Here is a 144,179-nt window from a genome sequence, read left to right as displayed (position 1 = left end):
CTCCCAATACTGTACCTGTACACTGTGCTGTGTGTGTACTCCCTATCCTTCCCATTACTGTACCTGTACACTGTGCTGTGTGTGTACTCCCCATCCTCCCAGTACTGTACCTGTACACTGTGCTGTGTGTGTACTCCCCATCCTCCCAGTACTGTACCTGTACACTGTGCTGTGTGTGTACTCCCTATCCTTCCCATTACTGTACCTGTACACTGTGCTGTGTGTGTACTCCCTATCCTTCCCATTACTGTACCTGTACACTGTGCTGTGTGTGTACTCCCCATCCTTCCCATTACTGTACCTGTACACTGTGCTGTGTGTGTACTCCCCATCCTCCCAATACTGTACCTGTACACTGTGCTGTGTGTGTACTCCCCATCCTCCCAGTACTGTACCTGTACACTGTGCTGTGTGTGTACTCCCCATCCTCCCAGTACTGTACCTGTACACTGTGCTGTGTGTGTACTCCCCATCCTTCCCATTACTGTACCTGTACACTGTGCTGTGTGTGTACTCCCTATCCTTCCCATTACTGTACCTGTACACTGTGCTGTGTGTGTACTCCCCATCCTCCCAATACTGTACCTGTACACTGTGCTGTGTGTGTACTCCCTATCCTTCCCATTACTGTACCTGTACACTGTGCTGTGTGTGTACTCCCCATCCTTCCCATTACTGTACCTGTACACTGTGCTGTGTGTGTACTCCCTATCCTTCCCATTACTGTACCTGTACACTGTGCTGTGTGTGTACTCTCCATCCTTCCAGTACTGTACCTGTACACTGTGCTGTGTGTGTACTCCCCATCCTTCCCGTACTGTACCTGTACACTGTGCTGTGTGTGTACTCCCCATCCTCCCAATACTGTACCTGTACACTGTGCTGTGTGTGTACTCCCCATCCTCCCAGTACTGTACCTGTACACTGTGCTGTGTGTGTACTCCTCATCCTCCCAATACTGTACCTGTACACTGTGCTGTGTGTGTACTCCCCATCCTTCCAGTACTGTACCTGTACACTGTGCTGTGTGTGTACTCCCCATCCTCCCAGTACTGTACCTGTACACTGTGCTGTGTGTGTACTCCTCATCCTCCCAGTACTGTACCTGTACACTGTGCTGTGTGTGTACTCCTCATCCTCCCAGTACTGTACCTGTACACTGTGCTGTGTGTGTACTCCCCATCCTCCCAGTACTGTGCCTGTACACTGTGCTGTGTGTGTACTCCTCATCCTCCCAGTACTGTGCCTGTACACTGTGCTGTGTGTGTACTCCCCATCCTTCCCATACTGTACCTGTACACTGTGCTGTGTGTGTACTCCCCATCCTTCCTGTACTGTACCTGTACACTGTGCTGTGTGTGTACTCCCCATCCTCCCAGTACTGTACCTGTACACTGTGCTGTGTGTGTACTCCCCATCCTCCCAGTACTGTACCTGTACACTGTGCTGTGTGTGTACTCCCCATCCTTCCCGTACTGTACCTGTACACTGTGCTGTGTGTGTACTCCCCATCCTTCCCGTACTGTACCTGTACACTGTGCTGTGTGTGTACTCCCCATCCTTCCCATTACTGTACCTGTACACTGTGCTGTGTGTGTACTCCCCATCCTCCCAGTACTGTACCTGTACACTGTGCTGTGTGTGTACTCCCCATCCTCCCAATACTGTACCTGTACACTGTGCTGTGTGTGTACTCCCCATCCTTCCTGTACTGTACCTGTACACTGTGCTGTGTGTGTACTCCCCATCCTCCCAGTACTGTGCCTGTACACTGTGCTGTGTGTGTACTCCCCATCCTTCCCGTACTGTACCTGTACACTGTGCTGTGTGTGTACTCCCCATCCTTCCCGTACTGTACCTGTACACTGTGCTGTGTGTGTACTCCCCATCCTCCCAGTACTGTACCTGTACACTGTGCTGTGTGTGTACTCCCCATCCTTCCCATACTGTACCTGTACACTGTGCTGTGTGTGTACTCCCCATCCTTCCAGTACTGTACCTGTACACTGTGCTGTGTGTGTACTCCCCATCCTCCCAGTACTGTACCTGTACACTGTGCTGTGTGTGTACTCCCCATCCTCCCAGTACTGTACCTGTACACTGTGCTGTGTGTGTACTCCCCATCCTTCCCATTACTGTACCTGTACACTGTGCTGTGTGTGTACTCCCCATCCTTCCCGTACTGTACCTGTACACTGTGCTGTGTGTGTACTCCCCATCCTCCCAGTACTGTACCTGTACACTGTGCTGTGTGTGTACTCCCCATCCTTCCCATTACTGTACCTGTACACTGTGCTGTGTGTGTACTCCCTATCCTTCCCGTACTGTACCTGTACACTGTGCTGTGTGTGTACTCCCCATCCTTCCTGTACTGTACCTGTACACTGTGCTGTGTGTGTACTCCCCATCCTCCCAGTACTGTACCTGTACACTGTGCTGTGTGTGTACTCCTCATCCTTCCCGTACTGTACCTGTACACTGTGCTGTGTGTGTACTCCCCATCCTTCCTGTACTGTACCTGTACACTGTGCTGTGTGTGTACTCCCCATCCTCCCAGTACTGTACCTGTACACTGTGCTGTGTGTGTACTCCCCATCCTTCCCGTACTGTACCTGTACACTGTGCTGTGTGTGTACTCCCCATCCTTCCTGTACTGTACCTGTACACTGTGCTGTGTGTGTACTCCCCATCCTCCCAGTACTGTACCTGTACACTGTGCTGTGTGTGTACTCCCCATCCTTCCTGTACTGTACCTGTACACTGTGCTGTGTGTGTACTCCCCATCCTTCCTGTACTGTACCTGTACACTGTGCTGTGTGTGTACTCCCCATCCTTCCCGTACTGTACCTGTACACTGTGCTGTGTGTGTACTCCTCATCCTCCCAATACTGTACCTGTACACTGTGCTGTGTGTGTACTCCCTATCCTTCCCATTACTGTACCTGTACACTGTGCTGTGTGTGTACTCCCCATCCTTCCCGTACTGTACCTGTACACTGTGCTGTGTGTGTACTCCCCATCCTCCCAATACTGTGCCTGTACACTGTGCTGTGTGTGTACTCCCCATCCTCCCAGTCCTGTACCTGTACACTGTGCTGTGTGTGTACTCCCCATCCTCCCAGTCCTGTACCTGTACACTGTGCTGTGTGTGTACTCCCCATCCTCCCAGTCCTGTACCTGTACACTGTGCTGTGTGTGTACTCCTCATACTGTGCATTGTTCTGGTGTGTAGGTGATCAGCGGCCTCCTGCGTTTCTGGCCTCGCACGCATAGCCCCAAGGAAGTCATGTTCCTGAATGAGTTGGAGGAGATCCTGGATGTCATTGAACCTGCAGAATTCAGTAAAGTCATGGAGCCGCTTTTTCGGCAGATTGCCCAGTGTGTGTCCAGCCCCCACTTCCAGGTGACCAACCACTGTGACTACCCTGTGTCCCCTCCTTCACCCCACCTCTATGCCCCTCCCCATTCTTCTTACCAGTTGTGGGATACAGAGAGGCCATCCTAACCCCATTGACCCCTCCCCCTTCCCTCTTATTACTGCAGACTGATTACAGAGCGGCTGCCCTCACCCCACTGGGCACCTCCCCTTCCCTCCTCTATTATTATAGGCTGATTACAGAGAAGCTGCCCTTACCCCAGTGACCCCACCCCTCTTTCCTCTATTATTATAGGCTGATTACAGAGAAGCTGCCCTTACCCCAGTGACCCCACCCCTCTTTCCTTTATTATTATAGGCTGATTACAGAGAAGCTGCCCTTACCCCAGTGACCCCACCCATTCCCTCCTCTATTATTATAGGCTGATTACAGAGAAACTGCCCTTACCCAATGACCCCTCCCCTTCCCCTCCTCTATTATTATAGGTTGATTACAGAGAAGCTGCCCTTACCCCAGTGACCCCACCCCTCTTTCCTCTATTATTATAGACTGATTACAGAGAGGCTTTCCTTACCCCAGTGACCCCTCCTCTATTATTATAGACTGATTACTTTTGAGGTTGTCCTTACCCCCAGTGACTCCTCCCCTTCCCCTCCTCTATTATTATAGACTGATTACAGAGAGGCCGCACCCCAGTGACTCCTCACCTTCCCTCCTCTATTACGGCAGACTGATTAGAAAGGTGTGATGGAACCGTCCAGCACCCAGCATGAGTGCTTCAGTCATTAAACCGCTTCCTCCAGTCTGGACATAGGAAACCGATATTATAGCCGAGCATACAAGACTAGCCGGCAATAGCTTAGATGAGAACTGGAACTGTTTATTGAGAATTTATATACCACACAAAATCAGATAAAAGCTTGATCACATCGTATGCAAAGGAAAATGTATACAGGAATCTAATGAACACAACTAAGGAACAACGAACATAAACTATGCTAATCCCCTTCTAGCAACCAATCGCTGACAGCGATTTCATTAACCCGTCAGCCAATCAACATAAACATAAAACATCTCACAATAGTACTAAACAATGTCCCAGCAGTCTGATAGTGATTTATCTTCATAGATAGGATGAGGATTATGGCTGAGAAATATTTCCATCCCAGATGAAGGAGCTTCTCCAACCCAGTCTACAGGAGGGCCACCATATTCCCTCTGACCATTACCTGTACAGGAGGGCCACCATATTCCCTCTGACCATTACCTGTACAGGAGGGTCACCATATTCCCTCTGACCATTACCTGTACAGGAGGGTCACCATATTCCCTCTGACCATTACCTGTACAGGAGGGCCACCATATTCCCTCTGACCATTACCTGTACAGGAGGGTCACCATATTCCCTCTGACCATTACCTGTACAGGAGGGCCACCATATTCCCTCTGACCATTACCTGTACAGGAGGGTCACCATATTCCCTCTGACCATTACCTGTACAGGAGGGCCACCATATTCCCTCTGACCATTACCTGTACAGGAGGGTCACCATATTCCCTCTGACCATTACCTGTACAGGAGGGTCACCATATTCCCTCTGACCATTACCTGTACAGGAGGGTCACCATATTCCCTCTGACCATTACCTGTACAGGAGGGCCACCATATTCCCTCTGACCATTACCTGTACAGGATTAATATTACACCTTTCCATGCACTCCAGAAGGGAAGCTTTATTGTCCTTATTCACGGAAGTCCTCCAAACCTCGCTCTCAGTGTCCATTAGGTAGTGGTCTATCATTAGAGAATCCTCTGCTCTCCCCATGGGCCATAATCCGTAAGTAGGAGACTTGCCCCTAATCCTCTCCTAAAGCCTCTGTCCTGGTGGGGTCTGTCACACCTTCTCCCTTCTCTGCCCTATTATTATAGACTCATCCTCACCCCAGTGACCCCTCCCCTTTTCCTACTTTATTAATATAGACTGATTACAGAGAGGCTGTCCTCACTCCAGTGGCCTCTCCCCCTAAAACCTTGTGACCAATGATTGGCCCCGCATGATGTGGCCTGTGGTATTATGTCTCCTCCCACATATGACATAGTTTGTGATAAGCAGGTGGCGGAGCGGGCGCTGTACTACTGGAACAATGAATACATCCTCAGCCTGATGAGTGACAACGCCGCCCAGATCCTCCCCATCATGTTCCCATCACTTTACCGCAACTCCAAGAACCACTGGAACAAGTAAGTCTAACTGGGGGGGTGCACCATGTATAAGTGGGGGGTTGGGAGCCACTGGGGTAGATCGCAGCTCACCTCTGACCAGAGTAGGGGGGGGGGCATTGTATCTGAAGGGCGGAGTTTTTTCATTTCACTGTACTTTAACGCTGCCATTCCTAAAGGTAAAATAAATCGTAATGCCTAAGCACAATTTTGCAACTTTGATGATTTGTGTTAGAAAAACTGTACATATTGTAACTACTACTTTGCAGTTTTTTTTAATGTACCTGTAGAATTCCTGTTACTACCATAAACCATGTCGTGGAAATTAACAAGGCTTGGAGCATAGAAACCCTCTTAGTGCACTGAAGATTAATACGCACTAAACACTATTTATAGCTTGTACTGAAAAGTACAAATGTACTGCCCTTTTGCATAAGGTTTACCAAGCGCTCAGCGACAAAAAAGGAACAGACACGCTAGGTCATATCGATGCCATCTGCCAGGTCTCTCTCCGGATATGTATGTGTGTGCATGTGTGTGTGTGGGTAAGAGCAAGTGTTTGTGTGTGAGAGTTTCTGTGTGTGTGTGTGGGAGCTTCTATGTCTGCGTCCATGAATGGCTGTGTGAGCTTGTGTCCATGTGGTCTGTGCTGTTTCCTGTATCTTCTGTGTGTCTCAGGGCAGGGCTTGGTTTATTTACAGCAAGTGAACAAAAGGGGGTTACAGGGAGTGGCTTCACGACCACCAGTCACAGAACATGTATACATTCAAAAAGTACAATGGGCAGTGCTTATGTAGAAACACAGCCATGTGCAGAGATGAGCAGAAATGGCTGCCATCTTATGGACCTGTCTGTGCTCATCCATAAACATTACCTGTTAGTGGGTCTAATCAAACGTGATTCATATATAAACCAAATGTGATAGTGACCATTCTATTTGTTCCAGTTGATGAGGTTTTATCGGCATAAGATAATAGCAGCAGTGTTTCAGTCATACCGATCGAATGTGACTAAAAGGTGCCATCTATTAATCTTGTTAAAATGATAAGAATTTCCATATCACAAACATATCTCTGCAGTACGGGCCCCGAATTGCGGACATAGATCTGTGCGATGGACTCTCTTTGCTACTAGTATTGTGCCATCTCATCCAATGGAAGGTTTTCACTAACAAGTCTTTCCTGCAATGACAGTTAAACCGATAATCACTGTGAATAGCGATTATCGGTAAAACCGACACTGGGAGACATTATGACTATTTAACTAAAGAAAATGTCCACAATTAAATTTTCCACAACAGCCCCTCCTCTTTGTCATATGCTTCCATGTGTCCCTTGATGAATCTTCTTCTTCTTCTTCCAAATAAACAGAACAGTTCTTCTCACGATAAAAACAATCCATTTCAAAAAGTTTATAAGAAAGAAAAAAGCTAACAGGTAAAAACAATCCATCGAAAGGAAACGACACTTGGGTTCTGTTCTTCGGGAGATGACTTCAGAGGGAGGGCATGAGATGATGGGATGCGTTGACCAGCGGTCGGGCTGGAGTCCTTGGCGTCGGATGCAGGGGCGGAATCTTGGGGCGTCTTGTCTCAGCAATCAGGACGAGGTCATCTGCTCGGGCTTTGGTGACTCGGTCGACCAGACAACAGGATCATATAGGAGGAATAGAAACAAGAACAACATAAGTATATATACTTCTATTTCCTTCAACCAAGATCCAATGGAGAACAAAAAATTCCCAAAACCTCCCAAAGCATTAAAAGGATTCCAACCCTCGTTAGCTATAGGTCTGGCTCTGCCTTGCAATGAAGTTACCTTATCCATATGGGCTTGGACCTTATCACTGGTGTTTGCTATACGGGAACAGCAGTCTTCCCCTACAGAAACCCCCCTTGGAAGCTAACAGAAAATCTAGTACCATTTTCTCCTACAGTAAAAACACCCGGAGTTTCATTGGTGAGATGACTGCTATACCTGTCCCACAGGTTGTAGATCCTACAAATCTAGTTCTGGTGCCAAAACTAAAGTTAAAGCCCATCTGTGGACTACCTGATTGTCCCAATACCCAAATTGTATTGACCAGAAAAGAACAGGAGCCAGAGCTAACATTAAAACTATAACTGATGTTACCCTCTAGGAATGTGTCATTAAATTCTGTGGACAAGTGTCTCTTGGTTGTCTTCATGATGATACGAACGTCTGCCATTGCTGGGTTGTAATAGCTAGGTGGGAGTTTGGAGCACACCCAGCCATTAGACCTGTTGGCCAGCTGAAAATGCATTACCCTTGCTAAAATACACCAAGCTAAATATGTAAATATAAAACCGATACTCCTCATTATCATTCTTGGATGGAGTTGAGCAGCTTTTTGAAGTGGCTGGCATGGATCCAGAACCTCAAGGAAGTCGGCGTTGTCAGCTGAACCTGGTAATACCTCAGAATACCTCCGCTCCAATCCCATCCCTTGACGTTTCCTCACAACGACTCAGTCACCTGTTTGGACAGAATGTACACCGGTTATCGTGTCAGGGTCCGGGAGAGACTCCCGAACCCTATGATGGACCTTTTGGAGCTCCCTTTGCCAGGACTGCACCCACCCCGTCAGCTGAGAATGTAAAAATGACAGCTGCTGAGGAAAGCACAATCCAGGCTCTGGTTGACTCCCAAACAAAGGGTGATAACCCATGGGGCATTCCTCATGGGGTAAAGAGCAATGAAAAAAAACATTTGAGCCGTGGCTCTTTCTATTCAGCCGTTCAACCTTTACCACTAATCCCCGAAGCGCCATACATACCTCTGCAAAGATCTGACCAGTGAAGTGTGATCCGCGATCTGACTCGATCGTTCCAGGCAGCCCCCCTCTTGTGACAAACTATCTCAGACAGGATATTTTTCGTGGTGGCAGTGGCAATGGCATTGTGAACAGGCCAAGCCTCTGGCCACCCAGAAAACCTATCCGGACAGACCAAGACACGCTCGTTCCCCGGCAAAGTGATATAGTCTATCTGAATGCTCTAAAAGGGATATTCCGGTTTGGGTGGGTGCCTTCTTGGTACCGTTACCATTTTCAGCTGCGGTAGTAAAGCTGGGGCCAATCCAATGCTCCTCCACCTATGCACACATAACCATCTTCAAGCACACATAACCATCTTCAACTGGTGCCTGGGGTAATGAGCCGAGTGGGCCATCATTGGAAAAAAGAGATCTGGGTAAACACCATTTACCATCAAGACCCCAGATGTCATCTGGACCCTATGTAGCCCCAAAACCATCCATCTCCTCTTTTCCTGCACTTCCGCTTGGGACTGCAGTTTCTTAAATTACTCTAGCGACACATCCGAGGGGATGGCTAGCATCAGGGTCTCTGTCACAGGGCTTAGAGCACCTTTCTTAGAATCTCTATCTCTTCACAGCATGGCAGTATCTAGCAAGATGCCCCATCCTATGACAGCAGAAACACTTAATGTAGCTGAACCTACCGTTTCCAACCACTTGTAACCACTTCCTATACAAAGCGGGTGTAGGAATCCCATCTATTACCGTTCTAGGGACCCCCGCCTTAAGTAGATCAGTCCACATGTTTATTCTGGAAACTATAGGCCTTGCCTTCCTTGCATCTGACTCGATTTGGCCATAGCTAATCAGATCCTCAACTTCCTGTTTAAAGGGAGTAACATTGCAAGATGTCCTATTTTTGATTATAGGCTTAGGGCATTTGTCTTTTGGTAGGGCATCATCAGACATGCTTATGAGGGCTGCACACCGCTCATTCAAATCTTCAGCTCCGCCCACAGAGGTCTGAACACACTTCAAAGCCACTGCAGGTTCCACTTTTAATGTCCTATTTCCTAAACCATTCAGTTCATCACAAGCACTATCCCCCAAACCATTCTCTCCACCATGCTGACAATTTATTTTTCTCTGATGTGTGATTATCGGACGTGCATGACAGTCATCCAGGTCATCACTACCATCAGAATAGGACACACATTCATCATCTGAAGACTGGTACACATCTTCAGCATTCAATATAGGCTCTGCAATCATGGCTCTTACTTTACAGTTTTCCTCTAAAGCAATTACTCGACATGTATTACTTTAAACCATCAAATCTTTCATTTCCTGCAACTCTTTCTCAAGCGCTTCTTTCTTCTGAACCTCGCTGCATAATGCCTGCAAAACTAACCACCCAGTAGTGGCAGCGGCTTTCCACTCCTTCTTAGAATATGCGCTCAAATCAAAACCTGCGTACCCAGTTCAGTACCAAGATCTGGATAGATTGGAGCTGCATATTTAATGAATTCCTCTGCCATGGTTTTTCAGTACCTAGAACAAACCCATGTAGGAATTGCCCCATACTTAGATTCCTTCCCTCCTGTTTTCTTTTTTATCAAAGAAGGCATCTCTACTCACGGAGGGGGGACACAAATGCAAAAACAAAATAGTTACCACTAAAAACAGACATAAAAACACAAAAAACAAAAGCTGATGGGTTGGATGTGTGTGTGTGTGTATATGTGTGTGTGTGTGTGTGTGTATATGTGTGTGTGTGTATGTATATATATATATATATGTATGTGCTAAATATGAACAAAAAGACGAACAAAGCTAGCTAGAAAAACAACTGCAATGATCCTGTAACCTAGATGTTGAATTTCAATTAAAATGAAGAAACTGAAATACAGTGCAAAAATAACATCACAAAGTTGCCCTTTAAAACTACCAAAAAAAAGAAAAATGTTTGTTAAAGCTCAAAATAGCATTTCAGCCACATGGGTCTTAACACCATTTAACAAAATGGTAATGTGGAGTCCAAAAAAGAATGGCTGCCACACAAAGGAAATGGCACCACAACTACATGTTACAAAATGGCTGCCATCCAAGCACACGATCCGCACGAAATGGTGGCACAAAACAAAGAGTTTGAGCAGACATGTGGTACTTCGTATACGACAAAGATATACAGAAAAACAGGATTTACAATCAGCTGTATTCAGAGACAATAGCTATCCTGGTGGAATACTGATTTTTGGCTGCACAACACAATCTGCTACTTAAAACAGAAAGTCAGTCCAAAACTGTCTGCTCTATGCTCAATTCAAACATCAGAGTCTAAAATGACCACTGGTTTCACTAATAAACGAGTTCCCGCCAAAAACCAATCCAGCACACACACCAACCAATCTGCCGCCCAAACCAACATCGATCGATGATATATTGTTAGATCATCGAACAAAACTGATATTACAACAGAGATGTTACAAGGCATTATTTAACACACATATATCACAACCCCAGGATGTATTAACTGGGAACCTTGTATACAGGTTTCTCCCCCAATTAATAGACCTGATCCCCAGCCACAAATATTAATAGAAATAACCCCATCGTTCTACAAAAGAGCGAACGTTGCAAATTAAAAGGTCCTTTTGCTAAGCTATGCATCTAAGCTTCCACAGCGGACAAAGAAAGTAAGCCTTGGTTTAAAGCAACACATTTTCAAAAACTGAAATAAAGTGTCTTACCACACGGCCGGCCTTTGTTGCAGCAAACTGGACTCACTTCCCTCTTTTTTTTCAGCTGTGAAGCTAGCAACGATGTGTTAGGACTTCCTGGCTCGCCATACTGTCGTGGAAATTAATAGGGCTTGGAGCATAGAAACCCGCTCAGTGCGCTGAAGATTAATACGCACCAAACACTATTAATAGCTTGTACTGAAAAGTACAAATGTACCGCTCTTTTGTATAAGGTTTCCAAGCGCTCAGTGACCAAAAAGGAACAGACACACTAGGTCATATCGATGCCATCTGCCAGGTCTCTCCTCGGATATGTATATGTGTGCATGTGTGTGTGTGTGTGGGTAAGAGCAAGTGTTTGTGTGTGAGAGTTTCTGTGTGTGTGTGGGAGCTTCTATGTCTGCGTCCATGAATGGCTGTGTGAGCTTGTGTCCATGTGGTCTGTGCTGCTTCCTGTGTCTTCTGTGTGTCTCAGGGCAGGGCTTGGTTTATTTACAGCAAGTGAACAAAAGGGGGGTTACAGGGAGTGGCTTCAAGACCCCCAATCACAGAACATGTATACATTCAAAAAGTACAATGGGCAGTGCTTATGTAGAAACACAGACATGTGCAGAGATAGAAATGGCTGCCATCTTATGGACCTGTCTGTGTTCATCCATAAACATTACCTGTTAGTGGGTCCAATCATACATAATTCATATATAAACCAAATTTGATAGTGACCATTCTATTTGTTCGTTGATGAGGCTTTATCTGCATAAGATAATAGCAGCAGTGTTTCAGTCATACCGATCGAATGGTGCCATCTATTAATCTTGGTAAAATGATAAGAATTTCCATATCACAAACATATCTCAGCAGTACGGGGCCCTGAATTGCGGATATAGATCCGTGCGATGGACTCTCTTTGCTACTAGTATTGTGCCATCTCATCCAATGGAAGGTTTTCACTAACAAGTCTTTCCTGCAATGACAGTTAAAGCGATAATCGCTGTGAATAGCGATTATCGGTACAACCGACACTGGGAGACATTATGACTATTTAACTAAAGAAATGTCCACAATTACACAGGACTAACTAGGATGATCTCTCCTACAGGACTAATCCGACTGATCTCTCCTACAGGACTAATCAGACTGATCTCTCTTACAGGACTAATCCGACTGATCTCTCCTACAGGACTAATCCGACTGATCTCTCCTACAGGACTAATCCGACTGATCTCTCTTACAGGACTAATCCGACTGATCTCTCCTACAGGACTAATCCGACTGATCTCTCTTACAGGACTAATCCGACTGATCTCTCCTACAGGACTAATCCGACTGATCTCTCCTACAGGACTAATCCGACTGATCTCTCCTACAGGACTAATCCGACTGATCTCTCCTACAGGACTAATCCGACTGATCTCTCCTACAGGACTAATCCGACTGATCTCTCTTACAGGACTAATCCGACTGATCTCTCTTACAGGACTAATCCGACTGATCTCTCCTACAGGACTAATCCGACTGATCTCTCTTACAGGACTAATCCGACTGATCTCTCTTACAGGACTATACATGGACTGATTTATAACGCTTTGAAGTTGTTCATGGAGATGAATCAGAAGTTGTTTGATGACTGCACACAGCAATATAAAGCCGAGAAGCAAAGGTCACTGTATATGGGGGGGAGTGGTGTCTGTTCATATGGAGGGCGGGTCTGTGTATATGGGAGGGGGGAGGGTCTGTGTATATGGAGGGGGGAGGTCTGTGTATATGGGGGGGGGGAGGTCTGTGTATATGGGGGGGGAGGTCTGTGTATATGGAGGGGGGAGGTCTGTGTATATGGAGGGGGGAGGTCTGTGTATATGGAGGGGGGAGGGTCTGTGTATATGGGGAGGGGGGAGGTCTGTGTATATGGAGGGGGGAGGGTCTGTGTATATGGAGGGGGGAGGGTCTGTGTATATGGGGGGGGGGAGGGTCTGTGTATATGGGGGGGGAGGTCTGTGTATATGGAGGGGGGAGGTCTGTGTATATGGAGGGGGGAGGTCTGTGTATATGGGGGGGGGGTCTGTGTATATGGGAGGGGGGAGGTCTGTGCATATGGGAGGGGGGAGGTCTGTGCATATGGGAGGGGGGGTCTGTGTATATGGGGGAAGGGCAGTGTGGTCTACTTTACCCTGTATATGGGGAATCATGTTAGGCAGGACCCAGGTATACTATGTATATGGGGGGGATATTGGGGGACATGGGACCGTCAATATTGTGTATCATGTGACTGGGAATAATAGGAGAGGCGGGTTCCCATGCAAACTATGTATATTGGGGGGGGGGGGGGAGAGGATATTGGGGAACATGGGACCATCTGACATTACATATGATATGAGGGGGGATATTTGGGAGTTCCCCCTCATATCAGGGGTTCTGTGGTGGGGGAGGGGATAGTGTAAAGGGGGATGGAAGGTGTCCAGGGAGGATTATTCTCGGTCTTTTCTCTCTTTCAGGGTGAAGATGCGAGGTAGGGAGCGGGCAGAGATGTGGAATCGCATTGAGGAAATGGCGCGATTAAACCCACAGGTAGCTGGTTATGGGTATAGCGGGGGTGGGGTACAGTTCAGTTTTGGATCACCAGCTGCCTGGATCTCCCAAGTTCCATTCTCCTTCCACCTCCTGGGTTCTGCATTGGTTTTACATAATAGAGAATGCGGCGGGACAAGTGAGACTCCCTTGCTTTGTGGTGTAAAGGCTCCAGCATGGGAAAGGACTTGGAACTGGTGAAGGGATCTCTACCCCTCCCCCTCCAGAATCCCCCCCAAAATGAAAATCTGAGGGTATCCATGGTGATGTGATGTTCTGTATGTATAAAGTGACTCTTCTGTAATCTGTCTCTCTGTCTCTCTCCATCATGGCCGCTCCATGCAGTACTCCATGTATAATTCTCCTCCCGCACTCAGTCTGATCGTCTCCATGGAGACAGACACTCCGACTACTGAGGACATTCAGATCCTGAAGAAGACAATGGAGACTGAGGCTGTGCAGGTGACCGCTGGTCCTCCCCCTCCCCCCCTTTTCATTATTCATAGCACCCCCTTTTCCTCCTCACACACCCCTATCCTTCCTCTGCTGCATCAATGATGGGGTTCAGGGGTCCCGGTAATCCTCCATTATACAACAAAGACATTGTAGACCATTGTACTCTTCCAGCCTTGTACTGCCCCTTTTCTGCGTGAGTCTGCCCCTCCCCCGTGTACAAAGCATGACTGTGCCCCCCCCCCCCATGTACAAAGCATGACTGTGCCCCCCCTCCCCCGTGTACAAAGCATGACTGTGCCCCCCCCTCCCCCGTGTACAAAGCATGACTGTGCCCCCCCCTCCCCCATGTACAAAGCATGACTGTGCCCCCCCCTCCCCCATGTACAAAGCATGACTGTGCCCCCCTCCCCCATGTACAAAGCATGACTGTACCTCCCCCCCCCCTGTACAAAGCATGACTGTGCCCCCCCCTCCCCCGTGTACAAAGCATAACTGTGCCCCCCCCTCCCCCGTGTACAAAGCATGACTGTGCCCCCCCCTCCCCCATGTACAAAGCATGACTGTGCCCCCCCCTCCCCCGTGTACAAAGCATGACTGTGCCCCCCCCTCCCCCATGTACAAAGCATAACTGTGCCCCCCCCTCCCCCGTGTACAAAGCATGGCTGTCCCCCCCCCCCCTCCCCCATGTACAAAGCATGACTGTGCCTCCCCCCCCCCCCCATGTACAAAGCATGACTGTGCCCCCCTCCCCCATGTACAAAGCATGACTGTGCCTCCCCCCCCCCCATGTACAAAGCATGACTGTGCCCCCCTCCCCCATGTACAAAGCATGACTGTACCTCCCCCCCCCCCTGTACAGAGCATGGCTGTGCCCCCCCCCCCCCCCCGTGTGCACAAAGCTAACTCTATAAAGACAGTGTGACCAGTTTGGTGTGAAGGAACCCGAGTGTCCTGTACAGAGCCCTGACCTCACCCCTACCGATCACCTGACCTCATCCCTACCGATCACCTGACCTTACCCCTACCGATCGCCTGACCTCACCCCTACCGATCACCTGACCTCACCCCTACCGATCACCTGACCTCATCCCTACCGATCACCTGACCTCACCCCTACCGATCACCTGACCTCATCCCTACCGATCACCTGACCTCATCCCTACTGATCACCTGACCTCATCCCTACCGATCACCTGACCTCACATCTACCGATCACCTGACCTCATCCCTACCAATCACCTGACCTCACATCTACCGATCACCTGACCTCACATCTACCGATCACCTGACCTCACCCCTACCGATCACCTGACCTCATCCCTACCGATCACCTGACCTCATCCCTACCGATCACCTGACCTCATCCCTACCGATCGCCTGACCTCACCCCTACCGATCGCCTGACCTCACCCCTACCGATCACCTGACCTCACCCCTACCGATCACCTGACCTCACCCCTACCGATCGCCTGACCTCACCCCTACCGATCGCCTGACCTCACCCCTACCGATCGCCTGACCTCATCCCTACCGATCGCCTGACCTCACCCCTACCGATCGCCTGACCTCACCCCTACCGATCGCCTGACCTCACCCCTACCGATCGCCTGACCTCACCCCTACCGATCGCCTGACCTCACCCCTACCGATCGCCTGACCTCACCCCTACCGATCGCCTGACCTCACCCCTACCGATCGCCTGACCTCACCCCTACCGATCGCCTGACCTCATCCCTACCGATCACCTGACCCCATCCCTACCGATCACCTGACCCCATCCCTACCGATCACCTGACCCCATCCCTACTGATCACCTGACCTCACCCCTACCGATCGCCTGACCCCATCCCTACCGATCACCTGACCCCATCCCTACTGATCACCTGACCTCACTGTAACGTTAAAAAACCATACCCCGTGGAGAAACCATACCCTCGTCACTTCCGGGCTGAAACAGCTGAGCAGCGCAGCAGTGCGCATGCTCAGAGCCCCGGATACGTGATTGAACATTAAAGAATTAGACAAGTGCGCATGCTCGGTGGGCATGAAATTCTCACGGCACTGTGTCTAATGTAAAACTTGCGGCGCTTACATTAAAACAGCTCCTCTGCAACATAAATCATCTCCGCTCTTCGCCCTGTAACTGCCCTCATCTCCGGTAATAAATATAAAAGCGGCGGCGGGTGTATGTGATGTAAATGTGACGGCGATCGTGGCTCCGTGATCCGCTTTTATATTTATTACCGGAGATGAGGGCAGTGACAGGGCGAAGAGCGGAGATGATTTATGTTGCAGAGGAGCTGTTTTAATGTAAGCGCCGCAAGTGTAACTACCGTGAGAAATCCATACCCTCCGTAGCGGAACCGGAAGTGACGAGGGTATGGTTTTCTCACGGGTATGGATTTTTCACGGAACACTCACCCCTACTGATCACCTGACCTCACCCCTACTGATCACCTGACCTCACCCCTACTGATCACCTGACCTCACCCCTACTGATCACCTGACCTCATCCCTACTGATCACCTTTGTAATGAATTGGGTCCACAAACCTATTTCTTCACACTAAACTGGTAACACCATGGTTTATGGAGCTGGCTTTGTACATGGGGACGGGGGGCTGTGCAGTCATGCTTTGTAAATGGGGAGAGGGTACAGTCATGCTTTGTACAGGGGGGGGGGGGGATACAGTCATGCTTTTTACACGGGAGAGGGGGCACAGCCATGCTTTGTACACGGGGGGGGGGGGTACAATCATGCTTTGTACACAGGGGGGAGGGGGGTACAGTCAGGCTTTTTACACAGGGGGGAGGGGGGTACAGTCATGCTTTGTACACAGGGGAGGGGGTACAGTCATGCTTTGTACACGGGGGGGGTATTCACTAATGCTATTTACACGGGGGAGGGGGCACAGTCATGCTTTTTACACGGGGGGGGGTGGGGGGCGGCATAGTCATGCTCTGTACACAGGGAGATGGCCACAGTCATGCTTTGTACACAGGGGGGGGGGGGGGGTACAGTCATGTTTTGTACACGGGGAGTGGGCACAGTCGTGCTTTGTACACAGGGGCGGGGGTACAGTCATGCTTTGTACACGGGGGGGGGGGGTACAATCTTGCTTTGTACACAGGGGAGGGGGTTACAGTCATGCTTTGTACACAGGGGGGGGTACAATCTTGCTTTGTACACAGGGGAGGGGGTTACAGTCATGCTTTGTACACAGGGGGGGGGGTACAGTCATGCTTTGTACACGGGGGGGGTACAGTCATGCTTTGTACACGGGGGGGGGGGGGTACAGTCATGTTTTGTACACGGGGGGGGGGGGTACAGTCATGCTTTGTACACGGGGGGGGGGTACAGTCATGCTTTGTACACGGGGGGGGGGGGTACAGTCATGCTTTGTACACGGGGGGGGGGGGGTACAGTCATGCTTTGTACACAGGGGGGGGGGTACAGTCATGCTTTGTACACGGGGGGGGGTACAGTCATGTTTTGTACACAGGGGGGGGGGGGGTACAGTCATGCTTTGTACACAGGGGGGGTACAGTCATGCTTTGTACACAGGGGGGGGGGGTACAGTCATGTTTTGTACACAGGGGGGGGGGTACAGTCATGTTTTGTACACGGGGGGGGATACCGTCTACAAAGCCAGCTCCATAAAGACATTGATGACCAGTTTGGAGTGGAGGAACTCCAGTGTCTTGCACAGAGCCCTGACCTCATCCCTACTGATCACCTTTAGGATGCCCAATATGGGACTGACTATGTGAGCCATGTCTTCTCATCCAACATCAGTACCTGACCTCATAAATGGGCACATTTTGGACACTCTCCAAAATCTTGTAGAAAAGTCTTTCCAGAAGAGTGGGGGATGGTACAGCCACAAAGGAGGTAAACTCACAGCACACAGAACATATTGGGTTATGCTGCCACCTTCATGTAAACAGACATTGGCAAATAAGGCTGGAAGTCCCTCCCCATTAAGGCTGGAAGTCCCTCCCCATTAAGGCTGGAAGTCCCTCCCCATTAAGGCTGGAAGTCCCTCCCTATTAAGGCCGGAAGTCCCTCCCCATTGGGCAAGGCTCAGTTTTTGTTTTGTTTTTTGCTATGGTCTTAGGTGATGGTCCTCTCTGTGCAGACTTTTGCTTCTCAATGATTCCATCTGGGTTTGGTATCTTCAGGATCGAATACTTACAGCTGGTCAGCACTCGGAGGAATGGTACCGGACCTCGCACTGGACATGCAGGGACAGTCTGGAAGGTTGCTGGTCAGCACTCAGAGGAATGGTACCGGACTCGGCACTGGACATGCAGGGACAGTCTGGAAGGTTGCCGGTCAGCACTCGGAGGAATGGTACCGGACCTGGCACTGGACATGCAGGGACAGTCTGGAAGGTTGCTGGTCAGCACTCAGAGGAATGGTACCGGACCTGGCACTGGACATGCAGGGACAGTCTGGAAGGTTGCTGGTCAGCACTCAGAGGAATGGTACCGGACCTGGCACTGGACATGCAGGGACAGTCTGGAAGGTTGCTGGTCAGCACTCAGAGGAATGGTACCGGACTCGGCACTGGACATGCAGGGACAGTCTGGAAGGTTGCTGGTCAGCACTCGGAGGAATGGTACCGGACTCGGCACTGGACATGCAGGGACAGTCTGGAAGGTTGCTGGTCAGCACTCGGAGGAATGGTACTGGACTCGGCACTGGACATGCAGGGACAGTCTGGAAGGTTGCTGGTCAGCACTCGGAGGAATGGTACCGGACTCGGCACTGGACATGCAGGGACAGTCTGGAAGGTTGCCGGTCAGCACTGGACACTGCAGAACGGTAGCCGGCACAATCATTGATTGCCTTGCGGACCGGTAGGGTGCTATACAAGTTCAGGGTTGCCATCTCCACCTGTGGAATCAAGTCCCTGAAGGCCTTTAGTGGCAGAGCCTGCCTTAATGGGTGAAGATTGGACCCTCTAGAGGGACCTGTGGCATGAACCGGTTGAGTGTCCTGGCATAGTCCCTGCTGGTAATTCTTGCCGGGAAGTAGAAGCATTTCTCCTCTTCTCCCCCCTCACTCTTAATTGAGGGAAACCAATGGAGGATGAGGTAGAGGAAGATGGGAATGTTCCAATGGAGGATGAGGTAGAGGAAGATGGGAATGTTCCAATGGAGGATGAGGTAGAGGAAGATGGGAATGTTCCAGTGGAGGATGAGGTAGAGGAAGATGGGAATGTTCCAATGGAGGATGAGGTAGAGGAAGATGGGAATGTTCCAATGGAGGATGAGGTAGAGGAAGATGGGAATGTTCCAGTGGAGGATGAGGTAGAGGAAGATGGGAATGTTCCAATGGAGGATGAGGTAGAGGAAGATGGGAATGTTCCAATGGAGGATGAGGTAGAGGAAGATGGGAATGTTCCAGTGGAGGATGAGGTAGAGGAAGATGGGAATGTTCCAGTGGAGGATGAGGTAGAGGAAGATGGGAATGTTCCAATGGAGGATGAGGTAGAGGAAGATGGGAATGTTCCAGTGGAGGATGAAGTAGAGGAAGATGGGAATGTTCCAGTGGAGGATGAGGTAGAGGAAGATGGGAATGTTCCAGTGGAGGATGAGGTAGAGGAAGATGGGAATGTTCCAGTGGAGGATGAGGTAGAGGAAGATGGGAATGTTCCAGTGGAAGAGGATGCTGAAGACAATTCATCTGAGGAATCTACTCCTGAAGAGCCCCGGGGTCAGAGTTCATCTCAGACCTAAAAGCCTTTAGTGAGTTTTGTCACAAAAGTTATCCAGACTAATTTAAAGCTACGGCTTCCGGAGTCCTCCACTCCAAATGTTCTAGTATATGGATCATGGCACCCGGATGTGGAATTTCTAGCATCCACGTTCAATGCGAAGCTGGACCGGTTCCTCTCCGGGACCAGGGATCCATTTGCGCTGGATGCTTTGGTGAGATACCGGGATCTGTTTTTTCTAATTTATGCCTTCCCACCGTTTTGATCCCTACCTCATCTGCATCACAGGATTTGAATGGAAGGAATTTTGGTGGTTCTGATTGGCCTGGCCTGGCCCAGGAGAACTTTGTACTCGTACATTGTGTGTCCTTCTGGATAAACCTGGCCTTCTTCCTCAAGGATTGATCATCTATTCTTATTTGCAGTCACTGGCTTTAGCAGCAAGGCTGTTGAGGCAAGGGTATTCAGAGACATGGGAGTCTCTGCAGTCATTTCTACCCCGATGAAGGCTCAGAAGGAAACTTCAAGGAAGATTTACCACCATATTTTGCTTAGTGAGGCTACAGGATTTCATTCCTGCAAAAATGTAATGGGTGCATCCTGGCTTTTCAACAATCTGGAGTTGATCTGGGACTGGCCTTGAGTATAATCAAGGGACAGATTTTAGCCATTAAGGTCCTTTTTTTCAGAGACTGATTGCTTCACATTCCTTGGTGTTTGCCTTTGTGCTGCTAGGCATCACACATTGTTCCACCAGTCAGGACTGTGTAGACTCCATGGGACCTCAACTTGGTACTTTCTGTATTTCATAAATCTCCACTTGAACCCATCCAGGCTGTTCCTTTAGTCCTTCTGACTCAGTATTTTGTGGTTGCCATCACTTTGTCACACAGTTTTAGATTTGGCTTCTCGTTCCCAATGCTCCACCATGACGAGGTGGTTCTGTGGTCTCAGCCATGAATTTTTCTTAAAGAGGAAGTAAACTCGGCAATAAAAATCAAACTTTTAACATGTATGAAACATATATGCAATATAATTACATTACACATACATTGTAAGCATCATACATGTTTAAAAGTACCTTTTTTTCAAATTTAATGTATCTTCTACTTCCTGTAATAGGCAGCGCCATGTCTTCTCCTGTTTAATCGTACCCCCGCTGACGTCATTTCTGCCCTTACTGCATTATTTGCCGAAATCTCGCGCAGACTCTCTATGAACGACTGGCTCTCACTGTCTAGGAATGCTTCACTTACTCCCCCTCCCCCTGTCAGAGAGATAAGATAGCTCGGGAGAGGAGAGGAGCATCGCGAGACTTCAGCTGTGCCGTTCTCATTTACTCCCCCTCCCCTTGTGTAACTTCTCATGGTCACTCCCCTGTGAGAGAGAGACACGGAAGCTGACAGGGAGAATCGCGAGACTTTAGCCATGCCGTTTTCAGATAGACCGGAAGAACTCAGAGATCCTTTACTTACTGAAACGGCATGCAGACTGTGCCGTTTATTGGATAGCAGACTGGGCATGCGCCCATGACGTCATGAAATATTACAGGAAGGATTACTGGAAGAATATAAAAGTAAGAAATCTTTTACATCCACCAATCGATTGCTGTGTTTATGCTGATTACAATGAGCCTAAGTGAAAATTGTGAGTTTACAACCTCTTTAAGGCGATGTCTTTGTTCCTTCTCAGCCAGGACATTGTGTTGATGTCTCTCCATCCAAAGCTCTAGAGTCGGGGGAGGGGGGGGGGGGTTTGACAGACATGGGGGGACAAGGCTCTTCACGCTTTGGATTGAGGTTGGTGCTACTGCTGCTGTTCATCGGTTGGATTCCCTCTTTTTTGCTTCCTGAAGGCCCAAGGAAGGGTCACAGGGTTACAGTCTGAAGGACAAAGTTTTCGGTGACAACTGATTCTACCTGGAGTGTCGGTGCTTCATGGGCATTCCATATCAGACTTCTGTAGTTCGCTTGTTTGGGACCTGTTGGCTGCCTTGTTGCTGCCCTCCCTTAATATTTAGTGCGTAGAGAAATCTCTATGGTCATGGGTATGAAGAAGTTCTGTGTCCCATTATGTTTGATAAAGAAACTGATATTTTTGGTTTACCAGTAAAATCCTTTTCTTAGAGTACATCGCGGGACACAGAGATCCCTCCCCTCTTCCTTTGTGGTTCACGGCTTGCTACAAACCTCTAGTCCTGCCTACCGGGGAGGGGTTTTGCCTAGGAGGAAACTCCCTGTCTTTTTTTTTTGCCAGTGTCCAATCACCTGAAGGTGGCAGCATAACCTTTTTTATGGACTTGGAGTTGCTTTGTCTCATGATGTACTCTAAGAAAACAAAAAAATCCCATTATCAGCTCCATATTTACTGACATGGACATCCCATTCCAAAACCAACAAGCTGTGATTCTGTGGCGTTCACAAATTGTTGCCCATGTAGTGTATCTAGTATTACTGAGACATACCCTACCTCTTCCTGGACACCCACCATAAGCTCAGACCCAACTATTGTCCTGTTACTGTATGCAGCAAATACTGTATTTCTTTCTTGTCCATGGAAGGAAGGAAGTCTTTAACCTTTTGGGTTATAGTCACCTACAGGAGGATTGGACATCAGCAAACCTAAAACTGAAGGCCAACCTAGGATAACCCCTCCTACTCCCAGCATGCCTCAGTTGCATGCCAGTGTTCTAGGAGGATGGACATATTTCGACTGCATTGATTTACAGCATCTAGGAAACATCACCACATGCTTTTGCTTTGTTTCATTCTTGCTGCCGCTTACCGTAACTTTAGTTTCTTCTGGTCATCCAACTCAATCAGTTACCTGCTGGCTTGGCATTGTGAGGGCTTGCCTCAAAGCTCGAGTGTTATGTTGCCTAACTGCCACTTGGTCACATGTCTGTTTCTGGATGCAGAGAGAGGATAGTCTGGCTGTACTGGGTGCTCCCAGCTCCCTCTTCTAATGCTGCTGTAGCCAGGAATCGTGTTGCCCTCTGCTCCCAGAGTCTTTATTACCTCCGTCAGGTGTGGCCATCCTCCCAGCTGAGGTTGTTACTTCAGCCCCGGTCCACACCGCCATGGCTTCCGCTCCCGCATCCCAGCACGACTTCCTCGCGGCTTACATATGACTTCTTTAAGAATCGGCTAATCATGCCGAAGTCTCACCAAACGTAGTGCAGGAACCTTTTTCTAAGTTAGAGTGACTTGAGTCGCACCAATTACAACGGTTCCATTGCAGTTAATGGGGCGCTACTTGTCATGCAACTTTGAACTCTCAGGTCACATGACAAGACGCACCTGTATGAACCAGGGCTCAATCATGCAAGTCTTTTTGGCTCAAATTACTCAATTTGTCTCCGGTGTAATTCTGTGCCTTCTGCTTCAGTATTTGTATCTGATGTGTCAGCGGTCTTTGAGCCAACAGCCGCTGAGACTGATTTTGAGTCTCTCCAGTCATTATCTGAAGATCTTACCTCGGAGGAGTAACAGTATTTTGCTTTTACTCCCAAATTAAGAGACAAGTCAGGCTCTTACTGATGTGATGCGCACCGCTCTGAAACTAGAGGACCAGCTTGTTGCTTCTACCGGCACTTTTTCCAGTCTTTGGCCCTTTAGAGCCTCTACAGAGATTGGAAGCACCATGACAAGATGTTTGCCCCCCCCCCAACGCTTTATAGCTTTGCACCCATTTGAAGAGCACTGTGTAAAAGAGAGGTTTGCCCCCTCTGGATCCTGCAGTATCCAACCTTGGGGGGACCACCATACTAGGGAAGGATGCACCCTCCTTTAAAGGATCCAACCAATATACGATTAGAAGCCCTTTCTGAGGCTCTGTTCCTTTTACACCAGACTGGCTGAGATTTTACTTTGTCTGGTCAAAATGTTTCAGAAGAGATTGCACCATTGCTGCAGTTGATCTCTTGGTTGTTGAATACTTAGAACAAATGGCTGTACCCTTAACTTTCATTTGTGATAGTTTTCTGGAAGCTTCCCATCTCCTATCAATATCTGCTTAGAATACTTTAGTTGAAGTGCTGACTGTGGATTGCAAAAAGTGTTTGATCCGCGTGGCCTTTGAGGGACATCTCTTTGGTCCAACTCTTGATCCTATCATAAAGGACACTACTAGTGCAAAGAAGACCTATCTTTCTCAAGGAATAATCCTGATGAGCGGTCTGCAAAGTCTTTCTTCTCTCTGACTGTCAAGAAATATTAATTTCTTTTTTCCATCTCCCCCGACTTTCTCATCTAGATTACCCCAAGCCTGGGTCCTAGTTTTCCCACAAGTCTGGTACTCAAAGTCTGCCAAATCTCTAGGAAGGCTTTCCCCTGTGTAAAGGCGCACCCCCATTTTCCAAAGGGGGGCATTTGTTAACCTTTGCAGATGCTTGGACAACTTGTATCTCATGATTGTGTTCAGGAAGTTGGTATCCCAGCGCAGCAAGCTGGGGTTTTGCGCCATGACCCCTCTGTGACGAACCCCTTTACTCAAGAAGAGTATGTCCGATGTATAAGCTTCCTTTGCCTGATATCAGAACGATCCAAGATCCCTTAGCCCACCCAGTCACTTGTCGGGACATCAGTGTAGGGTGGCAAGAAGCATAAGCATAGAACTGTTTATTCAAACACACGCACAAAGAGATATACACTCTGGGACAATCCCCCCTCCCCTTTAGCAGCTAATCCACATACACAAATACATCCCATAATAGCTTGATCCCAAGGCAGACAGAAACAATAGAACAATGGGATACAGGCACTTAATAACAAACCCCACCTCAAACTATCTAACAATCTGAAAAGTGAAATTGTTTATCTTCATATATTTCTTGAGGGATATTGTTCGGAAATATTATTGTCCCAAGTGAAAGAGCCCCTCACTCTTTCAACACAAACCACACATATAGAACCCAGGATAACCAGGGTAACATAAAAGACTGAGTCTAGTGTGGTTGTACAGCGAGTCTGGTTAGTGCAGACCAAACTGGGGTTCTTTGTCACCCTGTGCCCCTAATAGACACAGGGTGACTTACACATAAGAGGGGGCCGGGGAAGCTGGACAAGGAGTTTCCTGACCTCTCTAAAGTAATCTGGTTTCCACAAGCCCCCCACCCAAAGTGACTCCGTCACACCCTCCTTTTGGTTTCGCACCTTTAACCATTTTGTATCACCATTTGGTTGTAGCTTCTGGAGGTTTCCTATTCATACACACACTGAGGACACTTGGTTTACGGACTGCGTGGATAAAAAGTATCTGATCCGCATAGCCTTTCGAAGGACCTCTCTCCGAATCTACATTGGACATAATTAAAGTGGTCAATTTAAAAAAAAAAAAAAATAGCAAACATGATATGCTTACATGCTCTGTGTAATGGGATTGCACAGGACGACCCTGACCCTCTTCTCTGGGCCCCTGCTGGCTCCTCTTCGGCGAGTTCCCCCTAGGAATATGCTTCCTATGGTGCACTCATGCAGGCTCGATCCCGAGCCGCATTGCCTGTGTCCATAGACAGACAGAGCAGCTCGGCCCCGCCCCCAGCTCCCTCATCACAGGAATGGACTGGCTTCCAAAGGCTACAAGCTGTAGTTTTGATTCTTGTCCTTGGTTTTTCCCTCCAACCTTCTTGTGTCACCAGATTCTAAAATCTCCAGCAATCCCTCTCAGGTATTCTGGATCAAGGTGTCATTGCCCTTGTTCCTGCGGTAGAACATTTTAGGGGTTCTTCTATCTAATCAGTTACTAAACCTTAAAGGGGTATTTGCCCCATCTTGGATCTAAATATACTGAATGTCCATAAATTCTGTATGTAATCTAGCAGGTTTCTCCTCTCCCCCTTGGCCATAGAGACTTCTGTGGCCATCAAAGATGTCTGCCTGCATTTCCCCATCTTTCCATCCCATCAGCATTTCCTATGATTTGCTATTGGACCTACAAGGGACATATACTGGTTCTGCATAGAGAAAGGTTGGTGCTGAGGCCTAGGACTTCCTTCTAGCCTAAGATACCTTCTGCCTTTCACCTCAACCAGGACCTTCGTCTTCTGCCGCTCTACCAGGTTTCAGTTCTCCAAAGGGAAATTTCCCTCCATTGTCTGGATGTGGTCTGCGCTGTGAACTTCTATCTCTCAGCTTCTACTTCCTTCTAGAAGACTGATTCCCTTTTTGTAATCCCAGATAGACCCGGTATGAGGGGCTCCGGCCTCTCGTTCTGCCATTTCTAGGTGGCTCAGGCAGACCATCCCAGCTTATGGCTTCAAGGATTGCGTTCCATTTTTCCTGTCAAGGTGTCCTCTATTCAACCTGGGACTGATTACCAGATTTGTTCCGGCTGGCCTTGTCTTCTCAAAGTTCTGCCAGGCAGATGTGTCAGCCCCCCTCTGGTGTCAGCCCCCCTCTGATGTCAGCCCCCCTCTGATGTCAGCCCCCCTCTGATGTCAGCCCCCCTCTGATGTCAGCCCCCTCTGATGTCAGCCTCTTGTAGGTGGCAGCATAACCCAAAGGTGTCCCTCAATAGACTCCAATAAAAGGATTGTACAGTAAACATGGAGCTTGTATAAAACAAAGTGTGAGTATTAAAAGCTAAACTTCAGCCTGAAATAAAAAATGCACATCGATATACGGAACTTTTGTATCATTACATGTATGTTTAAACACAAGTAGGAGTACCTGAATCTGAATGGCTATCCTCTTGCAGTCCCTTTACAGCGGAGAAAAAGTTGTGGGTGGGGAGAAAACAACAAAAGGAGGCAATTGGTCAATGTACTGATGAGCATGCGGATAGGAGGAGAGAGCAGAGAAACAGATGGGATCATGACTTTGCGACTGCTCCTGCCCTGTCCAGTGACAGACGGAAGGCGGGTCCAGGATGATCCGGGTTCTGATGAAATTGGTTAAGTGATGCTGGCCACCAAATTGAGGCAGAAAAGTTCTCCCGGGGGGTACTTAGATCCGGAGTCAAGTATTGTCTCTAAAGCTGTTTTGTTATTTTATGTTTAATAATTTATTTTTTGGCTAGAGTTCTGCTTTAAAAAAAACCATCTCCCTTCATACAGAAAGCTCCAATTCTTCACTGATACTCCCCGTGCATCCCCGATACTCCCAGCACCTCACCAATACTCCCAGTGCCTTACCAGTACTCCCAGTGCCCTATCATTTCTCCCAGTGTCTCCTGCATGCAAACTGGAGGGACTCTTTCTCCAGGATCTGTTGTGAGGATTAAGGTTTTCCGAGGATAGAGGGGCGCTTCTAGATTCATTTCCATGGTTCAGTCTTGCCTGGGAGGCTCGGCAAAGACCAAACAATAGAGAAGAATGGATGTATTGTGCAGGTGACTGGGAAGATCCAGGTTTATATTTGTGTCATTTCAATGTCAGGAGAGGGGTGGAGCTTCCAAGGGGTCATATGACCTACCAGGCACCAATCTCACCTCTGGCAGGGACTGTTGGCGGTGTTATACCGTATTTCTAATTCCCTTCATGTCACAAGTAATATGTAACGGACAATCAGAACGCAGACGGTACTGTCCGAGGTCCGGAGACGGCCTTAAAGTAAGCCGCCTCATTGGTGGAATGGTGTGAACGTGGCGGATGGAAATTAATGTTGGTGGTTTATGAAGAAAGGCGATAGAAGAGCAGCTGATTGGTGGATGTTGGGTCATCCCATTACTGGCGGTTCTTGTAGGTTCCCATGTCCCGGCCCAATGATGTCTGTCTTCACAGTTCTGAAAAATGGTTTTATGGTTCTTTCAGTTTAACAATGTAACTTTTTACTTTTTGCTCTTTACTGAAACAAGAATACCGTTGGTAGCTGGGAGCTCCATTCATTCATTCATTCATTTATTTATGAACAGAAAATGTCGGACAAATTTCACAAGAATTTCCGCATTCCATCATTTACTTCCCATAGTAAATCAGACAAGTTTGTAGAAAGTAGGAGAAACAGAAATCAAACCTCTGTTAGATGAAGCCACTAGGAGGCCTATTGGTGACCTTATGCTGATGGGGGGGGGGGGGGGGAGCTAGTGGGGATCCCTGAGCTAGAGGGGGAGCTAGTGGGGATCCCTGAGCTAGAGGGGGAGCTAGTGGGGATCCCTGGGTGTACAGGGGCTGCACTGACATACCCCTAACTACACTACCCTCGTCCTTCTTTCTCAGCAGTGATCTCCTCCCTCTGACTCTCTTCTCATTCCTCTTCCAGGTTTTGCACAACTCCCCGCAGGAGCAGAAGATTCTGTTGAAGAGATCAGATCTTCCTCAGGATATCTACACCATCCGAGCACTGGAGTCACATCGGAGGGCAGAAGAATACCTGAGCAGCAGCCAGGAGGCGCTCTGACCTCACAACGATGGCCATCCTCCCGCCTTGGTGGTGGAGGCCTGTGTGTCCTCCTTTCATCCTGGAGGCTGCACGTGTAGTAGATGAGGACCTCTTTATTGTAGATATGAACTACCATCCATCATATGCAACCTTTACCAGCTGACAAAGACTGCCGCATTTCCAAGCATACACGATGGACTGATCTCTTGTGGTCAGCCTGTATTCCAAAGGAACATTTCCCTGTATCACACAGCCCCTGAGATTGGTTTTCCCCTTGTTCCAAAGCCATTTTAAATTTGTCTTCCCCTCATCACAGAGCCCCAGAAGTGTTTCCCCACCCCCATTCAAGGAATGCCTGATATCTCTTTCCTTATCATGGAGGCCATGAGAAGACATCCCCCTCCTCCTCCTCCTCCTCCTTCTCACCACAGAACCCATGAAAAGACGTCTCCCCTCCTCATCATGGAGTCCAGTGTCCTCCTGGAACCCCTTAGCTGTCATCTTCCCCTCATTACAGAAATGTCCTCTCTTTTACCTGTTCATTCGAAGCCCTTGAGTTGTCTTCACCTGCTCACGGCACTCCTGAGATCCCTCATCATCATCATCATGCACCCCTTTAGCTTTTACTTTGTTATCCATAGCTATTCAGATTCACGTGTTCCCCTTCATTTCCATCTGAAGCCCTTCCACTGCCAGCCTCCTCATTGGGCCTCTGATGTTTCCTGCAGTCCTATGGAGCACAGAATGTCTTCGGTAGACCAGATGTGACTTTGTAGACCAGGGAAATAATTCCAGCATTTGATATCACTGTATGGGAAGAGAAGATGGCAGGGAACTCCATTGGTATGGGAGTTGCACAAATCACTTTGCACTTGCCCCTCCCAACCAGCAATCTTCTCTTTCATCCTCTGCAGTGACGTCTGACCTTCCTCGTGTGGTGCTTTTCCTTCAATGTGAGAACATCCCAGACCTTCACCTTAGAAAGCTGAGTGTAGCCCTAGATAAAGGAGCTCACTGGAGGGCGAATCGCATGGAGCTGTTATCTGTGACGTTGGATACATGACTGGTCTGCTGGGGGAAAAGTCACTGGGCGCAGGAACCTCCAATCAGTAGAAAGTAATTAAGGGCTACAGGTGGCTGTTGTAAGGAGGATGGAGGTCTTGGATCTTTTCACCTGAATCCGGGACATGCTAACATCACTTAATCAGGACCTGAGGGATGTGGAGGTCATATTGCCTGGCTTGCAGTCTTAGTAATAAGCACTGACAGGACTGAGAATTGAATGAAGAATGGAAGAAGAATTTGTCTTATTCCTGAATGTAGAATAAATAATATATGATGTTGTGGAGTCGTGTTTCTGGAGAGGGATACAAAGACATGTAAGAATTATGTCCTGTAGGGTTTACCATACATAATAATGGGATTTTTGGTTTATTATCATATGTATGTATTATATATGTACTATGTATCGTATTGGATAACAGCAGAATACACGGGGTGCTTCATATTCATGACTCCCTGGGTTATGCTGCCACCTAAAGGTGAAAAGGGCAGAACCCCCACCCAGGCATAACCCCTCTCAGCTCAACCAAGCCTCTTTATTTTTTTGGAAATCAATGAGAAATAGATGAGGGGGAGGGGTCTCTATGTCCTGACGTACTCCAAGAGAAGCGTTTTACAGGAAAACCAAAACCCTCATTTCTTCTACATCACAGGACACAGAGGAGTTCATATAACTACTTGGGATATCCAAAGGCATTGGACATGAGCGGTGGGCAACAAGGCCAACACACCTGAAAACAAATTGTTTCTAATTTTTAGGGACTCGTTAAGGACTGGAATAGTACCACTGGATTGGCGTAGAGCCAATGTGGTGCCTATATTTAAAAAAGGGATCAAAGTATTTGCCAAGTAACTATAGACCTGTTTGTGTAACTTCTATAGTCGGGAAGATATTGGAGAGTTTAATAAAAGACCACATAGATGAGTTCTTGCTGGAAAAAAATATTTTAAGCAACAGACAGCATGAATTCATGAGAAACAGAAGTTGTCAAACAAACCTGATTTCTTTTTATGAGGAGGTAAGTAAAGCCTTGGACAGAGGGGTGGCTGTGGATGTAGTATACTTGGACAGAGGGGTGGATGTGATATAGTTGGACAGAGGGGTGGCTGTGGATGTAGTATACTTGGACAGAGGGGTGGATGTGATATAGTTGGACAGAGGGGTGGCTGTGGACGTGGTATACTTGGACAGAGGGGTGGATGTGGTATACTTGGACAGAAGGGTGGATTTGGTATAATTGGACAGAGGGGTGGATGTGGTATAATTGGACAGAGGGTTTGCTGTGGATGTGTTCTACTTGGACAGAGGGGTGGCTGTGGACGTGGTATACTTGGACAGTGGGGTGGATGTGGTATGGTATTTTTCACGGCAGTGTGTGTAACGTTACACCGCCTCAGCTGTTGCAGCGGTTACATTAAAACAGGTCGGCTGCAACATGAGTCATCTCCGCTCCTATCCCTGTCACTTCCCTGATCTCGGCTACTAAATATAAAAGCGGCGGCGGGTGTATGAAAATATAAATCACGGAGCCGAGATCTCCGTCATTTAGATTTCATACACCTGCCGCCGCCGCCGCTTTTACATTTGCTAGCCGAGATCAGGGAAGTGACAGGGATAGGAGCGGAGATGACTCATGTTGCAGCCGAGCTGTTCTAATGTAACCTTTAATGTAAACGCCGTAACAGCTGATGCGGTGTAACGTTATACACACTGCCGTGAAAAATCCATACCCTCCGTACATGCGCACTTGTCAGCTCCTCAGCTGACGTCTCTGGGGCAGTGAGCATGTGCACTGCTACGCTGCTCAGCTGTTCCTGACAGGAAGTGACGTAGGTATGGATTTCTCACGGGGTATGCTTTCCTAACGTTACACCGGGACTCTCCCATCTTCAGCACCTCATCATTTGGTCTTTCCTCTGTGACTCCTACTCAGGAAAGATCTCTTGCTTGGGATGTAGAATTGAAAGTAAAATCCTCACATCAAAAGGGAAGTACGGGGAAAGCTTGGCTGTACTTCTGTGGATCACAGGAGTGTAGTTTGTTCTGCACTCCTGTGACCCATCTGAAGCCCGCTGTCAGCTGATGTCATAGAGCTGGTCCATATGGTCGTGATCTGCCCACATGCCTGGACCGGACTTGGCTCAGCCTCTCAGCGAGCCACTGAGATCCTGAGCTGGCTGCTCCTGCCCCCTCCACAGCTCTCTGCTTAAGGAGCCCTGAGAATCGAGCGATCGGTGGTGTTTGATCGCTCGGTACTCAGCTATATAGGCGGTGATGGGACAGATGCAGCATCCACCGAGGTAAATATGATTCAAGAAAAAAATCCCACACTTCTCTTTTAATTTTCGATAATTGCACAGACTGCCTATCGAACAAATGAATCCAGAGGACCGGGAAAGTGAAAAGAATATTCGGATACCCCATGCAAATAAAGTGTAACAACCCAATCCTGTTTAAAACAAATGAAAGGCAAAACATTTGTGTATAGATATAAAAAAAACATTATAAATTCCTTTTTTAATAAATTATCCCATCCCCTTTGTTCTCAGCTGCATAAGAGCTGGGGGAGGAGAAACAGCAGTACACTATTCTTCCCAGTGAATGGCTGTGCAGGGGGTGTCAAGAGAAGTCTGATCATTGGAGGAGAGCAGGCCGAGTTCCCAGCACACAGCTAGAGAACTGACCACCTTGTGCTCTCATGCTTAGTGTGGTCAATTTATAATAAGAAAATCAGAGGGACTGGCAGTATAACCGGAGATTTCACAGGGGGTGGGTGTACATATTCTTTAATATTTGTAATCATAAATAAACTTTTTTTGTTTCTCAAACATTTTTCCTCCTCCCCCTTCTCTCCAATATTTGGGATGGTTTGTTTTGGTTTGTACTGTGTATGGTGAATATGATCGGCGCTAATTCAAAGTGATCAAATTATATCTGTGTATAAACCATTCTCATAATGAAAAAACAAACAAAGTTTCTGTGGATCGCTGTGAAATACTGAAAACAAGATGTATATCTCCAAAATACGTGAAAAATATATAAAGATAATGTGACGGAACCTCAGACCCACACTGTACTTGTGGTCTTCCGTCAGTATACGGCTTCCTCGCAGTCATGAACAGAGATATCAAATCCCAGCCGCTGTCATACAAAACTAGCCTTACAGTTTGTATACTGGAAACAACTAACTCCTTTATTAAAAAAGAAACAGACTTTCTCTTACGTCCTCCGACAGTCGCCGCCTCCTCTAAGTCATCACTGTTGGGTATTGTCTTCCTATCCGTAGGAATAGCTAGGCATATAGACTTAGTCCAAAGACAAAAGGCATTAGCATATACACACCCATGGGGGCTGTCCCATCTGGTCAATACCCCCCCCTGCATCACCACTCCCAACTCAGTTTTAATCTGCCTAGCGTCAGGAATAGTCAGGCTTCCCTGTGCTGGGGCTTCTGTCTCAGCCTTCCTAATCTTTTATTTGATTTTCTTTGAAAATGTCAGTTTTTTCTTTACTTTACTAGCTGTTTATTTTGTCAGCTTCTAGTGTTTAGTCTTCTCTTCGGATGAAGATGGATCATGCGGTGCTGGGATTCGGACTGACCGCCCTGGTTCCCCAGAGCAAAAGGGTCAGATGGACCCCCAGCCCGCCATCGAGCGTTCAGCTATGGTTCGCCCTGGCATTACGAACGACCCATCCCTGTTCGCTACAGGGATGCAGCCGTGAGGTGGCTACCTCACAGGACTAGTCTGCGGTGCTGCAGCGTCATGTCCCTGGCTCACGGCACTCCCTGTGAGATGAGGACAGAGGTTTTCCGTGCATGGAGGCTCCCCACGCCATCTGGTACAGGTAAGTACTTTTCTGTGTGGGGCCTCTGTTTGGGGTGACAGTCTGTTGCTGTGTGTTCCCCGTGTCTGTGCCGGTGTGACTCCCTGTGCGATCCCTGCGGGGTTCGCTTGTGCAGATTTGTATGTTGCCTTGGGGGTCCCTGTCCCTGTGTCACCTTAGGTGCATGTTGGGGGTGCAGACGTTGGTGCTTGGGCGGCGACCGCAGCGGTGCATTTTCGCGCGGTCCGCCATCTTTACTGTGGGCATACATGTATAGCTCCTCCGGGGTGATCATGCATGTCATTTTGGCGCCATCCGCTGCCATTTTGTGGGCGGTGGAACGATCGGTCCGGCCGCATGTCGGCGGCCATTTTGGCGTAGCCTCCAATGCATCCCTATGGGGCAGCCATTTTCCCGGGGTCTGGCTTATAGTCCAGCCCTCTCCAGCAGCACTTCCTTTTCCATCAGCAGCAAGGACACTGGTAGCAACTGTAGTTTGTTCTGATAACTTGAGCCATGGATTCTCAGGAAAGCAAGTTTCCTCCAGCTCTAGTGGGGGGCCCCAGTTCTCCTGTGGCCCCGCTGCGACCTGATCTGGCTGCTGTAGTAGCGACTTTGGTGGCAAATATGGAAATGCTGATGTCAGAACGTGCTGCGAAAAAGAGACCCAGGTTGTCTCTCTCTTCTGATTCACATGGGGATATGGCTGCTGCTGCTGCTGCGAGCGTGCCCTTTTCAGGGTCCCGCTCATCCTTAGACCCCCCGGGGTCTGAGGGGGAGGCTGAAATGGAGGGTGTTGATACATCCTCCCCAGGGTCACCTGAAGAACGGGCGACCATGGATGAGTTAATTGTTTCTGTTAAAGAATCCTTACATTTAGAGGATGAGCCCTGTCCTCCGGGCGTTGTGTCCTCGTTTGGGACGCACAGGACCCGCAAGTCTGCGCAGGTTTTTCCCTGCCCAGCGGAATTCCATTACACTGTTAATTAAATGTGGCGCACATTAAAACGTCCATTCCTGGTACCTAGTCGGTTCAAATTGCTTTATCCTTTTGCGCCGGCTACGGAATCACGAGGGTGTGTGCCTCCACAGGTGGACCACACTGTGGCCGTGTTAAACAAGGCTACCTTGGTTCCTACTGAGGATACCCCGGTTTTCCGGGATCCCACGGACCGGCGGTTGGAGTCTCTAGCCCGCCATTCCTATACGGTGGCGGGTTCGTTGCTCAAACCCGTTTTCGCATCCGTTCTGGTGGCACAGGCGGTGGCTGATTGGACTAAGATGCTTAGAAGCAATCTCGTGTCTGATGACGTGCCGCCTGCCCGACTGGAAATGGTGGATCAGATCCACCAAGGAGTCATGTATTTGTGTGATGCAGCCTTAAATGAGGCCCCCTTGGTGGCTCGCCTCTCTAGTGTCGCGGTACTGAACCGGCGACTGATATGGCTGAAGAGCTGGTCGGCCGACCAGTCCTCACGGAAAACAGTTGCTGATTTTCCCTATGCTGGCTCTCGCCTTTTTGGCGAGGCGTTGGATTCCCTGGTGAAGGGCGTCACGGGGGGCAAGAGCACTATGCTGCCCCAGAACCTGAAGAACAAGTCTTTCCGAGGCAAGCGGGGTTCTGCGCCTAGATCCAATCAGGGGTCCTTTCGTGCCTTTCGGAACCAATCCAAGGGCAAGCCCTTCAAGGCCCAGGGCAACCAGAAGAAACCCTGGGCGGGTAAGCAGAAGGCCGGCAATGCCGGCTCGGCGGGACAAGCCGCCTCTGCCTGAAGGGGCGCCCTCACCCATTTCAGGGGTGGGGGGACGTTTGCGCAGTTTCCTCCAGCCTTGGCTGCTCCGGATATCAGACAGGTGGGTCCAGGAAATCGTTCAATCAGGTTACAAGATCGAATTCCTTTCCCGGCCGGCGGACAGATTCTTTCCCTCCAATCTCCATCTGCTTCCGGGCGTCTGCTGGACTTGCATCAAGCGGTGCAGGACCTGCTTGCTCAGGGAGTGATTGTCCCGGTGCCTCATCGGGACAGGTTTCGGGGGTTTTATTCAAATCTGTTCACTGTGCCCAGGAAGGAGGGCAAAGTGCGTCCTATTCTGGACCTGAAAGCGCTGAACCACTTCGTGCTTGTTCGGAAGTTTCGAATGGAGTCTCTCCGTTCGGTTGTGGCCTCCTTGAGTCCAGGAGAATTCCTGGCTTCGATAGATTTGAAGGATGCGTATTTGCACATCCCCATTTTCGAGGGTCATCAGCGGTACCTTCGGTTTGCTATCGCAGAGGACCACTACCAGTTTGTGGCGTTACCTTTCGGTCTCGCTTCGGCACCCAGGGTGTTTATCAAGGTGTTGGCACCGGTCCTGGGCCTGCTGCGGGCCCAGGGCATTGCGGTCCTGGGGTACCTGGACGATCTGCTTCTGAGATCGCGTGCCAGTCAGGACCTTGTGCGCGATCTGTCCATCACGGTACAGACGCTCCAGGAGTTCGGATGGACCATCAACGTTCAAAAATCAGCGTTGTCTCTGTTGCTTCGCCTTCCCTATCTGGGAATGGTTCTGGACTCTGCTCAGGCAAAGGTATTCTTGCCGGAGGACAAGCTCCGGACTTTGCGGGACGAATTCAGGTCCCTCAGGGACAATCCGTGCTCGTCACTCAGGACCTGCATGCGGGGCCTGGGGTTGATGGTGTCGGCCTTCGAGGCGATTCCCTTTGCCCAGTTCCACACGCGGGCTCTCCAGATGGAGATCCTGGCCAGGTGGGACAGACTTCCTCAGTCCTTGGATCTGGATGTCTCCTTGAGTCGCCAGACCAGATTGGATCTTCTGTGGTGGATCCAGTCCCCGTCGGTGGCGGAAGGCAAGTCCTTCCGTCCGTTGGTGTGGACAGTGGTTACCACGGACGCCAGCCTGTCGGGCTGGGGTGGAGTCCTGGGCAACCTGTCTGCCCAGGGCACTTGGTCGGAGGAGGAGTCCTCCCTCCCGATAAATGTGCTGGAACTACGAGCGATAAAACTCTGTCTCTTCTAGTGGTCGGACCGTCTCTGGGGCCTGCCTGTTCGCGTACAGACGGACAATGCTACCGCGGTGGCTTACATCAACCACCAGGGGGGCACCAGGAGTGCTCGAGCGGCCCGAGAGGTGACCAACATTCTGTCTTGGGCCGAGACTCATGTTCCGGCGATTTCGGCAGTTCACATTCCGGGTGTGGAAAATTGGCAGGCCGACTATCTGAGCCGCCAGACCCTGGACCAGGGGGAATGGTCCCTACACCCGGAGGTCTTTCAGATGCTGTGTGCGAGGTGGGGATCCCCAGACGTGGATCTGTTCGCATCCCGGCTAAATCGAAAGGTGGGAAGGTTCGTGGCAAGAACGCGCGATCCGTTGGCGGACGCCTCGGATGCGTTGGTGGCCCCTTGGCATCAGTATCGTCTGATGTACGCCTTTCCTCCGATTCAGTTACTATCCCGGTTCCTTCGCAGATTGGTCTCGGAACCGCACCTGGGGATTCTGGTGGCGCCAGACTGGCCTCGCCGGTCCTGGTACGCCGTCGTTGTTCACCTGGCAGTGGCGCCTCCGTGGCGTCTGCCTCTGCGGGAAGATCTCCTGTCTCAAGGTCCGATCTTCCATCCTGCTTTACAGTCGCTGGCTTTAACGGCCTGGCTGTTGAGACCCAGGTCTTGAAGGACAAGGGTCTATCCCCTGAGGTTATCCCTACCCTGATCAAGGCTAGGAAATCCTCCTCTGGTAAGATCTATTACCGTACCTGGAAAGCCTATTTCACCTGGTGTGAGTCCAGGGGGTTCTCCCCTCGTTCTTACTCGGTGTCGAGAATCTTGGCTTTCCTCCAGTCTGGAGTGGATCAGCGCCTGACGCTGGCCACGATAAAGGGCCAGGTGTCTGCACTGGCTGTCCTTTTCCAACGCCCTGTGGCGTCTCATTCCTTGGTGCGCACTTTCATTCAAGGTGGGCGACATCTGGCTCCTCCCAGGAAGGAGCCTTTACCTCCATGGGACTTGAAATTGGTTCTGTCCGTGTTACAGCATGCTCCCTTTGAAAACATCAGGGAGATATCGCTGCCTCTGCTGTCGAAAAAGGGTGCTTTTCTAGTGGCGATCACTTCGGCTCGCAGAGTGTCGGAGCTGGCGGCGTTGTCTTGCCGCTCCCCTTACTTGATAATTCACAAGGATAAGGTGGTTTTGCGACCACCCCCATCCTTCCTTCCTAAGGTGATCTCTGAATTTCACCTTAATGAGGACATTGTCCTGCCTTCGCTTTGTACGAAGCCTATGCATCCAAAGGAGATTGCCTTGCATTCCTTGGATGTTGTCAGGGCGATCAGGGTTTACCTGTCGTCCACGGAATCCTTTCGGACGACGGATTCCCTCTTTGTCCTTCCTGAGGGATCTCGGAAGGGCATGGCTGCGTCCGCAGCAACTATTGCCAAATGGATCAGACAGACCATTGAGCAGGCTTACGCCTTGAAGGAACGGGTTCCGCCCTTCCCTGTTAAGGCGCACTCTACCAGGTCTTTGAGTGCATCCTGGGCCTATTGGCATCGGGCCTCGGTGACCCAGGTGTGCAAGGCGGGGACTTGGTCGTCGGTGCAAACTTTTTCCAAGTTCTACAAAGTAGACGTTCTGGCATCAGCTGATGCTTCTTTTGGCCGCAAAGTTCTCAGTGCGGCAGTGCCATGATGGACCCTTGAATTTTTCTCTGGGTCCCTGGCTGTTGGCATTTGCTTTCCTGGGCTGTTGTTTCTGTTGAGCATTGTTTTTTTCTGTTGCCCAGTTGGTTATCTTAAGGTGCATGTAAGATTCCTTTCTCTGATGTGGGTACTGCGTTGCCTTTTCTGCGGTTGCGTCTCCCACCCCTCATGTCCATACTGCTTTGGGACATCCCATCAGTGATGACTTAGAGGAGGCGGCGACTGTCGGAGGACGTTAGAGAAAATTAAATTTTTGTAAAATCTTACCTGTAAAATTCCTTTCTCTGAGTCTTCCGACAGTCGCCGCCCCCGCCCCTCTTTTGGGGTTCTTATTACCTACTGCTATGCTACCAAACTGAGTTGGGAGTGGTGATGCAGGGGGGGTATTGACCAGATGGGACAGCCCCCATGGGTGTGTATATGCTAATGCCTTTTGTCTTTGGACTAAGTCTATATGCCTAGCTATTCCTACGGATAGGAAGACAATACCCAACAGTGATGACTTAGAGGAGGCGGCGACTGTCGGAGGACTCGGAGAAAGGAATTTTACAGGTAAGATTTTACAAAAATTCCATTTTTATACACTTTAGAAGTAGGTCGGTCATTACATGAATATTTACCCTAAACATCACACAATGAATAGCTAACGAGGTACAGCTGACCCATGGCCAATCCCAATTAACATGCTAATTAACTCATTACACTTAAGCCAGCCTGGAAGAACAGACTGCCGGCACCAAAGCTAAAACAAAATACAAATACACATATTATAGTGTAAATACTGAGAACCCGCCGTAAACAATAGGTGAGCAAATCAGCATAATTTACAATGCGTGGAAGACAGGAGTCTGACCAACTGAAGCATCCAAACCATCAATTTATCTGTCACATAGTTTTTTCACTGTCAGTGACGGTGCGAACCGTCACAGATAACCAAAATGAGGGGAAAAAGTCCCAAATCAATCAATGATTCAATCAATGGTGTAAATCATAATGCTGAAGTGTAACTGTGTGATCAAACAAAGGAAAAGTCCCAAAGTACACAGTCCTAAACCATAAATCATATAACTGTGAGAAAATCTTCAAGGAATATTCAAATCAACCAATCGTGGAGTGTAACAGCAGTCTGGATATCGATCCAATCTCAGACCTAAAAGGTGTGCAGTGGCCGCTTACCTCAAACACACACTATATGCACATGTGTATAATCCAAAAGTACAGGTTCTTTACTTCTCAGCAGGCTTCAGACCACGATCCTCTCCAGCGGGAATAAAATCACTGATCTCCGCAATACGCTGATCTCCTGGTGCGATATGGATCTTCCGCTGTGCAATACGATCACTCAGAGGAGTCAATCCAGCCTTTCGTTTCTCATGGAGTCATGACTGAGAGATAGGCATAGGTCTGAGATTGGATCGATATCCAGACTGAAATGTTACACTCCACGATTGGTTGATTTGAATATTCCTTGAAGATTTTCTCACAGTTATATGATTTATGGTTTAGGACTGTGTACTTTGGGACTTTTCCTTTGTTTGATCACACAGTTACACTTCAGCATTATGATTTACACCATTGATTGATTTGGGACTTTTTCCACTCATTTTGGTTATCTTTATATATTTTTCACGTATTTTGGAGATATACATCTTGTTTTCAGTATTTCACAGCGATCCACAGAAACTTTGTTTGTTTTTTCATTATGAGAATGGTTTATACACAGATATAATTTGATCACTTTGAATTAGCGCCGATCATATTCACCATACACAGTACAATTCACGGTGGGGACACCGATTTAGATTGGCAGCTTTTTCTTTATTACATTTTTTATTAGTTTGTCTGTTTGAAATTGAACACTTCAGGAAGCGCATTGGTCCTCGCTTTTTATCAGTCTTTGTTTTGGTTTGATATTGACAGGTACCTCCCACTGCCGGTCAGATTGCAGCTGCAATTTGAGCAGAAGTTTGGCCCCTCCTCCTACCTCCCGCAGCCTCTTGGGAAATGTCCCAGGAGACAGCGGGACCATTCACATAGCACGGCTCACGCATGCTCAGTGGGCAGTCGGCTGTGAAGCAACATAGAGTCACAGTCTGCTGCCCACAGTTAAGATGCCGGCGCCTGGACCTGAAGACCGGCAAAGAGCTGAGTCAGGTGAGTACTCGCTGGATCTGGGGACAGGTAAGGGTGTGTTTTACAGCGGGGAAAATAATGATTTGAGCCCTGCAGATTGTGTAAATTTGCCCACTTACAAAGAAATGGCGGGTGTATAATTTTTATCATAGGTGTATTTTATATGATAGAGACAGAATATCAACCAAAAATCCAGAAAATCACATGATACAAATGTTATAAATGGAGTTGCAGTTCAGTGAGTAAAATAAGTATTTGATCCCCAACCAACCAACAATAATTCTGCCTCCCACAGACTGGCTGCAGTAGGGGCTCATGTGGTACACAGATTGGTCCTGTCAATGAAAGAAGGAGCTCCTAACGACAACTCGTTATGTGTATAGAAGACACCCGCCCACAGAATCTCTTTCCTCCAATCACAGCTCACCATCTTTTTTTTTTTTTTTTTTAAGCCCGTGGTGTGTGAAACACACTCAAAAGACTTACACCCGGTGCATAAAAAAGTGCACACACGCAAACGTGGACACACAAAAAGTGCACAAGGCGTACACATGGCCCTCCTCCGGAGAGGAAGGGCCCTGACCCTGATCCCCCGGGGCGCGAAGCTCCTGACAGGGACTGAGGTACTCACTTAGGTCCACCCAGCCGAAACCGGGCAGACCCCATTCTTCAGGGGGACTGCCGAAACAGCCCACCCCAAGTACTAGGTAGGGCTCCCCCGAAGGGAGACCCCATGGGAGTCTCCCATCACAGCTCACCATCATGGGAAGACCAAAGAGCTGTCAGAGGACATCAGGGACCGGATTATAGACCTGCACAAGGCTGGAATGGCTACAAGACCATCAGTAAGAAGATTGGTGAGAAGGAGACAAATGTTGCAGCGATTATTCACAAATGGAAGAAATACAAAATAACCATCAATGGCCCTCTGTCTGGAGCTCCATGGAAGATTTCTCCTCATGGGGTGAGGATGGTCATGAGAAAAGTGAGGGATCAGCCCAGAACTACACAGGAGGAGCTTGTGAATGGTCACAAGGCAGTTGGGACCTCAGTCACCAAAACAAACCATTGGTAACACAATACGCCGCCATGGATTGAAATCCTGCAGTACCCATAAGGTCCCCCTCCTCAGGAAGACAAATGTACAGGCCTGTCTGAAGTCTGCCAATGAAGTTTGCCAATGAAGTCTGCCAAATGATTCAGAGAAGGATTTGGAGAAAGTTCTGTGGTCAGATGAGACCAAAATTCACCTCTTTAGCATTAACTCGACTCTCCGTGTTTGGAGGAAGAAAAATGCTGACTATGACCCAAAGAACACCATGCCTACAGTCACCGTCCCTACAGACACCATCCCTACAGTCACCGTCCCTACAGACACCGTCCCTACAGACACCGTCCCTACAGACACCGTCCCTACAGTCACCATCCCTACAGTCACCTTCCCTACAGACACCGTCCCTACAGTCACCTTCCCTACAGACACCGTCCCTACAGTCACCATCCCTACAGTCACCATCCCTACAGTCACCTTCCCTACAGTCACCTTCCCTACAGACACCGTCCCTACAGTCACCGTCCCTACAGACACCGTCCCTACAGTCACCGTCCCTACAGACACCATCCCTACAGTCACCTTCCCTACAGACACCGTCCCTACAGTCACCGTCCCTACAGACACCATCCCTACAGTCGCCTTCCCTACAGTCGCCTTCCCTACAGTCACCGTCCCTACAGTCACCGTCCCTACAGTCACCGTCCCTACAGACACCGTCCCTACAGTCACCTTCCGTACAGTCACCTTCCGTACAGTCACCGTCCCTACAGTCACCTTCCCTACAGTCACCGTCCCTACAGTCACCTTCCCTACAGACACCGTCCCTACAGTCACCTTCCCTACAGTCACCGTTCCTACAGTCAGGCACGGAGGTGGAAACATGATTCTTTGGGGCTGTTTCTCTGATCCCCAACCGGAGTCCCTCAAAACTTCTGTTTCTCTTTCTCATCCATTGAGGGACAAAGAAGTCTTTAACCTCCGAGAAGTCTACAAGAAGATCAGCGAGAGGACAACGCAGCAAATTGCTGAATGGTGACTTCCAAGCAATCCCTGCAATGAGTCCAGCAGGGTCCAGAGAGACTGAGAGGAACTCCGAGCAGAGAAAGAACACAGCAAAGGAAAGACATCCACCATCCCCCTCCCCCCGCGGACATTAGCAGAAACAAAACGAAAAATGAAATTAAAAAAACCAGCATGGCGGTTGTAGGGGTTCTACTGGGCAGGCCTTTCATTTTTTTGTTAGCCAGCCTCCAATCCTCCTGTAGGCAGCAGTATAAGCTGAAGATTATAGACTTCCTGTGGGCCTCAATGGATGAGTAAAGCCCTCTGGAAGCTTTTTTAGGATAAATTCACACTGGCATTAAAAGCAGGCGTTAAAAATGCCCCACAAGCGCCTATACACAAGGAGCAAGCGACAGCAGACAGCGCTGTTCACATTACAAAACCATGGAGTGTAAGCGTCAGGACGCTTCAAAATGGAAGCCTCGTGTCGAGTCAGGAGGCGTTTCAATCGCTTCAACGTCTCCCATTCAAGTCTATGGTAATGCTCAGCAAAGGCTCTAGCATGCGTTTGCGGTGCGATTTGTGGGGGGTAAAATGAGTTTATTTCTGTCACTTTCCATTGTAGAGCAGTTTTACCGCGTTTAGGGAGCATACTAAAGCTCATTGATGCCAGTCTGACACTATAGGAGTGTCCTCACCAAAGGTGTCCTCACCAGACGTGGCCTCACCAGACGTGGCCTCACCAAAGGTGTCCCCACCAGACGTGGCCTCACCAAAGGTGTCCCCACCAGACGTGTCCTCACCAAAGGTGTCCCCACCAGACGTGTCCTCACCAAAGGTGTCCCCACCAGAAGTGGCCTCACCAAAGGTGTCCCCACCAGAAGTGGCCTCACCAAAGGTGTCCCCACCAGAAGTGGCCTCACCAAAGGTGTCCCCACCACACGTGTCCTAACCAAATGTGTCCCCACCAGACGTGTTCTCACTAAATGTGTCCTCACCACACGTCCCCACCAGACGTGTTCTCACCAAATGCGTCCCCACCAGACGTGTCCCCAAAAGACAAGACAGACAAGGAATTGGCGACATGAATTATTTTATATACACAGACGACACATACAAGGTATATACAGAACAGGGAGGTCCTCATTTCTTGCTGGAAGTTGGCGCTGCACAGCGGGACTGGATGGTCTGATGTACCAGGTGCTCCCAATCTGCATCCGAGATCTGCTGAGCCCACACCGGGACCGACAGCGAGGGCAACTTCACCGCCGCCATCGTCTTCTTCACCAACTCCACGTGATCTACACAAAGAAAAGGATCTGCTGTGACACCCCCACTTCCAGGAGAAACCCCTAATAATGAGGGGACAATTGAACTGAACCTGCTGTGACACCCCCACTTCCAGGAGAAACCCCCAATAATGAGGGGATGATTGTACTGAACCCACTGTGACACCCCCACTTCTAGGAGAAACCCCCAATAATGAGGGGACAATTGTACTGAACCCACTGACACCCCCACTTCCAGGAGAAACCCCCAATAATGAGGGGATGATTGTACTGAACCCACTGTGACAACCCCACTTCCAGGAGAAACCCCCAATAATGAGGGGACGATTGTACTGAACCCACTGACACCCCCACTTCCAGGAGAAACCCCCGATGAGGGGACGATTGTACTGAACCCGCTGTGACAACCCCACTTCCAGGAGAAACCCCCAATAATGAGGGGACGATTGTACTGAACCCACTGACACCCCCACTTCCAGGAGAAACCCCCCAATGAGGGGACGATTGTACTGAACCCACTGACACCCCCACTTCCAGGAGAAACCCCCAATAATGAGGGGATGATTGTACTGAACTCGCTGTGACAACCCCACTTCCAGGAGAAACCCCCGATAATGAGGGGACGATTGTACTGAACCCACTGTGACACCCCCACTTCCAGGAAAAACCCCCCAATAGTATTTATGACAATAAACTTACAGCCAATAAGTGATATAAACTTCCAAATCCAGAAATTGGATCATTTATAAGGATGCAACTAAGTTGGCTACACAAACATTTCTTACACCCCCACCCGGAAGATTTACCCCCCTTCATGACCAGGCCATTTTTTGTGATACGGCACTGCATTGATTTAACTGACAATTTTGAGGAAGAAGAAAAAAAAAACGTTTTTTTTGTTTTATCGTAAAATCCTTTTCTCTGAGGTTCACTGATGGACACAGCTCCATGTTCTCAGGCCATTGGGCTTATACTCTCCATCTCTAGGAATAGGACTGGGCGGAAACCTTTTTGGTTACGCCCCTAAGGCAGTCCCAGAGGGAATACCATCACTTCCTGCTGTAGGACTTCAGTTTGTAACAAGCAGAAGAACAAATAACTCAACCCCAAAAGAGGGGGGCGGGTGCTGTGTCCTTCAGTGAACCTCAGAGAGGGATTTTACGGTAAGAAAAAAATCCAGTTTTCCTCTTCGTTCATTGATGGAGGCAGCTCCATGCCTTCAGACCATTGGGACGTCCCAAAGCATTGAAATTAGTCATAAATGAGTCCTTATCAGACTGGAACGGATTACATGGAGTCCAGGAGAAATGGGACTACTTAAAAGGTGCATTATTGAAGGCAACAGAAAATTGCATTAAACTTGTCAGTAAAAGCAAAAAAAGGAAGAGACCACTGTGGTACTCAGCAGAAGTGGCCCAAATCATTAAAAATAAAAAGCTAGCATTTTGTAATTATAAAAAAAAAACCAGAGCAATGAAGATAAGGAAATCTACAAGATTAGGCAGAAAGAGGCCAAGCAAGTTATAAGAACTTCTAAAGTGCAGGCAGAAGAAAAACTAGCTCAGTCTATGAAAAAGGGGGATAAGACATTCTTCAGATATATAAATGAAAAAAGGAAATTAAAACAAGGAATAACTAAATTAAAAACAAAGGATGGAAGGTATGTAGAAGAGAATAAAGGGCTAGCCGACTGCCTTAATGAATACTTCTGTTCAGTTTTTACAGAAGAAAAAGAAGGAGAAGGACCTCCACTTGAAAGGATGACTAATGAATTGTTTGATGCATGTGTCTTTACAGAGGAAAACGTTCTAAGATTGCTGTCTAAAGTGAAGACAAATAAGTCACAGGGTCCTGATGAGATACACCCAAAATTATTAAAAGAGCTTAGTGGTGAGCTGGCAAAACCATTAACAGATTTATTTAACCAATCATTAGTAACAGGAGTCATCCCGGAAGATTGGAAATTGGCAAATGTCGTGCCCATTCACAAGAAAGGTAGTAGGGAGGAATCGAGCAACTATAGAACAGTGAGTCTGACATCAATAGTAGGCAAATTAATGGAAACCCTATTAAAGGATAGGATTGTGGAACATCTTAAATCCCATGGATTGCAAGAAAAAAACAACATGGGTTTACTTCAGGGAGATCATGTCAAACAAATCTTATAGATTTTTTTGACTGGGTGACTAAAATAATATACGGTGGAGGTGCAGTAGACATTGCATATCTAGATTTTAGTAAGGCTTTTGACACTGTCCCACATAGAAGACTTATCAATAAACTGCAGTCATTGAGCATGGACTCCCATATTGTTGAGTGGATTAGGCAGTGGCTGAGTGACAGACAACAGAGGGTTGTAGTCAATGGAGAACATTCAGAACAAGGTCATGTTACCAGTGGGGTACCTCAGGGATCTGTACTGGGACCAATTTTGTTTAATATCTTCATAAGTGATATTGCAAAAGGTCTCGATGGTAAGGTTTGTCTTTTTGCTGATGACACAAAGATATGTAACAGGGTTGATGTTCCTGGAGGGAAACGCCAAATGGAAAAGGATTTAGGAAAACTAGAAGAATGGTCAGAACTCTGGCAACTGAAATTTAATGTGGATAAGTGCAAGATAATGCACCTGGGACATAAAAACCCAAGGGCAGAATATAGAATATTTGACACAGTCCTGACCTCAGTATCTGAGGAAAGGGATTTAGGAGTAATTATTTCAGAAGACTTAAAGGTGGGAAGACAATGTAATAGAGCAGCACGAAATGCCAGCAGAATGCTTGGATGTATAGGGAGAGGTATAAGCAGTAGAAAGAGAGAAGTGCTTATGCCGCTGTACAGAACACTGGTGAGACCTCACTTGGAGTATTGTGCGCAGTACTGGAGGCCATATCTCCAGAAGGATATAGATACTCTAGAGAGAGTTCAGAGAAGAGCTACTAAACTAGTACATGGATTGCAGGAAAAAACTTACCAGGAAAGGTTAAAGGACCTTAACATGTATAGCTTGGAAGAAAGAAGAGACAGAGGGGATATGATAGAAACTTTTAAATACATAAAGGGAATCAACTCGGTAAAGGAGGAGAGCATATTTAAAAGAAGAAAAACTACCACAAGAGGACACAGTTTTAAATTAGAGGGGCAAAGGTTTAAAAGTAATATGAGGAAGTATTACTTTACTGAGAGAGTAGTGGATGCATGGAATAACCTTCCTGCAGAAGTGGTAGCTGCAAATACAGTGAAGGAGTTTAAGCATGCATGGGATAGGCATAAGGCTATCCTTCATATAAGATAGGGCCAGGGACTATTCATAGGATTCAGATATATTGGGCAGACTAGATGGGCCAAATGGTTCTTATCTGCCGACACATTCTATGTTTCTATGTTTTAAAGCAGTGCAACATGAGGGGTGGGAAAAAACACAGCAAACAAAGAATCAGATTTCCTGATTGGTTAAGTCACTGCCAGGTAAACCTGAATCACTCTTAGCACATCGAAGGAATGCAAGGCAATTTCCTTAGGATGTTTAGGCTTAGGACATTGGGATGGTAACACAATCTCTTCATTCAAATGAAACCCTGAGACAACCTCAGGAAGGAGCACCCAACAGAGTCGCAACACCACTTTGTCCCTACGAATCACCAAGTAAGTGACCGACAGGACAACACAGCCAACTCCGACACGCGACGTATGGAAGTCATAGCTCCTAAGAAAGCCACCTTCTGCTACAGAGTAAGCAGAAGAATTTCTTGAATGCTTTCAAAGGGAGGCTTTTGAAGCACCGACCGAACCAAATTGAGACCCCACGGATCGCACTGGAGGAGCCAGATGGCAAACACCCTGCACAAAAGTGTGAACCAAGGTCTTCACAGCCAACGGCCCTTGGAAAAAAATAACCAAGGGGGAAATCTGGTCCTTGATGGTGCCCACAGTCAAACGTTGATCTACACCCAACTGTAGGAACTCCAACAAGCGAGACACAGAAAAGGAGCAGGGAGAAACCCCCCGCGACTCATACCAAGTAATGTACGCCTTCCAAACTCTATCATAAACCTTCCTGGAAGTAGATTTCCTAGCCTTCAACAGCATAGGAATCACCGACTCTGACAGCCCTCTGTCTCTCAATAGCCACACAGTTAATGCCAGCGACCGTAAAGCAGGATGGAAGATTGGTACCTGAGACAGAAGATCTTCCCTGAGAGGAAGTTTCCAAGGGACATCTGCTACCAGCCTTACCAGGCCTGCGTACCAAAACCGGCGAGGCCAGTCTGATGCCACCAGAATGACTGGAATTCATTCTACCTCGATTCTGCGTAGCGGTCTCGATAGAAGTTGTATTGGAGGAAAGGTGTAAATCAGACGATACTGACCCCAAGGGGCCACCAGAGCATCTGCAGCGTGGGCCAGAGGAGACCTTGACACCAACCTCTGCTAATTTCTGTTGAGGCGGGAAGCCAGCAGGTCCACATTGGGGGTCCACCACTGAAGACACAGTTGATGGAAAAACTCCGGGTGAAGAGACCATTCTGCCGACTGAAATAGTCCGCTTGCCAATTCCCTGCAGATGATCTGTCCATTGAGACAAACAGTCTGATCGCCCGAATTTCCAGGATGTTGAACAGCAACCTGGACTCTTCCCGAGTCCAGACACCATGGGCCGAACACACTCCCACGACACCTTCCCATCCGGACAGACTGGCATCCGTGGTGATTACAGTATTACCAATAAAGCGGAAGAAAAGATTTTCCCAGACGTAGAGCTGGGGAGCGAAGCCACCATAGGAGAGACTCCCTCAATTGCCGACTCAACCGAATCAGATTGTCCAATGACAGCAGATCCTTGTTCCATTTAATCAGAATCTCCCTTTACAAAGATGTGGTGTGGAACTGCCTCGAAGATGGATACCATCAGACCCAGCACTTGCATGCAAGCCCTGAGTGAAGATCAATGGTTGGACAACAGGAGACGAACAGCATCCTGTAGCTTCAGAAGTTTTGTCTGAGCAGGAAACTCCCGGGCTGAGTCCAGCGTCATACCTAAGTAGTCCAGCTTTGTGGAAAGAGACCGTGCCGAGTTCTGAAAATTCAGTGTCCACCCGAACTCCTGCAGAGTTCGTACCATAACATCCATGTCGGCTTCTAGAGCCGAGGAAGACTCTGCATGCAGAAGCAGATCGTCCAGGTAACCCAGGACCGCGATCCCCTTCTGCCGTAACAAAGCCAACACCGGGGCCAAAACCTTTGTGAACACCCGAGGAGCTGAAGCAAGACCAAAGGGTAACGCCACAAATTGAAAGTGCTCCTCGCCCAGGGCAAAACGAATAACACTCTGATGCCTGACATATATTCGAATATGAAGGTAAGCGTCCTTGAGATCGATAGAGGCCAGCAGATCTCCTTAATGTAGGAAAGCTACTACTGTGCGGATGGACGCCATCCCTATTTAGCCTGGAAACCTGAGAGTCCATCAATGGTGGAACTGCCAGTTTCTTCAGAAGAGACTCCTCAAAGGGATATCTTCTAGCACAATGCTTAGGAATGCCAACCATGCGTTTCGTTAACCCCACTGTCTAGTGACAATCTTGTCAGAATAGGCAGAAAAAGGGAAACACCTTATTCACCTTGGAAGATTTCCGGGTGTCAAATTGCACAGGCGTAGCCAACTCAGCAATATCCGAGTCCTCCAACTTTAAGATTTCCCACGCTGATACAATCAGGGCCTCCACCAGCGATTTTTCATGCACGGCTGCAGAGGAGGAGGAGGAGGACTCAGCTTCACTATTAGGGCACTCAGCGTGCATGGATGCAGACCCTTACTCCTGACTAGTGCCAGGGGGGCAGATCCCAGCAGGGAGCCAGGTCCTTACTCCTGTAGGGGGCAGTATAACCCTACTGATATGCATCAGAGGACTGCGTCCCTCAATGAGCGATAGAGAAAATGTCAGGGGCGCCGATCCCAGCAGGGAGCCAGGTCCTTACTCCTGTAGGGGGCAGTATAACCCTACTGATATGCATCAGAGGACTGCGTCCCTCAATGAGCGATAGAGAAAATGTCAGGGGCGCCGATCCCAGCAGGGAGCCAGGTCCTTACTACTGACTAGTGCCAGGGGGGCAGATCCCAGCAGGGAGCCAGGTCCTTACTACGGACTAGTGCCAGGGGGGCAGATCCCAGCAGGGAGCCAGGTCCTTACTACGGACTAGTGCCAGGGGGGCAGATCCCAGCAGGGAGCCAGGTCCTTATCTCCAAGGGTAAGAAAGGCTGGATTCACCCCTTTTTTATGGATAGTGTAGGACCCACTGATAATGGGGTACTTTGACGTAGTGGTGGGCTTGAGCACTATATGGCCATATGGTGGGACTAAACCCCCATTTTTATTTATGGATTGTCTTCATATTTCTTTTGCATGGGTGCGCTATTCTTTTTTAATATAATGTGACACCAATACAGTGATGAGCGATCATAATATGCACTGTCACTGTACTAATGACACTGGCTGTGAAGGGGATAACATCAGGGGCGATGAAGGGTTAACTGTGTGCCTAGCCAGTGTTTGTGTACTGTGGGGGAGGTGCTTTGCAGGAACATGGGATCCGTCCCTTCCCTCCTGTCAGAACCACGATCTGGCTGTGTACTGGATTATGGGCGGGTGGGGGTGGAGCCTGTGGTACCCGCCGCTGGGTATGATCACAGTGGGAGCGAGTCGCAGGCGGCAAACATGCGCACCCTGTACCCGGAAGTGTCGGGTCTCATACATGTATACGTGACCTGGCACACATGCGCACCCTGTACCGGAAGTGTCGGATCTCATACATGCATACATGACCTGGCACACATGCACACCTTGTACCCGGAAGTGTCGGGTCTCATACATGTATACGTGACCTGGCACACATGTGCACCCTGTACCCGGAAGTGTCGGGTCTCATACATGTATACGTGACCTGGCACACATGTGCACCCTGTACCCGGAAGTGTCGGGTCTCATACATGATCCGGCACACATGTGCACCCTGTACCCGGAAGTGTCAGGTCTCATACATGTATACGTGACCTGGCACACATGCGCACCCTGTACCCGGAAGTGTCGGATTTCATACATGTATACGTGATCCGGCACACATGCGCACCCTGTACCCGGAAGTGTCGGACTTCATACATGTATACGTGATCCGGCACACATGCGCACCCTGTACCCGGAAGTGTCGGATCTCATACATGTATACGTGATCCGGCACACATGCGCACCCTGTACCCGGAAGTGTCGGATCTCATACATGTATACGTGACCTGGCACACATGCGCACCCTGTACCCGGATGTGTCGGATTTCATACATGTATACGTGACCTGGCACACATGCGCACCCTGTACCCGGAAGTGTCGGATCTCATACATGTATACGTGACCTGGCACACATGCGCACCCTGTACCCGGAAGTGTCGGGTCTCATACATGTATACGTGATCCGGCACACATGCGCACCCTGTACCCGGAAGTGTCGGATTTCATACATGTATACGTGACCTGGCACACTTGCGCACCCTGTACCCGGAAGTGTCGGGTCTCATACATGTATACGTGACCTGGCACACATGCGCACCCTGTACCCGGAAGTGTCGGATCTCATACATGTATACGTGACCTGGCACACATGCACACCTTGTACCCGGAAGTGTCGGGTCTCATACATGGATACGTGACCTGGCACACATGCGCACCCTGTACCCGGAAGTGTCGGATCTCATACATGTATACGTGACCTGGCACACATGCGCACCCTGTACCCGGAAGTGTTGGGTCTCATACATGTATACGTGACCTGGCACACATGCGCACCCTGTACCCAGAAGTGTCGGATTTCATACATGTATACGTGATCCGGCACACATGCGCACCCTGTACCCGGAAGTGTCGGATCTCATACATGTATACGTGACCTGGCACACATGCGCACCCTGTACCCGGAAATGTGTCGGGTCTCATACATGTATACATGATCCGGCACACATGCGCACCCTGTACCCGGAAGTGCCGGGTCTCATACATGTATACATGATCCGGCACACATGCACACCCTGTACCCGGAAGTGCCGGGTCTCATACATGTATACATGATCCGGCACACATGTGCACCCTGTACCCGGAAGTGTCAGGTCTCATACATGTATACGTGATCCGGCACACATGCGCACCCTGTACCCGGAAGTGTCGGGTCTCATACATGGATACGTGATCCGGCACACATGCGCACCCTGTACCCGGAAGTGTCGGATCTCATACATGTATACGTGACCTGGCACACATGTGCACCCTGTACCCGGAAGTGTCAGGTCTCATACATGATCCGGCACACATGCGCACCCTGTACCCGGAAGTGTCGGGTCTCATACATGTATACGTGATCCGGCACACATGCGCACCCTGTACCCGGAAGTGTCAGGTCTCATACATGGATACGTGACCTGGCACACATGCGCACCCTGTACCCGGAAGTGTCGGATTTCATACATGTATACGTGATCCGGCACACATGCGCACCCTGTACCCGGAAGTGTCGGATTTCATACATGTATACGTGATCCGGCACACATGCGCACCCTGTACCTGGAAGTGTCGGATCTCATACATGTATACGTGATCCGGCACACATGCGCACCCTGTACCCGGAAGTGTCGGATCTCATACATGTATACGTGACCTGGCACACATGCGCACCCTGTACCCGGATGTGTCGGATTTCATACATGTATACGTGACCTGGCACACATGCGCACCCTGTACCCGGAAGTGTTGGATCTCATACATGTATACGTGACCTGGCACACATGCGCACCCTGTACCCGGAAGTGTCGGGTCTCATACATGTATACGTGATCCGGCACACATGCACACCCTGTACCCGGAAGTGTCGGATTTCATACAAGTATACGTGACCTGGCACACGTGCGCACCCTGTACCCGGAAGTGTCGGGTCTCATACATGTATACGTGACCTGGCACACATGCGCACCCTGTACCCGGAAGTGTCGGATCTCATACATGTATACGTGACCTGGCACACATGCACACCTTGTACCCGGAAGTGTCGGGTCTCATACATGGATACGTGACCTGGCACACATGCGCACCCTGTACCCGGAAGTGTCGGATCTCATACATGTATACGTGACCTGGCACACATGCGCACCCTGTACCCGGAAGTGTTGGGTCTCATACATGTATACGTGACCTGGCACACATGCGCACCCTGTACCCGGAAGTGTCGGATTTCATACATGTATACGTGATCCGGCACACATGCGCACCCTGTACCCGGAAGTGTCGGATCTCATACATGTATACGTGACCTGGCACACATGCGCACCCTGTACCCGGAAATGTGTCGGGTCTCATACATGTATACATGATCCGGCACACATGCGCACCCTGTACCCGGAAGTGCCGGGTCTCATACATGTATACATGATCCGGCACACATGCACACCCTGTACCCGGAAGTGTCAGGTCTCATACATGTATACGTGATCCGGCACACATGCGCACCCTGTACCCGGAAGTGTCGGGTCTCATACATGGATACGTGATCCGGCACACATGCGCACCCTGTACCCGGAAGTGTCGGATCTCATACATGTATACGTGACCTGGCACACATGTGCACCCTGTACCCGGAAGTGTCAGGTCTCATACATGATCCGGCACACATGCGAACCCTGTACCCGGAAGTGTCAGGTCTCATACATGTATACGTGATCCGGCACACATGCGCAACCTGTACCCGGAAGTGTCGGATCTCATACATGTATACGTGACCTGGCACACATGCGCACCCTGTACCCAGATGTGTCGGATTTCATACATGTATACGTGACCTGGCACACATGCGCACCCTGTACCCGGAAGTGTCGGATCTCATACATGTATACGTGACCTGGCACACATGCGCACCCTGTACCCGGAAGTGTCAGGTCTCATACATGTATACATGATCCGGCACACATGCGCACCCTGTACCCGGAAGTGTCGGATCTCATACATGTATACGTGACCTGGCACACATGCGCACCCTGTACCCGGAAGTGTCGGGTCTCATACATGTATACGTGATCCGGCACACATGCGCACCCTGTACCCGGAAGTGTCGGATTTCATACATGTATACGTGACCTGGCACACGTGCGCACCCTGTACCCGGAAGTGTCAGGTCTCATACATGTATACGTGACCTGGCACACATGCGCACCCTGTACCCGGAAGTGTCGGATTTCATACATGTATACGTGATCCGGCACACATGCGCACCCTGTACCCGGAAGTGCCGGGTCTCATACATGTATACATGATCCGGCACACATGCACACCCTGTACCCGGAAGTCCCGGGTCTCATACATGTATACATGATCCGGCACGCATGTGCACCCTGTACCCGGAAGTGTCAGGTCTCATACATGTACACGTGACCTGGCACACGTGCGCACCCTGTACCCGGAAGTGTCGGGTCTCATACATGTATACGTGACCTGGCACACATGCGCACCCTGTACCCGGAAGTGTCGGGTCTCATACATGTATACGTGACCTGGCACACGTGCGCACCCTGTACCCGGAAGTGTCGGGTCTCATACATGTATATGTGATCCGGCACACAGGTGCCGCCTTGTAGCAGTAAAACTTTTATGGAGCGACCTGAAGCGGGTAAAAAAAAGTAATTTCTAGGTGTTTTGAAAAAAGGAGGGAGGTGGGGTCGGTACATATGGGAGGCAAGGTCAGTACATGTGGGAGGCGGGGTTGGTACATGTGGGAGGTGGGGTCAGTACACGTGGGAGGCGGGGTTGGTACATGTGGGAGGTAGGGTCAGTGCACGTGGGAGGTGGGGTTGGTATGTGGAAGGCGGGTTTCATCATACCGCTCCGAGCTCTGTGATTGGAGGATGATTGATGATTGCGCTGTTCCTTTTCTAGGATTTCATGCCCTATAAAAATCCTGAATTCCAATAATAAGATCTTCCCACACAGCCCAGTGGGGGGGGGGGGGGCACATGACTCCTTCCCATACCTGACTCCTCCCCCTCCCAGTGTAAGGAAATGGGCACTACTCTGCCTGCTCGGCTCTGCCCGAGGGGCGCTGTCCCACCTCCAGGCTGAATGATCAGCGCCCTCTGATGCCCCTCTATTGTACTGCCTGCCCTCATATTGTACAGCGCTGCACAGACTGTTGGCACTACATAAATCCTGTATAATAATAACAAGTTCCTGTGAGCCCAGCTATGACCCATCCCCCCCCCCCGGACTCACCCTGTCAGGGACAATTAATGACACACCCCCTGGGCTCAGCCCACGAGGGACCCACCCCCCTGAAATGCTTTTCAAATAACATGCGGGGGAGGGAGAACGTTCAGCGGAGAACGGAAATCCCAACTCCGAGCCGATTGGTTCTCATTCTGGGAAGATTAAAGCGGCACTCCGGGGATAATTGAGGATTTCCTTTATGTGGGGACAATAAGTTCGCTGGTGATGGAGAACCCTTATTAATGGTCCCCATACAGCCGGCACATGGTTTGCTCAGGTTGTGTACGCCCCCTGATAATGGTTTCCTTGGATACCTGGGTCCATCGGAATGGAGTTGTGTGCGGCGTCACCCTCCTCCTCATCCTCGCTGTCCACAGGGGGGTCCGGCAGGTGCAGCCTCATCGCCTACAATGAGAGCAGATAAAGAATCTTCATTCATCAGCACTGGGGCCCTTCACTCCATCTAGGGGCCCTCTACTCCCTCTATGAGGCCCTCCGCTCCCTCTATGGGGCCTGGGCCCTTCACTCCCTCTAGGGGGCCCTCTACTCCCTCTATGGGGCCTGGGTGCTTCATTCCATCTATGGGGCCCTCTACTCTCTCTATGGGGCCCTCCGCTCCCTCTAGGGGCTCTTCACTCTCTCTATGCTGCCCTCCACTCTATGACCAGAGCCCACTTCTTCTACGGCCAATCATCCTCCAGCACACACATCGCAGCGTCAGGGAAGGCGGTAACACCCACTGAAAAGAGCCCCTCCCCCGGTGCTCCCATAGACACTGGAATCCACACTGTGCCAATAACCCCCCTCCCCCAACTTCTCAGTCTCTGGTAAGGCGGGTGTATAAATCCCTGCACCTGCCACTGGGGGTGCTGCATGGGATGGTGCTCATCCCGGATACCGCCAAGGGGAATCCCTGCAGCCATGTAGTCCCTAGGATCGATGTGAGAGTGCCAGCCAGGCCACACCCCCAACATGTTTCGCTCCGCCCCTCAGCGTGCCCCAGCCGTGTGACATTCAGGGTAAAAAACAAACTTTGTGATTGAAGAGAAAGAAATTAAAGGTGAAATAATGGGTTGGAGCAACCGCCTGAAACCAACCAATAAAAAACAGAGAAAAAGTGAATATTTTCTCCCGAAAATCAACAAAAACTTTATTGTTCCATCATTAAAAAATGCAAATTTCTTCTCATTAATGGGTAAAAATTATACAGAATCTCCGAAACAATGGAAAACACTGAAGTACAGCCGGGGCCGGAATGTTCTGGCTAATCGGTATTCAGTGCGGGGGGGGGGGGAATGGGGGCACCACCAGTGCAGGGGGGGGGGTTGGGGGCACCACCAGTGCAGAGGGGGGGGGGGTTGGGGGCACCACCAGTGCAGAGGGGGTGGTTGGGGGCACCACCAGTGCATAGGGGGGTCGGGTTGGGGGCACCACCAGTGCAGAGGGGGGGGGGGTTGGGGGCACCACCAGTGCAGAGGGGGGGGGGGTGGGGGCACCACCAGTGCAGGGGGGGGGTTGGGGGCACCACCAGTGCAGAGGGGGGGGGGGGTTGGGGGCACCACCAGTGCAGAGGGGGGGGGGGGTGGGGGCACCACCAGTGCAGGGGGGGGGATGGGGGCACCACCAGTGCAGAGGGGGGGGGATGGGGGCACCACCAGTGCAGAGCTTGCTCGGGAATAGCAGCAGGCGGGTGTGAGTGTGTCGGCACGCACAGTGAGAAGAATTTTGTAGGGTGGCCCGGTGTCCGAAGGGGCAGCAAAGAAACCGCTTCTCTCCAGGAAACATCCGGGACTGACTGATATTCTGCAGAAGGTCCAGGGATTGGACTGCTGAGGACAGGGGGGGGGGGGGTCATTTTATCTGAGGAATCCCCTTTCCCATTGTTTGGGAATTCCAGGGAGGGAAAGGTGAGCGCTATCAGTCCTGTGCCATGCCTCCTGAGACCATTCATGTGGGGGGTTCTCAGCCAATGGAGGGGCGCACTCACAATTTGCCAAGAATAAAGAATGGTACAAAAACCTCTGAGAGCAACTTCTCCCGACCATCCAAGAAGAGTTCGGTGAGGAACGATGGTGGAGCGCCATGCCAGAAGGGAAAAGTCAGAAGTGGTTTGGGGAACATAGCGTGGAAAATTTGGGTCCATGGCCAGGAAACTCCCCACACCTAAATCCCATTGAGAATTTGTGGTCAATCCTCAGGAGTTGGGTGAACCCCACAAACTCCAAGCATTGATGATGGAAGAATGGGGGGGGGGGGGCATCAGTCAGGATGTGGCCCAGAAGAGGAGTGACCCCATGCCGGGGAATTGCAGAGGTCAGGAAAAAGAAGGATCAGCACTGCAAATATTGACTCTTTGTATAAACGTCATGTCATTGTCAGGAAAAGCCTTTGCCACTTCTAGAATGGCAGTCCAGGTATAGGAGGGAGGAAGGCGGTCCCGGTATAGGAGGGAGGGAGGCGGTCCCGGTATAGGAGGGTCAAAGGCGGTCCCGGTATAGGAGGGTCAAAGGCGGTCCCGGTATAGGAGGGTCAAAGGCGGTCCCGGTATAGGAGGGAGGAAGGCGGTCCCGGTATAGGAGGGTCAAAGGCGGTCCCGGTATAGGAGGGAGGAAGGCGGTCCTGGTATAGGAGGGAGGAAGGCGGTCCCGGTATAGGAGGGAGGGAGGCGGTCCCGGTATAGGAGGGTCAAAGGCGGTCCCGGTATAGGAGGGTCAAAGGCGGTCCCGGTATAGGAGGGTCAAAGGCGGTCCCGGTATAGGAGGGTCAAAGGCGGTCCCGGTATAGGAGGGTCAAAGGCGGTCCCGGTATAGGAGGGAGGAAGGCGGTCCCGGTATAGGAGGGAGGCAGGCGGTCCCGGTATAGGAGGGAGGAAGGCGGTCCCGGTATAGGAGGGAGGAAGGCGGTCCCGGTATAGGAGGGAGGAAGGCGGTCCCGGTATAGGAGGGAGGAAGGCGGTCCCGGTATAGGAGGGAGGGAGGTGGTTCTGGTATAGGAGGGAGGGAGGCGGTCCCGGTATAGGAGGGAGGGAGGTGGTTCTGGTATAGGAGGGAGGAAGGCGGTCCCGGTATAGGAGGGTCGAAGGCGGTCCCGGTATAGGAGGGTCGAAGGCGGTCCCGGTATAGGAGGGTCGAAGGCGGTCCCGGTATAGGAGGGTCAAAGGCGGTCCCGGTATAGGAGGGTCAAAGGCGGTCCCGGTATAGGAGGGTCAAAGGCGGTCCCGGTATAGGAGGGTCAAAGGCGGTCCCGGTATAGGAGGGTCAAAGGCGGTCCCGGTATAGGAGGGTCAAAGGCGGTCCCGGTATAGGAGGGTCGAAGGCGGTCCCGGTATAGGAGGGTCGAAGGCGGTCCCGGTATAGGAGGGTCGAAGGCGGTCCCGGTATAGGAGGGTCAAAGGCGGTCCCGGTATAGGAGGGAGGCAGGCGGTTCTGGTATAGTAGGGAGGGAGGCGGTTCTGGTATAGGAGGGAGGGAGGCGGTCCCGGTATAGGAGGGAGGCGGTCCTGGTATAGGAGGGAGGCAGGCGGTCCCGGTATAGGAGGGAGGAAGGCGGTTCTGGTATAGTAGGGAGGCGGTCCCGGTATCATGTAACCATAGTAACATCTGACACAGATCTACAAACACTGAGACAGCAGACTTTGTGTCATTCTCAGTTACACAAATATGGAAGCACAGAATAAAAAACTTCAATCCAATTATAAAAAGAAGATCGATGAAAATGAGAGAATGCTTTCAGATCCCTCCCAGTTATTAGCAGATCCCTCCCAGCTGTTGGCAGATCCCTCCCAGCTGTTGACAGACCTCTCCCAGCTGTTGGCAGACCCCTCCCAGCTGTTGGCAGACCCCTCCCAGCTGTTGGCAGACCCCTCCCAGCTGTTGGCAGACCCCTCCCAGCTGTTGGCAGACCCCTCCCAGTTGTTGGCAGACCCCTCCCAGTTGTTGGCAGACCCCTCCCAGTTGTTGGCAGACCCCTCCCAGTTATTGGCGGTAATCTGGCACCTCATTTCTTCATTACTAATTGTTGATTCCTGTAACCTTCAGAAATGTGAGGTGTGATCTCTCAGTGGAAGTCATCGCTGTTCTCTCATTGTGTTTTCTACCAAATAAAGTTTTCTTTCTTGAAGAGCCTCCGGGGTTATCTGGAAGAACGCGGTTCTATGGTGTCACCACCACGAAGATTCCATCAAATGTTCCGCAACGAAGAAAAATGGAGTCTTCATAAATCGTTCTCTCATTTCCATCTCCGATGAAGAAGGTCCAAACGTATCAAATGATAATTTACTGTTGGAATGAATGGAGAACGATAGAAAGGAGATGAAAATGGGCGGAGACCTCGAGAGAGGACATCCAATGTCTCCTCAGATAATTAATATCCCGCTGGAAGAGTTCAGGAGATTGGAGGAGATGTCAAACAACGGCGTTTCTTACCCCTTATTTTCTTCGGGTTGTTGTCCCCCCCCCCTTTTCTTTTTAGGGCAACCATTGGGAAATGTGTATTCTATTCTGTATATTCTATTCTATTATATTATATTCTGTATATTCTATTCTATTCTATATATTCTATTCTATCCTATTCTATTCTGTATATTCTATTCTGTATATTCTATTCTATTCTATTTACAACCCTTGGTTGCTAGGATACCTCTCACCTGCGAGATACGAAACTCGCCATACAAGTCCTTGAGGGTCTTCCATGGAGTGTGGAGATCTCCTGATTGAGGCCTTCAGTCCCTCACCACTTGGATCGCCGGTATACAGAATATTCCCGCTTTCCTATCGATTACATCATAACTTCTTCCTCTCCAATGAAAGATGGTTCATACAGAAAGAAGGGGCCTCCATTGGAGGAAAATCCCCCCCCCCCCCACCACCTCTGTGGATTTCTCCATGGTTGGGTGGGAAGAACATCTACAATGCACCCATCCCCCACAGAGGCCACTTTTATGGTTTGGTTTCAGACGGCGTCACCGCCCCATTCTTTCACACGTTATTTATTATCATTTTTATTTATTTATCTTTATTCACAACATTCGTTTTCCACAGAGAATTCAGAATGTCACACTGAGGCCGGGGTCCCAGCAGGGGGTCCTCCCCGTTCACGGATTGAGGTGTGAATGGAGTCAGATCTGAGACGGAGCCAAAGACGCTCAGCACTCTTCTGTAGTGCGGACCGCAGCCCCCGGAGATGTGAGGACCGCTTCCATTGAGGGACAATCACACTCTCCTGTCATGTGGATTGGATTCAGGGAAACCCTCATCAGTGTGAACCCGGCCTTACCCAACTGCCAGCCGATGATGCCGAAATCCTCCCCCACACCCCTAACACCTTCACCCCATGGCTAAACCCTGAGGGGCGGAGCCAAACTCATTGGGGGCTCTCACATCGATCCTAGGGACTACATGGATGTGCGGCTACAGGAATCCCCCCAACTCTATACAACGACACTCTAAATGTAATAACTGATTCCACCTCATTAACATCACCAGGGCTGCAGCCAATGAGACGACTGGACTCAAATGAGGCCCAATAAATATCACTGCCCACCATCCGTCTACACAGAAGTCCCTGGCTGGGGATCGGAGGTCAGCCATAATGGAGGTACCTGTAGCCTCTCCTGCAGGTCGGTCTCGGTCTGGTTGGAGTCCTCCGCATCCTGGTTGAGTGGTTGGTACTGATATCCACTCTGTCCTTCCTCTTCCTCCTCCTCTTCTCCCGCACTCCACTCTCCAGGCCCGGCCTCCTGGGGGTCCCCCAGCTCCTCACTCTGGTTTGGGAAGATCCTCTCAGGTCCCATCCTGTGTTATCAAATCAAATGGCGGCCAACATGAAGACGGATACAACTCCAGACCCCGACCGCTTCCTCCAATCACCGACCTCCTCCAACCCCCGACCGCTTCCTCCAATCAACTTCAACCTCTGACCTCCTCCATCCTCCAACCAACTCCTCCAATCACCTTCGACCTCTGACCTCCTCCAAACCCCAACCGCTTCCTCCATCCTCCTACCAACTCCTCCAACCACCTTCAACCTCTGACCTCCTCCAACCCTCGACCGCTTCCTCCAACCCCCGACCGCTTCCTCCAACCAACTCCTCCAATCACCTTCAACCTTCGACCTCCTCCAAACCCCGACCGCTTCCTCCATCCACCTACCAACTCCTCCAACCACCTTCAACCTCTGACCTCCTCCAACCCCCGACCGCTTCCTCCAACCAACTCCTCCAATCACCTTCAACCTCTGACCTCCTCCAAACCCCGACCGCCTCCTCCAACCAACTCCTCCAATCACCTTCAACCTCTGACCTCCTCCAAACCCCAACCGCTTCCTCCATCCTCCAACCAACTCCTCCAATCACCTTCAACCTCTGACCTCCTCCAAACCCCGACCGCTTCCTCCATCCTCCAACCAACTCCTCCAATCACCTTCAACCTCTGACCTCCTCCAAACCCCGACCGCCTCCTCCTACCAACTCCTCCAACCACCTTCAACCTCTGACCTCCTCCAAACCCCGACCGCCTCCTCCATCCTCCTACCAACCACCTTCATCCTCTGACCTCCTCCAAACCCCAACCGCTTCCTCCATCCTCCTACCAACTCCTCCAATCCCCTTCAACCTCTGACCTCCACCAAACCCCGACCGCTTCCTCCAACCAACTCCTCCAACCACCTTCATCCTCTGACCTCCTCCAAACCCCGACCACTTCCTCCATCCTCCAACCAACTCCTCCAATCACCTTCAACCTCTGACCTCCACCAAACCCCGACCGCTTCCTCCAACCAACTCCTCCAACCACCTTCATCCTCTGACCTCCTCCAAACCCCAACCGCTTCCTCCATCCTCCAACCAACTCCTCCAATCACCTTCATCCTCTGACCTCCTCCAAACCCCGACCGCTTCCTCCATCCACCTACCAACTCCTCCAATAACCTTCAACCTCTGACCTCCTCCAAACCCCAACCGCTTCCTCCAACCAACTCCTCCAACCACCTTCATCCTCTGACCTCCTCCAAACCCCAACCGCTTCCTCCATCCTCCTACCAACTCCTCCAATCCCCTTCAACCTCTGACCTCCACCAAACCCCGACCGCTTCCTCCAACCAACTCCTCCAACCACCTTCATCCTCTGACCTCCTCCAAACCCCGACCACTTCCTCCATCCTCCAACCAACTCCTCCAATCACCTTCAACCTCTGACCTCCACCAAACCCCGACCGCTTCCTCCAACCAACTCCTCCAACCACCTTCATCCTCTGACCTCCTCCAAACCCCAACCGCTTCCTCCATCCTCCAACCAACTCCTCCAATCACCTTCATCCTCTGACCTCCTCCAAACCCCGACCGCTTCCTCCATCCACCTACCAACTCCTCCAATAACCTTCAACCTCTGACCTCCTCCAAACCCCAACCGCTTCCTCCAACCAACTCCTCCAACCACCTTCATCCTCTGACCTCCTCCAAACCCCGACCGCTTCCTCCATCCTCCTACCAACTCCTCAAACCACCTTCAACCTCTGACCTCCTCCAAACCCCGACCGCTTCCTCCTACCAACTCCTCCAATCCCCTTCAACCTCTGACCTCCACCAAACCCCGACCACTTCCTCCATCCTCCAACCAACTCCTCCAATCACCTTCAACCTCTGACCTCCTCCAAACCCGACCGCTTCCTCCAACCAACTCCTCCAACCACCTTCATCCTCTGACCTCCTCCAAACCCCGACCGCTTCCTCCAACCAACTCCTCCAATCACCTTCATCCTCTGTCCTCCTCCAAACCCTGACCGCTTCCTCCATCCTCCTACCAACTCCTCCAACCACCTTCATCCTCTGACCTCCTCCAAACCCCGACCGCTTCCTCCAACCAACTCCTCCAATCACCTTCATCCTCTGACCTCCTCCAAACCCCGACCACTTCCTCCAACCAACTCCTCCAATCACCTTCATCCTCTGACCTCCTCCAAACCCCGACCGCCTCCTCCAACCAACTCCTCCAATCACCTTCAACCTCTGACCTCCTCCAAACCCCGACCGCTTCCTCCATCCTCCTACCAACTCCTCCGACCACCTTCAACCTCTGACCTCCTCCAAACCCCGACCGCCTCCTCCAACCAACTCCTCCGACCGCCTTCAACCTCTGACCTCCTCCAAACCCCAACCGCTTCCTCCAATCAACTCCTCCAACCACCTTCAACCTCTGACCTCCTCCAAACCCCGACCGCCTCCTCCATCCTCCTACCAACTCCTCCAATCACCTTCAACCTCTGACCTCCACCAACCCCCGACCGCTTCCTCCAATCAACTCCTCCAACCGCCTTCAACCTCTGACCTCCTCCAAACCCCGACCGCTTCCTCCAACCTCCAACCAACTCCTCCAACCACCTTCAACCTCTGACCTCCTCCAAACCCCGACCGCCTCCTCCAACCAACTCCTCCAATCACCTTCAACCTCTGACCTCCTCCACCATCCTCCTACCAACTCCTCCGACCACCTCCAACCTCTGACCTGCTCCAAAGCCCAACCGCCTCCTCCATCCTCCTACCAACTCCTCCAACCACCTTCAAGCTCTGACCTCCTCCTCCATCCTCCTACCAACTCTGCCAACCACCTTCATCCTCCTCCTAACCCCGACCGCCTCCTCCATCCTCCTACCAACTCCTCCAACCACCTTCAACCTCTGACCTCCTCCAACCCTCGACCGCTTCCTCCAACCCCCGACCGCTTCCTCCAACCAACTCCTCCAATCACCTTCAACCTTCGACCTCCTCCAAACCCCGACCGCTTCCTCCATCCACCTACCAACTCCTCCAACCACCTTCAACCTCTGACCTCCTCCAACCCCCGACCGCTTCCTCCAACCAACTCCTCCAATCACCTTCAACCTTTGACCTCTTCCAAACCCGACCGCTTCCTCCATCCTCCTACCAACTCCTCCAACCACCTTCAACCTCTGACCTCCTCCAAACCCTGACCGCTTCCTCCATCCTCCTACCAACTCCTCCAACCACCTTCAACCCCCGACCGCTTCCTCCTACCAACTCCTCCAATCACGTTCAACCTTCGACCTCCTCCAAACCCCGACCGCTTCCTCCATCCTCCTACCAACTCCTCCAACCACCTTCAACCTCTGACCTCCTCCAACCAACTCCTCCAATCACCTTCAACCTTCGACCCCCTCCAAACCCCGACCGCTTCCTCCATCCTCCTACCAACTCCTCCAACCACCTTCAACCTCTGACCTCCTCCAACCAACTCCTCCAATCACCTTCAACCTCTGACCTCCTCCAAACCCCAACCGCTTCCTCCAACCAACTCCTCCAACCACCTTCAACCTCTGACCTCCTCCAAACCCCAACCGCTTCCTCCAACCAACTCCTCCAATCACCTTCAACCTCTGACCTCCTCCAAACCCCGACCGCTTCCTCCATCCAACTCCTCCAATCACCTTCAACCTCTGACCTCCTCCAAACCCTGACCGCTTCCTCCAACCAACTCCTCCAACCACCTTCAACCTCTGACCTCCTCCAAACCCCAACCGCTTCCTCCAACCAACTCCTCCAATCACCTTCAACCTCTGACCTCCTCCAAACCCCGACCGCTTCCTCCATCCAACTCCTCCAATCACCTTCATCCTCTGACCTCCTCCAAACCCCGACCACTTCCTCCAACCAACTCCTCCAATCACCTTCAACCTCTGACCTCCTCCAAACCCTGACCGCCTCCTCCATCCTCCTACCAACTCCTCCAATCACCTTCAACCTCTGACCTCCTCCAAACCCCGACCGCTTCCTCCATCCTCCAACCAACTCCTCCAATCACCTTCAACCTCTGACCTCCTCCAAACCCCGACCACTTCCTCCAACCAACTCCTCCAATCACCTTCAACCTCTGACCTCCTCCAAACCCCGACCGCTTCCTCCATCCTCCAACCAACTCCTCCAATCACCTTCAACCTCTGACCTCCTCCAAACCCCGACCGCTTCCTCCATCCTCCAACCAACTCCTCCAACCACCTTCAACCTCTGACCTCCTCCAAACCCCGACCGCCTCCTCCAACCAACTCCTCCAATCACCTTCAACCTCTGACCTCCTCCAAACCCCAACCGCTTCCTCCATCCTCCTACCAACTCCTCCAATCACCTTCAACCTCTGACCTCCTCCAAACCCCGACCGCCTCCTCCAACCAACTCCTCCAATCACCTTCAACCTCTGACCTCCTCCAAACCCCAACCGCTTCCTCCATCCTCCAACCAACTCCTCCAATCACCTTCAACCTCTGACCTCCTCCAAACCCCGACCGCTTCCTCCATCCTCCAACCAACTCCTCCAATCACCTTCAACCTCTGACCTCCTCCAAACCCCGACCGCCTCCTCCTACCAACTCCTCCAACCACCTTCAACCTCTGACCTCCTCCAAACCCCGACCGCCTCCTCCATCCTCCTACCAACCACCTTCAACCTCTGACCTCCTCCAAACCCGACCGCTTCCTCCAACCAACTCCTCCAATCACCTTCAACCTCTGACCTCCTCCAAACCCCGACCGCCTCCTCCAACCAACTCCTCCAATCACCTTCAACCTCTGACCTCCTCCAAACCCCAACCGCTTCCTCCATCCTCCAACCAACTCCTCCAATCACCTTCAACCTCTGACCTCCTCCAAACCCCGACCGCTTCCTCCATCCTCCAACCAACTCCTCCAATCACCTTCAACCTCTGACCTCCTCCAAACCCCGACCGCCTCCTCCTACCAACTCCTCCAACCACCTTCAACCTCTGACCTCCTCCAAACCCCGACCGCCTCCTCCATCCTCCTACCAACCACCTTCATCCTCTGACCTCCTCCAAACCCCAACCGCTTCCTCCATCCTCCTACCAACTCCTCCAATCCCCTTCAACCTCTGACCTCCACCAAACCCCGACCGCTTCCTCCAACCAACTCCTCCAACCACCTTCATCCTCTGACCTCCTCCAAACCCCAACCGCTTCCTCCATCCTCCAACCAACTCCTCCAATCACCTTCAACCTCTGACCTCCACCAAACCCCGACCGCTTCCTCCAACCAACTCCTCCAACCACCTTCATCCTCTGACCTCCTCCAAACCTCGACCGCCTCCTCCAACCAACTCCTCCAATCACCTTCAACCTCTGACCTCCACCAAACCCCGACCGCTTCCTCCAACCAACTCCTCCAACCACCTTCATCCTCTGACCTCCTCCAAACCCCAACCGCTTCCTCCATCCTCCAACCAACTCCTCCAATCACCTTCAACCTCCTCCAAACCCCGACCGCTTCCTCCATCCACCTACCAACTCCTCCAATAACCTTCAACCTCTGACCTCCTCCAAACCCCAACCGCTTCCTCCAACCAACTCCTCCAACCACCTTCATCCTCTGACCTCCTCCAAACCCCGACCGCTTCCTCCATCCTCCTACCAACTCCTCAAACCACCTTCAACCTCTGACCTCCTCCAAACCCCGACCGCTTCCTCCTACCAACTCCTCCAATCCCCTTCAACCTCTGACCTCCACCAAACCCCGACCACTTCCTCCATCCTCCAACCAACTCCTCCAATCACCTTCAACCTCTGACCTCCTCCAAACCCGACCGCTTCCTCCAACCAACTCCTCCAACCACCTTCATCCTCTGACCTCCTCCAAACCCCGACCGCTTCCTCCAACCAACTCCTCCAATCACCTTCATCCTCTGTCCTCCTCCAAACCCTGACCGCTTCCTCCATCCTCCTACCAACTCCTCCAACCACCTTCATCCTCTGACCTCCTCCAAACCCCGACCGCTTCCTCCAACCAACTCCTCCAATCACCTTCATCCTCTGACCTCCTCCAAACCCCGACCACTTCCTCCAACCAACTCCTCCAATCACCTTCATCCTCTGACCTCCTCCAAACCCCGACCGCCTCCTCCAACCAACTCCTCCAATCACCTTCAACCTCTGACCTCCTCCAAACCCCGACCGCCTCCTCCAACCAACTCCTCCGACCGCCTTCAACCTCTGACCTCCTCCAAACCCCAACCGCTTCCTCCAATCAACTCCTCCAACCACCTTCAACCTCTGACCTCCTCCAAACCCCGACCGCCTCCTCCATCCTCCTACCAACTCCTCCAATCACCTTCAACCTCTGACCTCCACCAACCCCCGACCGCTTCCTCCAATCAACTCCTCCAACCGCCTTCAACCTCTGACCTCCTCCAAACCCCGACCGCTTCCTCCAACCTCCAACCAACTCCTCCAACCACCTTCAACCTCTGACCTCCTCCAAACCCCGACCGCCTCCTCCAACCAACTCCTCCAATCACCTTCAACCTCTGACCTCCTCCACCATCCTCCTACCAACTCCTCCGACCACCTCCAACCTCTGACCTGCTCCAAAGCCCAACCGCCTCCTCCATCCTCCTACCAACTCCTCCAACCACCTTCAAGCTCTGACCTCCTCCTCCATCCTCCTACCAACTCTGCCAACCACCTTCATCCTCCTCCTAACCCCGACCGCCTCCTCCATCCTCCTACCAACTCCTCCAACCACCTTCAACCTCTGACCTCCTCCAACCCTCGACCGCTTCCTCCAACCCCCGACCGCTTCCTCCAACCAACTCCTCCAATCACCTTCAACCTTCGACCTCCTCCAAACCCCGACCGCTTCCTCCATCCACCTACCAACTCCTCCAACCACCTTCAACCTCTGACCTCCTCCAACCCCCGACCGCTTCCTCCAACCAACTCCTCCAATCACCTTCAACCTTTGACCTCTTCCAAACCCGACCGCTTCCTCCATCCTCCTACCAACTCCTCCAACCACCTTCAACCTCTGACCTCCTCCAAACCCTGACCGCTTCCTCCATCCTCCTACCAACTCCTCCAACCACCTTCAACCCCCGACCGCTTCCTCCTACCAACTCCTCCAATCACGTTCAACCTTCGACCTCCTCCAAACCCCGACCGCTTCCTCCATCCTCCTACCAACTCCTCCAACCACCTTCAACCTCTGACCTCCTCCAACCAACTCCTCCAATCACCTTCAACCTTCGACCCCCTCCAAACCCCGACCGCTTCCTCCATCCTCCTACCAACTCCTCCAACCACCTTCAACCTCTGACCTCCTCCAACCAACTCCTCCAATCACCTTCAACCTCTGACCTCCTCCAAACCCCAACCGCTTCCTCCAACCAACTCCTCCAACCACCTTCAACCTCTGACCTCCTCCAAACCCCAACCGCTTCCTCCAACCAACTCCTCCAATCACCTTCAACCTCTGACCTCCTCCAAACCCCGACCGCTTCCTCCATCCAACTCCTCCAATCACCTTCAACCTCTGACCTCCTCCAAACCCCGACCGCTTCCTCCAACCAACTCCTCCAACCACCTTCAACCTCTGACCTCCTCCAAACCCCAACCGCTTCCTCCAACCAACTCCTCCAATCACCTTCAACCTCTGACCTCCTCCAAACCCCGACCGCTTCCTCCATCCAACTCCTCCAATCACCTTCATCCTCTGACCTCCTCCAAACCCCGACCACTTCCTCCAACCAACTCCTCCAATCACCTTCAACCTCTGACCTCCTCCAAACCCTGACCGCCTCCTCCATCCTCCTACCAACTCCTCCAACCACCTTCAACCTCTGACCTCCTCCAAACCCCGACCGCTTCCTCCATCCTCCAACCAACTCCTCCAATCACCTTCAACCTCTGACCTCCTCCAAACCCCGACCGCCTCCTCCAACCAACTCCTCCAATCACCTTCAACCTCTGACCTCCTCCAAACCCCGACCTCCTCCTCCAAACCCCAACCGCTTCCTCCATCCTCCTACCAACTCCTTCCGACCACCTTCAACCTCTGACCTCCTCCAAACCCCGACCGCCTCCTCCATCCTCCTACCAACTCCTCCAACCACCTTCAACCTCTGACCTCCTCCAAACCCCGACCGCCTCCTCCATCCTCCTACCAACCACCTTCAACCTCTGACCTCCTCCAAACCCCGACCGCTTCCTCCATCCTCCTACCAACTCCTCCAATCCCCTTCAACCTCTGACCTCCTCCAAACCCGACCGCTTCCTCCAACCAACTCCTCCAATCACCTTCAACCTCTGACCTCCACCAAACCCCGACCGCTTCCTCCAACCAACTCCTCCAACCACCTTCATCCTCTGACCTCCTCCAAACCCCAACCGCTTCCTCCATCCTCCTACCAACTCCTCCAATCCCCTTCAACCTCTGACCTCCACCAAACCCCGACCACTTCCTCCATCCTCCAACCAACTCCTCCAATCACCTCTGACCTCCTCCAAACCCGACCGCTTCCTCCAACCAACTCCTCCAACCACCTTCATCCTCTGACCTCCTCCAAACCCCGACCGCCTCCTCCAACCAACTCCTCCAATCACCTTCAACCTCTGACCTCCTCCAAACCCCGACCTCCTCCTCCATCCTCCTACCAACTCCTCCAACCACCTTCAACCTCTGACCTCCTCCTCCATCCTCCTACCAACTCCGCCAACCACCTTCATCCATCGACTTCCTCCTCCATCCTCCTACCCACTCCTCCAACCCCCGACCGCTTCCTCCAACCCCCGACCGCTTCCTCCAACCAACTCCTCCAATCACCTTCAACCTCCTCCAAACCCCGACCGCTTCCTCCATCCACCTACCAACTCCTCCAACCACCTTCAACCTCTGACCTCCTCCATACCCCGACCGCTTCCTCCAACCAACTCCTCCAATAACCTTCAACCTCTGACCTCCTCCAAACCCCAACCGCTTCCTCCAACCAACTCCTCCAACCACCTTCATCCTCTGACCTCCTCCAAACCCCGACCGCTTCCTCCATCCTCCTACCAACTCCTCAAACCACCTTCAACCTCTGACCTCCTCCAAACCCCGACCGCTTCCTCCTACCAACTCCTCCAATCCCCTTCAACCTCTGACCTCCACCAAACCCCGACCACTTCCTCCATCCTCCAACCTACTCCTCCAATCACCTTCAACCTCTGACCTCCTCCAAACCCGACCGCTTCCTCCAACCAACTCCTCCAACCACCTTCATCCTCTGACCTCCTCCAAACCCCGACCGCTTCCTCCAACCAACTCCTCCAATCACCTTCATCCTCTGTCCTCCTCCAAACCCTGACCGCTTCCTCCATCCTCCTACCAACTCCTCCAACCACCTTCATCCTCTGACCTCCTCCAAACCCTGACCGCTTCCTCCATCCTCCTACCAACTCCTCCGACCACCTTCAACCTCTGACCTCCTCCAAACCCCGACCGCTTCCTCCAACCAACTCCTCCAATCACCTTCATCCTCTGACCTCCTCCAAACCCCGACCACTTCCTCCAACCAACTCCTCCAATCACCTTCATCCTCTGACCTCCTCCAAACCCCGACCGCCTCCTCCAACCAACTCCTCCAATCACCTTCAACCTCTGACCTCCTCCAAACCCCGACCGCTTCCTCCATCCTCCTACCAACTCCTCCGACCACCTTCAACCTCTGACCTCCTCCAAACCCCGACCGCCTCCTCCAACCAACTCCTCCGACCGCCTTCAACCTCTGACCTCCTCCAAACCCCAACCGCTTCCTCCAATCAACTCCTCCAACCACCTTCAACCTCTGACCTCCTCCAAACCCCGACCGCCTCCTCCATCCTCCTACCAACTCCTCCAATCACCTTCAACCTCTGACCTCCACCAACCCCCGACCGCTTCCTCCAATCAACTCCTCCAACCGCCTTCAACCTCTGACCTCCTCCAAACCCCGACCGCTTCCTCCAACCTCCAACCAACTCCTCCAACCACCTTCAACCTCTGACCTCCTCCAAACCCCGACCGCCTCCTCCAACCAACTCCTCCAATCACCTTCAACCTCTGACCTCCTCCAAACCCCGACCTCCTCCTCCATCCTCCTACCAACTCCTCCGACCACCTCCAACCTCTGACCTGCTCCAAAGCCCAACCGCCTCCTCCATCCTCCTACCAACTCCTCCAACCACCTTCAAGCTCTGACCTCCTCCTCCATCCTCCTACCAACTCTGCCAACCACCTTCATCCTCCTCCTAACCCCGACCGCCTCCTCCATCCTCCTACCAACTCCTCCAACCACCTTCAACCTCTGACCTCCTCCAAAACTTGACCGCTTCCTCCAACCCCCGACCGCTTCCTCCAACCAACTCCTCCAATCACCTTCAACCTTCGACCTCCTCCAAACCCCGACCGCTTCCTCCATCCACCTACCAACTCCTCCAACCACCTTCAACCTCTGACCTCCTCCAACCCCCGACCGCTTCCTCCAACCAACTCCTCCAATCACCTTCAACCTTTGACCTCTTCCAAACCCGACCGCTTCCTCCATCCTCCTACCAACTCCTCCAACCACCTTCAACCTCTGACCTCCTCCAAACCCTGACCGCTTCCTCCATCCTCCTACCAACTCCTCCAACCACCTTCAACCCCCGACCGCTTCCTCCTACCAACTCCTCCAATCACGTTCAACCTTCGACCTCCTCCAAACCCCGACCGCTTCCTCCATCCTCCTACCAACTCCTCCAACCACCTTCAACCTCTGACCTCCTCCAACCAACTCCTCCAATCACCTTCAACCTTCGACCCCCCTCCAAACCCCGACCGCTTCCTCCATCCTCCTACCAACTCCTCCAACCACCTTCAACCTCTGACCTCCTCCAACCAACTCCTCCAATCACCTTCAACCTCTGACCTCCTCCAAACCCCAACCGCTTCCTCCAACCAACTCCTCCAACCACCTTCAACCTCTGACCTCCTCCAAACCCCAACCGCTTCCTCCAACCAACTCCTCCAATCACCTTCAACCTCTGACCTCCTCCAAACCCCGACCGCTTCCTCCATCCAACTCCTCCAATCACCTTCAACCTCTGACCTCCTCCAAACCCCGACCGCTTCCTCCAACCAACTCCTCCAACCACCTTCAACCTCTGACCTCCTCCAAACCCCAACCGCTTCCTCCAACCAACTCCTCCAATCACCTTCAACCTCTGACCTCCTCCAAACCCCGACCGCTTCCTCCATCCAACTCCTCCAATCACCTTCATCCTCTGACCTCCTCCAAACCCCGACCACTTCCTCCAACCAACTCCTCCAATCACCTTCATCCTCTGACCTCCTCCAAACCCCGACCGCCTCCTCCAACCAACTCCTCCAACCACCTTCAACCTCTGACCTCCTCCAAACCCCGACCGCTTCCTCCATCCTCCTACCAACTCCTCCAATCACCTTCAACCTCTGACCTCCTCCAAACCCCAACCGCTTCCTCCAACCAACTCCTCCAACCACCTTCAACCTCTGACCTCCTCCAAACCTCGACCGCCTCCTCCAACCAACTCCTCCAATCACCTTCAACCTCTGACCTCCTCCAAACCCCGACCTCCTCCTCCATCCTCCTACCAACTCCTCCGACCACCTCCAACCTCTGACCTGCTCCAAAGCCCAACCGCCTCCTCCATCCTCCTACCAACTCCTCCAACCACCTTCAAGCTCTGACCTCCTCCTCCATCCTCCTACCAACTCCGCCAACCACCTTCATCCTCCTCCTAACCCCGACCGCCTCCTCCATCCTCCTACCAACTCCTCCAACCACCTTCAACCTCTGACCTCCTCCAACCCCCGACCGCTTCCTCCAACCAACTCCTCCAATCACCTTCAACCTTCGACCTCCTCCAAACCCCGACCGCTTCCTCCATCCACCTACCAACTCCTCCAACCACCTTCAACCCCCGACCGCTTCCTCCAACCAACTCCTCCAATCACCTTCAACCTTCGACCTCTTCCAAACCCCGACCGCTTCCTCCATCCTCCTACCAACTCCTCCAACCACCTTCAACCCCCGACCGCTTCCTCCAACCAACTCCTCCAATCACGTTCAACCTTCGACCTCCTCCAAACCCCGACCGCTTCCTCCATCCTCCTACCAACTCCTCCAACCACCTTCAACCTCTGACCTCCTCCAACCAACTCCTCCAATCACCTTCAACCTTCGACCTCCTCCAAACCCCGACTGCTTCCTCCATCCTCCTACCAACTCCTCCAACCACCTTCAACCTCTGACCTCCTCCGACCAACTCCTCCAATCACATTCAACCTCTGACCTCCTCCAAACCCCAACCGCTTCCTCCAACCAACTCCTCCAACCACCTTCCACCTCTGACCTCCTCCAAACCCCAACCGCTTCCTCCAACCAACTCCTCCAACCACCTTCAACCTCTGACCTCCTCCAAACCCCGACCGCTTCCTCCATCCAACTCCTCCAATCACCTTCAACCTCTGACCTCCTCCAAACCCCGACCGCTTCCTCCAACCAACTCCTCCAATCACCTTCAACCTCTGACCTCCTCCAAACCCCGACCTCCTCCTCCATCCAACTCCTCCAACCACCTTCAACCTCTGACCTCCTCCAAACCCCGACCGCCTCCTCCTACCAACTCCTCCAACCACCTTCAACCTCTGACCTCCTCCTCCATCCTCCTACCAACTCCGCCAACCACCTTCATCCATCGACCTCCTCCTCCATCCTCCTACCCACTCCTCCAACCCCGGACCGCTTCCTCCAACCCCCGACCGCTTCCTCCAACCAACTCCTCCAATCACCTTCAACCTCCTCCAAACCCCGACCGCTTCCTCCATCCACCTACCAACTCCTCCAACCACCTTCAACCTCTGACCTCCTCCAACCCCCGACCGCTTCCTCCAACCAACTCCTCCAATCACCTTCAACCTTCGACCTCCTCCAAACCCCGACCGCTTCCTCCATCCTCCTACCAACTCCTCCAACCACCTTCAACCTCTGACCTCCTCCATACCCCGACCGCTTCCTCCAACCAACTCCTCCAATAACCTTCAACCTCTGACCTCCTCCAAACCCCAACCGCTTCCTCCAACCAACTCCTCCAACCACCTTCAACCTCTGACCTCCTCCAAACCCCGACCGCTTCCTCCATCCTCCTACCAACTCCTCAAACCACCTTCAACCTCTGACCTCCTCCAAACCCCGACCGCTTCCTCCTACCAACTCCTCCAATCCCCTTCAACCTCTGACCTCCACCAAACCCCGACCACTTCCTCCATCCTCCAACCAACTCCTCCAATCACCTTCAACCTCTGACCTCCTCCAAACCCGACCGCTTCCTCCAACCAACTCCTCCAACCACCTTCATCCTCTGACCTCCTCCAAACCCCGACCGCCTCCTCCAACCAACTCCTCCAATCACCTTCAACCTCTGACCTCCTCCAAACCCCGACCTCCTCCTCCATCCTCCTACCAACTCCTCCAACCACCTTCAACCTCTGACCTCCTCCTCCATCCTCCTACCAACTCCGCCAACCACCTTCATCCATCGACCTCCTCCTCCATCCTCCTACCCACTCCTCCAACCCCCGACCGCTTCCTCCAACCCCCGACCGCTTCCTCCAACCAACTCCTCCAATCACCTTCAACCTCCTCCAAACCCCGACCGCTTCCTCCATCCACCTACCAACTCCTCCAACCACCTTCAACCTCTGACCTCCTCCAACCCCCGACCGCTTCCTCCAACCAACTCCTCCAATCACCTTCAACCTTCGACCTCCTCCAAACCCCGACCGCTTCCTCCATCCTCCTACCAACTCCTCCAACCACCTTCAACCTCTGACCTCCTCCATACCCCGACCGCTTCCTCCAACCAACTCCTCCAATAACCTTCAACCTCTGACCTCCTCCAAACCCCAACCGCTTCCTCCAACCAACTCCTCCAACCACCTTCATCCTCTGACCTCCTCCAAACCCCGACCGCTTCCTCCATCCTCCTACCAACTCCTCAAACCACCTTCAACCTCTGACCTCCTCCAAACCCCGACCGCTTCCTCCAACCAACTCCTCCAACCACCTTCATCCTCTGACCTCCTCCAAACCCCGACCGCTTCCTCCAACCAACTCCTCCAATCACCTTCATCCTCTGTCCTCCTCCAAACCCTGACCGCTTCCTCCATCCTCCTACCAACTCCTCCAACCACCTTCATCCTCTGACCTCCTCCAAACCCCGACCGCTTCCTCCATCCTCCTACCAACTCCTCCGACCACCTTCAACCTCTGACCTCCTCCAAACCCCGACCGCTTCCTCCATCCTCCTACCAACTCCTCCAACCACCTTCAACCTCTGACCTCCTCCAAACCCCGACCGCCTCCTCCAACCAACTCCTCCGACCACCTTCAACCTCTGACCTCCTCCAAACCCCAACCGCTTCCTCCAATCAACTCCTCCAATCACCTTCAACCTCTGACCTCCTCCAAACCCTGACCGCTTCCTCCAACCAACTCCTCCAATCACCTTCATCCTCTGACCTCCTCCAAACCCCGACCGCTTCCTCCATCCTCCTACCAACTCCTCCAATCACCTTCAACCTCTGACCTCCACCAACCCCCGACCGCTTCCTCCAATCAACTCCTCCAACCGCCTTCAACCTCTGACCTCCTCCAAACCCCGACCGCTTCCTCCAACCTCCAACCAACTCCTCCAACCACCTTCAACCTCTGACCTCCTCCAAACCCCGACCGCCTCCTCCAACCAACTCCTCCAATCACCTTCAACCTCTGACCTCCTCCAAACCCCGACCTCCTCCTCCATCCTCCTACCAACTCCTCCGACCACCTCCAACCTCTGACCTGCTCCAAAGCCCAACCGCCTCCTCCATCCTCCTACCAACTCCTCCAACCACCTTCAAGCTCTGACCTCCTCCTCCATCCTCCTACCAACTCTGCCAACCACCTTCATCCTCCTCCTAACCCCGACCGCCTCCTCCATCCTCCTACCAACTCCTCCAACCACCTTCAACCTCTGACCTCCTCCAACCCTCGACCGCTTCCTCCAACCCCCGACCGCTTCCTCCAACCAACTCCTCCAATCACCTTCAACCTTCGACCTCCTCCAAACCCCGACCGCTTCCTCCATCCACCTACCAACTCCTCCAACCACCTTCAACCTCTGACCTCCTCCAACCCCCGACCGCTTCCTCCAATCACCTTCAACCTTTGACCCCTTCCAAACCCGACCGCTTCCTCCATCCTCCTACCAACTCCTCCAACCACCTTCAACCTCTGACCTCCTCCAAACCCTGACCGCTTCCTCCATCCTCCTACCAACTCCTCCAACCACCTTCAACCCCCGACCGCTTCCTCCTACCAACTCCTCCAATCACGTTCAACCTTCGACCTCCTCCAAACCCCGACCGCTTCCTCCATCCTCCTACCAACTCCTCCAACCACCTTCAACCTCTGACCTCCTCCAACCAACTCCTCCAATCACCTTCAACCTTCGACCCCCTCCAAACCCCGACCGCTTCCTCCATCCTCCTACCAACTCCTCCAACCACCTTCAACCTCTGACCTCCTCCAACCAACTCCTCCAATCACCTTCAACCTCTGACCTCCTCCAAACCCCAACCGCTTCCTCCAACCAACTCCTCCAACCACCTTCAACCTCTGACCTCCTCCAAACCCCAACCGCTTCCTCCAACCAACTCCTCCAATCACCTTCAACCTCTGACCTCCTCCAAACCCCGACCGCTTCCTCCATCCAACTCCTCCAATCACCTTCAACCTCTGACCTCCTCCAAACCCCGACCGCTTCCTCCAACCAACTCCTCCAACCACCTTCAACCTCTGACCTCCTCCAATCCCCGACCGCTTCCTCCATCCAACTCCTCCAATCACCTTCAACCTCTGACCTCCTCCAAACCCCGACCGCTTCCTCCAACCAACTCCTCCAATCACCTTCATCCTCTGACCTCCTCCAAACCCCGACCACTTCCTCCAACCAACTCCTCCAATCACCTTCATCCTCTGACCTCCTCCAAACCCCGACCGCCTCCTCCAACCAACTCCTCCAACCACCTTCAACCTCTGACCTCCTCCAAACCCCGACCGCTTCCTCCATCCTCCTACCAACTCCTCCAATCACCTTCAACCTCTGACCTCCTCCAAACCTCGACCGCCTCCTCCAACCAACTCCTCCAATCACCTTCAACCTCTGACCTCCTCCAAACCCCGACCTCCTCCTCCATCCTCCTACCAACTCCTCCGACCACCTCCAACCTCTGACCTGCTCCAAAGCCCAACCGCCTCCTCCATCCTCCTACCAACTCCTCCAACCACCTTCAAGCTCTGACCTCCTCCTCCATCCTCCTACCAACTCCGCCAACCACCTTCATCCTCCTCCTAACCCCGACCGCCTCCTCCATCCTCCTACCAACTCCTCCAACCACCTTCAACCTCTGACCTCCTCCAACCCCCGACCGCTTCCTCCAACCAACTCCTCCAATCACCTTCAACCTTCGACCTCCTCCAAACCCCGACCGCTTCCTCCATCCACCTACCAACTCCTCCAACCACCTTCAACCCCGACCGCTTCCTCCAACCAACTCCTCCAATCACCTTCAACCTTCGACCTCTTCCAAACCCCGACCGCTTCCTCCATCCTCCTACCAACTCCTCCAACCACCTTCAACCTCTGACCTCCTCCAAACCCTGACCGCTTCCTCCATCCTCCTACCAACTCCTCCAACCACCTTCAACCCCCGACCGCTTCCTCCAACCAACTCCTCCAATCACGTTCAACCTTCGACCTCCTCCAAACCCCGACCGCTTCCTCCATCCTCCTACCAACTCCTCCAACCACCTTCAACCTCTGACCTCCTCCAACCAACTCCTCCAATCACCTTCAACCTTCGACCTCCTCCAAACCCCGACTGCTTCCTCCATCCTCCTACCAACTCCTCCAACCACCTTCAACCTCTGACCTCCTCCGACCAACTCCTCCAATCACATTCAACCTCTGACCTCCTCCAAACCCCAACCGCTTCCTCCAACCAACTCCTCCAACCACCTTCCACCTCTGACCTCCTCCAAACCCCAACCGCTTCCTCCAACCAACTCCTCCAACCACCTTCAACCTCTGACCTCCTCCAAACCCCGACCGCTTCCTCCATCCAACTCCTCCAATCACCTTCAACCTCTGACCTCCTCCAAACCCCGACCGCTTCCTCCAACCAACTCCTCCAATCACCTTCAACCTCTGACCTCCTCCAAACCCCGACCTCCTCCTCCATCCAACTCCTCCAACCACCTTCAACCTCTGACCTCCTCCAAACCCCGACCGCTTCCTCCAACCAACTCCTCCAATCACCTTCATCCTCTGACCTCCTCCAAACCCCGACCACTTCCTCCAACCTCCAACCAACTCCTCCAACCACCTTCAACCTCTGACCTCCTCCAAACCCCGACCTCCTCCTCCATCCTCCTACCAACTCCTCCAATCACCTTCATCCTCTGACCTCCTCCAAACCCCGACCGCTTCCTCCAACCAACTCCTCCAATCACCTTCATCCTCTGACCTCCTCCAAACCCCGACCGCTTCCTCCAACCAACTCCTCCAACCCCGACCGCTTCCTCCATCCTCCTACCAACTCCTCCGACCACCTTCATCCTCTGACCTCCTCCAAACCCCGACCACTTCCTCCAACCAACTCCTACGACCACCTTCAACCTCTGACCTTCTCCAACCCCCGACCGCTTCCTCCAACCAACTCCTCCGACCACCTTCAACCTCTGACCTCCTCCAAACCCCGACCGCTTCCTCCAACCTCCAACCAACTCCTCCAATCACCTTCATCCTCTGACCTCCTCCAAACCCCGACCGCTTCCTCCAACCAACTCCTCCAATCACCTTCATCCTCTGACCTCCTCCAAACCCCGACCGCTTCCTCCAACCAACTCCTCCAACCCCGACCGCTTCCTCCATCCTCCTACCAACTCCTCCGACCACCTCCAACCTCTGACCTGCTCCAAAGCCCAACCGCCTCCTCCATCCTCCTACCAACTCCTCCAACCACCTTCAAGCTCTGACCTCCTCCTCCATCCTCCTACCAACTCTGCCAACCACCTTCATCCTCCTCCTAACCCCGACCGCCTCCTCCATCTTCCTACCAACTCCTCCAACCACCTTCAACCTCTGACCTCCTCCAAAACTTGACCGCTTCCTCCAACCCCCGACCGCTTCCTCCAACCAACTCCTCCAATCACCTTCAACCTCCTCCAAACCCCGACCGCTTCCTCCAACCAACTCCTCCAACCACCTTCAACCTCTGACCTCCTCCAACCCCTGACCGCTTCCTCCAACCAACTCCTCCAATCACCTTCAACCTTTGACCTCTTCCAAACCCGACCGCTTCCTCCATCCTCCTACCAACTCCTCCAACCACCTTCAACCTCTGACCTCCTCCAAACCCTGACCGCTTCCTCCATCCTCCTACCAACTCCTCCAACCACCTTCAACCCCCGACCGCTTCCTCCTACCAACTCCTCCAATCACGTTCAACCTTCGACCTCCTCCAAACCCCGACCGCTTCCTCCATCCTCCTACCAACTCCTCCAACCACCTTCAACCTCTGACCTCCTCCAACCAACTCCTCCAATCACCTTCAACCTTCGACCCCCTCCAAACCCCGACCGCTTCCTCCATCCTCCTACCAACTCCTCCAACCACCTTCAACCTCTGACCTCCTCCAACCAACTCCTCCAATCACCTTCAACCTCTGACCTCCTCCAAACCCCAACCGCTTCCTCCAACCAACTCCTCCAACCTCTGACCTCCTCCAAACCCCAACCGCTTCCTCCAACCAACTCCTCCAATCACCTTCAACCTCTGACCTCCTCCAAACCCCGACCGCTTCCTCCATCCAACTCCTCCAATCACCTTCAACCTCTGACCTCCTCCAAACCCCGACCGCTTCCTCCAACCAACTCCTCCAACCACCTTCAACCTCTGACCTCCTCCAAACCCCAACCGCTTCCTCCAACCAACTCCTCCAATCACCTTCAACCTCTGACCTCCTCCAAACCCCGACCGCTTCCTCCATCCAACTCCTCCAATCACCTTCATCCTCTGACCTCCTCCAAACCCCGACCACTTCCTCCAACCAACTCCTCCAATCACCTTCATCCTCTGACCTCCTCCAAACCCCGACCGCCTCCTCCAACCAACTCCTCCAACCACCTTCAACCTCTGACCTCCTCCAAACCCCGACCGCTTCCTCCATCCTCCTACCAACTCCTCCAATCACCTTCAACCTCTGACCTCCTCCAAACCCCAACCGCTTCCTCCAACCAACTCCTCCAACCACCTTCAACCTCTGACCTCCTCCAAACCTCGACCGCCTCCTCCAACCAACTCCTCCAATCACCTTCAACCTCTGACCTCCTCCAAACCCCGACCTCCTCCTCCATCCTCCTACCAACTCCTCCGACCACCTCCAACCTCTGACCTGCTCCAAAGCCCAACCGCCTCCTCCATCCTCCTACCAACTTCTCCAACCACCTTCAAGCTCTGACCTCCTCCTCCATCCTCCTACCAACTCCGCCAACCACCTTCATCCTCCTCCTAACCCCGACCGCCTCCTCCATCCTCCTACCAACTCCTCCAACCACCTTCAACCTCTGACCTCCTCCAACCCCCGACCGCTTCCTCCAACCAACTCCTCCAATCACCTTCAACCTTCGACCTCCTCCAAACCCCGACCGCTTCCTCCAACCAACTCCTCCAATCACCTTCAACCTTCGACCTCTTCCAAACCCCGACCGCTTCCTCCATCCTCCTACCAACTCCTCCAACCACCTTCAACCTCTGACCTCCTCCAAACCCTGACCGCTTCCTCCATCCTCCTACCAACTCCTCCAACCACCTTCAACCCCCGACCGCTTCCTCCAACCAACTCCTCCAATCACGTTCAACCTTCGACCTCCTCCAAACCCCGACCGCTTCCTCCATCCTCCTACCAACTCCTCCAACCACCTTCAACCTCTGACCTCCTCCAACCAACTCCTCCAATCACCTTCAACCTTCGACCTCCTCCAAACCCCGACTGCTTCCTCCATCCTCCTACCAACTCCTCCAACCACCTTCAACCTCTGACCTCCTCCGACCAACTCCTCCAATCACATTCAACCTCTGACCTCCTCCAAACCCCAACCGCTTCCTCCAACCAACTCCTCCAACCACCTTCCACCTCTGACCTCCTCCAAACCCCAACCGCTTCCTCCAACCAACTCCTCCAACCACCTTCAACCTCTGACCTCCTCCAAACCCCGACCGCTTCCTCCATCCAACTCCTCCAATCACCTTCAACCTCTGACCTCCTCCAAACCCCGACCGCTTCCTCCAACCAACTCCTCCAATCACCTTCAACCTCTGACCTCCTCCAAACCCCGACCTCCTCCTCCATCCAACTCCTCCAACCACCTTCAACCTCTGACCTCCTCCAAACCCCGACCGCCTCCTCCTACCAACTCCTCCAACCACCTTCAACCTCTGACCTCCTCCTCCATCCTCCTACCAACTCCGCCAACCACCTTCATCCATCGACCTCCTCCTCCATCCTCCTACCCACTCCTCCAACCCCGGACCGCTTCCTCCAACCCCCGACCGCTTCCTCCAACCAACTCCTCCAATCACCTTCAACCTCCTCCAAACCCCGACCGCTTCCTCCATCCACCTACCAACTCCTCCAACCACCTTCAACCTCTGACCTCCTCCAACCCCCGACCGCTTCCTCCAACCAACTCCTCCAATCACCTTCAACCTTCGACCTCCTCCAAACCCCGACCGCTTCCTCCATCCTCCTACCAACTCCTCCAACCACCTTCAACCTCTGACCTCCTCCATACCCCGACCGCTTCCTCCAACCAACTCCTCCAATAACCTTCAACCTCTGACCTCCTCCAAACCCCAACCGCTTCCTCCAACCAACTCCTCCAACCACCTTCATCCTCTGACCTCCTCCAAACCCCAACCGCTTCCTCCATCCTCCTACCAACTCCTCAAACCACCTTCAACCTCTGACCTCCTCCAAACCCCGACCGCTTCCTCCTACCAACTCCTCCAATCCCCTTCAACCTCTGACCTCCACCAAACCCCGACCACTTCCTCCATCCTCCAACCAACTCCTCCAATCACCTTCAACCTCTGACCTCCTCCAAACCCGACCGCTTCCTCCAACCAACTCCTCCAACCACCTTCATCCTCTGACCTCCTCCAAACCCCGACCGCCTCCTCCAACCAACTCCTCCAATCACCTTCAACCTCTGACCTCCTCCAAACCCCGACCTCCTCCTCCATCCAACTCCTCCAACCACCTTCAACCTCTGACCTCCTCCTCCATCCTCCTACCAACTCCGCCAACCACCTTCATCCATCGACCTCCTCCTCCATCCTCCTACCCACTCCTCCAACCCCCGACCGCTTCCTCCAACCCCCGACCGCTTCCTCCAACCAACTCCTCCAATCACCTTCAACCTCCTCCAAACCCCGACCGCTTCCTCCATCCACCTACCAACTCCTCCAACCACCTTCAACCTCTGACCTCCTCCAACCCCCGACCGCTTCCTCCAACCAACTCCTCCAATCACCTTCAACCTTCGACCTCCTCCAAACCCCGACCGCTTCCTCCATCCTCCTACCAACTCCTCCAACCACCTTCAACCTCTGACCTCCTCCATACCCCGACCGCTTCCTCCAACCAACTCCTCCAATAACCTTCAACCTCTGACCTCCTCCAAACCCCAACCGCTTCCTCCAACCAACTCCTCCAACCACCTTCATCCTCTGACCTCCTCCAAACCCCGACCGCTTCCTCCAACCAACTCCTCCAATCACCTTCATCCTCTGTCCTCCTCCAAACCCTGACCGCTTCCTCCATCCTCCTACCAACTCCTCCAACCACCTTCATCCTCTGACCTCCTCCAAACCCTGACCGCTTCCTCCATCCTCCTACCAACTCCTCCGACCACCTTCAACCTCTGACCTCCTCCAAACCCCGACCGCTTCCTCCATCCTCCTACCAACTCCTCCAACCACCTTCAACCTCTGACCTCCTCCAAACCCCGACCGCCTCCTCCAACCAACTCCTCCGACCACCTTCAACCTCTGACCTCCTCCAAACCCCAACCGCTTCCTCCAATCAACTCCTCCAATCACCTTCAACCTCTGACCTCCTCCAAACCCTGACCGCTTCCTCCAACCAACTCCTCCAATCACCTTCATCCTCTGACCTCCTCCAAACCCCGACCGCCTCCTCCATCCTCCTACCAACTCCTCCAATCACCTTCAACCTCTGACCTCCACCAACCCCCGACCGCTTCCTCCAATCAACTCCTCCAACCGCCTTCAACCTCTGACCTCCTCCAAACCCCGACCGCTTCCTCCAACCTCCACCCAACTCCTCCAACCACCTTCAACCTCTGACCTCCTCCAAACCCCGACCGCCTCCTCCAACCAACTCCTCCAATCACCTTCAACCTCTGACCTCCTCCAAACCCCGACCTCCTCCTCCATCCTCCTACCAACTCCTCCGACCACCTCCAACCTCTGACCTGCTCCAAAGCCCAACCGCCTCCTCCATCCTCCTACCAACTCCTCCAACCACCTTCAAGCTCTGACCTCCTCCTCCATCCTCCTACCAACTCTGCCAACCACCTTCATCCTCCTCCTAACCCCGACCGCCTCCTCCATCCTCCTACCAACTCCTCCAACCACCTTCAACCTCTGACCTCCTCCAACCCTCGACCGCTTCCTCCAACCCCCGACCGCTTCCTCCAACCAACTCCTCCAATCACCTTCAACCTTCGACCTCCTCCAAACCCCGACCGCTTCCTCCATCCACCTACCAACTCCTCCAACCACCTTCAACCTCTGACCTCCTCCAACCCCCGACCGCTTCCTCCAACCAACTCCTCCAATCACCTTCAACCTTTGACCCCTTCCAAACCCGACCGCTTCCTCCATCCTCCTACCAACTCCTCCAACCACCTTCAACCTCTGACCTCCTCCAAACCCTGACCGCTTCCTCCATCCTCCTACCAACTCCTCCAACCACCTTCAACCCCCGACCGCTTCCTCCTACCAACTCCTCCAATCACGTTCAACCTTCGACCTCCTCCAAACCCCGACCGCTTCCTCCATCCTCCTACCAACTCCTCCAACCACCTTCAACCTCTGACCTCCTCCAACCAACTCCTCCAATCACCTTCAACCTTCGACCCCCTCCAAACCCCGACCGCTTCCTCCATCCTCCTACCAACTCCTCCAACCACCTTCAACCTCTGACCTCCTCCAACCAACTCCTCCAATCACCTTCAACCTCTGACCTCCTCCAAACCCCAACCGCTTCCTCCAACCAACTCCTCCAACCACCTTCAACCTCTGACCTCCTCCAAACCCCAACCGCTTCCTCCAACCAACTCCTCCAATCACCTTCAACCTCTGACCTCCTCCAAACCCCGACCGCTTCCTCCATCCAACTCCTCCAATCACCTTCATCCTCTGACCTCCTCCAAACCCCGACCTCCTCCTCCATCCAACTCCTCCAACCACCTTCAACCTCTGACCTCCTCCAAACCCCGACCGCTTCCTCCAACCAACTCCTCCAATCACCTTCATCCTCTGACCTCCTCCAAACCCCGACCACTTCCTCCAACCAACTCCTCCAATCACCTTCATCCTCTGACCTCCTCCAAACCCCGACCGCCTCCTCCAACCAACTCCTCCAACCACCTTCAACCTCTGACCTCCTCCAAACCCCGACCGCTTCCTCCATCCTCCTACCAACTCCTCCAATCACCTTCAACCTCTGACCTCCTCCAAACCTCGACCGCCTCCTCCAACCAACTCCTCCAATCACCTTCAACCTCTGACCTCCTCCAAACCCCGACCTCCTCCTCCATCCTCCTACCAACTCCTCCGACCACCTCCAACCTCTGACCTGCTCCAAAGCCCAACCGCCTCCTCCATCCTCCTACCAACTCCTCCAACCACCTTCAAGCTCTGACCTCCTCCTCCATCCTCCTACCAACTCCGCCAACCACCTTCATCCTCCTCCTAACCCCGACCGCCTCCTCCATCCTCCTACCAACTCCTCCAACCACCTTCAACCTCTGACCTCCTCCAACCCCCGACCGCTTCCTCCAACCAACTCCTCCAATCACCTTCAACCTTCGACCTCCTCCAAACCCCGACCGCTTCCTCCATCCACCTACCAACTCCTCCAACCACCTTCAACCCCGACCGCTTCCTCCAACCAACTCCTCCAATCACCTTCAACCTTCGACCTCTTCCAAACCCCGACCGCTTCCTCCATCCTCCTACCAACTCCTCCAACCACCTTCAACCTCTGACCTCCTCCAAACCCTGACCGCTTCCTCCATCCTCCTACCAACTCCTCCAACCACCTTCAACCCCCGACCGCTTCCTCCAACCAACTCCTCCAATCACGTTCAACCTTCGACCTCCTCCAAACCCCGACCGCTTCCTCCATCCTCCTACCAACTCCTCCAACCACCTTCAACCTCTGACCTCCTCCAACCAACTCCTCCAATCACCTTCAACCTTCGACCTCCTCCAAACCCCGACTGCTTCCTCCATCCTCCTACCAACTCCTCCAACCACCTTCAACCTCTGACCTCCTCCGACCAACTCCTCCAATCACATTCAACCTCTGACCTCCTCCAAACCCCAACCGCTTCCTCCAACCAACTCCTCCAACCACCTTCCACCTCTGACCTCCTCCAAACCCCAACCGCTTCCTCCAACCAACTCCTCCAACCACCTTCAACCTCTGACCTCCTCCAAACCCCGACCGCTTCCTCCATCCAACTCCTCCAATCACCTTCAACCTCTGACCTCCTCCAAACCCCGACCGCTTCCTCCAACCAACTCCTCCAATCACCTTCAACCTCTGACCTCCTCCAAACCCCGACCTCCTCCTCCATCCAACTCCTCCAACCACCTTCAACCTCTGACCTCCTCCAAACCCCGACCGCTTCCTCCAACCAACTCCTCCAATCACCTTCATCCTCTGACCTCCTCCAAACCCCGACCACTTCCTCCAACCTCCAACCAACTCCTCCAATCACCTTCATCCTCTGACCTCCTCCAAACCCCGACCACTTCCTCCAACCAACTCCTCCAACCACCTTCAACCTCTGACCTCCTCCAAACCCCGACCGCTTCCTCCAACCTCCAACCAACTCCTCCAATCACCTTCATCCTCTGACCTCCTCCAAACCCCGACCACTTCCTCCAACCAACTCCTCCAACCACCTTCATCCTCTGACCTCCTCCAAACCCCGACCACTTCCTCCAACCAACTCCTACGACCACCTTCAACCTCTGACCTTCTCCAACCCCCGACCGCTTCCTCCAACCAACTCCTCCGACCACCTTCAACCTCTGACCTCCTCCAAACCCCGACCGCTTCCTCCAACCTCCAACCAACTCCTCCAATCACCTTCATCCTCTGACCTCCTCCAAACCCCGACCGCTTCCTCCAACCAACTCCTCCAATCACCTTCATCCTCTGACCTCCTCCAAACCCCGACCGCTTCCTCCAACCAACTCCTCCAACCCCGACCGCTTCCTCCATCCTCCTACCAACTCCTCCAATCACCATCAACCTCTGACCTCCTCCAAACCCCGACCGCTTCCTCCAACCAACTCCTCCAATCACCTTCATCCTCTGACCTTCTCCAAACCCCAACCGCTTCCTCCAATCAACTCCTCCAACCACCTTCAACCTCTGGCCTCCTCCAAACCCCGACCGCTTCCTCCAACCAACTCCTCCAACCACCTTCAACCTCTGACCTCCTCCAAACCTCGACCGCCTCCTCCAACCAACTCCTCCAATCACCTTCAACCTCTGACCTCCTCCAAACCCCGACCTCCTCCTCCATCCTCCTACCAACTCCTCCGACCACCTCCAACCTCTGACCTGCTCCAAAGCCCAACCGCCTCCTCCATCCTCCTACCAACTCCTCCAACCACCTTCAAGCTCTGACCTCCTCCTCCATCCTCCTACCAACTCCGCCAACCACCTTCATCCTCCTCCTAACCCCGACCGCCTCCTCCATCCTCCTACCAACTCCTCCAACCACCTTCAACCTCTGACCTCCTCCAACCCCCGACCGCTTCCTCCAACCTCCGACCGCTTCCTCCAACCAACTCCTCCAATCACTTTCAACCTTCGACCTCCTCCAAACCCCGACCGCTTCCTCCATCCACCTACCAACTACTCCAACCACCTTCAACCCCCGACCGCTTCCTCCAACCAACTCCTCCAATCACCTTCAACCTTCGACCTCTTCCAAACCCCGACCGCTTCCTCCATCCTCCTACCAACTCCTCCAACCACCTTCAACCTCTGACCTCCTCCAAACCCTGACCGCTTCCTCCATCCTCCTACCAACTCCTCCAACCACCTTCAACCCCCGACCGCTTCCTCCAACCAACTCCTCCAATCACGTTCAACCTTCGACCTCCTCCAAACCCCGACCGCTTCCTCCATCCTCCTACCAACTCCTCCAACCACCTTCAACCTCTGACCTCCTCCAACCAACTCCTCCAATCACCTTCAACCTTCGACCTCCTCCAAACCCCGACCGCTTCCTCCATCCTCCTACCAACTCCTCCAACCACCTTCAACCTCTGACCTCCTCCAACCAACTCCTCCAATCACCTTCAACCTCTGACCTCCTCCAAACCCCAACCGCTTCCTCCAACCAACTCCTCCAACCACCTTCCACCTCTGACCTCCTCCAAACCCCGACCGCTTCCTCCAACCAACTCCTCCAACCACCTTCAACCTCTGACCTCCTCCAAACCCCGACCGCTTCCTCCATCCAACTCCTCCAATCACCTTCAACCTCTGACCTCCTCCAAACCCCGACCGCTTCCTCCAACCAACTCCTCCAATCACCTTCAACCTCTGACCTCCTCCAAACCCTGACCTCCTCCTCCATCCAACTCCTCCAACCACCTTCAACCTCTGACCTCCTCCAAACCCCGACCGCTTCCTCCAACCAACTCCTCCAACCACCTTCAACCTCTGACCTCCTCCAAACCCCGACCGCTTCCTCCATCCAACTCCTCCAATCACCTTCAACCTCTGACCTCCTCCAAACCCCGACCGCTTCCTCCAACCAACTCCTCCAATCACCTTCAACCTCTGACCTCCTCCAAACCCCGACCTCCTCCTCCATCCTCCAACCAACTCCTCCAACCACCTTCCACCTCTGACCTCCTCCAAACCCCGACCGCTTCCTCCAACCAACTCCTCCAACCACCTTCAACCTCTGACCTCCTCCAAACCCCGACCGCTTCCTCCAACCAACTCCTCCAATCACCTTCAACCTCTGACCTCCTCCAAACCCCGACCGCTTCCTCCAACCAACTCCTCCAATCACCTTCATCCTCTGACCTCCTCCAAACCCCGACCACTTCCTCCAACCAACTCCTCCAACCACCTTCAACCTCTGACCTCCTCCAAACCCCGACCGCTTCCTCCAACCAACTCCTCCAATCACCTTCATCCTCTGACCTCCTCCAAACCCCGACCACTTCCTCCAACCTCCAACCAACTCCTCCAATCACCTTCATCCTCTGACCTCCTCCAAACCCCGACCACTTCCTCCAACCAACTCCTCCAACCACCTTCAACCTCTGACCTCCTCCAAACCCCGACCGCTTCCTCCAACCAACTCCTCCAATCACCTTCATCCTCTGAACTCCTCCAAAGCCCGACTACTTCCTCCAACCAACTCCTCCGACCACCTTCAACCTCTGACCTCCTCCAAACCCCGACCACTTCCTCCAACCAACTACTCCAACCACCTTCAACCTCTGACCTTCTCCAACCCCCGACCGCTTCCTCCAACCAACTCCTCCAATCACCTTCATCCTGTGACCTCCTCCAAACCCCGACCGCTTCCTCCAACCAACTCCTCCAATCACCTTCAACCTCTGACCTCCTCCAAACCCCGACCGCTTCCTCCAACCTCCAACCAACTCCTCCAATCACCTTCATCCTCTGACCTCCTCCAACCCCCGACCGCTTCCTCCAATCACCTTCATCCTGTGACCTCCTCCAAACCCCGACCGCTTCCTCCAACCAAATCCTCCGACCACCTTCAACCTCTGACCTCCTCCAAACCCCGACCGCTTCCTCCATCCTCCTACCAACTCCTCCAATCACCTTCATCCTCTGACCTCCTCCAAACCCCGACCACTTCCTCCATCCTCCTACCAACTCCTCCAATCACCTTCAACCTCTGACCTCCTCCAAACCCCGACCGCTTCCTCCAACCAACTCCTCCAACCACCTTCAACCTCTGACCTCCTCCAAACCCCGATCACTTCCTCCATCCTCCTACCAACTCCTCCAATCACCTTCATCCTCTGACCTCCACCAAACCCCGACCGCCTCCTCCAACCGCCTCAAAACTCAGAATTCCTCCAACCAGAGGATGAAAGAAACGTCTCTAAATCCACCCAAACTACAGCATCAGACAGCACAGAGCTCCTCCATCCTCTGACCTCCTCCAAAGCCCAACCGCCTCCTCCATCCTCCTACCAACTCCTCCAACCACCTTCATCCACCTCCAAACCCCAACCTCCTCCTGATGGATGATGGGAGTGGCCAGTGATGAGGAATGATGGGAGGGATCAGAGATAACGGGAGTGGACACTTATGAGGAATGATGGGAGGGGTCAGCGATGAAGAATGACGGGAGGGGTCAGGGATGAGGAATGAGGGGAGGGGTCAGGGATGAGGAATGAGGGGAGGGGACAGTTATAAGGGGAGGGGACAGTGATAAGGGGAGGGGTCAGGGATGAGGGATAATGGGAGGGAACAGTGATGAGGGGAGGGGTCAGGGACAATGGGAGTGGACAGTGATGAGGGCAGGGGTCAGGGATGAGGGATAATGGGAGGGAACAGTGATGAGGGGAGGGGTCAGGGACAATGGGAGTGGACAGTGATAAGGGGAGGGGTGAGGGATAATGGGAGTGGTTAGGGATGATAGGAGTGGACAGTGATGAGGGGAGGGATAACGGGAGGGGACAGTGATGAGGGGAGGGGTCAGGGATGTGGGATAAGGGGAGGGGTCAGGGATGATGGGAGTGGATAGTGATGAGGGGAGGGGTCAGTGATGATGGGAGGGGTCAGTGATGATGGGAGTGGATAGTGATGATGGGAGTGGATAGTGATGATGGGAGTGGATAGTGATGATGGGAGTGGATAGTGATGAGGGGAGGGGTCAGTGATGATGGGAGTGGATAGTGATGAGGGGAGGGGTCAGGGATGATGGGAGTGGATAGTGATGAGGGGAGGGGTCAGTGATGATGGGAGTGGATAGTGATGAGGGGAGGGGTCAGGGATGATGGGAGGGGTCAGGGATGATGGGAGTGGATAGTGATGATGGGAGTGGATAGTGATGAGGGGAGGGGTCAGTGATGATGGGAGTGGATAGTGATGAGGGGAGGGGTCAGGGATGATGGGAGTGGATAGTGATGAGGGGAGGGGTCAGTGATGATGGGAGTGGATAGTGATGAGGGGAGGGGTCAGGGATGATGGGAGGGGTCAGGGATGATGGGAGTGGATAGTGATGAGGGGAGGGGTCAGGGATGATGGGAGTGGATAGTGATGAGGGGAGGGGTCAGGGATGATGGGAGTGGATAGTGATGAGGGGAGGGGTCAGTGATGATGGGAGTGGATAGTGATGAGGGGAGGGGTCAGGGATGATGGGAGGGGTCAGGGATGATGGGAGTGGATAGTGATGAGGGGAGGGGTCAGGGATGATGGGAGTGGATAGTGATGAGGGGAGGGGTCAGGGATGATGGGAGTGGATAGTGATGAGGGGAGGGGTCAGTGATGATGGGAGTGGATAGTGATGATGGGAGGGATCAGTGATGATGGGAGTGGATAGTGATGAGGGGAGGGGTCAGGGATGATGGGAGTGGATAGTGATGAGGGGAGGGGTCAGGGATGATGGGAGTGGATAGTGATGAGGGGAGGGGTCAGTGATGATGGGAGTGGATAGTGATGATGGGAGGGATCAGTGATGATGGGAGTGGATAGTGATGAGGGGAGGGGTCAGGGATGATGGGAGTGGATAGTGATGAGGGGAGGGGTCAGTGATGATGGGAGTGGATAGTGATGATGGGAGGGATCAGTGATGATGGGAGTGGATAGTGGTGAGGGGAGGGGTCAGGGATGATGGGAGTGGATAGTGATGAGGGGAGGGGTCAGGGATGATGGGAGTGGATAGTGATGAGGGGAGGGGTCAGTGATGATGGGAGTGGATAGTGATGAGGGGAGGGGTCAGGGATGATGGGAGTGGATAGTGATGAGGGGAGGGATCAGTGATGATGGGAGTGGATAGTGATGAGTGGAGGGGTCAGGGATGATGGGAGTGGATAGTGATGAGGGGATGAGGGGAGGGGTCAGGAATGAGGGGAGTGGACAGTGATGAGGGGAGGGGTCAGTGATAATGGGAGGGGTCAGGGATGTCAGCCATCATATTACCCCTATAATCAGTGTAGGAATGTAGCGGCGCCCCTCACCTCACCGCTCTGCTGAGTTTCTCCTCTCACTTCCGCACTCTCCTCAGATACTTCCGGGGTTGATTTGCGCTATTAAAAGGAAGTTCCAGGTGCGCCTCTGATTAACTTCCGGGGCTGGTTGGAAATTTCAGGAGTGACTTCCGGTGTTGGTTGGCGCTGTTATCTCAGAATAGCGCTACCTCTCAGATTCTGCAACAGGTGTGATGACGTTGAACGAGAACAATAAGTGGTAGTCTGATAGAACAGAGGCGTCAATAAGTAACTTCCGGTCCTGGTTGGACATGTTAGGGGAGACTTCTGGTTCTGGTTGGCGCCTCAGAGTGACTTCCGGTTCTGGCTGGCGCCTGTGAGTGACTTCCGGTGTTGGTTGGCGCCTGTGAGTGACTTCCGGTGTTGGTTGGCGCCTGTGAGTGACTTCCGGTTCAGGTTGTGCGTGTCAGGAGAGACTTCCGGTGTTGGTTGGCGGATGGAATAGAGGGGAGAGGCCGGGAGGGGAAGGTGAGTCTGTCCTCATATGATATGTATTCCCCATCCCCCCTCCTCTATGTATTCATATTTTTATATATCACCTGCAGTGAGCTTGGCGCTGTACAATATAAAGGCAGACACATACAGTACTGGAGGGTTAGACTGTCCCTGGGCCTGAGAGCTGACAATCTAATCATACAGAAGGTAATGGGGGAGGGAAGGTGGGAGATAGTCAGACAGATTGGGGTAGGGAGTTCCAGAGGATGGGAGAGGCTTGAGAGAAGACCTGGAAATGAGGAGGGAGGATTGGGCGGTGTAGTTGGGGGATGGGATGGAGATATTTCATGGTTTGGATGACTCCAATGGGAAGTAATAATCCTCTCAGAGAATAGATGAAGACTCCAGGACTCCGGGCTGAGCTGACTATTGTCAATAATGCTTCACACAGTCAGATGTTCCCTTCAGCTCACCCACCGGTCTTCCACACCTCCTAATTCTGCTGATTACTCTGTGTTTACACTTCTAATAATGTGTATTCCATGTTCTTCAATGTCAGAGACGGACAGTCTGTCACTGGCGTCTCTTCCTATTGTCTGTATAATAATGTGTATTCCATGTTCTTCAATGTCAGAGACGGACAGTCTGTCACTGGGGTCTCTTCCTATTGTCTGTATAATAATGTGTATTCCATGTACTTCAATGTAGGAGACGGACAGTCTGTCACTGGTGGTCTCTTCCTATTGTCTGTATAATAATGTGTATTCCATGTTCTTCAATGTAGGAGACGGACAGTCTGTCACTGGTGGTCTCTTCCTATTGTCTGTATAATAATGTGTATTCCATGTTCTTCAATGTCAGAGACGGATAGTCTGTCACTGGTGGTCTCTTCCTATTGTCTGTATAATAATGTGTATTCCATGTACTTCAATGTCAGAGACGGACAGTCTGTCACTGGTGGTCTCTTCCTATTGTCTGTATAATAATGTGTATTCCATGTACTTCAATGTCAGAGACGGACAGTCTGTCACTGGGGTCTCTTCCTATTGTCTGTATAATAATGTGTATTCCATGTTCTTCAATGTCAGAGACGGACAGACTGTCACTGGTGGTCTCTTCCTATTGTCTGTATAATAATGTGTATTCCATGTTCTTCAATGTCAGAGACGGATAGTCTGTCACTGGTGGTCTCTTCCTATTGTCTGTATAATAATGTGTATTCCATGTACTTCAATGTCAGAGACGGACAGTCTGTCACTGGTGGTCTCTTCCTATTGTCTGTATAATAATGTGTATTCCATGTACTTCAATGTCAGAGACGGACAGTCTGTCACTGGGGTCTCTTCCTATTGTCTGTATAATAATGTGTATTCCATGTTCTTCAATGTAGGAGACGGACAGTCTGTCACTGGGGTCTCTTCCTATTGTCTGTATAATAATGTGTATTCCATGTTCTTCAATGTCAGAGACGGATAGTCTGTCACTGGTGGTCTCTTCCTATTGTCTGTATAATAATGTGTATTCCATGTACTTCAATGTCAGAGACGGACAGTCTGTCACTGGGGTCTCTTCCTATTGTCTGTATAATAATGTGTATTCCATGTTCTTCAATGTCAGAGACGGACAGACTGTCACTGGTGGTCTCTTCCTATTGTCTGTATAATAATGTGTATTCCATGTTCTTCAATGTCAGAGACGGACAGACTGTCACTGGGGTCTCTTCCTATTGTCTGTATAATAATGTGTATTCCATGTTCTTCAATGTCAGAGACGGACAGTCTGTCACTGGTGGTCTCTTCCTATTGTCTGTATAATAATGTGTATTCCATGTTCTTCAATGTCAGAGACGGACAGTCTGTCACTGGTGGTCTCTTCCTATTGTCTGTATAATAATGTGTATTCCATGTTCTTCAATGTCAGAGACGGACAGTCTGTCACTGGCGTCTCTTCCTATTGTCTGTATAATAATGTGTATTCCATGTTCTTCAATGTCAGAGACGGATAGTCTGTCACTGGTGGTCTCTTCCTATTGTCTGTATAATAATGTGTATTCCATGTACTTCAATGTCAGAGACGGACAGACTGTCACTGGTGGTCTCTTCCTATTGTCTGTATAATAATGTGTATTCCATGTTCTTCAATGTCAGAGACGGACAGACTGTCACTGGTGGTCTCTTCCTATTGTCTGTATAATAATGTGTATTCCATGTTCTTCAATGTCAGAGACGGACAGACTGTCACTGGGGTCTCTTCCTATTGTCTGTATAATAATGTGTATTCCATGTTCTTCAATGTCAGAGACGGACAGTCTGTCACTGGTGGTCTCTTCCTATTGTCTGTATAATAATGTGTATTCCATGTACTTCAATGTCAGAGACGGACAGTCTGTCACTGGTGGTCTCTTCCTATTGTCTGTATAATAATGTGTATTCCATGTTCTTCAATGTAGGAGACGGACAGTCTGTCACTGGTGGTCTCTTCCTATTGTCTGTATAATAATGTGTATTCCATGTTCTTCAATGTAGGAGACGGACAGTCTGTCACTGGTGGTCTCTTCCTATTGTCTGTATAATAATGTGTATTCCATGTTCTTCAATGTCAGAGACGGACAGACTGTCACTGGGGTCTCTTCCTATTGTCTGTATAATAATGTGTATTCCATGTTCTTCAATGTCAGAGACGGACAGACTGTCACTGGGGTCTCTTCCTATTGTCTGTATAATAATGTGTATTCCATGTTCTTCAATGTAGGAGACGGACAGTCTGTCACTGGGGTCTCTTCCTATTGTCTGTATAATAATGTGTATTCCATGTTCTTCAATGTCAGAGACGGACAGACTGTCACTGGGGTCTCTTCCTATTGTCTGTATAATAATGTGTATTCCATGTTCTTCAATGTAGGAGACGGACAGTCTGTCACTGGGGTCTCTTCCTATTGTCTGTATAATAATGTGTATTCCATGTTCTTCAATGTAGGAGACGGACAGACTGTCACTGAGGTCTCTTCCTATTGTCTGTATAATAATGTGTATTCCATGTTCTTCAATGTAGGAGACGGACAGTCTGTCACTGGGGTCTCTTCCTATTGTCTGTATAATAATGTGTATTCCATGTTCTTCAATGTCAGAGACGGACAGTCTGTCACTGGTGGTCTCTTCCTATTGTCTGTATAATAAAGTGTATTCCATGTTCTTCAATGTCAGAGACGGACAGTCTGTCACTGGTGGTCTCTTCCTATTGTCTGTATAATAATGTGTATTCCATGTACTTCAATGTAGGAGACAGACAGTCTGTCACTGGTGGTCTCTTCCTATTGTCTGTATAATAAGGTGTTCTGGGTTTATACTTAGGATAATGTGTAATTTTGTTTTAGCCTTGTTGCCGGCAGTCTGGTCTTCCAGGCTGGTTTCGGTGTGCTGAGTTAATTAGCATGTGAATGATAACCTTGTCTAGATGGGATTAGCCATGAGTCAGCTGTACCTCGTTATCTAACCATTGTGTGATGTTTTGGGTAAATATTCGGCTCATTCTTCATATAGTGCACGGGTGGCACAGAAGGCCCGCCAGGCCATTTGATGCGGTCCGCAGCTGCCTGCCACCTCTGTGTCACTGTCACGCAAAAAATACTTCCTCCGGCACCCTCTTAGCGCGTTCACGGCCGGCCGGTCTCCAAGGAGACATCTCACGCTTCCTCTCCTTCTGGCGGCGCCGCTGTGTTTGTGCGCATGTGTGGCCGGCCGGGCATGCGCACAGCTCAATCTGCCGGCGCCGCTAGGACAGAGGGAGTGTGAGATGTCGCCTTGGAGACCGGCCGGCCAATCTCCTGCTCTCTCTCCTCAGTCCCTCTAGCGGCGCCGGCTATTAGTGTCAGTGCCTTTTTTTTTTTTTTTTTTTTTCCTGTCAGCGAGCTGCACCCTGAGAGCGGATTTTTGCCCAATCTACAGGCAGGACTTCTACCAGAGCAGGGACCGATAGGAAGGTAGGATAATGCACAGATGTGAGAGAGTTTTTTTTTGGGGGGGGACTGGGGTGGGATGGTGAGGGCTGTGGAGGCAGGTGGGAGGATGGGAGCAGAGCGCACTCCTGAGCCCCGCACGCAACCCCGCACTCCATGCGCAGTGCACTCCTGAACCCCGCACTCCGTACCCAGCGCACACCAAAACTCTGCACGCAAACCCCGCACTCCATGCGCAGCGCACTCCTGAACCCCGCACTCTGTACCCAGTGCACGCCAAAACTCTGCACGCAAACCCCGCACTCCATGCGCAGCGCACTCCTGAACCCCACACTCCGTACCCAGTGCACGCCAAAACTCCGCATGCAACCCCACACTCCATGCGCAGCGCACTCCTAAACCCCGCACTCCGTACCCAGTGCACGCCAAAACTCCGCACGCAACCCTGCACTCCATGCGCAGTGCACTCCTAAACCCCGCACTCCGTACCCAGCACACGCCAAAACTCCGCACGCAACCCTGCACTCCATGCGCAGTGCACTCCTAAACCCCGCACTCCGTACCCAGTGCACGCCAAAACTCCGCACGCAACCCTGCACTCCATGCGCAGTGCACTCCTGAACCCCGCACTCCGTACCCAGCGCACGCCAAAACTCCGCACGCAACCCCGCACTCCTGAACCCGCACTCCATATGCAGCGCAGTCCTGAACCCTGCACTCCGTACCCAGCGCACGCCAAAACTCTGCACGCATCCCCGCACTCCATGCGCAGTGCACTCCTGAACCCCGCACTCCGTACCCAGTGCACACCAAAACTCTGCACACAACCCCGCACCCCTGAACCCCGTACCCAGTGCACGCCAAAACTCTGCACGCAACCCCGCACTCCATATGCAGCGCACTCCTGAACCCTGCACTCCGTACCCAGCACACGCCAAAACTCCGCATGCAACCCCGCACTCCTGAACCCTGCACTCCGTACCCAGCGCACGCCAAAACTCCGCACGCAAGCCCACACTCCTGAACCCTGCACTCCGTACCCAGCGCACGCCAAAACTCCGCACGCAACCCCGCACTCCTGAACCCGCACTCCATATGCAGCGCACTCCTGAACCCCGCACTCCGTGCCCAGCGCACGCCAAAACTCTGCACGCAAACCCCGCACTCCATGCGCAGCGCACTCCTGACCCCAGCACTCCATACCCATTGCACGCCAAAACTCTGCACGCAACCCCGCACTCGATGCACAGTGCACTCCATATGCAGCGCACTCCTGAACTCTGCACTCCGTACCCAGCGCACGCCAAAACTCCGCACGCAACCCCGCACTCTATGCGCAGCGCACTCCTGAACCCACACTCCATATGCAGCGCACTCCTGAACTCTGCACTCCGTACCCAGCGCACGCCAAAACTCCGCACGCAACCCCGTACTCGATGCGCAGTGCACTCCTGAACCCACACTCCATATGCAGCGCACTCCTGAACTCTGCACTCTGTACCCAGCGCACGCCAAAACTCCTCACGCAACCCCGCACTCCATGCGCAGTGCACTCCTGAACCCCGCACTCCGTACCCAGCGCAAGCCAAAACTCCGCACGCAACCCCGCACTCCTGAACCCGCACTCCATATGCAGCGCACTCTGAACCCTGCACTCCGTACCCAGCGCACGCTAAAACTCTGCACGCATCCCCGCACTCCATGCGCAGTGCACTCCTGAACCCCGCACTCCGTACCCAGTGCACACCAAAACTCTGCACACAACCCCGCACTCCATATGCAGCGCACTCCTGAACCCTGCACTCCGTACCCAGCACACGCCAAAACTCCGCATGCAACCCCGCACTCCTGAACCCTGCATTCCGTACCCAGCACACGCCAAAACTCCGCATGCAAGCCCGCACTCCTGAACCCTGCACTCCGTACCCAGCGCACGCCAAAACTCCGCACGCAACCCCGCACTCCTGAACCCGCACTCCATATGCAGCGCACTCCTGAACCCCGCACTCCGTGCCCAGCGCACGCCAAAACTCTGCACGCAAACCCCGCACTCCATGCGCAGCGCACTCCTGACCCCAGCACTCCGTACCCATTGCACGCCAAAACTCCGCACGCAACCCTGCACTCGATGCACAGTGCACTCCATATGCAGCGCACTCCTGAACTCTGCACTCCGTATCCAGCGCACGCCAAAACTCTGCACGCAACCCCGCACTCCATGCGCAGCGCACTCCTGAACCCACACTCCATATGCAGCGCACTCCTGAACTCTCCACTCCGTACCCAGCGCACGCCAAAACTCCGCACGCAACCCCGCACTCCATGCGCAGCGCACTCCTGAACCCACACTCCATATGCAGCGCACTCCTGAACTCTGCACTCCGTACCCAGTGCACGCCAAAACTCCGCACGCAACCCCGTACTCGATGCGCAGTGCACTCCTGAACCCACACTCCATATGCAGCGCACTCCTGAACTCTGCACTCTGTACCCAGCGCACGCCAAAACTCTGCACGCATCCCCGCACTCCATGCGCATCGCACTCCTGAACCCCGCACTCCGTACCCAGCGCACGCCAAAACTCTGCACGCAACCCCGCACTCCATGTGCAGCGCACTCCTGAACCCACACTCCATATGCAGCGCACTCCTGAACTCTGCACTCCGTACCCAGGGCACGCAAAAACTCCGCACGCAACCCCGTACTCGATGCGCAGTGCACTCCTGAACCCACACTCCATATGCAGCGCACTCCTGAACTCTGCACTCTGTACCCAGCGCACGCCAAAACTCCTCACGCAACCCCCGCACTACATGCGCAGCGCACTCCTGAACCCTGCACTCCGTACCCAGCGCATGCCAAAACTCTGCACGCATCCCCACACTCCATGCGCATCGCACTCCTGAACCCCGCACTCCGTACCCAGCGCACGCCAAAACTCATAGTCCTACAGATACCACCGGCCCCTTGAGGCCAACTATACTGCTGATGTGGCCCCCGTTGAATTTGAGTTTGACACCCCTGATGTAGTGACTGACATACTTCTCAAGTGTATAAAAAGTCTGTTTCTTCTTCAATAAAGGAGTTGATGTTTTCAGATCCATACAAGCTAAGTTCAGGGTAGTTTTGTATGGAGGGCGGCTGGAATATCTGATATCTATGTTCAGACTGGAGGAAGCCGTATACTGAGGGAAGTACAGTGTGGGTCGCAGTTATGTTACATTGGTGGCAGCGGTGGGATGCTTCCTGCAGTCTGGGACATCCAAACCTCCACTGGGATCCAAGGTCCGGATAGCAGAAGAGGAGAGGTACAGATATCAGCCACCATGGAAGAGGAATTTGGAAGGAGGTTGTGAGAGATGCGGATACAGTACAGGGGACCGGTGTCAGAGAAGGTCCTCAGCACAGGGGACCGGTGTCAGAGAAGGTCCTCAGCACAGGGGACCGGTGTCAGAGAAGGTCCTCAGCACAGGGGACCGGTGTCAGAGAAGGTCCTCAGCACAGGGGACCGGTGTCAGAGAAGGTCCTCAGCACAGGGGACCGGTGTCAGAGAAGGTCCTCAGCACAGGGGACCGGTGTCAGAGAAGGTCCTCAGCACAGGGGACCGGTGTCAGAGAAGGTCCTCAGCACAGGGGACCGGTGTCAGAGAAGGTCCTGCTAGGATGGTATGATGTGATCCACTCTGAACTCTGGAAGGAAGTGCTAGCCTGTGAGCAGTGACACCAGGGAAAAATCCTCCCCTCCTTCCAGGAAAGGTACTGGTCCCAGTATGGATTGTGGGTGCTGGTTTTGGGAGATAAGCCGCACAATTAGCAGACAGCTGAGTTATCAGGCTGGTCTGGGCAGAGATGCGGTTGGAGGAGAGCTACAGAGCCCTCCGGTGGCATGGATCCCCAGCATGCCCTTGGATAGCGGCTGACAGCCCAATGGAAGGCTTTGGCTACGGCGGCCCGGGGACTGTTGAACGAGAAGCTGTCAGAGGACCCCGACTTAAGGAGAGATTTGGAGTGGTGTTTGGAGGAAATTGAGGATTACAGAGAAAAGATTCTGAACATCTCGGAAGTGCTCTGGGCACTGGAAGATTTGGAGTTTCTGGCCAATCAGGAATGGGAGCTGGAGATCGCCTACAGCCGGCTGCTAGATTCTGCTCAGCACCGGGCCAGGGCTCCCCTTGCCTGGGAATATCCAGAAGTACCAGCTGACAGTCCAGAAATCCTGACTGAAGAATGGGCAATGTGGCACAGTAATAGTGGCTTTGCTCACCTCCACCCACAGTCTTGGATGCGGAGGTCTTATGGCGGATGCAGTGCTGACTCACCTGGATGAACCTGTTTCTGCACAGCTTGGATGGAGGAATGCGTCTGTCCAGCCACTGGATAAAGGTATGGGAGAAGAGGAAGCCATCTTCATTCCCCAACCACGGATCACAGATTTAACTGACTTTCCATCGGAGGATGATATGGATGATAAATCACCCGCCAAAGTGTTGGCACTGGGCCCAAGTGCCACCAGCCCATGCCCTGGACTTTCAGCAATTGCAGAGGCTGGGGATTTAATAGATTATTCTGCTGAGGAGGAACCTCCCAGTGAGCTTACAGGAGAAGAGCGGCATCCAGGCCTAGCGCTGCTGACCTCTGCCTGCAACAAGGCTAAAACGAAATTCAAAATGACACATTATTAGAAGTGTAAACACAGAGTAAATCAGCATACGGTAATTACCAGGTGTGGAAGACCGCTGGGTGAGCTGATGATATTCTCATCTGCTAGGAGTCTGACTGTGTGAGGCCTTATTGGCAATAGGCAGCTAGGCCCGGAGTCCCAGAGTCTTCATATATTCTCTGAGATATATTGTTGATGATTATTACTCTCCCATTTGAAGCAATCCAAACCATTAAGTATCTGTCTTTCACTCCCAGTGACAGTGTGAATGGCTTTGTATGTCTGTACTATTCTGAATGTATTTAATTGGCACTTGGGGGCCAGTGGAGGGAATGGCAGAGAAATATGGAGGCCAGTGGATGGATTGGCAGAGAAAGGGGGAGGACACTGAATGGAGACCAGTGGAAGGATTGGCAGAGAGGGGTGGAGGACACTGAATGGAGACCAGTGGAAGGATTGGCAGAGAGGGGTGGAAGACACTGAGTGGAGACCAGTGGAGGGATTCGCAGAGAGGGGTGGAGGACACTGAATGGAGGCCAGTGTTGGGATTGACAGAGAGGGGTGGAGGACTCGGAATGGAGGGATTGGCAGAGAGGGGTGGAGGACACTGAATGGAGACCAGTGGAGGGATTGGCAGAGAGGGGTGGAGGACTCTGAATGGAGGGATTGGCAGAGAGGGGTGGAGGACATTAAATGGAGGCCAGCGGAGGGATTGGCAGAGAGGGATGGAGGACTCTGAATGGAGGCCAGTGGAGGGATTGGCAGAGGGGGGTGGAGGACATTGAATGGAGGTCAGTGGAGGGATTGGTAGAGAGGGGTGGAGGACACTGAATGGAGACCAGTGGAGGGATTGGCAGAGAGGGGTGGAGGACATTGAATGGAGGTCAGTGGAGGGATTGGTAGAGAGGGGTGGAGGACACTGAATGGAGACCAGTGGAGGGATTGGCAGAGAGGGGTGGAGGACACTGAATGGAGACCAATGGAGGGATTGGCAGAGAGGGGTGAAGGACATTGAATGGAGGTCAGTGGAGGGATTGGCAGAGAAGGGGGAAAAGGACATTGAATGGAGGTCAGTGGAGGGATTGGCAGAGAGGGGTGGAGGGCACTGAATGGAGACCAGTGGAGGGATTGGCAGAGAGGGGTGGAGGACACTGAATGGAGACCAATGGAGGGATTGGCAGAGAGGGGTGAAGGACATTGAATGGAGGTCAGTGGAGGGATTGGCAGAGAGGGGTGAAGGACATTGCATGGAGGTCAGTGGAGGGATTGGCAGAGAGGGGTGGAGGGCACTGAATGGAGACCAGTGGAGGGATTGGCAGAGAGGGGTGGATGACTCTGAATGGAGGGATTGGCAGAGATGGGTGGAGGACACTGAATGGAGACCAGTGGAGGGATTGGCAGAGAGGGGTGGAGGACACTGAATGGAGACCAGTGGAGGGATTGGTAGAGAGGGGTGGAGGACACTGAATGGAGACCAGTGGAGGGATTGGCAGAGAGGGGTGGAGGACACTGAATGGAGGTCAGTGGAGGGATTGGCAGAGAGGGGTGAAGGACATTGAATGGAGGTCAGTGGAGGGATTGGCAGAGAGGGGTGGAGGGCACTGAATGGAGACCAGTGGAGGGATTGGCAGAGAGGGGTGGAGGACACTGAATGGAGACCAGTGGAGGGATTGGCAGAGAGGGGTGAAGGACACTGAATGGAGGCCAGTGTTGGGATTGACAGAGAGGGGTGGAGGACACTGAATGGAGACCAATGGAGGGATTGGCAGAGAGGGGTGAAGGACATTGAATGGAGGTCAGTGGAGGGATTGGCAGAGAGGGGTGAAGGACATTGAATGGAGATCAGTGGAGGGATTGGCAGAGAGGGGTGGAGGGCACTGAATGGAGGCCAGTGGAGGGATTGGCAGAGAGGGGTGGAGGTCACTGAATGGAGGCCAGTGGAGGGATTGGCAGAGAGGGGTGGAGGTCACTGAATGGAGGGTGTAACGACACCCCAAGTATGAAAGGGGTTACAGTCGTCTAGGATAATCCGCTCCCGAACACCAGGATAGCTATCGACCACTCCAATCCGCCATACATGAAGCCCATCAATATCCCCCCCCCCCCCCCCCAAGTACGAGACAAGGCTCTGTAGTGAGGTTCGATCAAGAGTAAAGCCTAGTAGTACACACGCAACGATTATCGGCCGACTGATTGTCCATATTTTGTCCAGAGTGGTGTCTGTTGGTTGGAATGTACCTAGACTGCACACAAATTTTCTCGCCCGACAAAATTCTACTTCAGAAGTGATGTCATGTGATAGGAGTGATGTCATGTGATAGAAGTGATGTCATGTGTTGGTTTGCTTTCTTTGTGTTTTTTCTTCTCTGAACATGCCCAGACTTGCGCATTAGATTTTTCCCTGTTGAAATCTGTACTGACTGCACGAAAATCGGACATGTTTTGACAGAGGACAAAAATTTTATAGCCTGCACACCAGATTTTTTTTGGCCAAAAAGTCGTAGTCTTGTAAAGGAAAGGAGAGGTTGGGACTTTGAGTGAGAGGCGTGACCAGGCTGGCAGAGAACAGTCGGCATGTTTATTGGTACATATAGTTCAAATGACATATACAATGTTTTACAAAGAATTACTGGATATTAAAAAAGCAAATAAATAGTCCCATGGTCCAATTGCATAGAGATCAACAGAGTGGGATTCCATATATGATGGAGTATTGAGGAGTATACATAGTATCACAAATAAGAATTCCAAATAGTAATGATATAGTAGTAGGATTAAGAACATCATAGGCTCTACGCGTTTCGTGGCCCGAATCGCCAATCATCAGGAGCAGATGAACATAATCTAAAAGAAAACATATAAGGAAATTGGCACAATGCTGATAATATGTATTGGAGAAAGGGGAGAGGGAAAAGGGGGGGACAATCCCCCATACATACCCATGCTTGTAAAAGGCTCAGATAGTATTTGGAGGGGAGAGTGGGTATGACCCCTTATGAGACAACACACGAGACGGCCATGCCAATGGCATGCTCCGTCCCTGGTTGTCTCTCCCTTGCACTGAGCGTGACGCTGGGTCCACTTGTCTGGCGGCTTCTTGGCGGACGCGGAGCACCTTTTTATGGAGTCTGGGCTCCATCTGCTGGTAGTACTTCCTCTCATCTTCTACTAACTTACCTTTTATTTTTTTGGTTCCAGACCTTTTGGCTATCTATACTGTCCCCCATTTTTCTATCTGTCTCTGGCTGGGTCCTCATTCACAATTGGTCTCGCGTGGTTGCTCACGCACTTGTTGGTTTAGGTATACCTCACTTTTCCCTTATTATTTCACCACATTTCCTATCCTTCTATATCATTCTCACCCATACACCACCACACACTCTTTACTTCCCATGTTTAGACCATATTATTTTATTACACCATTCCCATCCACTCACACCTCATTTCACATTACACGGTCACATATCTCTCATTCACTCAGGATATACCCAATATTTCCTATATACCATATATTATACAATATGTACTATTTATTATTTATATATTTTTGTGCATTATACTATATTACAGTACATGATCATATATGTATATACACACTCTTTATTCATGATGTTATATCCAATCATAGGTCCATATACTCCTTATTCATTCCATATACATATTACTACATACAACCTCTTTTCTTTTCCTTCCCATCTCATTCTGCAGCAGCACTATGGTGTATTTCTAAATATTTTTTATTCCAATGCCACTAATAATATGATTTACATATATACTTTTTTGATAGACATCCCTCCATGCTGCTACATATCTTCATCTCTTTACCAATACTTACCTCAGCCCACACTCACCAAGTGTGCTATCGCTCTGCCTGCCCCGCCGACTTTGTGTGCCCCCAGCTCCCGGTGAGACTTCATGGGGTCATACCCACTCTCCCCTCCAAATACTATCTGAGCCTTTTACAAGCATGGGTATGTATGGGGGATTGTCCCCCCCTTTTCCCTCTCCCCTTTCTCCAATACATATTATCAGCATTGTGCCAATTTCCTTATATGTTTTCTTTTAGATTATGTTCATCTGCTCCTGATGATTGGAGATTCGGGCCACGAAACGCGTAGAGCCTATGATGTTCTTAATCCTACTACTATATCATTACTATTTGGAATTCTTATTTGTGATACTATGTATACTCCTCAATACTCCATCATATATGGAATCCCACTCTGTTGATCTCTATGCAATTGGACCATGGGACTATTTATTTGCTTTTTTAATATCCAGTAATTCTTTGTAAAACATTGTATATGTCATTTGAACTATATGTACCAATAAACATGCCGACTGTTCTCTGCCAGCCTGGTCACGCCTCTCACTCAAAGTCCCAACCTCTCCTTTCCTTTACAATTGAACCGGGATGGAGTCGCACAGCACTCCTACTGTGCGCCTCATTTAAAGTCCCAAACCTCCCTTCCTATGCAAAAGTCGGAGTCGGTTGTCTGAAGCATCATACTAACAAGCCGAAAATCGACAGATTGGTCGTCGGACGAAAATTCCCTGCCGATTTTCGACGCGTGTGTACGAGGCTTAACTCTCTTCTTCTTTATTGAAAGAAGCACAGCATTTATATACACTTTGAGAATACCACATGAACAATGACTGTGTAATTACCTTCCTTAGTAGACGGCCAGGTGAGCTCATTAACATACTTATCAATAGTCTCAGACCCAATTAACATACTGTCCTATTTTAGACAAAAGCACTGAGTTAATCAGTAGACATTCTTTAGGAGGAGCTGCTGGAAACAACCCCCCCCCCTCTCTCTGCAACTAATACACATTGATTAGCAGACATGGTGTCTCTCCTAGTTCCTGGATGCCCAAATTAGGAGTTGCACTTCCTGTGCCTTACAGTGTATAGGAATAAGGTAGATCTCCATATTTCCTGAGAGATACTGGTAATGCATATACTGTCCCATTTGAAGTAGTCCAAACCATATTCTCAGTGTACACCACCCTCCCGGTCACCCTGCATCCATAAAAGATGCAGGAATGCATGTTGTTAGGGATTGGTCGGTGGTGGAGTATGTTGTTAGGGATTGGTCGGTTGGTGGAGTATGTTGTTAGGGATTGGTCGGGTGGTGGAGTATGTTGTTAGGGATTGGTCGGTGGGTGGAGTATGTTGTTAGGGATTGGTCAGTTGGTGGAGTATGTTGTTAGGGATTGGTCGTTTGGTGGAGTATGTTGTTAGGGATTGGTCGGTTGGTGGAGTATGTTGTTAGGGATGGGTCGGGTGGTGGAGTATGTTGTTAGGGATTGGTCGGTGGGTGGAGTATGTTGTTAGGGATTGGTCGGGTGGTGGAGTATGTTGTTAGGGATTGGTCGGTGGGTCGGTTGGTGGAGTATGTTGTTAGGGATTGGTCAGGTGGTGGAGTATGTTGTTAGGGATTGGTCGGGTGGTGGAGTATGTTATTAGGGATAGGTCGGTTGGTGGAGTATGTTGTTAGGGATTGGTCGGGTGGTGGAGTATGTTGTTAGGGATGGGTCGGTGGTGGAGTATGTTGTTAGGGATTGGTCGGTTGGTGGAGTATGTTGTTAGGGATTGGTCGGTGGTGGAGTATGTTGTTAGGGATTGGTCGGTTGGTGGAGTATGTTGTTAGGGATTGGTCGGGTGGTGGAGTATGTTGTTAGGGATTGGTCGGGTGGTGGAGTATGTTGTTAGGGATTGGTCAGTTGGTGGAGTATGTTGTTAGGGATTGGTCGGGTGATGGAGTATGTTGTTAGGGATTGGTCGGTGGGTCAGGTGGTGGAGTATGTTGTTAGGGATTGGTCGGTGGGTGGAGTATGTTGTTAGGGATTGGTCAGTTGGTGGAGTATGTTTTCAGGGATTGGTCAGTTGGTGGAGTATGTTGTTAGGGATTGGTCGGTTGGTGGAGTATGTTGTTAGGGATGGGTCGGGCGGTGGAGTATGTTGTTAGGGATTGGTCGGTGGGTGGAGTATGTTGTTATGGATTGGTCGGTGGGTGGAGTATGTTGTTAGGTATTGGTCGGTTGGTGGAGTATGTTGTTAGGGATTGGTCGGTTGGTGGAGTATGTTGTTAGGGATTGGTCAGGTGGTGGAGTATGTTGTTAGGGATTGGTCGGGTGGTGGAGTATGTTGTTAGGGATTGGTCGGGTGGTGGAGTATGTTGTTAGGGATGGGTCGGGTGGTGGAGTATGTTGTTAGGGATTGGTCGGTGGGTGGAGTATGTTGTTAGGGATTGGTCGGGTGGTGGAGTATGTTGTTAGGGATTGGTCGGTGGGTCAGGTGGTGGAGTATGTTGTTAGGGATGGGTCAGGTGGTGGAGTATGTTTTTAGGGATTGGTCGGTGGGTCAGGTGGTGGAGTATGTTGTTAGGGATTGGTCGGTGGGTGGAGTATGTTGTTAGGGATTGGTCGGTTGGTGGAGTATGTTGTTAGGGATTGGTCAGGTGGTGGAGTATGTTGTTAGGGATTGGTCGGGTGGTGGAGTATGTTGTTAGGGATTGGTCGGTGGGTGGAGTATGTTGTTACGGATTGGTCGGTGGGTCAGGTGGTGGAGTATGTTGTTAGGGATTGGTCGGTTGGTGGAGTATGTTGTTAGGGATTGGTCGGTTGGTGGAGTATGTTGTTAGGGATTGGTCGGGTGGTGGAGTATGTTGTTAGGGATTGGTCGTTTGGTGGAGTATGTTGTTAGGGATTGGTCGGTTGGTGGAGTATGTTGTTAGGGATTGGTCGGGTGGTGGAGTATGTTGTTAGGGATTGGTCGGTTGGTGGAGTATGTTGTTAGGGATTGGTCGGTGGGTCAGGTGGTGGAGTATGTTGTTAGGGATGGGTCAGGTGGTGGAGTATGTTGTTAGGGATAGGTCGGGTGGTGGAGAATGTTGTTAGGGATTGGTCGGTGGGTCGGTTGGTGGAGTATGTTGTTAGGGATTGGTCGGGTGGTGGAGTATGTTGTTAGGGATTGGTCGGGTGGGGGAGTATGTTGTTAGGGATGGGTCAGGTGGTGGAGTATGTTGTTAGGGATTGGTCGGGTGGTGGAGTATGTTGTTAGGGATGGGTCAGGTGGTGGAGTATGTTGTTAGGGATTGGTCGGGTGGTGGAGTATGTTGTTAGGGATGGGTCGGTGGTGGAGTATGTTATTAGGGATTGGTCGGTTGGTGGAGTATGTTATTAGGGATTGGTCGGGTGGTGGAGTATGTTGTTAGGGATTGGTCGGGTGGTGGAGTATGTTGTTAGGGATTGGTCGGGTGGTGGAGTATGTTGTTATGGATTGGTCGGGTGGTGGAGTATGTTGTTAGGGATGGGTCGGTGGTGGAGTATGTTATTAGGGATTGGTCGGGTGGTGGAGTATGTTGTTAGGGATGGGTCGGTGGTGGAGTATGTTATTAGGGATTGGTCGGGTGGTGGAGTATGTTGTTAGGGATTGGTCGGTTGGTGGAGTATGTTGTTAGGGATTGGTCGGTTGGTGGAGTATGTTGTTAGGGATTGGTCGGTTGGTGAAGTATGTTGTTAGGGATGGGTCGGGTGGTGGAGTATGTTGTTAGGGATTGGTCAGTTGGTGGAGTATGTTGTTAGGGATTGGTCGTTTGGTGGAGTATGTTGTTAGGGATTGGTCGGTTGGTGGAGTATGTTGTTAGGGATTGGTCGGGTGGTGGAGTATGTTGTTAGGGATTGGTCGGGTGGTGGAGTATGTTATTAGGGATTGGTCGGGTGGTGGAGTATGTTATTAGGGATTGGTCGGTTGGTGGAATATGTTGTTAGGGATTGGTCGGTGGGTGGAGTATGTTGTTAGGGATTGGTCGGTTGGTGGAGTATGTTGTTAGGGATTGGTCGGGTGGTGGAGTATGTTGTTAGCAATTGGTCGGGTGGTGGAGTATGTTGTTAGGGATCGGTCGGTGGGTCAGTTGGTGGAGTATGTTGTTAGGGATTGGTCGGTTGGTGGAGTATGTTGTTAGGGATGGGTCAGGTGGTGGAGTATGTTGTTAGGGATTGGTCGGTGGTGGAGTATGTTGTTAGGGATTGGTCGGGTGGTGGAGTATGTTGTTAGGGATTGGTCAGGTGGTGGAGTATGTTGTTAGGGATTGGTCGGGTGGTGGAGTATGTTGTTAGGGATAGGTCGGGTGGTGGAGTATGTTATTAGGGATTGGTCGGGTGGTGGAGAATGTTGTTAGGGATTGGTCGGTGGGTCGGTTGGTGGAGTATGTTGTTAGGGATTGGTCGGTGGGTCAGGTGGTGGAGTATGTTGTTAGGGATTGGTCAGGTGGTGGAGTATGTTGTTAGGGATTGGTCGGGTGGTGGAGTATGTTGTTAGGGATTGGTCGGGTGGTGGAGTATGTTGTTAGGGATTGGTCGGGTGGTGGAGTATGTTGTTAGGGATTGGTCGGGTGGTGGAGTATGTTGTTATGGATTGGTCGGTGGGTGGAGTATGTTGTTAGGGATGGGTCGGTGGTGGAGTATGTTGTTAGGGATGGGTCGGGTGGTGGAGTATGTTGTTAGGGATTGGTCGGTGGGTGGAGTATGTTGTTAGGGATTGGTCGGTTGGTGGAGTATGTTGTTAGGGATTGGTCGGGTGGTGGAGTATGTTGTTAGGGATTGGTCGGGTGGTGGAGTATGTTGTTAGGGATGGGTCGGTTGGTGGAGTATGTTGTTAGCAATTGGTCGGGTGGTGGAGTATGTTGTTAGGGATCGGTCGGTGGGTCAGTTGGTGGAGTATGTTGTTAGGGATTGGTCGGTTGGTGGAGTATGTTGTTAGGGATTGGTCGGGTGGTGGAGTATGTTGTTAGGGATGGGTCGGTTGGTGGAGTATGTTGTTAGGGATGGGTCGGTGGGTGGAGTATGTTGTTAGGGATTGGTCGGTTGGTGGAGTATGTTGTTAGGGATGGGTCAGGTGGTGGAGTATGTTGTTAGGGATGGGTCGGTTGGTGGAGTATGTTAGGGATTGGTCGGTGGGTCAGGTGGTGGAGTATGTTGTTAGGGATGGGTCAGGTGGTGGAGTATGTTGTTAGGGATTGGTCGGGTGGTGGAGTATGTTGTTAGGGATTGGTCGGGTGGTGGAGTATGTTGTTAGGGATAGGTCGGTTGGTGGAGTATGTTGTTAGGGATGGGTCGGTGGGTGGAGTATGTTGTTAGGGATTGGTCGGGTGGTGGAGTATGTTGTTAGGGATAGGTCGGTTGGTGGAGTATGTTGTTAGGGATGGGTCGGTTGGTGGAGTATGTTGTTAGGGATTGGTCGGGTGGTGGAGTATGTTGTTAGGGATTGGTCGGTGGGTCAGGTGGTGGAGTATGTTGTTAGGGATGGGTCAGGTGGTGGAGTATGTTGTTAGGGATTGGTCGGTGGGTCAGGTGGTGGAGTATGTTGTTAGGGATTGGTCAGTTGGTGGAGTGTTGTTAGGGATTGGTCGGGTGGTGGAGTATGTTGTTAGGGATTGGTCGGGTGGTGGAGTATGTTGTTAGGGATTGGTCGGTGGTGGAGTATGTTGTTAGGGATTGGTCGGGTGGTGGAGTATGTTGTTAGGGATTGGTCGGTTGGTGGAGTATGTTATTAGGGATGGGTCAGGTGGTGGAGTATGTTATTAGGGATTGGTCGGGTGGTGGAGTATGTTATTAGGGATTGGTCGGGTGGTGGAGTATGTTGTTAGGGATTGGTCAGTTGGTGGAATATGTTGTTAGGGATTGGTCGGTTGGTGGAGTATGTTGTTAGGGATTGGTCGGGTGGTGGAGTATGTTGTTAGGGATTGGTCGGGTGGTGGAGTATGTTGTTAGGGATTGGTCAGGTGGTGGAGTATGTTGTTAGGGATTGGTCGGGTGGTGGAGTATGTTGTTAGGGATTGGTTGGGTGGTGGAGTATGTTATTAGGGATTGGTCGGGTGGTGGAGTATGTTATTAGGGATTGGTCGGTTGGTGGAGTATGTTATTAGGGATTGGTCGGGTGGTGGAGTATGTTATTAGGGATTGGTCGGGTGGTGGAGTATGTTGTTAGGGATTGGTCGGTTGTTGGAGTATGTTGTTAGGGATTGGTTGGTGGGTGGAGTATGTTGTTAGGGATTGGTCGGGTGGTGGAGTATGTTGTTAGGGATTGGTCGGGTGGTGGAGTATGTTGTTAGGGATTGGTCGGTGGGTCAGGTGGTGGAGTATGTTGTTAGGGATGGGTCAGGTGGTGGAGTATGTTGTTAGGGATTGGTCGGGTGGTGGAGTATGTTGTTAGGGATAGGTCGGTTGGTGGAGTATGTTGTTAGGGATGGGTCGGTGGGTGGAGTATGTTGTTAGGGATGGGTCGGGTGGTGGAGTATGTTGTTAGGGATTGGTCGGTGGGTCAGGTGGTGGAGTATGTTGTTAGGGATGGGTCAGGTGGTGGAGTATGTTGTTAGGGATTGGTCGGGTGGTGGAGTATGTTGTTAGGGATTGGTCAGTTGGTGGAGTGTTGTTAGGGATTGGTCGGGTGGTGGAGTATGTTGTTAGGGATTGGTCGGTGGTGGAGTATGTTGTTAGGGATTGGTCGGGTGGTGGAGTATGTTGTTAGGGATTGGTCGGTGGGTCAGGTGGTGGAGTATGTTGTTAGGGATTGGTCGGGTGGTGGAGTATGTTGTTAGGGATTGGTCAGTTGGTGGAGTGTTGTTAGGGATTGGTCGGGTGGTGGAGTATGTTGTTAGGGATTGGTCGGTGGTGGAGTATGTTGTTAGGGATTGGTCGGGTGGTGGAGTATGTTGTTATGGATTGGTCAGTTGGTGGAATATGTTGTTAGGGATTGGTCGGTTGGTGGAGTATGTTGTTAGGGATTGGTCGGGTGGTGGAGTATGTTGTTAGGGATTGGTCGGTGGTGGAGTATGTTGTTAGGGATTGGTCGGGTGGTGGAGTATGTTGTTATGGATTGGTCAGTTGGTGGAATATGTTGTTAGGGATTGGTCGGTTGGTGGAGTATGTTGTTAGGGATTGGTCGGGTGGTGGAGTATGTTGTTAGGGATTGGTCGGGTGGTGGAGTATGTTGTTAGGGATTGGTCGGGTGGTGGAGTATGTTGTTAGGGATGGGTCGGTTGGTGGAGTATGTTGTTAGGGATTGGTCGGGTGGTGGAGTATGTTGTTAGGGATGGGTCGGGCGGTGGAGTATGTTATTAGGGATTGGTCGGGTGGTGGAGTATGTTATTAGGGATTGGTCGGGTGGTGGAATATGTTGTTAGGGATTGGTCGGTTGGTGGAGTATGTTGTTAGGGATTGGTCGGGTGGTGGAGTATGTTGTTAGGGATGGGTCGGGCGGTGGAGTATGTTATTAGGGATTGGTCGGGTGGTGGAGTATGTTGTTAGGGATTGGTCAGTTGGTGGAATATGTTGTTAGGGATTGGTCGGTTGGTGGAGTATGTTGTTAGGGATTGGTCGGGTGGTGGAGTATGTTGTTAGGGATTGGTTGGGTGGTGGAGTATGTTGTTAGGGATTGGTCGGTTGGTGGAGTATGTTGTTAGGGATTGGTCGGGTGGTGGAGTATGTTGTTAGGGATTAGTCGGGTGGTGGAGTATGTTGTTAGGGATTGGTCGGTGGTGGAGTATGTTGTTAGGGATTGGTCGGTTGGTGGAGTATGTTGTTAGGGATTGGTCGGGTGGTGGAGTATGTTGTTAGGGATTGGTCAGTTGGTGGAGTATGTTGTTAGGGATTGGTCGGGTGATGGAGTATGTTGTTAGGGATTGGTCGGTGGGTCAGGTGGTGGAGTATGTTGTTAGGGATTGGTCGGTGGGTGGAGTATGTTGTTAGGGATTGGTCAGTTGGTGGAGTATGTTGTTAGGGATTGGTCGGTTGGTGGAGTATGTTGTTAGGGATTGGTCGGTTGGTGGAGTATGTTGTTAGGGATTGGTCAGGTGGTGGAGTATGTTGTTAGGGATGGGTCGGGTGGTGGAGTATGTTGTTAGGGATTGGTCGGGTGGTGGAGTATGTTGTTAGGGATGGGTCGGGCGGTGGAGTATGTTGTTAGGGATGGGTCGGGTGGTGGAGTATGTTGTTAGGGATTGGTCGGTGGGTGGAGTATGTTGTTAGGGATTGGTCGGGTGGTGGAGTATGTTGTTAGGGATTAGTCGGTGGGTCGGGTGGTGAAGTATGTTGTTAGGGATTGGTCGGTTGGTGGAGTATGTTGTTAGGGATTGGTCAGGTGGTGGAGTATGTTGTTAGGGATGGGTCGGTGGTGGAGTATGTTGTTAGGGATTGGTCGGTGGGTGGAGTATGTTGTTAGGGATTGGTCGGTTGGTGAAGTATGTTGTTAGGGATTGGTCGGTTGGTGGAGTATGTTGTTAGGGATTGGTCGGGTGGTGGAGTATGTTGTTAGGGATTGGTCGGTTGGTGGAGTATGTTGTTAGGGATTGGTCGGGTGGTGGAGTATGTTGTTAGGGATTGGTCGGTGGTTGGAGTATGTTGTTAGGGATGGGTCGGTGGTGGAGTATGTTATTAGGGATTGGTCGGGTGGTGGAGTATGTTATTAGGGATTGGTCGGTTGGTGGAGTATGTTATTAGGGATTGGTCGGGTGGTGGAGTATGTTGTTAGGGATTGGTCGGTTGTTGGAGTATGTTGTTAGGGATTGGTCGGTTGGTGGAGTATGTTGTTAGGGATTGGTCGGTTGGTGGAGTATGTTGTTAGGGAGGGGTCGGGTGGTGGAGTATGTTGTTAGGGATTGGTCGGTTGGTGGAGTATGTTGTTAGGGATGGGTCGGGTGGTGGAGTATGTTGTTAGGGATTGGTCGGTTGGTGGAGTATGTTGTTAGGGATTGGTCGGTTGGTGGAGTATGTTGTTAGGGATTGGTCGGGTAGTGGAGTATGTTGTTAGGGATTGGTCGGTTGGTGGAGTATGTTGTTAGGGATTGGTCGGTTGGTGGAGTATGTTGTTAGGGATTGGTCGGTGGGTGGAGTATGTTATTAGGGATGGGTCGGTGGGTGGAGTATGTTGTTAGGGATTGGTCGGTTGGTGGAGTATGTTGTTAGGGATTGGTCGGTGGGTGGAGTATGTTATTAGGGATGGGTCGGTGGGTGGAGTATGTTGTTAGGGATTGGTCGGTTGGTGGAGTATGTTGTTAGGGATTGGTTGGTTGGTGGAGTATGTTGTTAGGGATTGGTCGGGTGGTGGAGTATGTTGTTAGGGATTGGTCGGTGGGTGGAGTATGTTGTTAGGGATTGGTCGGTTGGTGGAGTATGTTGTTAGGGATTGGTCGGTTGGTGGAGTATGTTGTTAGGGATTGGTTGGTTGGTGGAGTATGTTGTTAGGGATTGGTCGGGTGGTGGAGTATGTTGTTAGGGATTGGTTGGTTGGTGGAGTATGTTGTTAGGGATTGGTCGGGTGGTGGAGTATGTTGTTAGGGATTGGTCGGTTGGTGGAGTATGTTATTAGGGATTGGTCGGTTGGTGGAGTATGTTGTTAGGGATTGGTCGGTTGGTGGACTATGTTCTAAGTCCTGGTTTTTTCCTGCTCTCCTCAGGCTGTGGGATTCGGACTCTTCGGCCCCTCACCTTGCTGCGTTATGCAGTGGGGGGATGCCTCGCTGGACGGTGCACTTGGAGGGGGGTCCTCGGCGGGTGAATCATGCGGCTGTAGCAGTAGGACATCGAGTGTTTTCCTTCGGGGGTTACTGTTCTGAAGAGGACTATGAGACTCTGAGGCAGATCGATGTCCACATCTTCAATACCGGTACGTGTCACCATGTGTCACCATGTGTCCTCCTCCTCCGGTGACCGGACCAGCCTCTGATTTCTGCTTTCCTTGCAGTGTCCCTACGATGGAGAAAACTGCCTCCGGTCATTGGAGGTCAGTCCAAGGTTCCCTACATGAGGTACGGACACACCGCTGTGCTCATCGATGACTTCATCTACATCTGGGGTGGCCGCAATGACACAGAGGGGGCTTGTAATGTCCTCTACATTTTCCACACAGGTACCACCTATTCCATATGCATGTCCCATCCCCCACTGCCTCCTTTCTAACCGCCATCCTTCTGATTGCAGGCACTGAGCAATGGGCAACCCCCCGTGTGACGGGTCAGATTCCCGGAGCTCGGGACGGGCACTCCGCCTGTGTTCTGGAGAGGACTATGTACGTCTTTGGAGGATACGAGCAACTGGTGAGAAGAACGTGGGAATTCAGTACCACGTTTCCTGTGTAGCTTTGTATTTAGGACGGGTATGGGGGGCAGATGGTCCCTGTACTGGGGTAGATGGTTTAGGGAGAGGATGGTGGAAAAATTAGCCCCTCTGTTTTGTAGATTGGTATGGTGGGGACATGGTGCTCATACACTCTGTATAGGAGACATGGTGCCCCTGCACTCTGTATAGGGGACTATGGTGGGGACATGGTGCCCCTGCACTCTGTATAGGGGACTAAGGTGGGGACATGGTGCCCCTGCACTCTGTAGATGGGTTTAAGGTGCACTTGGGGATTTTGCTATCCTTAGATTGGTATGGGAGGAGTAGAATGTAATGAGGGAATGTGGACGGAACGTGGTGCTTTGTACTCTAAATATTGGCATGAGGGGTAGTAATGGGGACACGGTGCTCCTGCACTCTATAGGTAGTTATGGGGGACTATCGCGGGGACACGGTGCTCCTGGATGCTGTAGGTTGGTATGGGGGGGGGGGAAATGAGTAATGGGGACACGGTGCTCCTGCACTCTGTAGGTAGGTATGGGGACTATGGTGGGGACAAGATGCTCCTGGATGTTGTAGGTAGTTATGGGGGGGGGGGGGGGGAACATGATCTCTCCATGTGTGGTGATTGCTGTCCATCTTCTCCCTCCAGGCTGACTGCTTCTCCAATGATATTCACAAACTGGACACCAAATCCATGAGCTGGGCGTTAGTGAAGGCCAAAGTGAGTATGGGGAGACAGAGCCTACACAGCCCTCCTCAGTGCGTCCCGTCGTCGCCCGAACCCTCCTCTGCTCAGTGCGTTCCGTCATCGCCCGAACCCTCCTCTCCTCAGTGCGTCCTGTCGTCGCCCGAACCCTCCTGTCCTCAGTGTGTCCTGTCGTCGCCCGGCCCTCCTGTCCTCAGTGCGTCCTGTCGTCGCCCGAACCCTCCTGTCCTCAGTGCGTCCCGTCGTCGCCCGGCCCTCCTGTCCTCAGTGCGTCCCGTCGTCGCCCGGCCCTCCTGTCCTCAGTGCGTCCCGTCGTCGCCCGGCCCTCCTGTCCTCAGTGCGTCCCGTCGTCGCCCGGCCCTCCTGTCCTCAGTGCGTCCCGTCGTCGCCCGGCCCTCCTGTCAGTGCGTCCCGTCTTTGCCCGGCCCTCCTCAGTGCGTCCCGTCTTTGCCCGGCCCTCCTCAGTGCGTCCCGTCTTTGCCCGGCCCTCCTCAGTGCGTCCCGTCTTTGCCCGGCCCTCCTCAGTGCGTCCCGTCTTTGCCCGGCCCTCCTCAGTGCGTTTCATCATCGCCCAGCCCTCCTCTCCTTAGTGCGTCCTGTCATCCCCCGGCCCTCCTCTCCTTAGTGCGTCTCGTCATCGCCTTGCCCTCCTCTCCTCAGTGCGTCCCGTTGTCAATCGGCCCTCCTCTCCTCAGTGCGTCCCGTTGTCAATCGGCCCTCCTCTCCTCACTGCGTCCCGTCGTCGCCCGGCCCTCTTCTCAGTGTGTCCCATCTGAAATGTGGTGTTCTGATTGGTCGCTCTGTTTGTAGGGCGCACCAGCTCGCTGGAGAGATTTTCACTCAGCCACTGTGATTGGTCACAAGATGTATGTTTTTGGCGGCCGCGCGGATCGCTCCGGACCGTTCCATTCCAACAACGAGATCTACTGCAACCGCATCCGAGTGTTCGACCTGATGACTGAAAGCTGGCTGGAGGCAGCTCAGTCCACAGCGCCCCCCGAAGGCCGGAGGAGCCATTCAGCCTGTGAGTGCGGCTTTTCTGATGGGATTGTAGTTCTGGGGGGGCAAGGGAGGTATGAAAGTATAGGAGATGGAAACTTCCCCCTCTTCAGTCGTATAGCCTCCCCCCCCACCCCCCCTTCAGTCTTATATCCTCTTCCCCCATCCCCCCCTTCAGTCTTATATCCTCCCCCCCATCCCCTCATCGGCACAGCCCCCCTATTTATCAATACTTCCTATGTGGACAGTGTTTGGTGATGAGGATGGCACATTGAACAATGTTTAAAAAGAAATCCACCCCTTGGAGATCCCTGGACTGACTCCATGTATGAGGGAGGAGTAAGGAGGACTCGTCTGTTGTCATTCTCTCATCCTTGTATAGAAGCCATAATAAAAGGGTCCCCCTGCAGGCTCATGTCATAAGGTGCACCCCATATGCCGAGGCTCCACAGATCCCTCCAGCGGTGCGCTGTCCTCTTCACCAGATCTTCCCCCGGTTCATAGACCCTGGCTATTTGGTCAGGCTGTGATGGAGTCATGGTTACAGGACCGCTCTCTCATTGGATGGCATGTCGTCCATTCAGAGCTCGATGCGCATGCGTTGGTGACGTCACCGGCTGCTACGCCTGTAAATATCCCCTAGATGGTGCACATATTTCAGTGTACCTACAGGTCAGCCAGAATATAGGGTTACCAGACGGCGGAGGTTACTACCGCATTGAGGAGTTCACCTGTCCAGTCAATGACCTTCCTATATCCAGGATGTCACCTATAGCTCCATCTCTTGGAATGGGGGCAGGCACACAGTATATGGCCATGGTGCCGGGCAGGTGGGCGAGCAGTTGATGGCCATGAAGTTGGGCAGCCGGGCAGTTAAACCCAATAGAGCTAGGCAGGCAATGGCCATGGAGCTGGGCAGGTGGGGGGGGGGGCAGTTGATGTAGGCGGGCATTCCTTGTATTCCCCACTTGGTAAAGAGCTCTGTGTAACCCAGAGTGTTGTCTTCATTTCAGTCTCCTATCAGGGGGAGCTGTACGTGTTCGGGGGATACAACGCCAGACTAAACCGCCACTTCCAGGATCTGTGGAAATACTCCCCAGGTAAGTGTGAAGTCTGCGCCCCCCTCTATGTGTGACATTCCCATCCCTGACCATGGACTATGATTATTATTATTATTATTATTCAGGATTTATATAGCGCCAACAGTTTGCCCAGTGCTTTACAATGTGAAGGAAGACAATACAGTTACAATACAGTTACAGTACAATTCAGTACAGGAGGAATCAGAGGGCTCTGCTCCTTAGAGCTTACAATCTAGAAGGGAGGGTCAAGTGAAACAAAAGGCAGTAACCAAGGGGGATGGGCAGATGGATAAAATGGAGGTACATTTGTTAGGGGTTGGTAGGATAGGCTTCTCTGAAGAGGAGGGTTTTCAGAGATTGCCTAAAAGCTAACAGAGTAGGAGATAATCGGACAGATCAGGGTAAGGAGTTCCAAAGGATTGGAGAGGCTCTGGAAAAGTCCTGGAGTATGGGAGGAGGTGACGAGAGAGCTAGAGAGCAGGAGGTTTTGAGAGGAACGAAGAGAGCGATTCGGTTGGTGTTTTGATTACTGAGGGTGGGTAACCCTTTCAGGACCTTATTTCTGTAATCAGAGTTGGAGGTTCTTTCTCACCCATAGACTCTTCAATTTCCGGATCCCATAGAAGGATTTACAAATCTTGGGCAAACTGTGAGTCAATTTACCCCTTTCCACCCGCAACCCCTCACTCTGCATAGATCAAAACTGCATTATTTTTGCCCCCACAAAGAGACCACAGCCTTAATAGCAGGGAAATATCTGCCTCCCAGGACCCATCCCTGGCATCCTGTATCGTACATATACAGTGTCTCACAAAAGTAAGTACACCCCTCACATTCTATCTTTTCATGTGACAACACTGAAGAAATGAGACTTTGCTACAATGTAAAGTAGTGAGTGTACAGCTTGTATAACAGTGTAAATTTACTGTCCCCTCAAAATAACTCAACACACAGCCATTAATGTCTAAACCGCTGGCAACAAAAGTCAGTACACCCTTAAGTGACAATCTCCAAATTGGGCCCAAAGTGTCAATATTTTGTGTGGCCACCATTATTTTCCAGCACTGCCTTAACCCTCTTGGGCATGGAGTTCACCAGAGCTTCACAGGTTGTCACTGGAGTCCTCTTCCCCTCCCCCATGATGACATCACAGAGCTGGTGGATGTTGGAGACCTTCTCCTCCTCCACCTTCTGTTTGAGGATCCCCACAGATGATCAATAGGGTTTAGGTCTGGAGACATGCTTGGCCAGTCCATCACCTTTACCCTCAGCTTCTTTAGCAAGGCAGTGGTCATCTTGGAGGTGTTTGGGGTCCTTATGTTGGAATATTGCCCTGCCCCCCAGTCTCTGAAGGGAGGGGATCATGCTCTGCTTCAGTATGTCACAGTACATGTTGGCATTCATGGTTCCCTCAATGAACTGTAGCTCCCCAGTGCCAGCAGCACTCATGCAGCCCCAGACCATGACACTCCCACCACCATGCCTGACTGTAGGAAGACACACTTGTCTTTGTACTCCTCACCTGGTTGCCCCCACACACGCCTGACACCATCTGACACCAAATACGTTTATCTTGGTCTCATCAGAACACAGAAGATGGTTCCAGTAATCCATGTCCTTAGTCTGCTTGTCTTCAGCAAACTGTTTGCAGGCTTTCTTGTCTATCATCTTTAGAAGAGGCTTCCTTCTGGGATGACAGCCATGCAGACCAATTTGATGCAGTGTGCGGCGTATGGTCTGAGCACTGACAGGCTGACCCCTCCCCCACCCCTTCAACCTCTGCAGCAATGCTGGCAGCACTCATACGTCTATTTCCCAAAGACAACCTCTGGATATGACACTGAGCACGGCACTCAACTTCTCTGGTGGACCATGGTGAGGCCTGTTCTGAGTGGAACCTGTCCTGTTATACCGCTGTATGGTCTTGGCCACCGTGCTGCAGCTCAGTTTCAGGGTCTTGGCAATCTTCTTATAGCCTAGGCCATTTTATGTAGAGCAACATTTAATTTTTTCAGATCCTCAGAGAGTTCTTTGCCATGAGGAGCCATGTTGAACTTCCAGTGACCAGTATGAGAGAGTGAGAGCGATAACACCAAATTTAACACACCTGCTCCCCATTCACACCTGAGACCTTGTAACACTAACGAGTCACATGACACAGGGGAGGGAAAATAGCTAATTGTGCCTAATTTGGACATTGTCACTTAGGGGTGTACTGACTTTTGTTGCCAGCGGTTTAGACATTAATGGCTGTGTGTTGAGTTATTTTGAGGGGACAGTAAATTTACACTGTTATACAAGCTGTACACTCACTACTTTACATTGTAGCAAAGTCTCATTTCTTCAGTGTTGTCACATGGGAGGGGTGTACTTACTTTTGTCAGATGATGTGTGTATAGATGTATGTAAACCCATATATATATATATATATACATACACACACACACACACAGTACCGTGCAAAAGTTTTCGGCAGGTGTGAAGAAATGCTGTAAAGTAAGAATGTTTGTTTTCCAAAAAAATATTTTATTTGTTTATTTTGCTAAATTTGCAAAATTCAAAATGAGAGAATAGAAGAAAAATCCAAATCTAATCAATATTTGGTGTGACCCCATTGGCATCAATTCCAACACTTCCACACAGGGATTTTGTAGGATTGGAGTCAGGTGTATGATTAACCAATTAGACCAAGCAGGTGCTAATGATCATCAATTTCATATGTAGGTTGAAACACAATCATTCACTGAAACAGAAACCCATGTGAAGGAGGCCTAAAACTGGGTGAGGAACAGACAAACTCTGCTACTAATGTCATGTCACAGGTCAGACACCACGGCAAGACTGAGCACAGCAAGCAGACACAAGGGAGTTCTACTGCATCAGCAAAGTCTCTCCCAGGCAAAGATTTCCCAACAGACTGGGGGTTCAAGATGTGCTATTCGAAGTCTTTTGAAGAAGCACAAAGAAACAAGCAACGTTGAGAAGCGTGGACACCGTGGTCAGGTAACATTGAGGAGCATGGACGCCGTGGTCAGGTAACATTGAGGAGCGTGGACGCCGTGGTCAGGTAACATTGAGGAGCGTGGACACCGTGGTCAGGTAACATTGAGGAGCATGGACACCGTGGTCAGGTAACATTGAGGAGCGTGGACACCGTGGTCAGGTAACATTGAGGAGCGTGGACGCCGTGGTCAGGTAACATTGAGGAGCGTGGACGCCGTGGTCAGGTAACATTGAGGAGCGTAGACGCCGTGGTCAGGTAACATTGAGGAGCGTGGACACCGTGGTCAGGTAACATTGAGGAGCGTAGACGCCGTGGTCAGGTAACATTGAGGAGCGTGGACACCGTGGTCAGGTAACATTGAGGAGCGTGGACGCCGTGGTCAGGTAACATTGAGGAGCGTGGACACCGTGGTCAGGTAACATTGAGGAGCGTGGACGCCGTGGTCAGGTAACATTGAGGAGCGTGGACGCCGTGGTCAGGTAACATTGAGGAGCGTGGACACCGTGGTCAGGTAACATTGAGGAGCATGGACACCGTGGTCAGGTAACATTGAGGAGCGTGGACGACGTGGTCAGGTAACATTGAGGAGCGTAGATGCAATGTTCAGGCCAGCAGATGAAAGACACCTCATGCTTCTTTCCCTTCCACGTCGGAACATGTCCAGCAGTGCCATTAGCACAGAGCTGGCAGAAAAAGTGAGACCCCTGTACCCCCATCCACTGTCCGGAGAAGTCTGGAGGAAACCAGTGGGACCCAGATACCCCCATCCACTGTCCGGAGAAGTCTGGAGGAAACCAGTGGGACCCAGGTACCCCCATTCACTGTCTGGAGAAGTCTGGAGGAAACCAGTGGGACCCAGGTACCTCCATCCACTGTCCAGAGAAGTCTGGAGGAAACCAGTGGGACCCAGGTACCTCCATCTACTGTCCGGAGAAGTCTGCAGAAAACCAGATAGAACCGAGGTACCCCCATCTACTGTCCGGAGAAGTCTGGAGGAAACCAGTGGAACCCAGGTACCTCCATCCACTGTCTGAAGAAGTCTTGAGAAAACCAGCGGGATCCAGGTACCCCCATCTACTGTCTGGAGGAAACCAGTGGGACCCAGGTACACCCATCTACTGTCTGGAGAAGTCTTGCCAAGTGGTCTTCATGGAAGGACTGCTGCCAAAAAGCCTACAACATAGAAACAAGGCTAAGCGTCTTCAGTATGCAGGAAAACACTGGAATCGGGGGGCAGAAAAATGGTGGCAGGTGCTCTGGACTGAGGAGTCCTAATATGAAATATTTGGCTGTAGAAGGAGGCAGTTTGTTGGGGGAAGGGCTGGATCACGGTCCAATAATGAATGTCTGAAGCCAACTGTGAAGCATGGAGGAGGTTCCTTGCAAGCCTGGGGCTGCTTTTCTGGAAATGGAGTTGGAGATTTGGTCAGAATCAATGGTGTCCTCAATGCTGAGAAATCCAGGCAGATACCTTTCCGTCATGCCATACCATCAGGGAGGCGTGTGATTGGCCCCACATTTATTCTGCAGCAGGACAACCCCCCCTAGACATCAAGCCAATCTCCTCAAGAACTATCTTCAGTGTAAAGAAGGAGTCCTAGAAGGGATGGTTTGGCCCCCACAGAGCCTTTATCTCCCCATCATAAAGTCTTTCTGGGATGAAGGATTGGAGGCAGCTGGCATCCATGTAAGATCTGTGCTTAGTCCTCCAAGATGTACATAGAACGGCCTACCTACCTGCCATAGAACGGCCTACCTACCTGCCATAGAACGGCCTACCTACCTGCCATAGAACGGCCTGCCTACCTGCCATAGAACGGCCTGCCTACCTGCCATAGAACGGCCTGCCTACCTGCCATAGAACGGCCTGCCTATCTGCCATAGAACGGCCGGCCTAGCTGCCATAGAACGGCCGGCCTAGCTGCCATAGAACGGCCGGCCTAGCTGCCATAGAACGGCCGGCCTAGCTGCCATAGAACGGCCGGCCTAGCTGCCATAGAACGGCCTGCCTACCTGCCATAGAACGGCCTGCCTACCTGCCATAGAACGGCCTGCCTACCTGCCATAGAACGGCCTGCCTACCTGCCATAGAACAGCCGGCCTACCTGCCATAGAACGGCCTGCCTAGCTGCCATAGAACGGCCTGCCTAGCTGCCATAGAACGGCCGGCCTAGCTGCCATAGAACGGCCGGCCTAGCTGCCATAGAACGGCCGGCCTAGCTGCCATAGAACGGCCGGCCTAGCTGCCATAGAACGGCCTGCCTAGCTGCCATAGAACGGCCTGCCTAGCTGCCATAGAACGGCCTGCCTAGCTGCCATAGAACGGCCTGCCTAGCTGCCATAGAACGGCCTGCCTAGCTGCCATAGAACGGCCTGCCTAGCTGCCATAGAACGGCCGGCCTAGCTGCCATAGAACGGCCGGCCTAGCTGCCATAGAACGGCCTGCCTACCTGCCATAGAACCGCCTACCTGCCGCGTTCCTTCACATACTAGGTGCAAGTCTACCTAGAAGAAGGCAAAAGGGGGAGGGGGGACCCCAAGAATTTATTGGATTTCTCTTCATTTACTTTCCAGTTTCTTTATTGATTTAAATTTAACACTTCGATTTCTGGAAGAATTCTTCATTTAGGCTCCGTTAACATCTAGGCGTTCCGGAACTTCTTTTGGGTGGCAGGCGTCACGATTGTCCACCCAGCAATTGGGGTGCCATTTGAAAGAAATGTGATCCCGCCTTTTGTGGTGATTCTGTCCACCAATTTGATCCGGAACGCCTAGGTGTGAACAGAGCCTTACAGCATCACACCTGCCTAAGACTTTTACACAGTCCGGTGTGTGTGTGTGTGTGTGTGTGTGTGCGTGTGTGTGTGTGTGTATATATGTGTATGTATGTATGTATATATATATATATATATATATATATATATATATATATATATATATATTATAATCTATATCACCCCTCTCTATCACAGTACAGCTGCCATACCTGGTGGGTTGTGGGAGGAATGAGGAGGAATGCTGGGCAGTGTAGTGCCTCCACACATTGGTGGACAGTGGGAAGAATACGCCTCACATTTGGTGTCCGGGGTTAGTTGGGGAACCAGAGGTGGAGCTCCTCCAGTCCCTTGCCGTTGGCTGTGAGAAGTGGTGTTGAGGCTGGAGGAGGTAGGAGCCCCTAGGCCTCTGGCTAAGAGGCTTCTCTTTTTTTCTCTCTCCCCCCCCCGCCTGAGAAAGTTTATTCTCTCCGGGGTTGCCCCTTCACCGTGTCCTCTTCTCACGCCTCCATCATCCTTCACTGAGTATCATCCCTCCTCCATCCTGCCCGGCGTGTCGCTCCTCCTCCATCCTGCCCGGCGTGTCGCTCCTCCTCCATCCTACCCGGCGTGTCGCTCCTCCTCTATCCTGCCCGGCGTGTCTTAGTGTGGATTGCTGGTCATCCTCAGGTGGTGAATTTCTGTATGGTGTGTCCAGGAACCTAATAGATGTGCTGAGTGTATGTATATGGGTGGGATGGACAGCCATGTCACGGGTTGCCAGGTGGGATGGAGAGCCATGTCACCGGTTGTTGGGTGGGATGATGGGGGAGTGTCAGATTCTAAATGTCTTTGGTGTCACAGATTCGGGTCGCTGGCAGCGTGTGGAAGTCCAGGGAAAAGGTCCGTGTGCTCGGCGCAGGCAGTGCTGTTGCATTGTGGGTGACAAAATCCTGCTTTTTGGAGGCACAAGGTAAGAAGATTCAGAGATCTAGTATAAACTTTGGGTACACTAATGGAGGAGCGTGGATGATGGGTGTGACAGTGGGGGAGGAGCGTGGATGATGGGTGTGGCAGTGGAGGAGGCGCTTGGATGATGGGTGTGGCAGTGGGGGAGGCGCATGGATGATGGGTGTGACAGTGGGGGAGGAGCGTGGATGATGGGTGTGACAGTGGGGGAGGAGCGTGGATAATGGTAAGTAAGTTGACAAATCCAAAGTCCAGCCTCATAATATCGAACAAGGATATAGAATGCCACCGGCAAATTATGAGTTTGTATACTAATGCTAGAAGTCTGACTAATAAGATGGGAGAACTGGAGCTGCAAATGTACGAGGAGGATTTCCATTTTGTGGGAATTTCAGAGACTTGGTTAGACGGCTCTCATGATTGGCTGGCGACCATTCAGGGGTATTCCCTTTATCTCAGAGATGGGGGGTAAAAAAGGGGGAGGGGTATGCCTGTATATCAGGAACAATGTGCAAGTGAATGTGAGAGACGATCTCACTAATGGAGGAAGGGAGGAGGTGGAACCCTTGTGGGTGGAGCTCCAAAGGGAGGAAACTAAGGGGAAAGTAATACTGAGTGTATGCTAAAGGCCCCCCTAACCAGAGGGAGGAGGGGAGGTAGACCTTCCTAGCACAGCTTGGAATGGCGGCAAGGATGGGAAATGTCATTATAATGGGGATTTTATTATCCAGATATAGAATGGGCAAAAGGAACCGCGCACTTGTCTGAGGCTCGCCATTTACCAAATGTTTTGCAGGATGATTTCATGGGTCAGATGGTGAACGAACCGACAAGAAACAATGCGGTACTTGACCTACTGATTACCAACAATACAGACCTGATCACGGATGTAGAAATACGGAGCAACTTAGGAAACAGTGACCATAGGTCAATTAGTTAATGCATGAATCACAGAAATCGGAAACACAAGGGTAATATAAGGACGCTGAATTTCAAGAAAGCCAACTGCCCTCTGTGCAAGACCATATGGAATGGGATAGAATCCTAGGAACAAAGAACACAGAGGAAAAATGGGAGTACTTTAGGAACAAACTAAATAAAGGTATTGGCCAGTGCATTCCAACAGGAAATTAGTATGAAAGAGCTAAAATAAACCCTGGGTGGCCAAACTCCAATGTAAAAATGAATATAAAGGCAAAAGTAAAGGCCTTCAACAAATACAAGGCTGAGGGGTCATTGTCAGCATTCCAACATTACAAAGAATGCAATAAGAAATGTAAGAGCGCAATCAAAGCGGGTAAGATGGAAGACGAAAGGCACATAGCGGAGGAGAATTAAAAAAAAAAAAACAAGAAATTCTTTAAGTATATAAATAGTAAGAAAGTGAGGCCAGAACATATTGGTCCCATAAAGGATGAAGAAGGGAATTTGGCTGCAAAGGACAGAGAGAAGGCGAAGGTTCTGAATAAATTCTTCTCAGTCTTCACAAAAGAAACTGGGGGATATAGTAACCTAGATTGTAATGTCAATACCGCGTAACAAGAAGCACCCTCATGGCTAACAGAAGACAGACTCAGAAACAGTGGCGGCTGGTGCTCAAAATTTTTTTTTGGGGGGGGGGGGGGGGGGCGCGAAAAATAAAAATGTAATAGGTATTGTTTCGCGGCAAAAAAACGCGGTAAAAAAATTGCGTGACTTTGAGGTCATGGTACAGGCATGGCACAGGTGATGGTATAGGCATGGCACAGGTGATGGTATAGGCATGGCACAGGTGATGGTATAGGCATGGCACAGGTGATGGTACAGGCATGGCACAGGTGATGGTACAGGCATGGCACAGGTCATGGTACAGGAGATGGTATAGGCATGGCACAGGTCTTGGCACAGGTGATGGTACAGGAGATGGTATAGGCATGGCACAGGTCTTGGCACAGGTCATGGTACAGGAGATGGTATAGGCATGGCACAGGTCTTGGCACAGGTCATGGTATAGGCATGGCACAGGTGATGGTATAGGCATGGCACAGGTGATGGTACAGGCATGGCACAGGTCATGGTACAGGAGATGGTATAGGCATGGCACAGGTCTTAGCACAGGTGATGGTACAGGCATGTCACAGGTCATGTCACATGTCAGGTCATGGCATCGCTGCAGCGGCTTCAATCACTTACCTGCTCTCCTGGGCTGGCTCACTGACTCTACACTCACGCTGCCTGCGAGATGTCCACGGCGGCTGCTCCTCTCCTCGAGTCCTCTTCATGCTGACGGCGGCGGGAACCAGCAGGAAGATGAGCGGCTTCTCCTCTCCTCTTCGTTCTGCGGCGGCGGGATCCGGCGGGAAGATGAGCGGCTTCTCCTCTCCTCTTCGTTCTGCGGCGGCGGGAACCGGCGGGACGGTGAGCGGCGCCGGCTTCTCCTCTCCTCAAGACCCCTCTTCATTTGCGGCGGCGGGAAGGTGACCGGGCGGTGACGGTGAGTGACTGATGCACGTACCGGCACCGCCCCCAACGAGGTCAGCAGGGATGTCCTGAATCATGATTGGTTCAAGCTGGAGTCTGGACCAATCACATCCAGGACATCACAAAAGGGGAGTGTAGGAGCGCAGTGCTCTGCGCCCAGGTGACCCCCCAGAAGGCCGCCAATCGCGCCTCTGCCGGGTTTAACCCCCCCCCCCCCATAGCCACCAGTGAGTCCGGCGCCCCTAGTGGGCTAAAAATTGAATTTTTTTTCTTTTTTTTGGGGGGGGGGGGGGGGCGGCGCCCCCTATCGGCCGGCCGCCACTGCTCAGAAACCAACTTGGAAAACCTAAATAAGTCCCCGGGACCGGATGGCTTACACCTAAGTGTCCTTTAGGAAATCAGCCAGGAGATAGCCAGACCATTGTTCCTAATTTTTATGGACAATTTACTGATGGGAATGGTGCCAACTGATTGGAGAAAAGCCAAAGTGGCACTGATATTTAAAAAAGGCCTGAGATGTATCCCTGGAAACTGCAGGCCAGTCAGCCTAACATCATTAGTCTGCAAGATATTGGAGGGGATGATAAGGCACTATATATAGGACTTTAGTAATGAAAATGGTATCACTAGTAGTAATCAGCATGGATTTATAAAGGATCATTCTTTCCAGACCAATCTATTAACCTTCTATGAAGAAGTGAGCTGCCATCTAGGTGAGGAAGACCTTTGGATGTGGTGTATCTGGATAAAGGAAGGCCTGTGGATGTGGTGTATCTGGATAAAGGAAGGTCTGTGGATGTGGTGTATCTGGATAAAGGAAGGCCTGTGGATGTGGTGTATCTGGATAAAGGAAGGCCTGTGGATGTGGTGTATCTGGATAAAGGAAGGTCTGTGGGTGTGGTGTATCTGGATAAAGGTAAGCCTGTGGATGTGGTGTATCTGGATAAAGGAAGGCCCGTGGATGTGGTGTATCTGGATAAAGGAAGGCCCGTGGATGTGGTGTATCTGGATAAAGGAAGGCCCGTGGATGTGGTGTATCTGGATAAAGGAAGACCTGTGGATGTGGTGTATCTGGATAAAGGAAGGTCTGTGGATGTGGTGTATCTGGATAAAGGAAGGTCTGTGGTTGTGGTGTACCTGGATAAAGGAAGGCCTGTGGATGTGGTGTATCTGGATAAAGGAAGGCCTGTGGATGGAGTGTATCTGGATAAAGGAAGGTCTGTGGATGTGGTGTATCTGGACTTTGCAAAGGCCTTTGACACCGTTCCCCACAAACGCTTACTGTACAAACTAAGGAAGGTAGGTATGGACCATAGGGTGAGTACCTGGATAGAGAACTGGCTCCAGGGGAGAGTACAGAGGGTGGTGATTAATGGGGAGTACTCGGATTGGGCGGGTGTGGAAAGTGGGGTCCCCCAAGGTTCTGTCCTGGGGCCAATCCTGTTTAATTTATTCATAAATGATCTAGAGGAGGGGATATCTAGTACAATCTCAGTATTTGCAGGTGATACTAAACTAAGCATGCCAATATCTTCTATGCAGGATGTGGAAACCTTACAAGCGGACCTGAACAAAATAATGGGGGGGGGGGGGGCAACTACATGGCAGATGAGGTTTAATGTTGAAAAATGTAAAGTAATGCATTTGGGTGCCATAAATACGAACGCAAGTTACTCACTAGGTGGAGAACATCTGGGGAAATCTAAGCTAGAAAAGGACATGGGGGTACTGGTAGACAACAGGCTTGGCAGTGGCATGCAATGCCAAGCCGCCGCAAGCAAAGCCAACAGAATACTGGGATTATAAAAAAGGGGATTCACTCCAGAAATAAAGAGATTATTCTCCCACTCTACAAGACTCTGGTCCGGCCACATCTTAAAATACGTAAGAGGTTCTTCACTGTCAGAGCGGTAAGGATGTGGAATTTGCATCCACAAGTCGTATCAGCAGGGAGCATCGATAGTTTCAAAAAACTATTAGATGGGCACCTTAAAGACCACAACATACAGGGGTATACAATGTACAACATACAGGGGTATACAATGTACAACATACAGGGGTATACAATGTACAACATACAGGGATATACAATGTACAACATACAGGGGTATACAATGTACAACATACAGGGGGTATACAATGTACAACATACAGGGGTATACAATGTACAACGTACAGGGGTATACAATGTACAACGTACAGGGGTATACAATGTACAACGTACAGGGGTATACAATGTACAACGTACAGGGGTATACAATGTACAACGTACAGGGGGTATACAATGTACAACGTACAGGGGTATACAATGTACAACATACAGGGGTATAAAATGTACAACATACAGGGGTATAAAATGTACAACATACAGGGATATACAATGTACAACATACAGGGGGTATACAATGTACAACATACAGGGGGTATACAATGTACAACATACAGGGATATACAATGTACAACATACAGGGGTATACAATGTACAACATACAGGGGGTATACAATGTACAACATACAGGGGGTATACAATGTACAACATACAGGGGTATACAATGTACAACATACAGGGGGTATACAATGTACAACGTACAGGGGGTATACAATGTACAACGTACAGGGGTATACAATGTACAACGTACAGGGGTATACAATGTACAACATACAGGGGTATACAATGTACAACATACAGGGGTATACAATGTACAACATACAGGGGTATAAAATGTACAACATACAGGGATATACAACGTACAACATACAGGGGTATAAAATGTACAACATACAGGGATATACAATGTACAACATACAGGGGTATACAATGTACAACATACAGGGGGTATACAATGTACAGGTAACAGCAAACACACACACACACATCATAGGTTGAAATGGATGGACTGATGTCTTTTTTCAACCTCACTAACTATATAACTATGAAAAGTCAGTGGTCTTGCACACATCTTCCTGGGTCACCAATTGTTGCAGGCAGAGGTCAGTAGTGCTAGGCCTGGATGCCGCTCTTCTGCTGTAAGCTCACTGGGAGGTTCCTCCTCAGCAGAAAAGTCTATTAAATCCCCAGCCTCTGCAATTGCTGAAAGTCCAGGACACAGGCCGGTGTCACTCGGGCCCAGTGCCAGCACTTTGGCAGGGGATTTATCATCCGTATCATCCTCCGATGAAAAGTCAATTAAATCTGTAATCCGTGGCTGGGGCTGAGTAGTGGGATCGACCATCTCCACTCCCAGTGCTGTTGACTGCTGATGGGATGAGGGGCCTACAATCTCCTCTCCCAGTAACACTGGCTGGTGCTGAGCAGAGTCTAACAGCCGTCTGTAGGCGATCTCCAGCTCCCATTCCTGAACGGCCAGAAACTCCTTATCTTCCAGTGCCCAGAGCACTTCCAAGATGCTCAGGATCTCTTTTCTGGAATCCATAATTTCCTTTAACTACCACTCCAAATCGCTCCCAAAGTCAGGGTCCTCTGACCACTTCTCTAATGACAGTCCCAGGCCGCCGTAGCCAAAGCCTTGTTGGGCTGTTGTCCACTGTCCATGGGCACACTTGGCTTGCATAGCAGCGGAGAGCTCTGTAGCTCTCGTCCAAGTACATCTCCTGGACAAGCCTGCTTAACTCCGCTTTCCATTCCTGGTTCGGTTTATCTCCCAATACCAGCACCCACAATCCATTCTGCGACCAGTACCTTTCCTGGAAGGAGGGGAGGATTTTTCCCTGGTGTTGCTGCTCACAGGCTAGCGCTTCCTCCCAGAGTTCCCAGCAGATTACATCATACCATCCCAGCAGGACCTTCTCTGACACCGGTCCCCTGTGCTGTATCCGCATCTCTCGCAACCTCCTTCCGAATTCCTCTTCCATGGCGGCTATCTGTACCTCTCCTCTTCTGCTATCCAGATCTTGGATCCCAGTGGATGACTGGATGTCCCAGACTGCGGGAAGCATCCCGCCGCTGCCAACCAGTGTAACGAAACCGCGAACCACACTGTGTTTGTGGGCTTCCGTCAGTATACCCCTTCCTCCAGTCTTGAACATAGAGATTCCAGCCACCCCCCATACAAAGCTAGCCTGACCACTTAGCTTGTATGTGTCTAAAAACATCAACTCCTTTATTGAACCAGAAACATACTTTTATACACTTGAGAAGTATGTCAGTCACTCCATGAACAATGACCCGAATATTTACCAAAAACATCACACAATGGTTAGATAACGAGGTACAGCTGACTCATGGCTAATCCCATCTAGACAAGGTTATCATTCACATGCTAATTAACCCAGCGCACCTAAAACAGCCTGGAAGACCAGACTGCTGGCAACAAAGCTAAAACAAAATACAAAATGACACATTACTATAAGTGTAAACACAGAGTAAATCAGCATAATTATGAGGTGTGGAAGACGGGTGGATCAGCTGATGATATTCGCATCTGCTAGGAGTCTGACTGTGTGAATCAGTCTCTTATTGGCAATAGGCAGCTAGGCCTAGAGTCCCAGAGTCTTTATATATTCTTTGAGATATATTTTTGCTAATTATTACTGTCCCATTTGAGTAATCCAAACCATATTCTGTGTCCATTAAGTCCTTCATTTTCTTGGCCACCCTGTACCCCTAATAGACACACAGGGTGACTTACACATAAGAGGGGCCTAGGGGGCAGAGACGGGGATTTCCCAACCTCTCTAAGGTAAGCTGTGTTCCACAGGCCCCCCAACCAAAGTGACTCCGGTCACATACTAGTCACATAAACACACACTCAATCACTCATCATAGGCTGAACTGGATGGACTGATGTAGTTTTTCAACCTCGCTGAATACGTAATGGGGGTGACAGTGGGGGAAAAATGTCGATGATGGGTGCTGCAATAGAGGAAGGAGCGTGGGTGATAGTTGTGGCAATGGGGGAGAAGCATGTGTGATGGGTGGGCGGAGCGTGGATGATGGGTGTGGCAGTGGGGGAGGAGCGTGGATGATGGGTGCGGCAGTGGGGGAGAAGCGTGGATGATGGGTGTGGCAGTAGGGGGGGGGGAACGTGGATGATGGGTGTGGCAGTGGGGGGGGGAACGTGGATGATGGGTGTGGCAGTGGGGGGGGGGAACGTGGATGATGGGTGTGGCAGTGGGGGGGGAACGTGGATGATGGGTGTGGCAGTGGGGGAGAAGCGTGGATGATGGGTATGGCAGTGGGGGGGGAACGTGGATGATGGGTGTGGCAGTGGGGGAGAAGCGTGGATGATGGGTGTGGCAGTGGTGGAGAAGCGTGGATCATGGTTGTGGCAGTGGGGGGAGGAGCGTGGATGATGGGTGTGGCAGTGGGGGGAGGAGCATGGTGTTATGGTAACAATAAGAGACCCGATTGGCTGGAGGAGCACGGGTGATGTTTCTCCCATCATTTCTTCAGCCCCTCCCAGGATCAGGATCCACATGATGAGTTCAACCTGACGGATCACTCCGATCTCTACATCCTGGACTTCAGTAAGTAGCGAGAGAAGGACGGATCGGGGTGGTCTTGTGATCTTTATGGAAGGATCGGGGGGGGGGGGTCTGGTGATCTTTATGGAAGGATCGGGGATTTTGGCGATCGCTATAGAAATATCCAGGGGGTCTGGCGATCTCTATGGAAGGATCCGGGGGGTCTGTGATCTCTTTGGAAGGATTGGGGGGGGGGGTCCGGGGATCTCTTTGTAAGGATCAGGGTGGGGGTCTGGGGATCTCTTTGCAAGGATCGGGGGGTCTGGCTATCTCTATGGAAGGATCAGGGGGTCTGGCGATCTCTTTTAAAGAATTGGGGGGTCTGGCGATCTCCATGGAAGGATCGGGAGGGGGTCTGGCGATCTCCATGGAAGGATCGGGAGGGGGTCTGGCGATCTCCATGGAAGGATCGGGAGGGGGTCTGGCGATCTCCATGGAAGGATCAGGGGGGTCTGGCGATATCTATGGAAGGATCGGGGGGTCTGAGGATCTTTGGAAGGATCAGGGTGGGGGTCTGGGGATCTCTTTGCAAGGATCGGGGGGTCTGGCGATCTGTATGGAAGGATCAGGGGGGGGTTCTGGTGATCTCTATGGAAGGATCAAGGGGGTCTGGTGATGATTTCTCTTTTCCAGATCCCAGTCTGAAGACTCTCTGCAAGCTGGCCGTGTTACATCACAATCTGGACCAGTCATGTCTGCCTCATGACATCAGGTGGGAGGAGTAAAAATGTGGATGAGGGTAGCTGGTGAATCACGAGGTCTGGAGGTGGAAGTGGGTGGGGTCAGACAGAACTAGGAGGGTTTAGGAAGTAGATGTGGGTTGGGACAGAACTTTGATTGTTTGGAAATATAGGCGGGTTCAGAAGAATGTTATTAAAGAGGTGGGTGGAGCTGGTTGGTAGGAGTGGTGTGGATGTGGTCAGTAACCATAGCTAAGAGGGATCTGGAGATGGGTGTGGTCAGTATATAGAATTTGAAGTGGTCAGGAGGTGGATGTGGGAGTGGTCAGTAGGCAGAATTGGAGGAGCCTTAAGTTGGGTGGGATTATTCGGATCTAGAAGTAATCTAGAAGTGGGTGGAGCGAACAGCTTGAACTAGAAAGGGTCAAGAGGTGGACATGGGTGGGGCCAGGTAAATTAATATGAATGGGTCTTAATGTGGGTTAGGTCAGTAGACAGACCTAGGAGGGGTCTGTAGGTGGATGTGGGTGGGATCAGTAGAGAGGAGTAGGAGGAGTCAGAGGGTTACACACCGGGATCATGCTGTCGTCCTTCTCACAGTTTTTTTCCTTCAGGTGGGAGCTTTTGGCAATGACAACAAACAGCACCATCAGCCGCCCCCTACCGTCATACCATGGATAGGAGGAAGTGGCGCCCCCTACCGTCATACCATGGATAGGAGGAAGTGGCGCCCCCTACCGTCATACCATGGATAGGAGGAGGAAGTGGCGCCCCCCTACTGTCATACCATGGATTGGAGGATGAAGTGGTGTCCCCTACCCCTACCATCATGCCATGGATTGGAGGAGGAAGTAGCGCCCCCCTACCGTCATACCATGGATAGGAGGAGGAAGTGGTGCCGCCTACTGTCATACCATGGATTGGAGGAGGAAGTGGTGCCCCCTTCCGTCATACCATGGATAGGAGGAGGAAGTCTTAGCGCACACAGGGTCCCGCTCTCACACTTGCTGCCTTTTTGTACGTCTGCACTCAGTGTTATTATATCCGTGGGTCTCCAGAGAGATTTTTATAATGTTATTTCCCCGAGAGGCGGGGCTGAGATGTATCATTTCAGTAATAAAATCACTTGAATCATACAGCGTCTTCCCACTGTCTATAAGTGTGGCCCTGATAACCGGTGGAGGACACACCCACCTAAAATACACCAGCTACATCATTGAATATATTCTTTAGGGGCGGGGCTTACCCTACAATGCAGGAATGTATTCTGAATGAGTGGGGCTTATCCTGCCCTAGAGTGGTGTATTCTGCAGGGGTGGGGTGCAATCTACAATGGAGGGGTGTATTCTGCAGGGGTGGGGCCTGCCCTACCCTGGAGGGGTGGAGGTCATTCTAGCTTGGAAGAATGCATTCTTAATGAGCAGGGCTCATCCTACAATGGAGGGTTGTATTTTGCAGGGTCAGGCTAATCTTATAATAGAGGGTTGTATTCCCCAGGGGTGGGGCTCATCTTATAATGGAGGGTTATATTCTGCAGGGGTGGGGCTCATCTTATAATGGAGGGTTATATTCTGCAGGGGTGGGGCTCATCTTATAATGGGAGGTTGTGTTCTGCAGGGGTGGGGCTCATCCTATAATGGAGGGGGTGTATTCTGTGTGGAGGGGCTCATCTTATAATGGGGGGTTGTATTCTGCAGGGGTGGGGCTCATCTTATAATGGAGGGTTGGATTCCACAGGGGTGGGGCTCATCTTAGAATGGAGGGTTGTATTCTGCAGGGATGGGGCTCATCCTATAAAGGAGGGTTGTATTCCGCAGGGGTAGGGCTCATCGAATGGAGGGTTGTATTCTGCAGGGGTGGGGCTCATCTTAGAATGGAGGGTTGTATTCTGCAGGGGTGGGGCTCATCTTATAATGGGAGGTTGTGTTCGGCAGGGGTGGGGCTCATCTTAGAATGGAGGGGGGTGTATTCTGCGTGGGGGGCGCTCTTTAAATCAGGGTGGGGCACTTCATGAAGCTTGTTCCGCAGGGGAGGTGTTCAGGAACATTGCAGTAAGATTATTATTCAGGATTTCTATAGCGCCAGCAGTTTACACAGCGCTTTACAATGTTAGAGGGAGACAATACAATAAAATACAAGTGGATTTAGAGGGCCCTGCTCAGAAGAGCTTACAATCTAATAGGGTGGAGCAGGTGGTACAAGAGTTTGTAACAGTAGGGAATGAGCTGATGGAAGATTAGTTGGAGGTGTGATAGGCTTCCCTGAAGAGATGAGTTTTCAGGGATCGCCTGAAAGCAGCTAGAATAGGAGATAGCGTACAGGTTCAGGTAGAGAGTTCCAGAGGATGGGAGAGGCCCTGGAGAAATCCTGGAGACGAGCATGAGAGGAGGAGACGAGGGAGCCTGGGAGTAGGAGGTATTGAGAGGAGCGGAGAGGACGGTTTGGGTGATATTTGGAGACAAGTTTGCTGATGTGGCTCGGGGCAGAGTTGTGAATGGCTCTGTATGTTGTGGTTAGTATTTTGAATTTAATTCACTGGGCAATCGGGAGCCAGTGTAGGGATTGGCAGAGAGGGGAGGAGCCAGTGTAGGGATTGGCAGAGAGGGGAGGAGCCAGTGTAGGGATTGGCAGAGAGGGGAGGAGCCAGTGTAGGGATTGACAGAGAGGGGAGGCAGACGCTGAGCGGTTGGCAAAGCCCCGTACACACACGTCGAAAATTGGCAGGGAATTTTCGTCCGACCGATCTGCCGATTTCCGGCTTGTTAGTATGATGCTTCCGACAACCGACTCCGACTTTTCGACCGAAAGAAATCTGGTGTACAGACTATAAATTTTTTGTTGGCCGTCAACACAACGGCCGATTTTCGTGCAGTCAGTACAGATTTCAACAGGGAAAAATCTGATGAGCAAGTCTGGGCATGTTCAGAGAAGAAAGAACACAAAGAAAGCAATCCAACACATGACATCACTTCTGTCACATGACATCACTCCTATCACATGACATCACTCCTATCACATGACATCACTCCTATCACATGACATCACTTCTCTCACATGACATCACTTCTATCACATGACATCACTTCTGTCACATGACATCACTCCTATCACATGACATCACTTCTATCACATGACATCACTTCTATCACATGACATCACTTCTGTCACATGACATCACTTCTATCACATGACATCACTCCTATCACATGACATCACTCCTATCACATGACATCACTTCTATCACATGACATCACTTCTGTCACATGACATCACTTCTGTCACATGACATCACTCCTATCACATGACATCACTTCTATCACATGACATCACTTCTGTCACATGACATCACTTCTATCACATGACATCACTCCTATCACATGACATCACTCCTATCACATGACATCACTTCTATCACATGACATCACTTCTATCACATGACATCACTTCTATCACATGACATCACTCCTATCACATGACATCACTCCTATCACATGACATCACTTCTATCACATGACATCACTCCTATCACATGACATCACTCCTATCACATGACATCACTCCTATCACATGACATCACTCCTGTCACATGACATCACTCCTGTCACATGACATCACTTCTATCACATGACATCACTTCTATCACATGACATCACTTCTATCACATGACATCACTTCTGTCACATGACATCACTCCTATCACATGACATCACTCCTATCACATGACATCACTTCTATCACATGACATCACTCCCATCACATGACATCACTCCTGTCACATGACATCACTTCTATCACATGACATCACTCCTATCACATGACATCACTCCTATCACATGACATCACTCCTATCACATGACATCACTCCTGTCACATGACATCACTCCTGTCACATGACATCACTTCTATCACATGACATCACTTCTATCACATGACATCACTTCTATCACATGACATCACTTCTGTCACATGACATCACTCCTATCACATGACATCACTCCTATCACATGACATCACTTCTATCACATGACATCACTCCCATCACATGACATCACTCCTGTCACATGACATCACTTCTATCACATGACATCACTCCTATCACATGACATCACTTCTATCACATGACATCACTTCTATCACATGACATCACTTCTATCACATGACATCACTCCTATCACATGACATCACTCCTATCACATGACATCACTTCTATCACATGACATCACTCCTATCACATGACATCACTCCTATCACATGACATCACTCCTATCACATGACATCACTCCTGTCACATGACATCACTCCTGTCACATGACATCACTTCTATCACATGACATCACTTCTATCACATGACATCACTTCTATCACATGACATCACTTCTGTCACATGACATCACTCCTATCACATGACATCACTCCTATCACATGACATCACTTCTATCACATGACATCACTCCCATCACATGACATCACTCCTGTCACATGACATCACTTCTATCACATGACATCACTCCTATCACATGACATCACTCCTATCACATGACATCACTCCTATCACATGACATCACTCCTGTCACATGACATCACTCCTGTCACATGACATCACTTCTATCACATGACATCACTTCTATCACATGACATCACTTCTATCACATGACATCACTTCTGTCACATGACATCACTCCTATCACATGACATCACTCCTATCACATGACATCACTTCTATCACATGACATCACTCCCATCACATGACATCACTCCTGTCACATGACATCACTTCTATCACATGACATCACTCCTATCACATGACATCACTCCTATCACATGACATCACTTCTATCACATGACATCACTCCTGAAGTAGAATTTTGTTGGGCGAGAAAATTTGTGTGCAGTCTAGGCACATTCCAACCAACAGACACAACTCTGGACAAAAGCCGAACGATCGGTCGGCCGATAATCGTTGCCTGTGTACAAGGCTTTAGGTGGATAAGCCTGGCAGCAGCATTCATGATGGACTGAAGATGGGAGGAGCCTATGGAGTGGTCGGCCTATGAGAAGGGAGTTGCAGTAGTCGAGGTGAGGAATAAGAAGGGAGTGAATGAGGAGCTCGGTGGGGGGAATTTTAGAGATGTTGCGGAGGTGAAGTCTACAAGTTTTTGACAATGATTGGATTTGGGGCTGAAAGGACGGTCAGAGTCCAGGATTACACCGAGTACCCGGGCATGGGGGGAGGGATTGATGGTTGCATAACTAACTTTGATAGAAAAGTCATGGAGGGGGGCACGGGCGGGGGGGGGGGGGGAATTACCAGCTCAGTTTTAGAGAGATTTAGTTTGAGGAAGTGGTGCGACATCCATGTTGATGTCAGTAAGTAAGTTAGCAATGCGAGAGGAGACTGAAGGAGAGAGGTGAGGAGAGGAGACTGAAGGAGAGAGGTGCGGAGAGGAGACTGAAGGAGTGGGGTGAGGAGAGGAGACTGAAGGAGAGAGGTGAGGAGAGGAGACTGAAGGAGAGAGGTGCGGAGAGGAGACTGAAGGAGTGGGGTGAGGAGAGGAGACTGAAGGAGAGAGGTGAGGAGAGGAGACTGAAGGAGAGAGGTGCGGAGAGGAGACTGAAGGAGTGGGGTGAGGAGAGGAGACTGAAGGAGAGAGGTGAGGAGAGGAGACTGAAGGAGAGAGGTGCGGAGAGGAGACTGAAGGAGTGGGGTGAGGAGAGGAGACTGAAGGAGAGAGGTGAGGAGAGGAGACTGAAGGAGAGAGGTGCGGAGAGGAGACTGAAGGAGTGGGGTGAGGAGAGGAGACTGAAGGAGAGAGGTGAGGAGAGGAGACTGAAGGAGAGAGGTGCGGAGAGGAGACTGAAGGAGTGGGGTGAGGAGAGGAGACTGAAGGAGAGAGGTGAGGAGAGGAGACTGAAGGAGAGAGGTGCGGAGAGGAGACTGAAGGAGTGGGGTGAGGAGAGGAGACTGAAGGAGAGAGGTGAGGAGAGGAGACTGAAGGAGAGAGGTGCGGAGAGGAGACTGAAGGAGTGGGGTGAGGAGAGGAGACTGAAGGAGAGAGGTGAGGAGAGGAGACTGAAGGAGAGAGGTGAGGAGAGGAGACTGAAGGAGAGAGGTGAGGAGAGGAGACTGAAGGAGAGAGGTGAGGAGACTGAAGGAGAGAGGTGAGGAGAGGAGACTGAAGGAGAGAGGTGAGGAGAGGAGACTGAAGGAGAGAGGTGAGGAGAGGAGACTGAAGGAGAGAGGTGCGGAGAGGAGACTGAAGGAGTGGGGTGAGGAGAGGAGACTGAAGGAGAGAGGTGAGGAGAGGAGACTGAAGGAGAGAGGTGCGGAGAGGAGACTGAAGGAGTGGGGTGAGGAGAGGAGACTGAAGGAGAGAGGTGAGGAGAGGAGACTGAAGGAGAGAGGTGCGGAGAGGAGACTGAAGGAGTGGGGTGAGGAGAGGAGACTGAAGGAGAGAGGTGAGGAGAGGAGACTGAAGGAGAGAGGTGAGGAGAGGAGACTGAAGGAGAGAGGTGAGGAGAGGAGACTGAAGGAGAGAGGTGAGGAGAGGAGACTGAAGGAGAGAGGTGAGGAGACTGAAGGAGAGAGGTGAGGAGAGGAGACTGAAGGAGAGAGGTGAGGAGAGGAGACTGAAGGAGAGAGGTGAGGAGAGGAGACTGAAGGAGAGAGGTGAGGAGAGGAGACTGAAGGAGTGGGGTGAGGAGAGGAGACTGAAGGAGAGAGGTGAGGAGAGGAGACTGAAGGAGAGAGGTGAGGAGACTGAAGGAGAGAGGTGAGGAGAGGAGACTGAAGGAGTGGGGTGAGGAGAGGAGACTGAAGGAGAGAGGTGAGGAGAGGAGACTGAAGGAGTGGGGTGAGGAGAGGAGACTGAAGGAGAGAGGTGAGGAGACTGAAGGAGAGAGGTGAGGAGAGGAGACTGAAGGAGAGAGGTGAGGAGAGGAGACTGAAGGAGAGAGGTGAGGAGAGGAGACTGAAGGAGTGGGGTGAGGAGTAGACGGATAGATTTGAGTGTCATCGGCGTAGAGATGGTATTGGAAGCTGTGGGCGGTTATCAAGTGACGGAGGGAGGCGGTGTATATAGAGAAGAGGAGGGGTCCAAGAACAGAGCCTTGGGGAACCCCCACAGAAAGGGGCAATGGGGAGGAGGAGGTAGAGTTGGGGGTAACACTTTGGCGTTATGTATTATAGGCCTACAATTCTTAGTAATTACTGACTTAAACCTGACCAAAACAAGAGTCTAGTAGACATCCCAGATGTGATAAATTTGAAACACGTGAATTATAATCGAATCAATAATATTATTTTATTATTTAATATATATAATAAAATTATATTATTGATTAGATTATAATTCATGCATTATATATTATATATAGATATGTGTGTGTGTATATATATATATAATATATAACGCATGAATTATAATTGAATCAATAATATAATTTTATATATATATAATGTACGTGTGTGTGTGTGCATATATATATATATATATAAAATATAAAATGTGTTTTGTGCAACGTTTTTTTTTTTTTTTTGAATTTCCCTCCCTAGTTCCGCTCCCATGAAGCATTGCTGCTGCAGGGAACGGAACTAGAAAGTGATCAGACTGACGGAGGAGCGGCGGGACTCTTGGCTGGCGATCTCAGCAATGAGAGATCATCGCTGGATCGCCAGGATAAGGTAAGAGAACACCGCTGCGCTCTCTGCACATCCACCCCGAGCGTGACTCGGGGTTACCAATCCTGCAATGAAAAATCCACCCCGAGTCACGCTCGGGATTACCGCCTAGGTGGTTAAGAAGGAGCGGGTGGTCAACAGTATCAAAGGCCGCAGAGAGGTTGAGTAGTAAGAGTATGGAGTGGTGGCCATTGGTTTTGGCAGTTAGTAGATCATTGGGCAGTTTCTGTGGAGTGCTGCGAGCAAAAGCCAGACTGTAAGGGATCAAGAAGGTTATTTTCTCTGAGGTAGGAGCTGAGACGGTTGTAGACTAAAGCCCCGTACACACACACCAATTGTTGGCCGTAAATTTTCAGCCAACGTCCGATTGTTGGCTTGTTAGTATGATGCTTCCGACAACCGACTGCGACTTTTCGGCCGAACAAAATCTGGTGTGCAGACTATAAAATTTTTGTTGGCCGTCATCAGAACGGCCGATTGTTCGTCAATCAGTACAGAATTCAGCCGACAAAAGTCAGATGAGCAAGACTGGGCATGTTTAGAGAAGAAAAAACACGAAAAGTAGACCAGAACATGACATCACTCCTATCACATGACATCACTCCTATCACATGACATCACTCCTATCACATGACATCACTCCTATCACATGACATCACTTCTATCACATGACATCACTTCTATCACATGACATCACTCCTATCACATGACATCACTTCTATCACATGACATCACTCCTATCACATGACATCACTCCTATCACATGACATCACTCCTATCACATGACATCACTTCTATCACATGACATCACTCCTATCACATGACATCACTTCTATCACATGACATCACTCCTATCACATGACATCACTCCTATCACATGACATCACTCCTATCACATGACATCACTCCTATCACATGACATCACTTCTATCACATGACATCACTCCTATCACATGACATCACTCCTATCACATGACATCACTCCTATCACATGACATCACTCCTATCACATGACATCACTTCTATCACATGACATCACTCCTATCACATGACATCACTTCTATCACATGACATCACTCCTATCACATGACATCACTTCTATCACATGACATCACTCCTATCACATGACATCACTCCTATCACATGACATCACTCCTATCACATGACATCACTCCTATCACATGACATCACTCCTATCACATGACATCACTCCTATCACATGACATCACTCCTATCACATGACATCACTTCTATCACATGACATCACTCCTATCACATGACATCACTTCTATCACATGACATCACTCCTATCACATGACATCACTTCTATCACATGACATCACTCCTATCACATGACATCACTTCTATCACATGACATCACTCCTATCACATGACATCACTCCTATCACATGACATCACTCCTATCACATGACATCACTTCTATCACATGACATCACTCCTATCACATGACATCACTCCTATCACATGACATCACTCCTATCACATGACATCACTCCTATCACATGACATCACTTCTATCACATGACATCACTCCTATCACATGACATCACTTCTATCACATGACATCACTCCTATCACATGACATCACTTCTATCACATGACATCACTCCTATCACATGACATCACTCCTATCACATGACATCACTCCTATCACATGACATCACTCCTATCACATGACATCACTTCTATCACATGACATCACTCCTATCACATGACATCACTCCTATCACATGACATCACTCCTATCACATGACATCACTTCTATCACATGACATCACTCCTATCACATGACATCACTTCTATCACATGACATCACTCCTATCACATGACATCACTTCTATCACATGACATCACTCCTATCACATGACATCACTTCTATCACATGACATCACTCCTATCACATGACATCACTCCTATCACATGACATCACTCCTATCACATGACATCACTCCTATCACATGACATCACTTCTATCACATGACATCACTTCTATCACATGACATCACTTCTATCACATGACATCACTCCTATCACATGACATCACTCCTATCACATGACATCACTTCTATCACATGACATCACTTCTATCACATGACATCACTTCTATCACATGACATCACTTCTATCACATGACATCACTCCTATCACATGACATCACTCCTATCACATGACATCACTTCTATCACATGACATCACTCCTATCACATGACATCACTCCTATCACATGACATCACTTCTATCACATGACATCACTTCTATCACATGACATCACTCCTGTCACATGACATCACTCCTATCACATGACATCACTCCTAACATGACATCACTTCTATCACATGACATCACTTCTATCACATGACATCCACTTCTATCACATGACATCACTCCTATCACATGACATCACTCCTATCACATGACATCACTCCTATCACATGACATCACTCCTATCACATGACATCACTTCTATCACATGACATCACTTCTATCACATGACATCACTTCTATCACATGACATCACTCCTATCACATGACATCACTTCTATCACATGACATCACTCCTATCACATGACATCACTTCTATCACATGACATCACTTCTATCACATGACATCACTTCTATCACATGACATCACTTCTATCACATGACATCACTCCTATCACATGACATCACTTCTATCACATGACATCACTCCTATCACATGACATCACTCCTATCACATGACATCACTTCTATCACATGACATCACTTCTATCACATGACATCACTCCTATCACATGACATCACTTCTATCACATGACATCACTCCCTATCACATGACATCACTCCTATCACATGACATCACTCCTATCACATGACATCACTTCTGCAGTTGGTTGTTGTTGGCTGACAAAATTTGTGTGCAGTCTAGAGCACATTTCAACCAACACAACAACACTGGACAAAAGACGGCCGATCGTTCGGCCGACAATCGGTGCGTGTGTACGGGGCTTTAGCGTTCCAGAAGTTTAGAAGTGAATGGGAACAGTGAGAGGGGTCTTAGGTTGTTCAGGTTGGGGGGGTCCAGTGAGGGCTTTTTAAGTATGGGAGTGATCTGCGCATGTTTTAGAGGGGAGGGGGAGGGGCCACTAAAGAGGGAGAGATTGAAGATGTGAGTGAAGGAACATAGGATAGAATAAGAGGGTGTCTGTAGTAGTTGTGAGGGAAGATAGGATAGAATAAGAGGGTGACTGTAGTAGTTGTGAGGGAAGATAGGATAGAATAAGAGGGTGACTGTAGTAGTTGTGAGGGAACATCGGATAGAATAAGAGGGTGACTGTAGTAGTTGTGAGGGAAGATAGGATAGAATAAGAGGGTGACTGTAGTAGTTGTGAGGGAACATAGGATAGAATAAGAGGGTGACTGTAGTAGTTGTGAGGGAACATAGGATAGAATAAGAGGGTGACTGTAGTAGTTGTGAGGGAAGATAGGATAGAATAAGAGGGTGTCTGTAGTAGTTGTGAGGGAACATAGGATAGAATAAGAGGGTGACTGTAGTAGTTGTGAGGGAAGATAGGATAGAATAAGAGGGTGACTGTAGTAGTTGTGAGGGAAGATAGGATAGAATAAGAGGGTGACTGTAGTAGTTGTGAGGGAAGATAGGATAGAATAAGAGGGTGTCTGTAGTAGTTGTGAGGGAAGATAGGATAGAATAAGAGGGTGACTGTAGTAGTTGTGAGGGAAGATAGGATAGAATAAGAGGGTGACTGTAGTAGTTGTGAGGGAAGATAGGATAGAATAAGAGGGTGACTGTAGTAGTTGTGAGGGAAGATAGGATAGAATAAGAGGGTGTCTGTAGTAGTTGTGAGGGAAGATAGGATAGAATAAGAGGGTGACTGTAGTAGTTGTGAGGGAAGATAGGATAGAATAAGAGGGTGTCTGTAGTAGTTGTGAGGGAAGATAGGATAGAATAAGAGGGTGTCTGTAGTAGTTGTGAGGGAACATCGGATAGAATAAGAGGGTGACTGTAGTAGTTGTGAGGGAAGATAGGATAGAATAAGAGGGTGACTGTAGTAGTTGTGAGGGAACATAGGATAGAATAAGAGGGTGACTGTAGTAGTTGTGAGGGAACATAGGATAGAATAAGAGGGTGACTGTAGTAGTTGTGAGGGAACATCGGATAG

The 144,179-nt window shown here is 51.2% G+C and overlaps 3 protein-coding genes across 13 annotated transcripts in view; 2 read left to right on the top strand and 1 right to left on the bottom strand.

Annotated features, from left to right (window-relative positions):
* The window catches only part of LOC309543714 (serine/threonine-protein phosphatase 2A 56 kDa regulatory subunit delta isoform-like), a 69,920-nt gene extending 41,349 nt beyond the window's left edge, over positions 1 to 28,571 (top strand). Inside the window, exons 11-16 of one of the 2 annotated variants that reach the window (XM_082276164.1) lie at positions 3,233 to 3,403; positions 5,492 to 5,619; positions 12,675 to 12,776; positions 13,609 to 13,681; positions 14,027 to 14,143; positions 28,058 to 28,571. In XM_082276164.1, coding sequence (XP_082132290.1) covers positions 3,233 to 3,403; positions 5,492 to 5,619; positions 12,675 to 12,776; positions 13,609 to 13,681; positions 14,027 to 14,143; positions 28,058 to 28,195 — 729 coding nt within the window. In that variant the 3' untranslated portion in view covers positions 28,196 to 28,571. The remainder of the gene's footprint in view (positions 1 to 3,232; positions 3,404 to 5,491; positions 5,620 to 12,674; positions 12,777 to 13,608; positions 13,682 to 14,026; positions 14,144 to 28,057) is intronic. The other variant, XM_082276165.1, reaches the window with a different exon arrangement.
* A 14,455-nt stretch (positions 28,572 to 43,026) lies between these two features.
* MEA1 (male-enhanced antigen 1) lies at positions 43,027 to 60,324 on the bottom strand. The gene is made up of 3 exons (XM_082276166.1): positions 60,128 to 60,324; positions 54,843 to 54,933; positions 43,027 to 43,251 (listed from the first exon to the last, which is right to left on the bottom strand). The coding sequence occupies exons 1-3, from the start codon at positions 60,317 to 60,319 to the stop codon at positions 43,094 to 43,096; spliced, it is 441 nt and encodes a 146-aa protein (XP_082132292.1). The 5' UTR covers positions 60,320 to 60,324; the 3' UTR covers positions 43,027 to 43,093.
* A 31,061-nt stretch (positions 60,325 to 91,385) lies between these two features.
* Positions 91,386 to 133,456, top strand: KLHDC3 (kelch domain containing 3). Of its 10 annotated transcripts, XR_014224808.1 has the most exons (14): positions 91,386 to 91,476; positions 113,520 to 113,728; positions 113,807 to 113,971; positions 114,043 to 114,158; positions 114,833 to 114,904; positions 115,700 to 115,913; positions 116,902 to 116,988; positions 123,592 to 123,700; positions 131,570 to 131,643; positions 132,274 to 132,352; positions 132,935 to 133,007; positions 133,042 to 133,084; positions 133,173 to 133,201; positions 133,287 to 133,456. XR_014224808.1 is itself a non-coding variant. In XM_082276163.1 (13 exons), exons 2-11 carry the CDS (start codon positions 113,575 to 113,577, stop codon positions 132,999 to 133,001), a joined length of 1,137 nt encoding a protein of 378 aa, XP_082132289.1. In that variant the 5' UTR covers positions 91,386 to 91,476; positions 113,520 to 113,574; the 3' UTR covers positions 133,002 to 133,007; positions 133,169 to 133,201; positions 133,287 to 133,456. The 10 variants fall into 10 exon arrangements, 4 of the variants coding, with proteins under 4 accessions (XP_082132289.1, XP_082132288.1, XP_082132286.1 ...); XR_014224807.1 differs by lacking the exon at positions 133,042 to 133,084 and having other exon boundaries at positions 133,169 to 133,241; XR_014224809.1 differs by lacking the exon at positions 133,173 to 133,201 and adding an exon at positions 133,210 to 133,241 and having other exon boundaries at positions 132,935 to 133,044.
* Positions 133,457 to 144,179: the final 10,723 nt, after the last annotated feature.

This window comes from Pelophylax lessonae (assembly GCF_965119305.1).
Source record: "Pelophylax lessonae genome assembly, contig: HAP1_SCAFFOLD_327, whole genome shotgun sequence".
NCBI classification, from domain to species: Eukaryota; Metazoa; Chordata; class Amphibia; order Anura; family Ranidae; genus Pelophylax; species Pelophylax lessonae.
This window is presented reverse-complemented; position numbering and strand designations above follow the sequence as displayed.

What these genes read in the sequence shown, in the direction of transcription:
- MEA1 (XM_082276166.1), bottom strand. Translation starts at nt 60,319, where the DNA reads ATGGGACCTGAGAGGATCTTCCCAAACCAGAGTGAGGAGCTGGGGGAC. An exon ending in ACCTGCAGGAGAGGCTACAG is followed by an intron (nt 54,934 to 60,127) that starts GTACCTCCATTA and finishes CTCTCATTGTAG; the next exon opens with GCGATGAGGCTGCACCTGCC. An exon ending in CTCCATTCCGATGGACCCAG is followed by an intron (nt 43,252 to 54,842) that starts GTATCCAAGGAA and finishes TTCTTTGTGTAG; the next exon opens with ATCACGTGGAGTTGGTGAAG.
- KLHDC3 (XM_082276163.1), top strand. Translation starts at nt 113,575, where the DNA reads ATGCCTCGCTGGACGGTGCACTTGGAGGGGGGTCCTCGGCGGGTGAAT. An exon ending in TCTGTGGAAATACTCCCCAG is followed by an intron (nt 116,989 to 123,591) that starts GTAAGTGTGAAG and finishes TTGGTGTCACAG; the next exon opens with ATTCGGGTCGCTGGCAGCGT. An exon ending in TCTCTACATCCTGGACTTCA is followed by an intron (nt 131,644 to 132,273) that starts GTAAGTAGCGAG and finishes TCTCTTTTCCAG; the next exon opens with ATCCCAGTCTGAAGACTCTC.